At 34.5% G+C, this 143516-nt stretch overlaps 12 protein-coding genes, 2 long non-coding RNA genes, 1 other non-coding gene and 1 pseudogene across 31 annotated transcripts in view; 5 read left to right on the top strand and 11 right to left on the bottom strand.

Moving 5' to 3' along the window:
• Nucleotides 1-2005, bottom strand: part of LOC131005726 (probable protein phosphatase 2C 25) — a 2406-nt gene extending 401 nt beyond the window's left edge. The window contains exons 1-5 of one of the 2 annotated variants that reach the window (XM_057932780.1): nt 1474-2003; nt 715-1050; nt 440-619; nt 179-344; nt 1-97 (exon numbers count right to left, since the gene is read on the bottom strand). The exon at nt 1-97 is cut by the window's left edge and continues 401 nt beyond it. In XM_057932780.1, coding sequence (XP_057788763.1) covers nt 180-344; nt 440-619; nt 715-1050; nt 1474-1896 — 1104 coding nt within the window. In that variant the 5' untranslated portion in view covers nt 1897-2003 and the 3' untranslated portion in view covers nt 1-97; nt 179. Of the gene's footprint in view, nt 620-714; nt 1051-1473 lie in introns of both variants that reach the window. The other variant, XM_057932779.1, reaches the window with a different exon arrangement.
• A 12060-nt stretch (nt 2006-14065) lies between these two features.
• Nucleotides 14066-16622, bottom strand: LOC131005724 (xylan O-acetyltransferase 1-like). Its single transcript, XM_057932778.1, has 5 exons — nt 15962-16622; nt 15699-15870; nt 15252-15451; nt 14739-14897; nt 14066-14653 (listed from the first exon to the last, which is right to left on the bottom strand). Exons 1-5 carry the CDS (start codon nt 16486-16488, stop codon nt 14305-14307), a joined length of 1407 nt encoding a protein of 468 aa, XP_057788761.1. The 5' UTR covers nt 16489-16622; the 3' UTR covers nt 14066-14304.
• A 2404-nt stretch (nt 16623-19026) lies between these two features.
• Nucleotides 19027-19548, bottom strand: LOC131012566 (uncharacterized). The gene has a single exon (XM_057940551.1). It carries the CDS (start codon nt 19546-19548, stop codon nt 19027-19029), a length of 522 nt encoding a protein of 173 aa, XP_057796534.1.
• A 14565-nt stretch (nt 19549-34113) lies between these two features.
• Nucleotides 34114-38257, top strand: LOC131005723 (uncharacterized). Of its 3 annotated transcripts, XM_057932777.1 has the most exons (7): nt 34131-34350; nt 34439-34634; nt 34756-34822; nt 35052-35223; nt 35610-35831; nt 36709-36821; nt 37645-38257. In XM_057932777.1, the coding sequence occupies exons 3-7, from the start codon at nt 34782-34784 to the stop codon at nt 37982-37984; spliced, it is 888 nt and encodes a 295-aa protein (XP_057788760.1). In that variant the 5' UTR covers nt 34131-34350; nt 34439-34634; nt 34756-34781; the 3' UTR covers nt 37985-38257. The 3 variants fall into 3 exon arrangements, with proteins under 3 accessions (XP_057788758.1, XP_057788760.1, XP_057788759.1); XM_057932775.1 differs by lacking the exon at nt 34439-34634 and having other exon boundaries at nt 34114-34186; XM_057932776.1 differs by lacking the exon at nt 34439-34634 and having other exon boundaries at nt 34159-34380.
• Nucleotides 38258-38486: 229 nt separating this feature from the next.
• LOC131005722 (pleckstrin homology domain-containing protein 1-like) lies at nt 38487-43725 on the bottom strand. Of its 3 annotated transcripts, none has more exons than XM_057932774.1 (2): nt 43163-43725; nt 38487-38789 (listed from the first exon to the last, which is right to left on the bottom strand). In XM_057932774.1, exon 1 carries the CDS (start codon nt 43612-43614, stop codon nt 43180-43182), a length of 435 nt encoding a protein of 144 aa, XP_057788757.1. In that variant the 5' UTR covers nt 43615-43725; the 3' UTR covers nt 38487-38789; nt 43163-43179. The 3 variants fall into 3 exon arrangements, with proteins under 3 accessions (XP_057788757.1, XP_057788755.1, XP_057788756.1); XM_057932772.1 differs by lacking the exon at nt 38487-38789 and adding an exon at nt 41896-42519; XM_057932773.1 differs by lacking the exon at nt 38487-38789 and adding an exon at nt 41896-42448.
• On the top strand, nt 41386-41458 carry TRNAK-CUU (transfer RNA lysine (anticodon CUU)). The gene has a single exon. It is a non-coding gene; the product is annotated as a tRNA-Lys (tRNA).
• A 1015-nt stretch (nt 43726-44740) lies between the features above and the next one.
• On the top strand, nt 44741-46710 carry LOC131005721 (clathrin light chain 2). Its single transcript, XM_057932771.1, has 3 exons — nt 44741-45200; nt 45982-46135; nt 46285-46710. The coding sequence occupies exons 1-3, from the start codon at nt 44938-44940 to the stop codon at nt 46573-46575; spliced, it is 708 nt and encodes a 235-aa protein (XP_057788754.1). The 5' UTR covers nt 44741-44937; the 3' UTR covers nt 46576-46710.
• A 150-nt stretch (nt 46711-46860) lies between these two features.
• Nucleotides 46861-52461, bottom strand: LOC131005720 (uncharacterized). 2 transcript variants are annotated; one of them, XM_057932769.1, is made up of 7 exons: nt 52062-52413; nt 51914-51933; nt 51479-51825; nt 50962-51079; nt 49523-49637; nt 47580-48632; nt 46861-47437 (listed from the first exon to the last, which is right to left on the bottom strand). In XM_057932769.1, exons 3-7 carry the CDS (start codon nt 51642-51644, stop codon nt 47183-47185), a joined length of 1707 nt encoding a protein of 568 aa, XP_057788752.1. In that variant the 5' UTR covers nt 51645-51825; nt 51914-51933; nt 52062-52413; the 3' UTR covers nt 46861-47182. The 2 variants fall into 2 exon arrangements, with proteins under 2 accessions (XP_057788752.1, XP_057788753.1); XM_057932770.1 differs by lacking the exon at nt 51914-51933 and having other exon boundaries at nt 52062-52461.
• A 10969-nt stretch (nt 52462-63430) lies between these two features.
• LOC131005719 (protein yippee-like) lies at nt 63431-67138 on the bottom strand. Its single transcript, XM_057932768.1, has 7 exons — nt 67057-67138; nt 66889-66957; nt 66651-66748; nt 65118-65161; nt 64040-64148; nt 63877-63932; nt 63431-63776 (listed from the first exon to the last, which is right to left on the bottom strand). The coding sequence occupies exons 3-7, from the start codon at nt 66744-66746 to the stop codon at nt 63689-63691; spliced, it is 393 nt and encodes a 130-aa protein (XP_057788751.1). The 5' UTR covers nt 66747-66748; nt 66889-66957; nt 67057-67138; the 3' UTR covers nt 63431-63688.
• A 3004-nt stretch (nt 67139-70142) lies between these two features.
• On the bottom strand, nt 70143-73174 carry LOC131005718 (uncharacterized). The gene is made up of 8 exons (XM_057932767.1): nt 72823-73174; nt 72043-72123; nt 71568-71656; nt 71404-71478; nt 71192-71286; nt 71011-71115; nt 70847-70927; nt 70143-70493 (listed from the first exon to the last, which is right to left on the bottom strand). Exons 1-8 carry the CDS (start codon nt 72943-72945, stop codon nt 70297-70299), a joined length of 846 nt encoding a protein of 281 aa, XP_057788750.1. The 5' UTR covers nt 72946-73174; the 3' UTR covers nt 70143-70296.
• Nucleotides 73175-74576: 1402 nt separating this feature from the next.
• LOC131005717 (pentatricopeptide repeat-containing protein At1g62930, chloroplastic-like) lies at nt 74577-77491 on the bottom strand. Of its 2 annotated transcripts, XM_057932766.1 has the most exons (4): nt 77377-77491; nt 77209-77277; nt 76971-77068; nt 74577-76654 (listed from the first exon to the last, which is right to left on the bottom strand). In XM_057932766.1, exon 4 carries the CDS (start codon nt 76550-76552, stop codon nt 74882-74884), a length of 1671 nt encoding a protein of 556 aa, XP_057788749.1. In that variant the 5' UTR covers nt 76553-76654; nt 76971-77068; nt 77209-77277; nt 77377-77491; the 3' UTR covers nt 74577-74881. The 2 variants fall into 2 exon arrangements, with proteins under 2 accessions (XP_057788749.1, XP_057788748.1); XM_057932765.1 differs by having other exon boundaries at nt 77209-77403.
• A 3370-nt stretch (nt 77492-80861) lies between these two features.
• LOC131005716 (pentatricopeptide repeat-containing protein At1g62930, chloroplastic-like) lies at nt 80862-87422 on the bottom strand. 10 transcript variants are annotated; one of them, XM_057932763.1, is made up of 9 exons: nt 84503-84644; nt 83653-83856; nt 82873-82953; nt 82389-82477; nt 82225-82299; nt 82013-82107; nt 81790-81894; nt 81620-81706; nt 80862-81234 (listed from the first exon to the last, which is right to left on the bottom strand). In XM_057932763.1, exons 2-9 carry the CDS (start codon nt 83773-83775, stop codon nt 81029-81031), a joined length of 861 nt encoding a protein of 286 aa, XP_057788746.1. In that variant the 5' UTR covers nt 83776-83856; nt 84503-84644; the 3' UTR covers nt 80862-81028. The 10 variants fall into 10 exon arrangements, 8 of the variants coding, with proteins under 8 accessions (XP_057788746.1, XP_057788745.1, XP_057788744.1 ...); XM_057932762.1 differs by having other exon boundaries at nt 83653-83837; nt 84503-84642; XM_057932761.1 differs by lacking the exon at nt 84503-84644 and adding an exon at nt 83982-84100 and having other exon boundaries at nt 83653-83837.
• Nucleotides 87423-92551: 5129 nt separating this feature from the next.
• Nucleotides 92552-94325, bottom strand: LOC131005715 (uncharacterized). Its single transcript, XR_009095339.1, has 3 exons — nt 94189-94325; nt 93393-93473; nt 92552-92986 (listed from the first exon to the last, which is right to left on the bottom strand). It is a non-coding gene; the product is annotated as an uncharacterized LOC131005715 (long non-coding RNA).
• An 8098-nt stretch (nt 94326-102423) lies between these two features.
• Nucleotides 102424-103263, bottom strand: LOC131005714 (uncharacterized). The gene is made up of 2 exons (XR_009095338.1): nt 102648-103263; nt 102424-102553 (listed from the first exon to the last, which is right to left on the bottom strand). It is a non-coding gene; the product is annotated as an uncharacterized LOC131005714 (long non-coding RNA).
• A 1592-nt stretch (nt 103264-104855) lies between these two features.
• LOC131012553 (uncharacterized) lies at nt 104856-136508 on the top strand (annotated as a pseudogene).
• LOC131005713 (F-box/FBD/LRR-repeat protein At3g26920-like) lies at nt 129377-131464 on the top strand. Its single transcript, XM_057932755.1, has 5 exons — nt 129377-129446; nt 129629-129700; nt 129776-130648; nt 130729-130887; nt 131025-131464. Exons 2-5 carry the CDS (start codon nt 129677-129679, stop codon nt 131370-131372), a joined length of 1404 nt encoding a protein of 467 aa, XP_057788738.1. The 5' UTR covers nt 129377-129446; nt 129629-129676; the 3' UTR covers nt 131373-131464.
• Nucleotides 136509-143516: the final 7008 nt, after the last annotated feature.

Genomic DNA, 143516 nt, shown 5'->3' with positions numbered 1-143516 from the left:
AAATGTACAAATTCTATCATGCAATTCATGATTTCTTGCTGCTGGCAAAATCCCTTCTCTTCTTGCAGGTGAAATGGCCAGCACATACAAGACAAGGCTGATCAGAGCTTAGATGTTAGCAGAGAACCTAGAATCGTCAAAATATGATGGGAAGATGGAATCTCTAACCCCAAATTACCTCACTGAATGAATTGAGTCAATTGGATAATCATAATGCTAATGTCATCGAGAGATCCTCTTGTCAGTGACAAATCGACGAGTTTCTTGCAAGCCGAGAGCGTCTCTGGCTTATCCACGCCAACGCACAGAGGACGGGCAATGTCCACTGCCTCCTGATTGCTAACCTGCAACGAGAAACACGAAAGGAGTCAGCATACAACGCACATACGTGATCAGCAGCAAACGAAGAAGACGATGATGATGATGGGATGAAGCTTACGTTATCCCATAGGCCATCCGAGGCCAGGATCAAGAACTCGCACTCTGGTCTAATCTTGAACATCTTAGTTGCTGGCTCGGCTACAACCCATTGCTTGAGATGACGATCTCCGATTGCCCTTGATACAGCAAGAGATCCATGTACTCTCCAAACACCGTTGCAACAGTCCACATAGCCACCCTATAGAGAAATTTAAACTTCATCAGCAACCAATCCTTTCGAAGACACAGTTTAGTCATACTCAATGAGACGAAAAGACAGATCATAAAACTCACCAGACTCTCAATTCTCTCTCTTTCTTCCTCCAACGAAGGCCGGTGATCAACAGTGAGGGCTTCAGCAACTCCTCCCCGGCTCATCACAGCACGACAGTCACCGGTGTTGGAGACCACGAGATCTCCTTTATGAACCAATGCTGTCACACAACACGTCCCACCACGGATATCTTTCTTCAAAAACTCAGAATCCGTGGCCAGATAACCCTCCTTCACAGCCTCCTCGATCTCATCGCCTCTCTTCAGCACTTGGTTCATTATGTTCTTCTCTAAACTGGTTGAAGCAAACTCTGCAGCTCCAGCTCCTCCATGACCATCAAATACACCAAAAAATGCCTGAAATTGCAGTTAATGCTAATGTTAGATTGATTGTAGCAATTCCCCAGAACTTAAAAACTGACGGAATCAACATGTCTCCTCAAATTTATATCATTAAGCAATCATTAAGGGACTTATTCATCAACATTAATTCTCCATCTACTAATCTGAGATTCCATTGTTTCATGCGATAAATGAGTATTCTCATAAATTAGGTTATAAACGCATACATCCTAATTCTTCTATTTTTCTTATTATTTATGGATTGATTTACCAAATCAATTCAAATCTTCAGTGGTTTCAAACTTAATCAAAAGCTCAATAGTCATTCCATGAAAAAAAAAAATCCAATAGACGACGATAAACCCAAAAAAAAAAAGCCTCAAAATCACCTCTAGAATAATAATACCAAAATTGAAGGAGTTTAAAAGGAAAATTAACCTGTTTAGAATCCCCATGAGTGCCTAAATCGGCTGTGTATCGATCTTCCAAAACGCCACCTCTTTTCCCTCTTTTGGAGTAAACCGAGTAGCCCTCCCCTTCAAACACAACCTCGCTCGACCTATCCAAATTCGACGTCGTTTTAGCTTCTTCTATCCTTAAGCTTGTGGCCGGAATATCAATCCTCGCCGGCCTTTTCCGCTTCAACACGGGCGGCGACGCCTTCGACGGCACTACTCCCTCTTCTTCTTCTCCAGCTCCTCCTCCATTCAAGGTCTGCGCTACTTGTTTGATCAAAAACGACGACGAAGAAGAGATTGACAACGGCGGCGGAGCGGTGGCAGGCTTGCAGAAAACCGGCGACATCTTTCTCGGCGACGGCGTGAATATCGGAGAGCTTACTGCTGCTACAGCACAATGCATGATTTTTTTTTCCCACTTAATTAATTAAATAATCCTTTTCTTTTTCGAGCTGAAAAAATCTTTTTGCTGTGCGTTTCCGTCAATTTCAGTGAAATGAATTTTAGCTCTGAAATTAGGAACTATATATAGCGTGCTGGCGGTGGTGAGCCGGAACGTCGTCGTTTGTCAGGTGAGGAGATTCATTAATATTCACGCGCTCAGATATGCTGTTTGTATTCACTAGCTAAATTAAAATAAATAAATAAAACTCTTATTTTCCATAATATTTCTTGATTCTTCCCTTCGCAGTAAATCATTTCTTTATTTATATGGTAATTGTGGACCTTATGGACACAATATTATAATTCTAATGCTCAAATTTTGATAATCATTTAAAGATTATATTAATTGGATTACTATTTTAAAAGTCATCCAAATGTTATACTCCCTCCGTCCACGAAATGAGTAACCATTTGTGGACGGCACGGGTTTTAAGAAATATATGAAGTGTAGTGTGAATAGTTTAAGGGTCCCACTTTTTGAGTGTATTAATTAAAGAGATGTGTGGGGTACACTTGCCAAAAAGGGAAATGGGTACTCATTTTATGGACGGATGAAAAAGGAAATATGGGTACTCATTTCGTGGACGGATGGAGTACTATTATTATCAAAATTTATTACTACTTAAAGCGTAATTCTACTTATTGTAAGTTGTTTTGATTATGTCTATCATTTGCTCTGAAAATGATACATAATATATAAAGTGTATAATATTAGTTACTAAAGTTCATTGCTTATAGTAACTCATTGTTATTATCATACCTCTTGCTCTTTAAGTTATTAAATTCGAACGTAAAAATTATTCTTAATTCGCAATATTGTTGTCATTTTGAAAGGTAGAAGCAATGAAATTCATAAAAGAAAAATTTATAGACAAAATGACTATCAAATTTAAATGTCTAATTATATTATAATTTTGATCTTTGACTATTTTTATCATCAAAATGATTTACAAAATTATTTCAAATAATTGTATAATTAAACACTATGATTTCCGTAGATCATATACATATATCTTATTTATATAAATAATACAATCAGGAAACATATTTGATTAATATAGTACAAACAATAGCCAAAAGTAATGTAAATATATGCTAAAATATATTAAATCATTTGACTAGTTTTTGACAATTCTGGGACATTTAGTTAAGGAGATCAAACAAATAATAATAGTACATTTGAATTGATTGTTTATTAATATAAGTTTGAAATTCGTAATACTCTAAAAAAAATTATTATCTTTATAATATATGAGAACTTGTTCGGTTCATATTTGAAATTCATGTAATAAAGAGAAAAATACTTAATTATTTATAATATTAGTCCTAAACAGTAAACGCTCGTTCAAAAAAAAATTGACTATTTTTTAAATATTGTTTTTCACACATATTAAGAAAAATAATTAATGATTTTTTAAAAATATTCCCTTCATCCCATACGAGAGTATCAATCATGAGTTTTAAGAAATGTCTGGTAGATAATATGCTGAGTGGAGAAAGTGACCACTACTTTTTTGAAAAAGTGATAATGTGTGGGGGTCATGTCCGAAAATGGAAGTGATATTTTTTATGAGATGAACGTAAATGAAAAAAATGGTACTACTTTCTTATAGAACGGAAAAAGTATAATTTATATGTAAATATTCTAATTTGCGCTTATATATTGTTCAAAACATTATCTTCGTAAACATCATATAAGGCTATCTTAAAATACAGTTTGAATTTAAAAAATTTACTATATTTCTGAACATCTCAAACAATAATAGGGGACTATCGAAGTGGAATGTAGGAAACACTTTTTGTTTTTTTTTTTCATTGATTTTTTTTTAGTTTTTTTTTCATTGAAAGTTCACTAAATATATGTTTTTATTAATCTGAACCAATTAAAAAGAAAAGGGGGAAAAAAAGGTTATAGCCCAAAAAATGTAAAAGAAAAAATGAGAGCGTGGAATGCAGAGAGATTATATGAGAGTGGGTAAAGCGAGAGGTGCTTTCCGCAAAAGACGGTCAACTGAGAGAGAGGGGAGGCTTTTAATGACTACATCGCGTCAACGGTCAAACACGCAAATTCCGCTGTTTTTACTGAGAGTTTTTCTCATTTCTTAGTCTAAAAGTATTTCAAGCACTACAAATCAGATTACTAGCACTAAATGCTACTACTAGTCTACTAGTACTATTATTATTAACACAAAAAGTCCTATAAAACCGCTTTTACAGTGAAATCGACTTAACTATAATGTTGAAGTAGTGTCATTGTGAAGTCGAGTTTATCATAAAATTTCAATTTCACAGGAGACCACCTTTATCATTAATTCATTATGTAGAAGCTCAATTTTAAATATGAAAAATTGTTTGACGCTTTTACAATAATACTTTCATTATTTGACTGTTAATTGAAGAAATCTTTGTCGCGGTTGTTTGGGTTTGAATTTTACTGCTTTAATTGGTAATTTCTGACTATTTATTTTCTACTTGTATCAAAATGCGGTCACCATATATGTCTATATGTAGTTAAAAATATGATTAAGGGCCAGCCATCAATATTTCATGACATCAAGCTAGAATTTAATAGAAACAAGAATATAATATTTTGAGATTTCAATGTTCTTTTTCTTTTTCTTTTCTTTTTCCTTTTTCAAAAGGACTGCTAGGCCCAATTCAAAAAAGAAATGCTGTAACGTCGGTGATGGGATTTTCATTCTACCTATAAAATATATGCAAATCTTATAATTTATTTATGTATTGAGATTTTATATTTAAGATGGAAAGACAATCAACCAAATAATGCAGTTTGAATTCTAACATGTGCAAAGATAGGTATACAATATATACTCAATATCTGATTTTAAACCTTTGGAGATATTAAGATATTAGCAAACTGAATATTTTTTTTTTGTGGCAAGTTTATTTGCACCTTTGTTATATTCTTCAGTCAATTTGACCGAAATGGCTTAGGAATTACTTTTGACTGCACCATGAATATTTTAATACTTGATGTAAAAAAATTAATTAGGTCATATTGAACGATAATTTTCGTTTTCATAAAACCAATAAAAACTCATATCGCCATATTTTGGACAAGTTTATATAGAGATAATAGAATCTATAGTATAACAGAAAAAATAGAATTAATTGATGTAAAATTAAAAATCCACCCTAAAACTAGATTTTATTAGAAAAAATGATCAAAAATGCGAGAGGCGAGCTCAATGTTATTATTATTATTATTATTATTATTATTATTATTATTAGAACTACTACGACCCAATTCAAAAAAGGACTGCTACCACAAAATATTTGAAAATCTTATAATTTATTATGTAAGAAATATATCATGACGAAAAGACAATCAACCAGTTACCAAATAATAATGCAGTATAAGTTCGAACATGTGCAAATGTAAATATATATCAAATTCTGAACTTGGTTGAGATATTAAAATATTAGCAAATTGAAATATATATATTCACTTAAAAGTATGAATTTTGTAATTGCAACAACTTATAAGGTAAAATGGTCATTTGCAATCAAACTGTAATTACAAATCTACATTACATAATTTTTGTTTGTTTGCTGTAACTAGCCCTACTTTTTTTTTTTTTTTGGAAAAGTGATTAGCCCTACTTTTAATTACATGCAAATTAGTGGGTCATGTCCTATTATGCTAAGTTTTAGGTTGCAATTATGCAGCACCAAGAAAACAAAAAAGGTTGGGTATGTGTGTGTGAAAACCACATTCAACCTAATAATCATAAGCAAAATTATCATTTTTACCTAAATTCAAGAATTGAGAAATATTGATCGGATAAAGATTGTGGTTTAGTTGATGGAACAAGTAAATTTACAAATAAAAATATATATTATGCACTTATAAATTGAATTATGCCAAAACTTTCAAATTCTTCAAAATATACATATAGTTACTGGATAAAGACATAAAATTTACGGTGGCGACGTCTTTACAAAAAAAAAAAAAGTTGATATCACACCTAATTAATTAAGTTTATTAGTCTTAATTTAAATGTAATCTCAATGCGTATACGTCCTCACATAGATATCATTGCTGAGTAGTAGTAATTGCTGATATACTTTTTAAGAAATGAGAAAATTAACATCATTGCTTAGACTACCTTGACAATTAAGTCGGTGATTTTATGCACTCTCTTAAGATAATATTTTTGTTTTGTTTGTGTTTCGGAGATGCTCGCCAAGGCATATAATATGTAATTATTTTACACAAATATTCATGTGCAATCGGTTGCACCGTGCAACTGGTTTCCACAATGACACTACTTTATTCGGGAAATGACACTTGAACATTTTCCGAATGACGCTACTTCAACATATAAATGACACTATCTTCAAGTATTATTTGTATATTGAAGTAGTGTTATTCAGAAATTAGTTGCACGGTACAACCGATTGTACGAAAGAATGTCTTATTATTTTAATACTGAATAAATCATTTTTATTATTGAAGCATTGAATTGAAGCGTGTGATGGATGGGTCTGTTTAGAAAAAGTATTAAGTGGAGGCGAGGCGAGTGCCAAAACGATAAAATCGCGGCATCCGTGTTTGGCTTTTCAGCCACATTTCCACCGCTTTTTCTGCCAATTCCCCCACTTTTTCTTTTTAAATTTCTTTTTCCTATGATATAGTAATACTCATGTTCCAAGTTTATTTTATTTATTTATTTACTTTTAATGACAAAATGTTCCAAATTCTTTTAGGGGGTGTGAGTGTGACATGTAAAAAATTTAGAGCATCTTCAATGCCAGAATACTTTTCTTTCAGCCACATTTTCCAAGTTTTAATATAGTACTCCCTCCGTCCCGTTAATAATGGCACGTTTTTCTTTTTGGGTTGTCCCGCTATTGATGGCACGTTTCCTTTTTTGGAAAAAATAAGGGAGTGATTAATGTTAATTAAAACCTAACTAGTATATGCCCATTCGTGCGATGCACGACAGACATCGAAATTAAATGATAAATTTAAATAATAAATCAATAAATAAAATAAAAAATACAAAATATGTTTTAAAATAAATTATAATAATTCACATCAATTACTCAATAAAATTATGAATTTAAAAATATAAATTTTCAATTTATACAAAGTGTAATAATATTATAGTTATTAAATAAATTTAAAAATGATTCGATAATGAAAATTTGCATTATGCATATTATTATATAGTATTATTAATCATAATAAATATTTTTCACATATAAACATAAATAAAAAGTTGTAAATTTTTAATGAGGAGATAGAAAATAAAATATTTTAAAATTTTCATAACTTATTCATTTTAAATTCATTTTTGATAATTTTTATACTATATTAAATTTAAGATACATATTGATTTTTTTTCATGAATCAAATTTGATGATGTTTAGAAAAATAATTAAATTATAAAAAACTAAAAAGAAAAAATAGTAAAATTTTTGGTGGAAGAAGAGAGAGAAAAAGAGAAGGAAAATATGGAGGGAAAAAACTCCTCTTTTATATATTATATAGATTAAAAGCCTAATTAAAACAACTTTCAAACCTACCCTCACTAACTCTCTCTCTCTATCCCGATTACTCTCACTTTCTCACCCTCGCCGCCTCACCCTCCTCCACGGCGACGGCGCGGCAACTCCGCGTCCACCCACCCTCCTCCGCCGCCTCCACCCTGTTTCAGGTAACCCCATTCTTTCTCTCTCTTTCGAGATCTATTTCTCTCTGCCCTCTCTCTGCTCTCGCTCTCGATCTCCGTTTATCTCCTGTCTGCGGCGGCCGCTGCGAGCCGGGGCGGCGCATGCAGCACCGTCCGCCGCCGCCTCTGCTCCCTCTTTCTTCTTCGCTCACTCCGCCTCCATGTCCGTCTCAGATCTATCTCGTAGCGCACATCGACTTCACCACCTCCTAGCGCTCGTAGCAGCGGCGACGGCGGAGCAGCGTCGACGGCGGAGTGCTCCACAGACTCCAGCGACTTCACAGACTTCACACCCCTCTCTGTAGAAGAACCGAGCCCTAGATCCCCAATGTTCCCACTCGATTTCAGGTGACGATAGCTGCGCCCCTGCCTCTCTCTCTCTTTCACTCCCTCATCATGCCGGATGGATAGCAGCTAGTGAATATGGTTCTTGAATTTCGATTTTTAGTTTTGGAATTTGTTGATTTTTGGTTATAGAAATTGTTGGAATTTTTAGTTTTGAGTAATTTGAATTTTTCAGATTATGTTGCTGTGATCTTGTTGCAGAAGAAAGAAAAGTCGAAAATGTTGCTAAATCTTGTTTCAGATTTTTTGAAATTTTTGGCTGTGATCTTGCTGCAATCTTGCTGTGGTCTTGCTGCAATCTTGTTGTGGTCTTGCTGCTGAAATTTTTAGAAACAATTAATAATTCCTTAATCACAAACACCACACTCCTTATTCACTTAACTTGCTTCTTCTTAATCTCCGTGCCGAAAAGAAACGTGTCATTATTAACGGGACGGAGGGAGTAATACTCATGTTCCAAGTTTTTTTTCAATGCTACAGCACTTTTCTTTCGGCCACATCTTCACTTTAGAGCTTTCACTCTACAATTAGAAATTTAATTGAGATTTTAATTTATTTTCATTCTTATTTTATTTTAAAATTCAATATTTCATTAAACTTGAAATTGTCACATTATATTAATTAAAATTAAAAACAATAATTGAAATGAAATTACAATAATTAAAAAACATTATAATAAATGAAAAAAAATATCGGCAACATCATTGTCTTGAATGAAACGAGTTTCGTTCAAATTAAAAGCTTCAAGACTCATCGCGAAGGCATTCGAGACTCGAGAGAAATGCGAGAACCCTATCGAGGAAGAAGTGAAAATGCCTGAAAAATGAGCTTAGTTTTTCAGAAACTCACTTGAACTGGCGATTTATTTTTAAATATAGAATTTGGTAAGAAGAATGTGAATAAGATGGAAGAATATGAAAGAATGGTGCATGATTTGATGTAAAAAAATATGTAGAAAGTGAAGATATTTATAGATAAATAAATGAAATGAAAAAAAAAAAAGTGAAGAAGATCGTTACCATTGGGTCTGAAATATAAAAAAAATAAATCAAAACTTTAAGAATCTAAAATTAATTTTAGATTTTTTAAAATTAAAGGCACGTGCAAGCACGCGTCGTACACAGTGGCGCAAAAGCCCGGTGCGTCTATTTAATAATTAAAAAACACATTTCAGTTCATCTATTATAATTAAAATTTTATTTATAACTAAAATTTATTAAATTTTAAATATATTTAATTAAAATGAATGCATCTTAATTACATTCAAATACACACAAATTTTTGCCTATAGAAACTGTAACATGATTTTATAATCGTTCAAATATAGCCAGGTAATAGAAAAACGCATTTCGTCACAGGAAAATAGCATTACGAAATATGGTGCTGTGTGAGGAATTAAATAATTATTATATTGACATAACATGATTTAATTTGTCGTGATTAAAAGAAACTAACATGATTTGTTCAATGATCATTTATGTTAATTTTAAGAATTTCCTGTCATATTTATGCTGATTGCGCACAACTTTTTATTTAATGACATAGTGTGATAGATTGACATAAAAAATGTTGATGTAATTCAAAGTTGAAATATTTGACTTACAAAATATAAATTAGAGAGTCTATCCCTCCATCAATTATTGATCCATTTCATAATGACAAAGGTTCTAAAAAATTTGTTGAGTGTGTCGTGACTAGAGCAAGTGAGAGTCTCACATTGAATATAATTGTAAATGAATTGATTTATTGAATGATGGGTACAATTATAATTAATGATAATATTGGTAAATAATGGGTAATATTGAGAACTAAAATTAGAGGATTGTGTGAGATAAATTTACAAAAAATTAAATGAATCAAGTCTTTTGTAAAATGACCCAAAATAGAAAAAATGATCATAAATTAGTGGACAAACATAACACGATATTTTATCATTTTTTTTATAGGGAACTAATGGAACAACTTTTGTAAACAAGCTTGGAGTAACTACTTCTCAAAAAAAAAAAAAGTTTGGAGTAACTAAAGGAAAGTTTGGTTCAAAAACCAGTTAGGGCATCTCTAGCATGTTGCTCCACGAGTATTTTTGTGTGCGTGTGTTGGTTTAGCGATAGGAGGTTAATGTTCAAAACTTAAGATCTTGAATTCGAGTCCTCGATCGTGCAGTCTTTGAATTTCTTTATTTATTTATATAATTTATCAAAGAAAATTATGAAAAATAAATAGTATGCGTGTGTTGGCCTAATATGGTTAATACCCAATGTCTGAGATTTTGGATTCGAGTTTATCTTCATACGATCTTTAAATTTCTTTATTTATTTGTGTAATTTATATATAAAAAAATTACTACTTAACTTGAACTCCTCCATCGTTACTTCGTTAGTGAAAAATAGCCACTTCTAAACACTCGTAATTAATGGATGAAAAGTTATCGCCTATTGAATCGCACTTTCATGAAATGTGAAACTATATCTCCGTCCTCACGTCCTCCATATTTATGTATATATATATTTTTTATATATATATCTTTTAAATTTATGCATATTTTATTTTTGGACATTATTTCATACATAATTTTTATAATTTTACTCTTATAACTTGCACTATTTACCCATATACTTAAAACAACTTTTCATTAAATTTGGTGCAAAAAACATACTATATTTATGGATACAGAGAGAGTATGATTTAAGTTTGTTTTACATACTAAATGTATTTTTTAAGAGTTTGTAAATTTTAAAGAATTTTTATAAATTGTTTTAAAAATCATATAAGATCTGTCAAACACTTTCGTCAATACATTTGAGATCTCAAACTGAACCAGTTATGAACCATTTTGGATAATATAAATAAAAAAAGAGTCATATATGTAACTGTAACCAGGGGCGTAGCCCGGGGGGGCTAGAGCCCCCCCCAAAATTTTGAAAAAAAAAAAAATTATAATATGTCTAAAAATGTTGTTATTATTGTTATTATATTTGTATTTTAGTAAAAAATGTCTAAAATGTATTGAATGCCTCCAAAAAATTTTTTAGTAAATGTTGAACTATATTATCTATGAAAATGTTATTATTATTATTATATTTGTATTTTAGTAAAAAAATGTCTAAATGTATTGAATGCCCCCAAAAAAATTTTTAGTAAATGTTTTGAACTATATTATCTATGAAAATGTTGTTATTATTATTATTATATTTGTATTTTAGTAAAAAAATGTCTAAAATGTATTGAATGCCCCCAAAAAAAATTTTAGTAAATGTTTTGAACTATATTATCTATGAAAATGTTGTTATTATTATTATTATATTTATATTTTAGTAAAAAAATGTCTAAAATGTATTGAATGCCCCCAAAAAAAAAAATCCGGGGGCTACCGCCCCCGAACCCCCGTAACAGTTCAGCCCCCCCCAAAAAAAATCCTGGCTCCGCCACTGACTGTAACCCTTGTGAGTTGTGAATTTTTCATTTATAGGAGTATAAAATTAAATATATAAACAAGATTAGACTAAGAGGGTGTTTGGCTGAGTTTATAAGCTCCTCAAAATAACAGCTTATAAGCTCCTTCAAAGTGTTTGGCAAAATAAGCTCCTAAACAGCTTATAAGCTCCTCAAAAAATAAATTCCTCTACCCAAACTTATTTTTTTATAATCTCATATGCAACAATCATTTTACAAATATTTTTCAACTATAATTTATTATTTTCATCATTAATCGTTTAAGTTCATTTCTCTTCGATTTTGTCTCTCTAAAAAAATATTTTCTCTCTCCAGCTTATAAGTTCAATTATCCAATCAATTTGACAATTTATAAGCTCTTAAAAATTACATCTTATAAGCTCCAAGAGCCTATAAGCTCTTTAAAATAAGCTTAGCCAAACACCCCCTTAATTATCCCGGAATCAGTAAATCTCTTCATTTTTAGGGGTAGTTTGGATGGATATGTATTTTGGTGTTTAAAAATTGAGTGAAAATTCAATAATTATAATAAAATTGAAAATTTATTTATAATTTTTTTTCCTTTTTTTAATCTTTTTATTGATTTATTTCTTTTTAAAATTGTGAAATCGACTAATTATATTATTAGATATATTCTATATAAATATTTAATTTTAAATATAAAATGTATATTTATTCAAAGATTAAAATTTTAAAAAATCTCTCTCCTCTTTTATCTTTATTGGAATAAATCTATTTTTATTTTTTTTGCCTTTTCATACTATCAATTTTTATTATTGTGACTTTTTTACAATATTCAGTTCAAATATATTTTCAATTAAAATCTTTACGAACAAAAATGATGGAAGTAAAATTTGGAAAACTAATAAATAATTGAATTCTCATATATATATTTTCAACCACCTCAATACTTTTCAGAATGGTGCTGCAGAAAAGCGAAGAAGAAGGGTGGCTTGAAATCTTTATCGCTTCATGGTTACGAATTGAGTGGGCACCAATTAATGAATCCCATCAACAAGACAGTGAAGCTTAATTAATAATACTATCACTCTACACATAAAAATAAAATAAAATAAAACTAAAATCAAACTCGTAAATATCCTTGATGGAACATAAAATCCATGGAGGTTTTTATTTAGAAAAACATTAGCGAAGTATTTTATTTAGAAAATACGAAGTGCAAATATTATCTTGTAAAATGAAAAACGACTAGATCATAGAGGTTTTTTAGCACACAACTTTTATAACACCAATATAAATTATAAAAAAAAAACCCTTCAAAAGAAATTTATAAAAAAAGATTTACCTTATTTCTCAATGCAATGGTACACTACATAAGTGTAGAAAATGGCATTACTTGTGAGAAATTCAGCAGATTTAGAAAAAACTAACTAGAGGAAGAAAAAAAAAAGGGGGTAGAAAATGGAGAAGAGAAGAAAAGAAATGGTTTCGACGATAATAATATGTTGCATTCTGAGTTTTGATGGAGAGACATATATAATGGCAGTGAGGAAAAGTTAGTTCCATTTTGGGGGAAGAAGTCGCTAGAAATATTGAAGCTGTTGAGATATGATTGGCTGTTGAACAGCTTCCTTAAAATTTTTGTAATATTCGTCAAAAATTAAAATTTTATTTACTTTTTTGGGAATGTCCATTCCTCGAGTGACACTTAGCAGATCCCATCTGCAATCATTTCCGGACGAATCGAATATTGTTGAAACTCTTCTAATTAAATTCTAATTTTGCCGGCATTTATTCTTTCAATTCAGCTCAAATGAAGATATTTTGGATGTCTATTATGGATTACGACACAATTCAGTAAGATAGCTAGGGTATTCTTATAAACGCAAACAATTTAAATAAATTGAAAGAAAATAATAATAATAATAATAATAATAATAATAATAATAATAATAATAATAATAAAATCAAGATAATTAGATAGCTGGTGATTTTCCACAAAATGAAATATTATGGTTTGGTGGATGAGATAGATAGGATTGGAGGAGTGATTAAATAATCCACCCAATTTTGAGGTGATAAATAATCACTCAATTAGATGATTAAATGCAGGCCGAATTATCAATCCACGGGCCCAATCATTTAAACCAAACACTTGATTAAGATGGATTATTTTATCAATCATGCCTTATCACTCAAACCAAACACCTCCTTAAGGTTGGTTTGATATGGGCAATTAAGGTATATAATATTGTTATTTTTTTAAAAAGAGAATAATAAATGATTTTTCATTTTTTCATCTTGAAACTCAACTTAAGTTATCGTATACTCTCTTCGTTCCACCCATCTTGAGATATTTTTCTTTTTGGGCGTCCCACATATCTTGAAACATTTCTTTATTTGATAAAAATTTTATCCTTTATTCACCTTTTCGTTTTTTTATCAACACACAAAACACTAATTTCTTAATTCTCTCGTGCCCAAAAAAAATGTCTCAATATAGCCGGGACGGATGGAGTATCTTGTTTGCTTCAAACTTAACCATTATAATAATTCTAAATAATTTATACTTTAAACTAATTAAAGAGTGATATTTATCCTAAAATTTAAACTTAAGACTCCTTCCTTTCAAATTTTCAATTGGAGATTGAAGTAACCACATAAGAGAAATGAAGAATCGTGATTAATTTTTCTTTAGAAAAGAGATTAATAAAATGAATTTAAATCCATCCTGTGCTCCAAGGCCCCCCCAAAAAAGTGAATTACTTACAATTTAATTTTCTTTCCCCTTTCGAATCGATTTTCTTTTTACAACAGAGGCCTCACCTCAACAGTAATTAGTAATTACACCTCAAATCCCATTTCAGTAACCAAATTTTTAAAAAAAAAAATCCACATCTAATCAACGGTCAGGATGCGGAGATGATGCGCGCGTAAAGGAGCTCGTTCCACGTGTCGGGCAAGCCGGGGAGGCACCAGTGGATGCAGTCGGCGTAGGTGGCCGGATCCGCCTGCTGCTCCGCCGTCAGGATCTTGCCCTGCCGGATCGTGTGGACGGCGGTGTGCGCGTCCTTCCGGTACTCCGACAGGCGGGTGATGTTGAGGAAGCTCACGGGCACTCGCATCGCACTCGTCACCTCCGCCGCCGCCGCGAACAGGCGGCGGTCCGTGCCCACGTCCAGCGCCGCCGACGCGTTGAGGATCGGCGCCGTCTCTTTTGCGCATTTCACGCCCTCGGGGTTGCCCCAATCCAAGCTCCTGCATGCATTGTTCAGATCTCCATCAAATTAAAAAAATACTTATTCAAATATACTTTAATTTTAATTTGATGAATTGATTTTACTTGATGTGAAGAGGCGACATGCTCATGAAGAAAACTTTGGTCCGATTTGGATCTACATTTTTGTCCACCCATTCCGACCAAGTGTTCAACACTCTTCTATAGGCCATAGGCCTCGCAACTTCATCGTACGCGCTCGAGTTTTGCTCGAACGATCCTCGCCTGCTTTCCATCGATAAAAATAGTAAAGTTAATCCTTTATTTATTCAGATGGATCGAAACTTCAGAAATAAAAATACTCGATCACACTCCCTCCGTCCACGATATATCGTTTTCACTTTTACCATTTTAGTCCGTTCACAAAATCACTACTACCACTTCTATTTATAGCAGCAGAGTCCACATAACACTTTATTTCCCTTCACACATTTATAGTAGGATCCAAACTCCACTCACACTAATAATCCACTATTACCAACTATTATTCAGTATTTTCTTAAAATCCGCATCGTCCACAATGTGAAAACGATATCGTGGACGGAGAGAGTAAGACAAGTTTAGTGGATAAATACTTACAGAATCTTCATGGCGGCGGTGTTCATCCACCAAATGTAAGTGTTGAAGACGAGGTAGTCTACATTTTTCCAGTTGTTGGCATGTTTTTCGATTGATTCCGGCATGATGATACGGTTCAAAACGCTGTGCAGTTTTGGATCATCTGAGTTTGACTCTACCAAGAATGGAGCCCAGTAAAATTCCACTGTTGCATTATAATCCTGCATTAATTAATGCCCAAATCAATATTTAATTATTTGGAAAATACAAATGCCATTAGCTAAATATGGTGCGAGGTGACCTCACTTGTAACTTAAGCAACATGCATATCAGTCCTACTTAATTTTCTATACACAGTCTTAATTACTTGTGAAAATGGAGGTTAAACTTCAACTAATTAACATGTATCTAACTTGCTTTACTTGGATTAATAGCAATAATTAGTAACTACAAAAAATAATTAATAACCTCAATTTTGAAAATGGACAAAGATGCAGTCTTGTTCAAGCTCTTCCTGCCTGGTGGGACTACTGATTGCACCAAACAAATCATGGATTCCCACTGATTTCGATTCAACGAGTCCCCAACGAACATCAGCCTCTTGTTCCTCAATTTCTCGAGCAACAATCTTGCCCTAAACCTAAACCAATCAATTGATTAATTAATTAATTAATTAATTAATTAATTAATTAAACACCGTAATTAATTAATTGAAGAAAGAAAGTTCTTACTTCGGCAATGAGCAATCCGTGGGCTGCCACCTCCAATTCTGATAGCGAGAATCCTTCCTCCCATTGCGCATGCACGTCACCTGCGCCGTCAAGAACTCGCATTCCTCCTCTTTGTACAAAGGGTGGGTGACGTTATCAAAAACCCAATTCCCTTTAAACAAATCGCATTCCTCATTAGGGTTTTCGATTTCTTGATCCTCCTCCTCCTCTTCGTCACCGCTTTCTCGATTCGATTTCAAGACCACGGCGTCGAGCTCTTGTTTCCGGCCGCCGCCGCCGTCGTCGTCGTTCACTTGGGCCTCCACCACGGTCCTGGAATTCACCACCACCTCCACGGCGGCGGTTTCGGTTTCTGGGGGCGAGGGGCGAGAGAATGAGAATTCGGCGATGGACTTGACGTCCTCGTTGTACATGAAGCAGCCGAAGGCGAAGACGGAGATGACGATGACGAATATGGGGAGGCTGCTGTTCCCCTTGCGGCCGGCGGAGGAGGCGGCGGGCTTCATGAGGATGAATCGCCGGCGCATGAGAGAGCAGGGGTGGTGGGGAAATGAAGTTAAGGGGGGAAATTTAAGGGGTTTGAAAACGAATGTTTTTGATGATCAAACAAGCAAGAGAGGAAGAGGGCGTGGGAGGGAGAAAGGGACTGAGTTGAAATTTTTGGATAAAAATTTGTTGTTGGTTAATTAGTTTATTCCTTCGAGAGGGGGATTTGGTGGGATGGGGGTGTCGTGAAAGAAACGGATATTAGGTTAATGGTGGCGGGCGGCTTGTCGTTCTCGCCCGCTTACTCTGCTAACTACTGTCACGACTCTCTGTGTGTGAGAGAGAGAGAGAGAAAGAGAGTTAAATTGAAGATTTTCAGTTGGTCATAACTCATATAAGTGTTATTTTCTCTCATGTGAAAGTACCGAACCTTCCATGCCCTAACTTTTGGGACGTGGGGCCTCTTTTGGTCTACATTTATCCATTTCTCAAAAAATTCATGCTTGATGTCTTCCATTTTATAATCTTAAAAGGTGATGATTATATATATTTTTATTGTTTTGAGGGGAGTGATGATGATATTCATGGATTATATTCATGGAGTGGAATAAGAAATGGTTTAAATGAGAAGTTTTTACGATTGGAAAAATTATTTTTAACATTTGTCATAGTAAAGATTTACGATGAATGTAACAGTTAGATTAAAATTTCATAAGGGATGACTTTTTGTTTTGGTCACCAGTAAATTTTATCACGAATACAAATTTTATATCTTCTTAATAAGTTTCACCTTGTGAAGAGTAGTATTATCACTATATATTTCTTGGTACTAATTAAGATATTTTTTACTGTTGAATTAAGATTTTATTGAAAAAAGATAGGAAAAAAGAAAAAATCAACAACTCATTGATAGCACAAAAATGCTAACTAAGACACTTTTTACGTTATGTGCATACATTATTATGGAGTGGGTAAATGGATTAATTTGATCCATTTTTTGAGAGTTGATTTTATTAATCTTCATCCGTTTTTTTTTTTTTTGATGAAATTACATTATAAATAATACAAACCACACACACACCCCACCTAGTGGTTATTGTGGCCGAGAGTATTCGAACATGTGACCTCTAGGACAATCTTCATCAGTATTGATTATATTCATCGTTGCGCTTGAATTGATCAGTTTGAAATCTTATTAGATAGATTTTCTTTTGGTTTCAATTCATAGCCCTAATTATCAAGATTTTAATGCATTTTCTTTGACCAGCTAATCAATTAAGATGTTCATCCACCAACAACCTAAACTGAAGGGGGAAAAAAGAGAGAAAAATGTTAATATCATATTAGGTGCTAGTTATGATTTGTTAATTAATTTTGAAACCCTAATTTTTTGAGATAATGAAAGTCTAAATTCTGATTTCCTCTCACACATGAATTTTCCTTCAGCAACGACCCTAGTTGATCCGTTGATATGTCATTAAGATTCTTAGAGTTGATTAATTGAATCGTAATTATTGGTAGCGTTGTGTTTGAGAAAAGTAAAGATAAAGAAATCTCTCTGTATATTTGTACTTGGACTATATGTATATATACCACCAACATCTTGATCTTAGATATTCACTTTTCTTTTATTCCAAGTTAAGACAACTATCTGCAAAATCTGGGAAGAATTAATTGTATTTCACTTTTTTTCCATCGAGGTGCAATAACGATGGGTTCCATTTTTGGAATTTTGAATTTTGAGATAGTCTATTTTTATTGTTATTGTATTTATTGAGAGGACATATATAGTCTATAATTGTTATCGTATATTTCAAGTTTGGACTTTCTTTTTGTTAGTTGACACGGACGATGACAATATATATGGAATGGAATGTACCAATATTAAGAGCTTGATTAGTAGTCTGATAAGGCTTAGATAGCAAATATATCTCCTTTTATGGCGTTTACTTTAAATTATTAGCTTTGATATATGAAAATAATAATGTTGATACGATGGATTAACGCTTTAGGATATTCAAGGCTTTTGATAATATAATCGTACATCTTTACACACTTTTACTATACTAATTTAACTCTCTTTAATAATTGTGCCCAAAAGAAATGAGACAAGTCTAAGAGCATCTCCAATGCTTATTGCTTAGAGGGGTGTCTTAGGAGTGGGCCCCACCTAAGACACACCCCTCTCCAATGCATTGTGTCTTAGGTGGGTGCTTAGATCCCCATTTTCACAAAATTCATATTTTTACATTTTTATTTTTAAAATTCTACATTACAATAATTTAAAGACATAATTTAAATACAAAAATTATTAAATTTTTAAAATTCATATGTCTTAGGCGTTGTTGACTTGATATGTGACCGGCACCCCCATTCCTTGCAGCCGATCGTTGAACAACGTCGAGTTGTTGAGCACGTTGATGTCGTTGTTCGAACCAGGAGTCCCAAAAAAAGCATGCCAGATCCATAGATCTTGCGAGACAACGGCTTCGAGGATGATGGTCGTTTCCCCCTGATCGCCGCGAGTGTATGCGCCTTGCCATGCCGTTGGACAATTCTTCCACGCCCAATGCATGCAATCAAGGCTCCCCTAGCATTCCCGGGAAGCCGTGCTTCGCTTCGTGCATTGCTAGAAGCCGTTGGCAGTCAGCGGAAGTCGGCCTCCTCAAGTACTCCGCGCCGAAGAGTTGAATAATGGCACGACTGAATCTCCGCAAGCACTCCAACGTTGTGGACTCTGCAATCCGGAGATACTCGTCGTATTGGTCCGCTGCCCCACCGTTAGCTAGCATACGAACAACGACAGTGCATTTTTGCAATGGCGTGAAACCGGGCCTCCCAAGTGCATCCGTGCGTTGTTGGAAGTATGGATCGGAGGCGACGGCATTAACGATGCGCAAAAACAACGCACGACGCAAACGTACAGCGCCGGCTTCACGGTCCCGACGAATGAAAGCCTTCTTCCGCGCGCTTCGTCGCCGACGACGAGGTTGTTCTTCTGGATCACCAATATCTTGAACAATTTGGTTAAATTGTTGTACAAGATTGGAAAATTCTTCAACACGTCGCTCATCCTCGTGGCTTGATGAGGAGGAAGACATTTTTTGATTTTTTGATGTGGAGATGATTTTTTGATGTGGAGATGTGAAATGAATGAAGAAGAGTTGTGATATATATAGATAAAAGGGAAAAAAAAAGAAAAAAAAAGAGGAATTCGGCCGTTTGCTTCCAACGGTCATTTAAAAAAAAATATTAGAAACGGTCAAAAATTTCAAAAACTATCGAATTAATTTTTTTTTAATAGGCGCGTCCGCCGGACGCGCCATACACTTCTTCCTCTCGCCCCGGGTCTTCGCCTCGCCACCCCTTCGAACCAAGACGGGTCTCCAGTGCGGCGGCGTCTTCTTCACCCTGGATCGACACTCCCTTCGCCCTCCGCGTTGTGGATGCTCTAATGCGACGAAGGAAGTACAACATTGGGTTAATAATTATTCAATTGGATTATTAGGGTGTAGGCTGAATTATTATTATCCATTACAGATCTAATCATGTAAACTAAATATTTAATTAAATTAAATTATTTTATTAATCATGTCTTATCACTCAAATCAAACGTCTTTTAATATTATTCTTTTGTGAGACGAAATTACCCTCTTCAATCTCCCCAATAGGTCGCGCCAAGATTCACGTTGACTAGGGATCCATTATTGCACCGGGTTAGGAATCCATAAATAGTTTTCCATATTTATTAATATTAAGAAAAAAAATACGAATATGAACAAAGTCATCCAACTCAAAAACTTGATCTATTTATATATTGGGCCCGTATCGTGGCCCAAAGCTATTCGGCTCGATTGGTAACGAATTGCACTAAAATTTGAAAAAATAAATAAAATCGAAGTTAAAAAAATATATATATACATAATTTAATTAGATTTGTTATCTCTAATGATAAATTATCAACTAATAAAAGTGAAATTAAATGATAAAAAATAATTATATCTTAATTGGATGGAATAAAACCTAAATAATAGTACTATTTACAAAATTGACATTGAAGAAAAAAGAAATAAAATAAAAATTGAACGTACGATACAAAAGTAAATAAAACACCTATTATAAAAAATCACCAAATATACAAGTGTGACTCGGAAATCAACTTCTCTTGATTGGATAATAAATTATTTTTATACGTGTATCCGTATAGATTTGATATATAGTAATTTATCATTATGATAATTAATTATCTTATTCATAAATTAAATTTTCACATTCAAGCTAATTGTACAAATTGTAGTATATTATTTTTTACCTATTATAACAATCCTTTGAATCAATATAAATGGGGGGTAAAAGGGCTTGTTCCCTCACACTTGTACACACTCACTCACACATCATTTCTCAAGGGTGAAGAAAGTTAAGAATTCAAAATGGCAAAGCTTATCATCTCTTTTTTATTAGTTGTGGCTCTTTTCTCTGTGTTATTAGAAGGTATCTACAATGTTTATTTAATTAGTTGTTAATTAATCTTGTTTAGTTGTAATGAATATTTAATTGATTTTGTTATTGCAGATGGAGTGGTTAGTGGCGCGGAGAGTGAGTGTTTGCTGTGTAATAAGGTGTGCCAAACCAAAGTGCAAGGGCCGTGCATTCCGAAAGTGACAAATTCATGCGCAAACACGTGCAAAACTGTGATTAAATTCCCCAAGAATTATATTTCCAGCACGTGTTTGCTTGATCTCCAAGATAAAACTGTTTGCAAATGTACTTATTATTGTTAGTTATTATATTAATTCTTGAATAAATCATGCTACTATTTTTTATTTTTTATTTTGAGGTTCAAGTATGGGTTTTGAAAGTATTAATTAGTTATTATATTCTTGAATAAATCATACTATTAATCGCGTGTCATCTTTGATTGCTAATTATTCTTTTTGGCATCGGAAATTATTTTCGGACTAAAATTGGACTAAATTCAACTTATTGGACTGGAATACGGTATTAACTATTATCAACCTAAAATCGGGGTATTTGACCTGGTAGAGGAGTTTAGTTTGAAAGATTAATTTTAATAGATAAATAATAAAATTAATCCTTAAATAAATTATTTATTTAAATAGATTGGAACTTTGAAATATTTCAAGATTTTTTATTATGTCTATTGTTTAAGTCAGTTTTACTTTATTCTTATCCCATTAAAAGGGTGAGATTGGATGTGTGAGTGAGTGAGTATGGTCCTTTTGTTATTTTTGTTCGTTCACAATAAATGTAATATTTCTATTTTAGGACATATACCATTTTCGTCCATTCTAATCCTTTTTCGTCATTGATGGACCTACCATTTTTTTAATTTGTGGGGCTCTTTCTCACACTAATTCTCTTTACTTTTTTTTTTTTTTAATTTGTGTGGTATTTTCACCACTCATTAAATAAATGAATTTTTCTTAAAATTCGTGTCGTCCTCTCTTATTACCTATTTTCATGGACAGAAAGAGTATTATCTAACAAATCAACTCGATGGACCATTTTCTCCCATTTACATACATCTCCCAATATTTTCTTAAAACAAGTGCCTTCACATCCTTAATTAAATTATAATTAAAGAAACTACTAAAAACACCCCCCCCCCTAATGTCAGATGCTGCCGCAACAAACCTCCATTTTCTTTAGGACATTTTTATCTTTATGTATTATTATTATTATTATTTTTTAAATAAAAATAAAATAAATAATATATAAGGGCAAAAATGTCCTAAATGAGTATAATTTATATGTTTTGTAAATGATGAGCATTTTTTAAGTTTTTATCTTAAAAAAAGGGTATTATATAAATTTGTCAATTTAATTCTGAAAATAAAATTTCATCATCGATCTGTCAAAGTTAATAATAGCTCAATACACGAGTGATAGTTTGGAGTCCGTCTGTTTGACTATAAATTTTGTTAGCTGGTTTAGGGACGTTGTTGCTGATGATTTGCCTTAATATAAGTTCCTATATATCTTATGCCTAAAAAAAATCGCAAATTATTGGGTGCGACCGTCGCACAGGCGTGCGACGGGTCGACCCGGCTCCAAACCTGCCCTCCTGGCCCGGAACCCTGACCCGCGTGGATTTGACCCATGCTCCTAATTATTACATTTGCTTATAATAATTGTTACTTTTAATAAACACAATATATACATTTGCTTATTAAAAGTAAAAACTCCTATTAGGGTTTAATGTTCAGGCTTAGGGTTTAGTTTATGGAATTTAGGGTGTAGAAAATATAATACTTTATATTAAATGAAGGTAAATACTTGTATTTATGTAAGTATACATTTGTTCATGCTTATTAAAAGTAATAATTATTATAAACAAATGTAATAATTTAGGATTCAGGATTTCGGGTCTGGGCACGGGTCGGGTGGGGGCGGACATGCAAGACCGGCCCCAAAAAAATAATAATCTTACACTTTAATCGCGCCAAAATAATACTATTGATTATAGATTACAGGCACAGCCATCAATCCCAATATCCCAACAAATTAAGGAAATCATTAATTACCATTTATACGCCAAAATATCATCTCAATAATTAAAAAAACCTGTTCACTCACAGCATGGGATATGTCCTTAATTCTTATTTAAGCAAATCCCAAAATGAATTATTCGATATTCATATATTTTGTCGTTGGTCTCAAAAAGTGAAAATGGCAAATTTTTTGAAGTCAGTTTTATCTATCGTCGTCCTTGTCGCTCTTGCATCTGGTATATATCAAATTTATATTTCCATAATATTGGTAAATAGATTTTATATAAGTGCACAACAAATGACTTTTTTTTTTTTTTTTTTCTCAGATTGCTTTGTTTGTGGAAAAAAATTTACAGAGTGCAGATTAAATGTTAACGTTCCTTGCGACACTACAAATAGTGAATTTTGTGTTCCAATATGCAAAAATAAAGTTAAACCAAGAATTTACCGTTGGAGCTTTTGCAATGGAGATGATCCAGCCGATACTTATTGTGTTTGTTCATATGTCTGCGCCCCTCTTCCTCCGAGGCCCCAACTATAGAAAATAAAATTTAAAATGGTTTAGGTATTTTAATGATGGGTTATAATAAAACAAAAAATAGTTTATGTATTTTAATGATGGGTTAATATCAATTTCAGTGCTAATTATAGAATAATACCCATATTTATGTTAGCTCTCATTTTTATCTTTATCAGATGATGAATTAAAGCCAAAGTTTATTTGGCCTCTATGTCATTCTATTAATGTAATTTTAATTGAGTGTTTTCGAATTTAAGTTGATGGATTAGTAATTTATGTTGGGTGAATAATTTCATTGGATCAACACTCGGCTTGATTTCTTGTCCGAAGTTGAATCCTATCTAGCCAGCTAATTATCTTAATATTATATTAAAACATAAAAGTTAATAATAATAATAATAATAATAATAATAATAATAATAATAATAATAATAATAATAATAATAATAATAATAATAATAATAATAATAATAATTTACTATAAAAAAGCAAAATTAAAATTACAACGCATTTATTAGGATTTAATCATGGTATAATAAATTAAATTGTGTATTAATTACAATTTCATCATTTTTATTATATATTATAGCACTATAATTTATTGTAGTAATTAAAGAAAATATGTTGTATATTATTATAATTCATTACTTTATATAAACTACAACCGTTGCTTTGGTAAATAAAATCACAATGACTACCATAACTTTGTTTTTGATTAACTTATAATTCAATTGAGATAATAAAATCAAATTATATTAATAATTATTAGGATTGAGTAAATCAGCTCGGTAAGTAACTTATGTACATATAAATAAGAGGCCCAATTTTCAAGCGTTTTTATTCCCTGCCACAATTTTTACGGTAACTCTAGATTTAATCTCTCTTTTAGGAAAAAAAATGTATATACTGCAAAAAAAAGTCAAAACAATAAATAAATTATCAAGAATTTAGCCAATTCTAACATTCATCAAAATTATAAATATTTGAGATTAATCAAATCACTATAAATTTTGTGTATCAATAATAATCTCATAACACTATATTAATTAAAAAAAAACATTATTGTATATTATAATTCCTCAGTACATATAAATTAGCATAGGATACGCGGATGAATGAAAATGACAAATCATAACATATTTTTATGGAAGAAGAGAGTATAAATTTTTTTATACCTATATATAGGGAAGTCAATTCAGCCCGAAACTTGTGGGCTGACCCGATTAACTCGTCAATCAGAGAGGGTTAGGGTTGAAAATTTTCAACCCGACTAGCCCATAACCGAATAGCCCGGCACCCGATAGGGTCGGCCCGACTAGCCCGATGGGCTAGCTCGAAACCTATATACATAACATAAAATATTTAGATATAAAAATTAAAAAATGACAAAATATTATAAAGTCTCATCATTTCACTTTCTGTATTTTTTAGATGCTTTGATTCTATGAGTTCAAACTATTGTTTGATATTTTATTGTTTTTCTTTACCAAAGTTGAACATTTTATTGTTACCAACTTATTTTATATGTTATATTATCTTGATTTTTTTTTCTTCATTATTTTATATTTTTGCATTTTATGCTTGCTATATAGTAATTTATATCTTTAATTTCTATGTATATTTTATACATTATACATTAGATAATTAAGAATAATAAAATAAAAAAATTATTTTATTTTTACGCCTTTAATCCGATTAGCCTGATGGGCTAGCCCGAAACCCGAACATTTAAGTTAGGGTTGAAAATTTATAACCCGATAAAATCGTCAACCCGATTAGCCCGAAACTCGATAGGGTTGGCTTGAAATCTAGTGGGCTGACCCGATTGACATCCCTACCTATATATCATTAATAAATAATTAGATTTTAAATATTATAATTACTTTAAATAATATCTCTCATGCATCGTGCGAGCTCAAGATTTGTTATAATCCGGTCAAGATAATGTAGATTATAGCCATCAATCCCATTATCCGAACCAACGTAATCATTAATTACAATTTATAATCCAAAATATCATCTCACTAATTAAAAAAAGGAGCGCTTCACTTATGGCTATATGTCCTAAATTATTATTTAAGCAGATCCCAACATGAATTACTCTTATATTTGCTCTCAAAAACTGTGAAATGACGAAAGTTTTCAAGTCGGTTTTATTTATCCTCGTCCTAGTCGCTCTTGCATCTGGTATAAAAATTTATACTATTCCCATAATATTGACCTCTCATATATATTAATATTTTATATATTTTATATAAGTGCATAGCAAATGACTTTTTTTAAAAAAAAATTCCTTTGCAGATTGTTTGGTTTATGGAGCAACGTGCAAAGCATATGGTGACCCATGCGACCCTAAAAATAGTTCATTTTGTGAACCAGTTTGCAAAAGAATAGTTTATTTAATAGTTCAGAAACCAACAAACATTTGGAGCTATTGCAATGGAGATAATCCAGCCGAGCTTCATTGTGTTTGTGCATATGACTGTTAATTAAACTCTCATATATCTTTTCTCTTATCAGATGATGAATAAATTATAAAACCCAAAGTTTTATTTGGCGTCTATGTGATTTTATTGATGAATTTTAAATTGAGTGTTTAAAATTTAAGTTCGGTTACTTTCATTGAACTGTCAACTCTCGGTCGATCTCGGCTTGATTTCGTCATCCAAAGCTAGTATATATACTCATTATTTTGTCGTTGGATTTTGCTTAATGAGACATTTTTTTTAAAAAATACTGGATGTTGAAATTTTTACTGAAAAACAAAAGTTGAAGACATTTTTTTTATAACCCTTGATTTTAATATAAATTTGTACACAATAATTATTTATATATACCTTATAAATAGAACTTCAAATATGATTTAGATTTATTTGATTTTTAGTTATGTTTGTATATGAATTTTTATATCTATCGATATAAATATGTTTGTTGTTATCTTTTTCAGTTGGATTGACATTTATGTATATTAAGTGTTAGAACTTTATGTATGGTTTAATTTATTTTTTGTAATTTATGTTTGTCCATCATTTATTATTTTTTATGGAAGCTAATGCTCTAATATGGTGTTAATATATCAAATAATTAAATATTTTATAGATAATGACCTATATATATATAAAAGAAAGGGTTCAAATGAGAACTCTTAATTATTGTGAAAACAGATAGATCATTCTCAATCATTTGATAATAAAGATATACAATGAATGTATCATTTTAAAATGTTATAGTGTCGTTTGTAAAGCCGAATAGTGTCAATTATAGACAATGTCATTTGTATAACCGAATAATGTCATTTACACAATCATCAATCCCATTATCCCAACAAATGCTACGTAATCATTAGTTACCGTTTATACTCCAAAAAATCATCTCAAGTTCTCAACAATAAAAAAAAAGTGCTTCACTTATGACCATTAAGCTGATCCCAAAGTGAAAATATTTAATCCATATTCATATATTTTGTCGTTGGTTTCAAATTTGAAAAATGAAGACAAAACTTTTGAAGACAAAAATGAAGACATGGCCTATGACTTAAAAAAAAAAAATCATTTTCAGATGGCTTGGTTTCTGGAACATAATGCAAAAGAGATTTTGAGAGTGATTGCAACAATGAATCATGTGTAAAAACATGCAAAAATAAAGTGAGTCCAAGCATTTACATATGGAGCTTTTGCAATACAGATAATCCCAAACGTCCTTATTGTTCTTGTGGATATGATTGTTAGTAGCTCTCATCTTTATCTTATCAGATGAGGAATAAAAGCCAAAGTTTCATATGGCTCTATGTCATTTTATGAATGAATAGTATAATTAATTGAGCGTTTTAAGTTGATTGATTCGTTTCTTTGGGGTTGACAATTTTAGACACAATATAAAAGTACGATGATAAATTATTAAATTATACGAAATTAATGGATTAGTGTCAAGTTTTATTGGATTCGTATTCTTATCACGTCGATCTGATAAAGACATGATAATTTTGTGTAACCCATTAGAATTAATATTAATACTATTTTTTTATTAAATATTTATTTTAATTTTTATGCTAGAGTTCGTGTTGGTGTCGATCGATAACGACCAGACATGCACATTTTGCCAACCCTATATTTGCTTTGATTAAATAATTTCATTTAATTGTCAACTCTCTAGGCTTGATTTATTCTTCATCCGAATTTAGTGTTTCCACAATTTTTTCATCTAAAGAAAAGCATTATTTGAATTGATGAATTTTAAAAGCTAGTAAAACTTTTTCTTTAGTTTTTTTTTTTTTAGTCCGAGGGAGCTGGGGAAGGGGTGCAGTGGTGTTTGAATCCGAGACCTCACTGTTCACAGACAGGAGGTCGCACCGCTTGATGTAGGGGACAAAACATACCATTAGTTGTTTTTTCTTAACTAAAAAGGGCTATTAGAAGTTGACATCTTAATTCTTATCATGTGCTCCAACAAGTTTTTTTTTATGGTTTTAACCGTTTAATTACAATGTAAAAACAGAAAAAATGTATAACTTCATTAGACAGATTTCCATAACCGATCTGCATTATATTATTTCTGTGGTGAAAAATGAACCTAACCGTCTTAATTATTACTGACTTCTAACTAACTAGGAGTAATAAATAGTAATAATTTCTCAAAAATAATAATTGCCGGTCAATATTTTTTACTTGGATCATCCATTCCAATTTTGAATCTTTTTTTTGAGAACCCAATTTTGAATCTTTGATATGTCATTCCATGTCCCATTATCAATTTATTTAATTATTTTTCTATTTTTCTCTTAAACTTCAATTTATTATGATTTAGTTTAATTTTATAATTATTAATCAGAGTTCATTAATTCAATTAACAATTTATAATTATTTTTTTATATTTAATTTGTATATTTGAATGAAAAATGACTTTTTAAGTTAATTATTTTAAAATTAGAATATATAATTATTTAAAAATTTATCTTTTAATAAATAGATTAATTATGATTTATTATACTCCCTCTATCCACAAAGAATGTATGATTTTCTTTTCAAAAATACCTTTATATTTTAAAATCATTCACCCTCAATATTTACAAAATACCTACCATTTAGAGCAACTGTAGCGGCACTCTTAAATAGAGTAAACCGCTACTTTGCTGTGATATACTCCCTCCAGCAGCATGCCATTTCACGCCAAATTGTAGAGTTAGTGAACAGTACCCTGGGCCCTGGCAGATGTAGCGGGGTACTGTTCATCACGGGAGTTCACTTTTTTTTTTTTGCTTTTCTTTTATCTTTCTTTTTGTTGTTTTATTTTTATTTCTTTTTGTTATTTATATGAAATAATCCTTATTTATCTTGTTTATGAGCAAAAGATTTTTTTTTTCTATATTTTATATTATTAATTTGTTTCATTTTTTGTGTTTAAATTATAAAAGATATTATATAGAATTTTTAAATTGCAACATCATAAAAATATAATAATATAAAATTGCGATAATAATAAAATTAATGTGCAACAAGTATTATGTAAGTTATTTTTATGTTGTTGGAATAAATTAATGTGCAACAATTTAAATATAGTTCTTAGTAAAAAAATATTTATATTATATTATGTTATAATTAAATAAATCAGAATAAATATAAATATAATCAAATATATATATATATATATAATAATTATATTAAAATATTATTTTAATAAAAATTGAAAGCATCAAAATAAAATATTTCATTGTAAAGTGAAATATAGAGTTGATTGTAGAGAACAAAACTAAATTACTCTACATTTTACCCTACAATAGATTGAAGTTTACTCTAATGTAGAGTGGACCATTAGAGATGCGGTTAACACATTAATTTTTGACGATTCTCTTTTTCCACTTAGGGCCAGTTTGATAGAGTGTATTAGATGAGTTAATTAGTATTTCTATAGAATTTGGAGTGTTTGATAGGTGAGTTAATTAGTAGCATTGGCCCGTAGAAAAGGGGCGGCCCGCTACTAATGTATTGTTCCTCCTAGATCAGCCATCTCACCCCACCCCCAAGTTAAGTTATCCCATTTTGTACAGTAACCCATATTAATTTTTTGTTGATAGATTTATCCCCATCATCAACCCAACTTCAAAAATGAAAAATCAAGAATTCTCTCGTGAAAAATCAAGATGTTCTTTGCAAAAATCGTCGTGTTCTTCAATCGCAGAAAAATTCAAGAATTGGAATACGAACCCAGAAATCGTCGTGTTCTTCACAATATGAACCCAGAAATCGTCGTGAAAAATATAGATTTCTTGTGAAGAAGAAAGGGACAGTGGTTTCCCTCGCCTCGCCCTAAACCCAGATTTCCCTCGCCTCGCCCCCTGCCCTCGCTTGAATTTTGTTTGGAAAAAATTTCTCACCATAAATTTTGAGGAAGAAAGGGGTGGAATAGAAGGGGGGTCGAAAGGGGAGGGGGGAAGGCTGTGAATTTTTTTTTTCAGACAAAGATGGGGGAGGCGTGGGGGAGGAATAAAGGGGGGAGGCTGTGAAAATTTTTTTGGTAGACAAAGATGGGGGAGGCGTGGGGGAGGAAGAAAGGGGGAGGCTGTGATTTTTTTTTTTTTTGGTGCTGGCGTTAGGGGTGAGCATTCGGTTATATGGTTCGGTTTTTGCTAAAACCAAACCAAACCATATTTTAGTTCGGTTCTAAAAAAAAACCGAACCGAACCGAATTAACTGAACAAACCGAACCGAATTAACCGAATTTTTTATAATTAAATCCGAACCGAACCGAAAAACCGAATTAATCCGAAGAAAACCGAAATTTTCGAAAAAAAAAACCGAAAAAACCGAAATTTTTGAAAAAAAGAACCAAAAATTCCAAAAAAAATTATAAAATTAAAAAAAATATTAGAAGTTAGATATTATAAAATTGCAATTAAAATATTATATATATATATATATATATATATGTATTATAAATATAATTCGGTTTTTCGGTTTTGTTCGGTTTTAAAAAATCCGAACCGAACCGAACCTAAAAACCGAAATTTTATGAAAAAAAAACCGAACCGAACCTAAAAACCAAAATTTTATGAAAAAAAAACCGAACCGAACCGAAAAACCGAAAAAACCGAACCATATTTTAAAATTTCGGTTTGGATCGGTTCGGTTATTCGGTTTCGAATTTTTTGCTCACCCCTAGCTGGCGTGGGCTGTGAGATGTATCAATGGTGAAGAAGGATGTTTGGTGAAGAAGAGGAGCACTAGACGGTGGGGCAGCAGGTGGGGGCGGCTGGTGTTGGGGTTGAGAATTGGAAAGGGATAATTATTTATTTTATTTTTTTTGTTTAGTTATATAAGGGTAAAATTGTAATTTACTTTTTAATCTATAGTTGTATCTATTGTATTCCCTCCGTCCCAATAATGAAGTCTCCTTTGTTTTGGACACGGGTATTTAGGAGAGGTAAAGTTGATGTTAAATTAGTAGGGACCACATAATTAGTGCTTCAATTAATGTTATTTTATTTCTTAATTAAAGCAACTAATCAAGTCTCTGCGCCTCTCTCTCTGCACGTGAGTTCTGCGCCGTCGTTCGCCGGCTGTTTCAGCCGCCGGCGAGGCTGTTGGCCGTGACTCCGTCCCCCTTTCTCTGGCTCACTGAACACCCACACATACACTCAATCGAAACATGCAAGTTCAGCCCCAAAACTTCCTCCTCCATCTAGGATCCGCCGCCGCCGCTGCTGAGGGGCCGGCGAGTCGCCGCCCTTATTCCTTCTTCGGTTGGCGTCACTTCCCCCTTCCTCTTCACTGTCATTCTCTCCATTTCTCTTCCTCACACTCAATTTCTCAAAATCGAGCCCAAATCTCTTCTCTCTCTTCTCGCCGTTCTCTCTTGCAAAACACACACACACAGATCTCTGGCAGAACACACACATACATAAAGGCATCCTTCATCCCGAAAATCAAAGATACACAATCAAAGATACAGAGTCGAGAAGGGCTCGAGCTTTCCGATTCGAAATATTCCGACGAGGAGAAGGTAGAGGAAATTGAAGGAGAACCGACGACTGGCTACGCCGGCTGGTGTGAGTCGTGGTCGCAGAAGCCCTCCGGCGACTGGAAGTGGATGAGTCGCGGCGGAGAAGAGCCGCGAGTGGACGCCTGAACGGTGGGGTGTGAACTGCGAAGGGGTGGGTGGCCTGACCGCCTGAGTCGTGCCGCGCGAACGACGGCGCCGGACGGAGAATTAAACGAGAGGGAAAGGCGGCGATTATGCTACAGAGAGAGAGGCGGCGATTTGAGAGTGAAGAGAGGGGAGAGAGAGAGAGAGAGAGAGAGAGAGAGAGAGAGAGAGAGTGACAAAGAGAGAGAGAATAGAGAGAGAAGAAATAGAGAGCATTGTTAATTCAACTAATTCTAGCCTAATTTTTGCCAAAAAGGGAAAAGAGACTTGAATATTGGGACGACCCAAAAAGGAATAGGAGACTTGAATATTGGGACGGAGTGAGTATCAAACAATAATATTAGTTATCTTAGCATTTATATCTTATTTATCAAACACCTATAAAATATTAACAATCTCACTCAATCTATATTATTTATCTAGATTTTATTTATCATCCTTTATCTCATCACACCTATCAAACACACCCTTATTTAAAACACTCTAAAATATACTCCCTCCGTCCACCAATCAACTACCCATTTGCCTCTAAAATTTTGTCCACCAATTAACTACCTACTCTGCTTTTTGGACATATATACCCTCCCTTACTTTATAAATTACTACACTTTACCAATTGGACCCACCACACTCTACCATTACTTGTCTACTTAAACTAATTTTGATATTAATTAAATGGAGTAGGATATTTTAAATTTCCAGTTTATTTATTTTCTAAAATTTTTATTTCCAATTTATTTATTTTCGGAATTTTCAGTATATTTATTTTCTGAATTTTCAGTTTATTTATTTATTTATTTCCAGTTTCCTTTATCATTATCACTTATTTATTTATTTCCAGTTTATTTATTTTTCAATTTTCAGTTTATTTATTTATTTATTTATTTTCTGAAAATTTTAATTCCATTTTATTTATTCATTTATTTATTTCCAGTTTATTTATTTTCTGAATTTTCAGTTTATTTATTTTCGAATTTTCAGTTTATTTATTTTCTAATTTTTCAGTTTATTTATTTATTTATTTTCCAATTTATTTATTTTTCAATTTTCAGTTTATTTATTTATTTATTTTCTGAAAATTTTAATTCCAGTTTATTTATTCATTTATTTATTTCCAGTTTATTTATTTTCCGAATTTTCAGTTTATTTATTTTCCAATTTATTTATTTTCTGAATTTTCAGTTTATTTATTTATTTTCAAACTTTAAGTTTATTAAGTTTCTAAAAAAAATAATTTTCCAGATTTTAATTTATTTATTTTCGAATTTTCAGTTTATTTATTTATTTAATTCCAGTTTGTTTATTTTCTAAAAAAATAATTTTCCAGATTTTAATTTATTTATTTATTTTCGAATTTTCAGTTTATTTATTTAATTCCAGTTTATTTATTTTCTGAATTTTCAGTTTATTTAATTATTTATTTTCGGATTTTGAGTTTATTTATTTATTTAATTCCATTTTATTTATTTTCTGAATTTTCAGTTTATTTATTTATTTATTTTCGAATTTTCAGTTTATTTATTTATTTCCACTGTATTTATTTTCTGAATTTTCAGTTTATTTATTTATTTTCGAACTTTAAGTTTATTTATTTTCTAAAAAAATAATTTTCCAGATTTTAATTTATTTATTTATTTTTGAATTTTCAGTTTATTTATTTATTTATTTATGTAATTCCAGTTTATTTATTTTCTGAATTTTCAGTTTATTTATTTATTTATTTTCGGATTTTGAGTTTATTTATTTTTTAATTCCATTTTATTTATTTTCTGAATTTTCAGTTTATTTATTTATTTATTTTCGAATTTTCAGTTTATTTATTTGTTTCCATTGTATTTATTTTCTGAATTTTCAGTTTATTTATTTATTTATTCCTACTTTAGTTTATTTATTTTCTAAAAATAATATTTTTCCAGATTTTAAATTATTTATTTATTTTCGAATTTTCAGTTTATTTATTTAATTCCAGTTTATTTATTTTCGAATTTTCAGTTTATTTATTTATTTATTTATTTCCAGTTTATTTATTTTCTGAATTTTCAGTTTATTTATTTATTTATTTCCAGTTTATTTATTTTTGAATTTTCAGTTTATTTATTTATTTATTTATTTCCAGTTTATTTATTTTCTGAATTTTCAGTTTATTTAATTATTTTCCAACTTTAAGTTTATTTATTTTCTAAAAAAATTATTTTCGGAATTTTCAGTTTATTTATTTATTTTTTTTGAATTTTCAGTTTATTTATTTTCCAATTTTTAGTTTATTTAATTAAAGAGTAAAAAAAGAAAGAAAGAAATAGCTTATAAAAAAAAACACTTTAATAAGTCAAGGCATTAAAATAATGTCAAATAGCTAATGAAAGATTAGTAAAAGTAATCAAAATATATTAACACTACCCTTTTAGTCTTTTACACCACTTTTACACCACCTTTTTTAGCTTTCTTAGTTTTCGTGCCGACCATCAAATGGGTAGTTGATTGGTGGACGGAGGGAGTACATATTCTACTGATTGGTGCGCCATTCTATGATTGTTTGAGCTGCCCAAACAAATTCTACTCGGAGTTGAGGTAACTGTGTTTCTTTCATCTCTTCTTCTATTTTCTCTTTTTCTCGTTGGAATGTGTTGTTGCTGTAACTGGAGCAGTGGAGTGTGTGCGTGGAGGATGTGGTTGCCGGTGGTGGCAGGCGGCGGCTGAAGGAAGGAGGAGAATAGATCATTTTATATATTTGCGTGCGTGCCCTAACTTCAAGTCAAATTCCGGTGAATAACAAGCTCTCCAGCATGGACTTTCAAACGATAACTTCAATTTGTCGTTTAGATATCGGGCGACGAAGTAATTGTACGGAGAAGTCTCGCAGCAGAGGATTCTGTTCGCGTGATTCTTTGCTTGAGTTTTTACTCAAAAGTTTCAGCGTCAATTTCGGCATCTCGCAATTGACAGAGGCCGAGTCGGCCAACCCACGGCCGGCGACAGAGGAATTGAAGGGGGAAGGTGGCGGCGGGGGAATTATGATGTGAATTGCTTGAGTTTTCTTTTATGTTACGATCTGATTTATGGCAATTGGTTATAGCTGCTGCTGCTTATATTGTTTCACCACTAAGTTTTATACTCATATACTCATTGTCAAATTTCAGATTGAGGAATAAGTCTGCAAGGATCTATGTCGAGTCGCCACGGTCTCCCGCTCGAAGATGTTAAAATGTTTGTATCATGTTTTAAGTGATTTGATATTTATTCAGTGATGTGGTGCTGAATTCCTCCCTCAGTTTAGAGAGTTAATGTCATCACAAAATGAGTTATGTTATTTTGCAAAAACAATTTGGTCATTCTGTGTTTGATTGTTATTGTTCGTTATTATATCATCTCTTTTTTAAGTAAAGTAAGTTTTTAGGTTACACTCTTATGTTATTTTGTGTTGTGTCTGTTACAGGTGTGTTGGTGTTGTGGGAAGTGGCCAAATGGGTTCGGGAATCGCACAGCTCGCAGCAGTGAATGGCTGTGAGGTGTGGCTTCATGACTCCGACTCTGTGGCTCTCTCAAAAGCACGTGAATCTATCTCCTCGAGAATCGAAAACATGGTCCTCAAAGGCCATCTCACTAAGGTTTTCTTATCATGTTTATTTGATCTGATGTAACTAATGTTTCATTTTCTGATTGGTGATTACTATGCGTTGCAGGTTCTTGATCTTGACTGTTTGCACTAAATTCATATCACAATTCATGTGTTGTAAATGCCACTTGAGAAATTTTCTTGATTGCCTTCAGTTATCATTTTAATTCTTGATCTTCGGAGGGAACTTGGTTAGGGAGGAACATTTGTTTTAGCTTTGGGAAATTATTCGAAAGAACAATTTCAATAGAGCCTTTCATTTTCGTATGTTAATGCCTTCGATTCTATTCATTCGTCTATCTATTTTTGGACGAGTTTACTAAATTGTAGTTTTCTACTTGTAACTGTGAGTTGATCTTCTAAGTTGATTTCCTATAGGAAAAAGGCGCTGAAGCTATAAGGAACTTGAGGTTTACTTCAAATATTGAGGATTTTCACTCTGCGGATATGGTAATTGAGGCCATTGTGGAGTCGGAGGATGTGAAGAAGAAGTTGTTTATTCAATTAGACAACATTGTTAAAAGTTCGTGTATCTTGGCATCAAACACCAGCTCAATCTCAATTACTAGATTAGCTTCTGTGACCAGCCGGCCAAGCCAGGTTTCACATCCAATACTTTATATGACCACCTTGGTTTGATTCATGAATTAGCATCGTTATTCTTTTTAAGCATTCTCATGCAATAACTTTACTAGAGTGTGGGCAGTTTAAGCATTCTAATGCAATAACTTTACTAGGGTGTGGGAAGTGGCGTACTAGAAATTGCACATTTAATGGTGCATCTTTACCAATAAATGTTGCAAAAATAGCTAGGCAGTAGCCAGTAGGACAACTTTTGCAACACCATTTGGTAATGTACTGATATCTAGAGAATATTGATGACTCCGAGGCAACCTGAAGAGTCTCGCAATTTTTTATTATTATATTGAAACAGAATTTACCTATGAACAAATTTTGTCGATGTAAAATAGCAAATATGAAAAATGCTCCAAAGGTTCTTTTTTAGTCTTCATTTAACTGATCTCCTTGCTACACCATAATATATGAATATATACATGGATTTGGTGAAATAGAAAACTTCCCCCGTAGTAGCATGAGGGCCTTGCCTTTTCTATGACAACCGCAGATCATACAAAAACCTATAGTCTAGATTGGTTCCCCATATATATATATAGTTACAGCTCATGGTTTCTGGTCCATGTCATTTTTAGGCAGAATACATGCGATTGTTTGAATCCAGTAAAAAGTGTGTTCGTGTACCTGCAACCTGCTGATTAGTTTCCAATTGGTGCTTACTAATTGTTCTATGATCCCAATGTTTGACTATTTTTAGATTAACAATTACTATCTTTTTCCAATTTCGACTTTGTACTGATTCCATTGGTTTATGTATGATAATTTTCGTATTTGCATCAGTTTGTTATCCGCTTATCAAACAGTGTATTGTGCTCTAATTAAGTACTTGTATTGTTTGCAGGTTATAGGCATGCATTTTATGAATCCTCCACCCGTTATGAAACTAGTTGAGATAATTCGAGGACATAGTACATCAGATGATACATTCAATGCCACAAAATTGTTGGCAGAGAGGTGAGTTAGGAAAAAAAAAATTAACTTTGGTTTTTCTACATGTGCATGTGAAATAACTTTGGTTTTTCTAAGCAGGAAAAATATAAGGAGCACCTTATATTTAGCAGTTTATTACTCCCTCCTATTCAAAATATAAGTCTTCCTAAGCTATGACACACATATTAATAAATAAAAAAATTACCTAATTTAACCCTAATTAATGATAATTAATTAATTAATGTCAAATACTACCACTTCACAAAGAAAACGGTGAATATAATTCAAAATGAATCAGCTTGTATCCTCTAATATTCAATAAATGCACCATAAATAATTTAAAACTAATGAAAAACACTAAAACGACCTATAATTTGAATAGGAGGGAGTATTAAATAAACCTGATGAACTTATATCAAACAGAACAATTAACTAAAAATTATAATTTATTAGTTTTATGTAATGTTCCACATACATTGAGGCAATTACAGAATTTTTTATGTATCAAGTCTTGGTGTTATTTACCAACTTTTAAGAAGTATGCTTATTTACCCAACCTTTTGAAATTTATCCTTTCTACCTATCTTCTTACTTTTATTGAACTATACCCTTGTAGGCGTTGGTGGTAGGTGGTTCATTTTTTTTTGGTACTATTATGATTTATGATTTGTGTAACTGTACAGGTAATGTTATAATTGTTCAACATTTAAAAGTTGGGTATTAAAATTATTTTCTAAAACTTGGATAGAAAAGATTTTTTATTTCCTGATATTTGATTAATGTATATATTTCATGGCTGAGCGTCAAATGTTTATGTTTTTACATTGAATAGTGGGTTGGATTGCAGGTTTGGCAAGAAGATTGTTTGTTCCCAGGATTTCTCCGGCTTCATTGTAAATCGTATTCTAATGCCGATGATAAATGAAGCATTTTATGCACTGTACACGGGTGTGGCAACGAAGGAGGACATCGATGCAGGAATGAAGCTGGGAACAAACCATCCGATGGGTCCGTTGGAACTCGCTGATCACATCGGACTCGATGTTTGCTTGTCAATAATGAAAGTCCTCCATGCGGGCTTAGGGGAGAGTAAGTATCTGCCCTGCCCTTTGCTCACGCAGTACGTCGACGCCGGTCGCCTTGGTAGGAAGAAGGGCGTCGGTGTGTACAATTACAGTAAAATGTGAAGAGTTCTTCTCTGCAACTCTAGGGATCTCAGCTCTGCCTTGTTAGTGATCAAAAATGTAGATTCAATAATAGGTGTTGTTGTCCCATGTGGTTATCTCTTCTGCTTAAAAATGTGTACGAGCTGAAAATTTGTTTTGCAATAATACAGAAAGAAACTTATAAGAAAGCAACGGATGTAAGTGTACGTTTAGACAAGAACTACATTGTATTATGTATTTATGTTTTACATTTGATTTAAAAATTGAAGAGTAAAATAAGATGTTGCCAGATCATTGACATTCTTGGTTTGGGATGGAGACACTCACAACTTGCAAACCAACCTGTCGATCTTTTTCTTTTCCATTTTTTAGAAGATGATTAATAATGATTTTCATTTTTCTTGTGTGATGATTCCAAATCCCCAATCTAATAACTATAAGAAGAAGTTAATCAATTGAGATGTGCTTTGATGTCAACTAACGCGTCAAACTAGCTTGATAGCTTTAGAATTCATAGAATCGATTTCAAAATATTACTCCCTCGACTCTCTCCGTCTTATTAAAATAGACTCAATTCTTTTGGATACAGACATCAAAAAACTCTTTTTTTTTTAAAAAAAAAAAAGTGGTGTGGTTCACACCATTAAATATTTAAAGTACATTTTTAATCTCCCAAAATAAAAAATGAATCTATTCAAGTGGGACACTTAAAATGGAAAACAAAACTATTCTAATGGGTTGAAGAAAGATATGCTAGTCCTAGACTCATGTCATGAGCTTAAGACCATACAAATCCCCGAGTAAATCATCCTACTTGCACCATTATCTGAAACAGATAAAAAATAAAAGGGTAAATATCACTTTATGTCCCATCGTTTGGCCGAATTATCGATTATGTCCAACTTATCGATAATATCTAATCGGTACCCAACCTAACAACATTTTTTTCAATTGTGTCCCCTAAAAATTTGCCGGCGCCCGGAAGATGATGTGGAACGCCGGAAACTGTGACGTGGATTTATTAAAACAGTGGGATTTGCCAGATATAATAAACTTAAAAAAAAATAAACAAAATGAATCTATGTGGCACTAAAATAAATCTAACGACACCGTTTTAACATAAGAACTAAATCAAAGAACAAATTTCAGTCTTTCTCAATATTTCTCACTACAGTCGAAAGAAGAGAGGGGATTGAAGAAGCTCTGTGAAATTCGAAGAATTGCAAGGGTTGATCGACGGCGCGACATTCCCAATCGGTAGGGTGATTCTGAGCGACGGCGAATGCTCCAATCGGTAGGTTGATTTTGAACCCTAGTTCTTCGATTTTCTTCAGTTTTTGCGATTCCTTAAACCAGAAATTCTAGTTCGTCGATTTTGAATGCTCCACACATCATACTAGTTCTTCGATTTTGAATGCTCCACATTGAACCCTAGTTCTTCGATTTTGATGATTTTACTTGTTCTTTTCTTGTTTTGAGCACTTTTCTTGTTTATTTTTTTCGCTGTAATTGTCTTCTTGCTCCCAAGTTGATAGATTTTTTTTTCCATACAGAAATGGCTCTCATTGTTCTTTTCAGAATGTGGCATGGTGGTTCTTTTGTGGCTAATGACAAGGAGTATGTAGGGGCGCAAGATTATATGGATATTGATGATTATGATGTATTTGTATGGGAGGATTCATTTGTGGCTGAGTTGTTGCAATCTGATTTGGGGTATGAGACAATACGAAGATATGGGTTTAAAGATAAGGAGAATGGTGGGTTTCTGTTTGTTGATCCTGAGGATCGTTCAATAGATTTCATGAGTCTTGTTAGAAATATTTGTTGAGTGTGAGAAAGGAGGGGCTCAAGATGTAGTAATTGAGCAAGAGAAGGGTGTGCAAAAAATGATAGAAGAAGAGCAGCTTCAAGTTGAAGTAGAAGAAGAGCAGCTTGAAGTTGAAGTAGAAGAAGAGAGCGAGGATTCCGACTATGAAGTAGACATCAATGTGTTGGAAGATGAGGATGAGACAGATGATGGGATGGAGGACATGGACTTCTCTGACGAAGATGATGAATTTCTTGACGCGAGAAGAGATGAGAGAGTTAATCGATTGCAAAGAGTGGCTGAAGTGACTAAGGAGAAAGGAAAACAGGTGGCTGAAGTGAATAAGGAGAAAGGAAAAGCAGTGGCTGTCGAGAATGTAGCAGAAAATGTTGTTCTTGATGAGGAGGAGGCTGATTCCGACACTTCATGCGCAAGTTTGGACAGTGATGGCAATAGGAAAGTGAAGTCCAAGGTATACTCCTCTGACATTGCTTACACTGATTTGAAGTTAGAACTTGGAATGCGGTTTAAAGATTCGAAAGAGTGTCAAGATGTTGTTAGGCATTGGGCAGTGACTAACGGATATAACATAAGGTGGACAAAGAGTGCACGTGAAAAAGTTTGTGCCGTTTGCTCAGAGGGATGCAAATGGAGGTTGTATGCTTCCAAAGTACATGGAGAGTCGACGTGTATTATTAAGACTTTAACTGGGGAGCATACCTGTACAAGGACTCAAAACAATCGCCAAGTGACGTCTAAGTTTGTGGCTGACCACTTCATGGACAAGATCAAGACCAATGCCAACATCAATATCAAAGAGATGATAAAGGAGATGCGGCTAACTTATGGAGTCAATGTTAGGCCTTTGTTATGTTATAGGGGGAAAAAAATGGCGTTGGAGGCCATACGTGGTACATTTGATGACCATTATGCAAAGCTTCGGCCTTATATGTTAGAGTTGATGAAGACAGCCCGGGAGGGACGATTTGAAGTGAAGACACATCTGGATAAGTTTGATAGATGTGTATTTGAGAGAATTTACATTGGCTTCTCGGCTTTACGTAGAGGATTTCTCATCGGCTGCAGAAGGTACATTGGATTCGATGCATGCTTCCTCAAGACAGTGCTAGGAGGGGCTTTGTTGGCTGCGGTTTCCAAGGATTGCAACAACCGCATGTATCCAATTGCATGGGCAGTTGTAGAGAAGGAAAACGAAGCAAGCTGAAATTTGTTCTTTGATTTAGTTCTTATGTTAAAACGGTGTCGTTAGATTTATTTTAGTGCCACATAGATTCATTTTGTTTATTTTTTTTAAGTTTATTATATCTGGCAAATCCCACTGTTTTAATAAATCCACGTCACAGTTTCCGGCGTTCCACATCATCTTCCGGGCGCCGGCAAATTTTTAGGGGACACAATTGAAAAAATGTTGTTAGGTTGTGTACCGATTAGACATTATCGATAAGTTGAGACATAATCGATAATTCGGCCAAACGATGGGACATAAAGTGATATTTACCCAAAATAAAACATTTAATCATGGAATTTTAAATAAGTACTGATATTACAATTGTTTAGAAATTTTATTAGATTACGACATTTATTATTTAACATGGCCCGTCTAGCTCAGTTGGTAGAGCGCAAGGCTCTTAACCTTGTGGTCGTGGGTTCGAGCCCCACGGTGGGCGCCTTTTTATTTTACTAAAAATAGTACTATTTGCATTTGTACAAAAATAGAATATACTCCTTTTTTTAGTTTAAATTTTTTCGTAAAATAGAATATGTTTATTTACCTTTTTGAGTTTAAATTCCTCACCAGCCAATCCTTTTTCAGTTAAATTATTTATTCTCTCTCTTTCATCCTACTTTGGGATATAACACAAGAGAGAGATGGTGGACTAAATTGATGGATTCAGTTTCAACGGATTCGGAGCTGTTAACGTTGTTTTTCAAGAATAAATCTGTATTTTTCCACAAAACCAACAACGACAAAACATTTTCTGCCTAAATAAGCTTTGCAATAAATTTTTGTGTCTTTATTCCTTTGGCAAGGGTTTGCTTCACCGTACAATTCTCTGAAAAAAAACATATCTAATCCTATAGTTTGTTCGTTTCATTAAACACAGATCCAAAGTTGAAACCATTAATAACACTTAACCACTATGCTTTGGGAAACAAAGACCAGAAACCACCATTGCCTCTCTTCTTCCTCCTTTCCCCTCAACAACAACTCCATCATACACACATATCTCACATCATACAAACAAAGCATACACAAACCTTTGACAAATCTAGCTAACATAGAAAACACCTGTTTTTTCAACCACCAGCACTATACATAAGAATGCATTTGAACTGCATTTGTGAGCAAGAAACGATGACGGGATCCGACGCCATATCCTCTAGGAATATCAGACACTGGAATAAGACTCCATCTTTTACTTTTCTATATTAGCCAACTTATCTACAGTATCTGCATCCTAACTCGTCTTAAATGGTTTTCCAACGAGCATATACTGAACTACAAGGATTGCAGAACACTACCTAATTTATCTTATGTTCAAGAATTCAAATTATGGGTGAGTAAGTTTGGCCCATAGATCATCTACATGCTAGTGTAACACTCGACCATTTTGCTGTGTCCTCGATGAGACTCTGCTTTCACCAATGAACTGCACCTAAATCTTTCTTGCATCAAATTATCCACATAATACACCAAAAGAGAATGGCAAGGGACCTTCTTTGACTCCTATGATCCAAATGGTGAATGTAATATAAATTAAACACCCTTTTTAATAAGAAAATATGCTAAACACTTAGAACTTGTGTCATGTAGCTCCAAGTAGTTGGAAAAGATATGTAAACTAATCAAAAAATAAACCAATGAATGAGCTATGAATAGGCCTTATCATCTGAAGGGGCAACAATGATTTAGATGGTGCTCTGAAACAGAACACAAACTCAACAACATTGAAAAATTCAAGCTCAAACAACTGAAAAAATCGAAACACATTGAGAAACAAGGAATCAAAGAAGCAGAATTCTGCCCATAACTGGAGTGGAGAGAGATATACCGAACTTGGATTGGCCATAAAAATTGAAGCTACAAGTTAGAATTGCAAAGCTATTTTCACCCTAATTATCAAAGTGGAAATCACACTGCACATTGTCGTATCAAAATCAAATTACACACAACAGAGTCCGAAACCCTAAACCCCCAAACAGAAACCAAGATCAAAACCAGAAAAGAGGAACATACATCAATGAGCCATATACATAATCCATAGATACACAAACAGCTATAATTCCAATTCTGAACTAAACAAATTTCAGAAAAAAAAAAAAAAAAAAAAAAAAAAAACACAAAGATTAAACAAAAACCGGAAAATTACCTGCTACTTAATCGAAACTATTTCCGGCTATCATAATCAAGGATCTCGTCATCCGTGACCGACCTCGAGTGCTGAACAATGGATCGCCCGATCGAATTGATCCAATCCTCCTTCTCCTTCTCCGTATCCGCGATGAAATACATGGTATCATTCCGCGTGGACAATTCGAAGGCGAATTGGCGATTGAGGACGTCCTCGGCGCCCTTGACGGTGAGGCAATCGGAGACGGGGATGACGCCGCGCGGGCGGGAGGCGCGGGTGACGTTGGATTCCTTGAACCAGAAGAGCTTGCCCTGCTTGAGGACGAACCAACGGCGGCGCCAGGTCTTGATGTACTCGCCCTGCTTAGTGAGCCAGCCGGCGCGCTCCGCCGCGCCCCAGAACTCGACGCCGTCGTATTCGTCGGCGTTGGCCTGGGTGGCGCCCATCGCGGCTCGCCAGAGGCTCACCATTGATGCAGATTGGGAGATCGAGATGGGAGCAAGGGGAATTGAAAAGTGGAGAGTGGGAGCTGTCACAGCACAAGCTCAATGCTTTTGTTTCTTAGGATTTGTTTTTTTAGTTGGTTAAAGGAGTTGGAAGTTTCCTATCAAATAATGCAAATCAAAATACCAATCTTATCTATACTTATGTAAAATAAAATAAAAATCACAATTTTATTAAACAAAATCAAATACAGGATTAATAATAATCTTGTTAGTATTTTTTTTATACTACATCTCACAATATAATATACTAGTACTATATTAGATTATATATTTGAATAATAGTATATAGTAGTATAAGTTAATACAACAAAATAATATATTTATATATTAATAGCTTTGTTGGAAAACTTTGTCGAAATTAAACATACAGATATTAAATAAGTTCTATAAAATTTAGATCATCCCAACTATGAACTTACACAAAAGTAGTTTAGACAAAAAATATACATCAGTAAGAGGTATATTTGTTTAATAATATATGCAAAAACATCTTTAAAAAATAATATATGTAAAAAAAATGCAATAGTTCATGGTACCGATGCAAAATTTAAATGAAAAGCCAATGTTTAAATGCAACAGTACCAATACTATGTAAAAATATTCAGCTTATAATTTTTAAATTATTTAGTTAAAAATAATTCATAAACTTTAATTATATTAATATAAGTAACGACTTAATCACAAATCCACCAACCATAAGTAAACTACTAAACATTAACTCCTTAAACCTCATGCTGAAAAGAAACACCGAAGATTGCCTCATCTTCGGTGGAGCGAAGGGAGTATATTGAAACATGTTGGTTAAGAATGAGAATGGCAGCATGCATTTTGATAAATGAGTAATTAATTCAGATAGTTGGATAACAATGAAAGAAAAGGAAAATCCAATTTTCTAAAACTTTGATTTTGATAAATATATTCATTTTATGAAATATAAGAGTAACTTAACTTTTAAAATAAAAATCCCTTTCTTAAATTTTACAAATCCTCTCAATTAATTCCTTAATTCAACTTACCCTATAAATAAATACCCAGTGCAGATACAGAACAGAACCGGCATTTGATTTAAATAAAAAGGAAAATATGGCTTTTGATTAAATCCCTAATCAGATATAAAACATTCCATATATTAATTAATTTTATAATGGGCTGCAATTATAGGGCCCACAAAACAATTAGCTATCCCCAAATTCTTGTTTTTTCCGTTGCCGAAAAAAATCATTTCTTGAGTGCCTAATCAGTAATCACAGCAATTGCCGAACATCACCAAAACCGATCGCACACACGATGTCGTATTCTTTCGCCGCCTCGCTCGATCAATTCGGTGTTGACTCGCCGGTATCCGCCGGGACTCATTCGTTTGACGACGGCTACTCGTTTTCCAACTTCGATTCTACCGTCGCCGACTCTCCCCCGCCGATCTACGTCTCCGGCGGAGAGTTCATTGATCCGGCGTTTTTCTCGTCGGAAACAAAGGAAAACGGCCCGATTCTACCGCCGCCGGCCGAGATGGAGCACGAGGAGAGCTATGCGCTCAGAGAATGGAGAAGGTCAAGTCTCTTTTTGATTCTCTTATTAGCGGATTCGCTTGTGTGTTTCGTGGTTTTCTGTCGCTTGGTTGTTCATTAGAGTGAATTTAGGGTTTTTTGTTTTTTGGTTTCTGATTGGGTGTTTGCAATTCATGGACTGTGTTATCAGATTCTTGAGCAGTTAGTGGATTTCTAACTGAGTTAAATGAGGTTATTCTTTACTTTGTGGGTAAAATCTTAATGGGGAATACATTATATGAACATTCTTGGTGTAAAATACTCTTGCTTCCATAGAAACGAAAATTCACCGAATTATTCTTGCGATACAGAATAACTTGGCGTCATCATTAGGGAAAAAAAATCGTTTCTTGTAACCAAAAAGGCCCATATTGCATTTTCTGCATTGCAATGTGTGGGCTGTTTTCTTCATTCTTCTTGAGAAATTTAAATTTTTGGTTGTATCGTTAATTCTAATAGTAATTAGTTTTTAAATTGATCCATGTATTGGCATTCTCAAAAACTGTTTCTAGTGTACCTAACCTTGGAAATGAGTGGCCTTTGGATTCAATATATCATAAGTTGTTGATATTTTTTGTTTATGTTCCACTTGCAAAGTATATTAATGTGTTCCACTTGAAAAGAATATAAATATTTTTATGGCTATTCAGTCTAGCTTGAAGAGTTTCTACATGTAACAATTTCACCAGATATGCTACTGAATATGTGAAGAGTTTCTACATGTGTTACACATTTGACTCACGCAATCGAGGTTCACGTTTGGTTTTGTCTATGTGGTGAACAGACAAAACACTATTCGGTTAGAGGAGAAGGAGAAGAGGCAGAAGGAATTGTTGAGCCAAATCATAGTTGAAGCTGACGAGTACAAGGTTGAATTTCATAGAAAGAGGCAAATTATCTCCGAAAACAACAGAGCGACTAACCGTGAAAAGGAGCAGGTGAGAACGGCCGTGATACGCTAAAGAATCGCATGAATTCACCAGTTTCACTTACACATTTTCTGCATCGAGTGGTGTTTGTGAAAAGGTTATCCCATCAAATTCAAATAACAAGAATTCAATCATGAGTGATTCTTGTTTTTGATCAGGTACTTGTTGCGAAGCTGGAGAAATTCCATGCTGAAGCTGACAAGGATTATTGGAAGTCCATAGCAGAGCTGATTCCCAAGGAGGTTCCCACAATAGAGAAAAGAAAAGGCAAGAAAGATGACGAGAAGAAGGCGTCGATAGTGGTGGTTCGAGGACCTAAGCCTGGGAAACCCACTGATTTATCCAGAATGCGGCAGCTACTACTGAAGCTCAAGCACAGCTCCCCTCCCCACCTCAACCAGTCTCCTGATGTGCCCGTCGTCACCAAGGAGCCCATGGCCGTCGCGTAGCTATATATAAGAACCATGTCGAAGACCAACATTTGTTGCTAGATAGATATATGAGCTTTGTGGCTCCACAAATACTACATTACATTCAACTGGTGTTACATTTGGACAGCCTACATACGAAATGTCTTTTTTGCATTTGGACAGCTTACATGCGAGTAATTTCATAACAGTTGATTTCAGTTGAAAAAACAAAGAGAGAAAGAAAAACATGAAATACAAGTGAAGATAATGTGGTCCAGTTTAAAGGGTCATCACTTGTAAATGTCGATACAAGTGGCCATCATATTCTGCAATTGAATTTTCATTAAAGCCCCATAAAGATGTTGAGAGATTTCTCAAATTAGCTTTGAACAAATTAGAGGTTCAATAATAGGTGTTACATTCCATGGGCCCGACAAACAACAAACTGGAAGACAGTGCTGGTACAGATTAATAGAGGATAGTTGAATGGGCATACTACTCATGATGCATAGTAGAAATTTACACTAACATATAAGACAGCTCTCCAGCTTTTTCCTTTTCTTTTAGGAGAAGAGGGTTGTGTCTCAGTTGTTACTCTTGCTTGCCAGTAGTGGGTGTCTACAACACAAAATAATACGTATCATCATCACCTGCCGCGTAAGCTGCCTGGAGATCGGATACCCTTATCGCTGCTCACATCCTCATCGGCTTCGCCTCCATCCATGCATAGCCCGTTGTTGTTGACACTAAATTCAGAGCTGCAGTTACTGCTTGTCGCAAGCGGAGAATCTGAGATGCTGGTTGTCCTTCTGGTTGGCCCGGATCTCACACTATACATGGAGGATGCAGGGATGTTGGTCATAAGAGGCCGCAGATTGCCTGGAATAGTCCGTCTTATATCCTGCACGAGGCAACACATATAATAAGTCTGCAGTCCAATCATCATGTCGTCAACGAGATGCAAATAGTGAACATGCTTTTGTGCTCTGCTAAATGCTGACAAATGAAAAATATTTTTTTTTAAGATGAGTTTAACAACTTACCATGTGTCTTATGGCCATATCTAAGGATTTCTTTGAAAGTGTTCTTCCAAACCCAGCACTGTCCGGTGATGAAGACTTTCCAGATAAGTTGCTGTGGGGTGAATGTTTATCATCTTGCTTGGGAGGGGCCAGTTTCCTCATATTTATCACCCTTTCGACCATTTTAGTTCCGACTAGAGCAGGGCTCACGTTGTCATTAGCCTTAGCATGCAACCGACTTGCAGCATGAACAGGCACAGAGCTTCCACTGTTATGAATCATGCCATTAGGGGGCCGGCCTCTTGCAGGAGAACAAGATTGTCTTCTAATCCTTCCATTTGAAGCGGGTTCAATAGATGATGACCGAGAACTTGGTGCACCAGGTCTACCTCTAGTGGCTGAAGGTGGCCTGTCAGACAGGGATGTTCTCAGATTTGGTGGAGCATCAAGAGAAAACCCGGGCATCTCTGAAGGCTTCCACGGTCTAGGTCTCACTGTAGGAGAATTTGACCGTGCCTGCATGGGATTTTTTGCGGCAGTAGAAACTGGCTTGGCAACTGAAGAGGCAGTTGGGGACTTTGATGAAACAGCAGGTGTTCGTGTAGCAGTGGATGTTGTTGGTCTACGAGTAGGAGTCGATGATCTGGATGTCGACTTAGATGCTGGTACGGAGGCTCTGCTTGTCGGCGTTGAGGATCTTACAGTAGACCTCGATGTTGGGGTGGAAGATCTTGGAGGAACTGTGGGCTTTGCTGAAGACAATGTGGAGCGAGTAGGCGTTGCAGATCTTGAAGGTTTTGATGTTGTAGTTGACATTACTTTAGATGTGGCGTTGGAGGTAGTCTTAACTGCCGCAGTCGATGCAGATTTATTCGAAGATGAGGTCGAGGTGGATCTAGATATTGAGCTCACAGTTGGACGACCAGTTGGTGTTGCAGGTCTTGACCCAGGACCACCAGAAGAAGTTGGTCGGCGAAGTCCTCCAGTTGAAGTATTTAAACCAGCCCCAGGAGATAAGACTTGCTGTCTAGATGATAAAGTGCTCCTAGCAGGCTCCGATTGGGCATTGGCTAGCTTCAGTCAAAAAAATAAGTTGGAGAAAGTGTTAGATTAATCGAAAATAATGTTTGTTCATGTATATGGCAGATAATTCACTGTGCTGAAACTGCACACAAAATAGGACAAGCTCAGGAGATTCCGACAGAAATAAATGTTGAAAAGCTAAGCTATTTCTATTTCTATTCAACTGGTCCAGCAGATATGACCACGTAAGAACATAAAATACATATCACATCATGAATCAAGTGCATCTCAATCAGTTTTCATGTTTCTGTTACCTAAGATACACAGACATTAGAACAGAGGTTTTCGTTTTTGCAGATTCCTTTGTTCATACAAAGCTGAGGAAGCTGCATGAATATGATGGAAACAAAGTTTATCTGTTTGACTAAATAAGCAACAGGTAGGCCGCATCAGCAAGCTGCACCTACTCTATGTTCTACAGAGGATGATAATGGCAACTTACCATCCTCATCATCTAGCCCCTTACAAGACATGCCCACAAATCAGAGGCTAAATCTAGTACAATCATGCTGTGAACATTTGCTGCCTCCATCAGAAATAGTTTGTTCACTGCAGCCTCTCACATAAATTAAGATTTATTTAAGTATACGAGCAGTCAACAAGGCTTAAAATAATTAAACGTAGTGTTCATTTCCAGGACCACATGAGGGCAATTTTATATTACTATGAAAAACATATCAAATAGAGTAGTGAGACTATATAATTGGAACACCCCAAAACAGAAAGTAAAGAGTAAATATTTGGGAAAGAGGGTGTGTCATATTTCAGCCCAGACAAGGATGAGTCACTTAACAGTTTTATGTCATTGTTGTAGCATAATTTTACTACACCAGTTTAAATGGTTATTGTAGAACAGACAATCAAAAATAAAATTAACTTACTCTAGACTTAAGAGCAGTAGGGCGAGCTTTGGGAGTGCCCAGCTGGCTCATGACAGTTTTGTGTCCTTCCATTTCTAATGAAGGAAAAAGTGGGGTGCCAGGAGGTGTTAAAAGCCTGAAAAATACACAATTATGCATAAATACTAAATACAAAAGAAGATGAAGGGGATTCAGACACAAGTTTTGAACGATAATCTCAAGAAAACCCAAACATAAATAAAAAAATGTGAATTACTCCAAAAGATGCTAAATCATCTCTAAGATGCAAAGATGTTTAAGAATGAACACATTCTTCTTGGTGAATAACCACGCTAGAAACTGCATTATAAGAAAAACAGACAGGCTGAAGAAAATGAAGGATGGACTTTATTCTGTAGTAACCATCGTCAGGCTAATCCAGACTCTAGTCTGTAACCTCTCCAGAGAAAGAGCAGCCGTTGGAGCAAAACAAAAGAATGGTTATCTAAGTTCACAGCGGTCAACTTCTAGCAGAACAATTATGTGCACAAGAGCAAAACTAACATACAATTATCTAACTTCATTGTGGTTAATTTCTAACATGAACATTTATCATCAATAGGCTACATTCGGCTTCTTCATTGTGTATTATCACAAGATATCCACCACTAACCAATTATTTAGTATTTACTAATGAAAAAAAAAAAAAGAACTAAACAGTTGCAGGACATGAACAATTACATTCTGCGTGGGAATATGCAACTATTAACAAAAGTGGCAAGTGTAGTAATAGCATTCAAAATTATATATTCCATGAGAAATATCTGATGAAATGGTATGTATAAACTACAGAAGCATATGATATCCCTATTTGTGGATAGTTGATCCTAAATAAGTATCACTGCAGATAAGTAAACAACAAACAATTGACTGCATATATACTGAAGTGAAGGGCACATATTTGCTTAATTAGCTTGCTAATTACGAGAATACATAATAGTAAAAGAATTTAGAAGAATTTAAGATGACTGTAAAGATCAGAAAAAGATTTCACAGGCAAAGAGAGAAGGATCAACCCTCCAACTAGCCATCCTTCCCATTCCGAAAGAGGTGCTTGGAAATGGTCGAAGTCGTTGCATAGGAGGATCACTATGACTGTATCCCTTGGTAAATTTACCAGACACAAATGATTATTTGATATTATGGATGACTGTCTATTAGACTTAGTTTCATTACCATAATGTACACAGTGCATTCATTGAGCTCCAACCATTAAGATTTCAGCTCAACTTTTAAAGCCTTTTCACACAAGTAACTTAAGACTTCACCTTCATCGGGCTCAACACACCACATGTTGAACATTACTAGCCAAGAGAAGTCTTTCTTTTTTACAAAAAAAAAAAAGACCATACAAGGCATTTTACCAGGAAATCAAAAGAAGTACAAAGTACAGTAACATGCAAGAAATCAGTTCTAATTACCAATCATAATCATTTTTATCATTGTCAGAATTGAGAAAATCATCAGCAACGTTCTTCCGGACAGGCGCAGTGGTACCAGAAGCTATATTAAATATTGGAGAACTACCACTCCTTGGTCCTGCAAACAGGGACATGGGTGAATAATTTTTAAAAAAATAAAAAATAACTTAGATCAAAGACCTACACTCGTATAAATTGAAGATAAGTGGAAGCAATCAAATAAAATAAAATAAGCATAAAATCAGTACACGAATCTACCAAATGCAATATTCAGGTAAAAACGCCCACTGGAAATGTTTTTTCAATCCCATAGGCCATCACAGACGTCATCAAGAAATATTCAAAAGAAAATCTACCAAATAGATAGAGTAAATTAATTGGCAAACTAATCAAGAAACACCTAATCTTCATCAAAGTCCCAACAAAACCATAGAAGACGGAAAAATACACACACACGCATATCATCAACAGAAAAAAAGAAAAATATATATATAATCGAAATTTCATTTCAAATTACCAAGTGGAGCATCGAACTCGTCGGAGTTCTGAAGAAGAAGAAGATCGTTCCTTTCCTTCTCGCGCTTCCGCATTTCCCGAAACAACGCCAAGTCCTCATCTTTATTATCCCTTGGTCTCAGACTCCCGATTTGCCCCCTATCGGGAGCCCTAAAACTCCGGTTCATCCCAAAAAACAATTTAAATACAAGACGATACTGGTTAAGTTAAACCCTAATCTTCCCATTCACATTCCATAATCCACGAATTTAAAAACCCTAGCTCCTCTCTAGCTCAGAAAACGCTTAATCTTCAGGAAGAAAACTGACGACGTTACGTTCCACAGATCGATGAACCAAGCTCCACCACCTGGAGCAATTTACACCAAAAAGCAGCTCAAAATCAGTCCGCACTCCAAATTTTCTCACAAAGGAACAAAATCTCCGCACTCACACACCAAAAAACCACCGCTAAAACCTAGAGAGAGAAAATGCACACACAAAACATCTCCGTGAGCAAAAATGTCAGCAGGCATTTTGAATGTAGAGAGCAGGCATTTTGAATGTAGAGAGAGAGAGTGAGTTTCGGAGAAATGCGAAACTTACACGACGGATCTCTCTACGTACAACGCCCACAGCAGACTTCAAATTAGCAGTGACTAAGCGAAGACAGATCTCAGATCACCGGAATATTCGAGAAAAAACAAATTCGCAAAATTTATCTTCGTTTTTGCTCTACAACATCCTGCAACCAAACGGTGGGTCAGTGAGAGAAAACGAGAGGGGAGATTTGAAGGAGATCGAGAAGAGAGTGGCAGAGGGTGCAATTCGAGGGAAAATGGGGGGCCGAATGGGAAAATTGGGGTTTTCTATCAATTTATACTCCCCACCCCACCGGGTAATGATTATCGAATTTCTTCAGCTGAGGAGAAAGGGAATCCGGTGGAGCAGTTTTTCCTCTTTTTTTTCTTTTTTTATATATTGCTATATCTATATTATTAATATTATTATTATTATTAAATTCAGAAATTTAATTATTAAATTCAGAAATTTAATTTCGGGGGAGTTGCCTAAATTTGGTGGTCCATCACGAGAGAAATTATGAGACATTTGTGATTGGAAAATTTGGAATAAGAAGTTAGAATAGGTCCAATTTATCTTTTGGGATAAGCCCATTTAAGGTTCTTTGTTTCATCATTTTTATCAGTCACATGAATACATGATTAGCTTTTTGTATTTGGTGAAATATTTTTTGGATCTTATTTTATTTTTGTTACTATTTTTTTATTTTTTTGAGGTATACTTTATTTTTGTTGCTATTGAGACTTCATTATCGTGGTTCTCGAAGATGAAGTTTTGTAGTGGCAATTCTCAATATTTAATTATTATTCTTGCTTTTTTGTTTGTTTGTGTAAACGCATTGATAATTGAATTAGACAATGAATAGTGTATTTTGAATTTGAAATGTAATTGTTATGGTAGTAAATATGTATTGCTCCATTAACTTTAATAAGATACTTTTTTTAAGAAAAAAAAAAAGAAAAATTCTTAGAAATTGAGTAGAGGGTAATTTTGTTTTTTTCCACAAAAAATCGAAGAATTGTAGTACTATCATTTATATATTTTACTAGCCTAAACGGATACTTTTCATTATTAGCATTTATCAATTATTTTTTCATCGAATTTGGGTGCATGATCACTGAAGAACAATTGTAAACCCTATTGACTATTTTAAAGGTCTTGAATTAAATGAGAATAATCCAATTACAACGGACATAATGGATAATAATTTCTAAGATGTGAAAGGTTCTACAGTTTGTACTTTTTTTTTTTTTTTTTTTTTTTTTTTTTTTTTTTTTTTTTTTTTTTTTTTTTTTTTGATCGGTCAAAGTCATGTTAGATGTTAGTAGTTAGTTCCCCATCCACTCCAAGAACCACCTTATCTTGTACTTATTAATAAACGGATTAAATTCATCATCGAAGAAAATAATGTTAATCACTCATAGTTAATTGATAATGAAAGGGTTACCATTATTCTTGAGCAATAATTTTTTACCAATACACAACATAGAACAAGACAAAATAATATTTTGTTGAATATGAAAACATTATATTATACTAGTACTCCGCTATAATGTATGGATAAGAAGATGTCCTCTCAACCTCAAAATTACAATTATTTAATTCTAATTCAATTTCCATCGTAAGTTTCTTTCCAGCTATGAAGCAATGCATGGGAGATTCTTCTCACCGTTAAATAAAATTAGAATGGATCCACCGTGAATCTTAATGATCGAATGACTGAAAATGATTCTTCATTCTTATTTTATTTAGCAATTCTTATTTGAATATCGTCCTATATAGTATGTATTAGTAATGTAATACTATTTGTTTCCTAAAATTAATTTTTGATATGGTATCAGCGACATACTCCCTCCATCCCGGCCAAGACGATACATTTGTTTTTCGGCACGGGATTTAAGGAGTTGTAGATTAGTGTTTTAATGTAATAATAAAGTGATAAAGTAGGAGATAGAAGGTAATAAAGTGATAAGGTAAGAAAGAGAATGTAATAAAATGATAAAGTATGAGAGATAAGGTAATAAGTGAATACTTAATTAGTGTTAATTAAGTGTTCAAAATTCCTTATTTTTGCCAAATATAGAAATGTATCATCTTCGTTGGAACGGTCCGAAAAGCTGCTGAAATAGAAATTTTATTAAAAAGAAAAAGAAAAAAAGAGAGACCAGATACAAAGGAAGCAAGCAAAAGCACCCGCAAGAAACCCCGGGTAACCAAAAAACAAACCAAGACTAAGAGAACATTTTAAGAGGGTCGTCCTCGTCTAAATCGTCCTCTTCATCGGCCAACATATCGCCCCATTTTTTTTTCATTTTTGAAGAGGCCACAACCGACATAGCATGGGCTGCATCGGTAGAGTTAGAGGAGTTGATCACAAAGTTTTGCAGTATATGTCCTCGAGACTGAGCATACTTCACTTTATTCAGGAACTCCACAGGCGAAGAAGTGTCAAGACCTGGGCCATGCATATCGTCACGGCGTGCTGAGTTTTGGAAATCCGAAGACATGCCATTGATTATGATACGACGGAGCCTGTGCTTGATAGAAGAATCAGAAACTCTCCCCTTCTTGGTGATAGCCCCTTTCGGACGCCCTCGTGTACGAGAAATGGGTCCTGTCGTCCCAGTCAAAGTTAGCACAGCGTTGTTGTCAGTCACAACAGCAAGCGGCTGAACAATCAGAGGTGCAGAACTCCTCTCGTATTCCTGCTCAACTACCTCAATTTGGCTCTTTTCGTCATCTGACCCAGGGTGTTCCATATCCTTTCTACCCTGACTGTCCTGAGGGATGCAAGCATCTGAAGCTCGGTCTCCATCAGAAGGCGGCTTGTCCATGTTATCATCACCAACAAGTCTCTGTTCATCTTGCAACTCTAGAGAAACCAACACAGCAAAGGGATTGGATGAGGTAGGAGAGTCTGAAGAAGAGTTCAGTTTCTGTCCAACCTTAGGAATTTCCTTTCCAGCCCATGCTGGAGTTTCCTGATTTCCGGTGTAGGGACGAGGATGAACCCTGTGGTCATCTACCTTGGACTGACGACGTTCCTCGGTCGTGGTCGTTTTATTTCTTCTGCATTCGTTAGAATTATGTCCCACAACATTGCAAACGGAGCAGTAATAAGGCAAATTCTCATATCCAAACTTGACAGTAAAATCAATATCGCCACACTTAATATCTAAAGCTTCAGGAATATCAGCCGAAACATCTAACTCAACAAGAATTCTAGCAAAGTGACCCACATGAGCCTGTGCAGACTGACCATCAATCAAGATAGGCGTACCCACTTCTCGTGCGACCCCGGAAAGAACCTCTGGGTGCCAATATTCATGTGGCAAGTTAAAGATTCTAATCCATACCTGAACCAGGGTAGAATTCGCTTTGTAGGGATCAAAATTCGGCACCCAAGCCTGGAGATGGAGTATACCTGAGCGTAAACGCCAAGTCGTTTTAGCGAAAGCCGCTGCCCTATCCTCGTCGGTGGTGAAATTAAAAGTGAAGTAACCTTTTCCGAGCGGATGAATCGACCAACCAGCAGCCGGTTTCCAAAGCTGCTGAAGTTCCTCCCAAAGATCCGCTGCAAACCGAGGTGACTCACCTTTGCGGAGGATCAGCCGGCCGTGAATCGCATGGGCGAAACGCTGGACTTGTCTTTGGTGGAAAGAAGGCTCTAAAACAAGGCAACGTTTGAGATCCACCAACTCTGGTCGGAGGATTGTATAGTCATGAGCGGGGACGTCCCTAGGCTTGGAAACTTGCTCTGTCGGACTGCCATCCCTAGCTTTCAGTTTATCTGCAAAAGAGGCTTTCGGCGGCACCTTCGGAGCAGACAGCGGACTGACCACTTTCGAATGGGCAGTCCCGATCGAGCGAGGCGGGATCAGGCCCTTAGGACCATCGGCCTGAGAAGAGACGCCGACAGTATGGGAAGTCATCACCGCAGCGATTTCCGGGAACGAAACATCAGCAGTAACTCTAGCAGCCTCCGCCGAACGATCTGTGACAGTGATGCTCGGAGGCATCGTGATCCCAGACTCGGGGAAGAGAAGCGCCGTCATTACTGTGGAGGAGTTCATTGTCGTCTGATCAGCAGTGGTGAAAACCCTAGTAGAACTGTGTAGTGGCGATGAAGATCGACTGACAGGAGCAAAGTTATTAGACACAATGGGGTAATTTGGGAGGGGAGGCTGGAGCGATGCCATTTCTCACAAATAGTTCAGATCGGCAGCGGAGATTGCAGCGCCGATGTCGAGAGAGCAACGTGCGTTTAGCGACGCCCGCTGCCTTGCCGGAGCAGCTCGCTGTGGAGTAGGCCGCGCGACGTCGATGGCGTCGCTGCTCTCAAGCGGCGGCGGGGCTGATGGGACTGAGCACAGCAGCAGCGAACGGTGGCATCATTTAACTGCTATGCCGGCGATTCGGCTGCCGGCGATTCGGCTGCGTGCAGCTATGGAGATGGAGACAACAGCAGCAGACGGGAGGCTGAGTCGCCGTCCAGCGCCGCCCTGCTCCGCGACGTCGCTGCCCTCCGCACCCAGACAGTCCAGACTCCAGTCAGCGACCAGCCGCTGCGCCGCTTCGCCGCCCGCAAATCACGCCGCTCGTCCGCCGCTGTCTGTGCGCCGTGAGAGACAGATTCCGCCGTGAGAAGATCGGGCGAGAGAGAGCTCGCGAGCAAGACAGTGCCGGAGCAGATCGGGCGAGAGAGAGCTCGCGAGGACGGAGCAGATCGGAGCTAGAGCTCGCGATGACGGAGCAGATCGGAGTAGATCGGAGAGAGAGCTCACGAGGACGGAGCGGAGCTCGCGAGGACAGCAGCAGATCGGAGCTCACGAGGACAGCAGCAGATCGGGCGAGGACCGGGCAGATCGGAGCTCACCCAAAAAATTTATCCGAGATCAAGCAGATCGGAGCTCACGAGGACAGCAGCATTCTCCCGATACTCTTTCAAATGCTAGTATCACTAAATGTATCGAACGGTCCGAAAAGAAATATATAGCATCTTGGGCGGGACGGAGGGAGTATAAAATTAACATAAGAATTATCCTAACTTGTTCTATCTCAGTACAACTTCATCTTTAATTTTCTTCATTGATTGACCAACCATTCTCAATTTAGAGTGAAGTAATTGTGACAAGGCTTCGTGTTGGAATTTTTGTAGGACTTATCATTTTTGTTATAGATACATTATATACATAGGGCGTGGTTTTAGTGAAAATTATAGTTTTTATAAAAATGTGAGAACCATTAAAATTATTGTATCTGTTATAAATATTAATGCATCACTACTAAATTTACTACACTCGAAAAAAATAAAAGTTTGTTGATTCGAAGCTGCATTCACCCACTTAGTACTATGTTTATCAGCAACCACTCAACCATCCAACCATCTTCAATATTTAATTAATTTCTCTATCTTCCACATCACTAATATTCATCCCAACCCAACCACCTCTATTTTTGTTGATTTAGCAACGACCACCCCAACCACAACATTATATATAATTATTTTATTATTATTTTTAATCATAATAGATTTAGTAATATTAAATATAAATTAAAAAATTGCAAAAAAATTAAAATGAAAAAAATATCAAACTAATAAAAATTTAAATTACAACAAACTAACAATATAAATTACAACAATCCAAGATTTATAGAGAATTTGAATAATTTGAAGGTGTGTTATAGAGAATGAAAAATATACATTTTGATAGTTTAATTTTTTTAAAAAAAATTAAATATAGAAAGTATAATAATTTTAACTATTTATCTAAATAAAATCTTCTAAACCAAAATTAATAACAAGTGTCATATTCTCATTGGTGCATTCACGGAGGAGAGAGAGACCATGCGGTCTCAATTTTCACATGGTCGACCATCTCTCATTTGAAGGTATTCAATTTTTCTTTTTTTTTTTTATTGTTGGGTGGTCGACCCGGTCTCCCAAATGGAACCGATAAATATGGTCTAATGCATCTACCGTATATCTTAATGATCGAAATGGCTAAAATGGTTCTCCATTTTTATTTTATTTAATGCATGATTCTTATTTGAACCTCTATATATTTGGCGGATTTTTTTGGTTAAATCAAATAATTTGTAAAATAATCAAGCTAGTGCAAATTATATCATATCCAAAATTTATTACTGGTTATTAATATTGTTTGTCGTTGAAAAGTGGAAATATCACTAAATAAATGAATTGTAAATGCAGTTGGGAATGCATAAAATGTGCTCTATCATGAGCTTTTTCATAAGTGCTTCCAAGTGCAATAACTACAATTTTGGAAGTATTACAGTTTATGCCTCAGCTCCAAATAGAATCAACTTTGTCTATATATCATTAATTATTGTTGCAATTATTTGGGCTATTCTGCGTATATATAGAGTTCATAAGAAGAAATCAATCAATATAATATGAAGAGTTGGTATATACGATAAATTTCTTCAGTTGGTGAGATCTCTTAATATTCCAACGGCAGTTTGAAAATCCAAAATCCTCCCCTTAAAAAATAAATGAAAAAATAAAATAAAAATTCATGAATCCTAAAAAATTAAAAGGAAAAAACTTTGGTGCGGCCATCACTAATTTGCAAGTGATTCATCATATATAATTTTATCGATGAGTAACCTGTGAGATCAAGTGTATGAAAAAGACTGGTCGGATTGGGACGGTAGCGGATCATGGGTTTGCTTTAATGGAGCGCGGGCGCGGAGAGAAGGGCGTGGCGAATGTGTGCTTATTTTGGTTAAATAATTATTATTATGATAAAAAAAATAATTATTGATATAACGAAAGATAATATTTCAAGCTTATAATGTTGATAAATTCTGGGTGATGGTTAGTCCGAAGCTCGGAATCCGTCTTCATTTTCTTCCTTTGTTCTACAGCTTCGTTGGTTTAGATATGCACTCCTTTTCCTGTTTATTTTCCCTTTGGGTTTTCATTAAGCAGGTTTTAACGAGGTCTGGGCCCTTGAGCGCTCTCTTTGCCCTCAAGGGTTCGTGTTGGTTTTTTCTCTCTTCTCCCGCCCTGTTCTTCTTTCTTTTTTTGGATTCGATCAATAAAATTTCATTTTAATAACGTTTCAAAAAAAATATTTTTCTTCAAAGTTATTTTTGAGGAATTTTTTTTCAAAGTTGATTATTATTTTTCATCACAATAATAATACTTTAAATTACCTGTCCTAGACCCGCGTCTCGTGCCCAGATCCGCCCCGACTTGTGCCCAAACCCACTCCTCAGCCCCGACTCGACCCGTCTCACCTATACGTGCGGTCTGAAAGGAGAATTTGCGGTCTGATAATAAACTATTGACTAATTTATCAATTAAGGTCCTCAGGGGACATTCAATAATTATTTGAACGTATCATAGGACCTAATTAGACTTTTAATTAGGTTTTAGTAATTTCTAGTTATGGTTTATTAATCCTTAATCAGATCCACTTATCATAATTTCATATATACTTATTACGTCTCAAAAGAAGTGCCTCGTTTAGAAATGATATTTTTTTCATGAAAATAAGTGTTCGATTTCATAATTTTATGATAATAAGATGATGCCATATATTTTACCATCGTCATCCGAACAAATTCTTTATTTTTTTTTTTTCATTTTTTCATGTAATAATTTAAATCATAGTGTAAATTACCCTAGTCTTTGTCCTTTGTCTTTGTGTATACTAAGATTCATTATTTGAATTCATTTCATTTAATTGGTCCCATACTATATTTTCCCCCTAGCTAGTTAACATTTGACCTATAAGGCTATCGTGCATAGTGTGTATCTATCATTTACATAGCTTTCAATTTTCGAAGAAATTAATTCCGACACCATATATAACATGCATCAACTTTTTAGGTAAAATTTAAGAAAAATAGATCATGACTTCATGAGTAGTTGTAAGGCCAATAAAGGTAATCACAAGATACGTGTCGAAAGAGAAAGAGATTGTGTGGCTTGCAAGATCGATTTCATGAACTCAAAAGTTGTCTTGCCGCATTCCAAGGATATTGGTGTATGTTTTCTTAAATTAATTAAATATAAATAGAGTATAGTATAATTAAGTTCAAAATTTAGTGTTGGACTTGGACAATTGAGTTGTTACGTGATTTTATTCTTCGATTTATACATATTATATTCATAAAAATAATGAAATATTATAAAATATATGATGTGTGCACTTGCTAATTCATATGTTTAATATGTTATATATTGTCCCAATAAGTATAAAATAGATTGGTAATAAGTACTGGTACATGTGTTGACTACCACAAGCAGAAAAATAATAGTATTAAAAAATGAGAGTTTTTATGTGCGTCAATTTTGTCATTTAAGCTAGGCCTCATTGGCGACCAGAATTTGAACATATGACTTCATGTTATATAAAAATATTAACTTTTGTTGTTCAAATTATTCTGAAATATGATAACAGTGAAAGTTATAGTGAATGAATAACAATAATAATTCTTAAATATAAAAGTAAATAAATCGAATCCGGGTCAATGTCGGGTCAGGTCGAGCTCAAATCTACGTCGGCCCCTCTTGGATGCTTTAAAATTCCATATATTTCATAATTAGCTAGATTTGGAGAATCAAAGAGGAAGTTGGAAAATAAGACGATTATACTAATCTACTTCATTTTAGCTAAAGGTTAATTAGCATGTGAATTAATTAAGCATCTACAAACACCACCAATATATAGTACAACTATATATTATAATTACCAAGTGTCGCTTCAAATAATTAATATGTGTACATATATTATTTGATCTTTAATATATACTCCATATATAAATGTAGGTCTATGCTATCATTATTGTTTGGTCAAGTAGGAAGCAAGATAGCATCATCAATAGCAATCAGTTTACTTCAAATGGTATATAAAATTATGACACTCTAAAAAAAACACGAATACAATTCATTTGCTATGAATATAATTTGATAATACGTGGAGTTTACCGCGACATTAATTTACCTTTTGTACTTTGCAGTTCAGAACTTATAATTATACTTTTACTGTAATTAAATGAGCAAATATTTGTAAAACAAAAGATATTTATGATACTTAATTATCGAACTAATTAATACAAAACTCTCATGCAGGTAAAATAAAAAATTAGTAATATGATATATACTTCGTAAAATGCTACAGCTCTTATAGGTTTGAACCTTACTGTTCGTAGACCGGAGTTCGCACCGTTTGGACAACTTTAAAAACAATCATTTTGCTATAATAAAGATAAAAAAATAGCCATAATTATAATAATACTTTAAAATTACTAAATTACTACCTTTACAAATGCACAAATCATATGTGTTCGTTTGTTCATGCAACAAAATGTTACATGAATAAATTTTTGAATTCATGTATTTGTATAATTAATATGAATTGTAACACACGATTGATTACACGAACACATCTTGTTTGTATTATCATGTAATTGTTGCAATGACAATTACGTTCACAGTCTTTTTCTATATATTCATTTTTAAAGCATTTTTCATAATGGTAAATTTTTATATTTACACAAAAAGTGACTATATTTTGTGTTTGATTAATAGTTGTGGCTAGAGTTTTATCTTTAATTACACATTACTATAATCCCCCATAATTAATGGAATCAGAACCAAATTTAGCCTAAATCATGTGATGATAGAAAAAGTTTAATATATCCCTTATTCAATAATTGATTTATTGCAGCAAAGAATGTCTTGTTGCTGCTCTGAGACATTGACCTCTTTGCCAAGGTCACCTACTCCTTGTTTTATTCCGATTTTAATTAGATTTGTTTCTTAATAATATATATCTCACCAAACATTCGTCCCCACCCCCACCATTATGACAAGAATTAAATATATAAATTGAATAGATTTTGTTTTATCCATTTATCCATTTATCTTAACGCATACTCAAAATTGGGTTTGTAACATGTTTTAAGGTTTGTGCATTGGTCCAATCCATTAAAATGAAATCCATTAATCATGGACATCTTAACAAACCCTAATTAATTATAGATCTGGATTTTTGTATCGAGTTGTGAATATTTTCATTTAGTTAACTTGTGAAACATGTGAAAACTAGACAAGTATTTTACATGCTTTTAGTTTAATAAATACTCGTACTAAATTTTATTACTTTTGTTATTATTATGAACAAATAATTTTAAAGATCGCGTGAGTGTGAATTCAAAATTGAAATATTTTATTTGTAATTAAACGGCCAAGATTTAAGGACAGAAGCACATGCGGAACCACAAAAAATTTACACGGCTTGATATGAGATGCAATTAGGGTAAAAACATAAAGCTAGCATACTCGGTATCCTCCAAATTAGGTGATTCTTTTTTTTTTTTTTTTGATAAATTACATAAATAAATAAAGAAATTTAATATCATGCGACGGAGGACTCGAACCCAAAATCTCAAGTTTTGGGCATTAACCTCCTACAGCTAGGCCAACACACGCACACAAAAGATTACGCATATAAGAGTGCTGGATGGGGGATTCGAACCCGCATTTGGTGAAATCTTGCTATCTGGGTGAAATATATTTTTTAAAAATAAGATCATCAAATTCTTTTTCCAAAAAATGCAGGAGCAATAGTAATGTACTTAATACATTATACATCGAACTTCAAAATTTCATTCTTTTTCGTAGAGAGGAAAACGAAATTAATAGATGACTGGAATTATTTTTTTAATTCTGTAGAAGATATTGGACTTTACAATACATTCATTTAATTTTTTTTTTTCCAATCTTATGTATATGTATTTTCGGGCCTGGATCCATAACTGTGTCGGCCCAAAATCCACCTCTTCTCATCCATCAACCATCACTTTTATACAGTGTTAAACAAAAAATCAATTAATAGGACAATTCCTGTCCAATCAGTAGATCGAAGATTCGAGTTATCTAAATGTGATAGTATATGTGTGTGAGTGTGTGTAACTCTTTTTTAAAGAAGAAAATCTACCTTCGAATATAAGGTGAATCCATCGCAACGACAACTAAAATTTAATTATAAAGGATATGAAGTTTCATTCATGTGATTTCCCCAGAGCTTTAGGTTTTATACAAGGGAGAAGGATCAAATAAGAATAGACAAATGTGGTAAGAATGAAGTATATATGTTGCATAAGATGTTTGTAATTTGCATAAGCTGCTTGTAATGACTGCATAATAAAATTCAATTAATTAGATAAGATTTTCGGTTTCGCTACCTCCAGAATTCAAACCTAGGTAAAAAAATTATGCAATATTATACTACAGCTTGTGCAACACTATATACTGGCTTATGCAACATTCTCATTTCTCACGAAAAATAACTTCCCAATATAACTCATCCTTTTATACAATACCAACTCATTTAGGACAGAAATAAGGTGCTTACTAAAATTAGAAAGTCTCATGCCATAAATAGCAAAAACTACTTCCCAGAGTGGGGAGAGGCAGAACAAATGTTGAAATAGTTTCAAGTAAAATATGTACAATAAAGACATTAGACACCAATATATGAAAGCATGGAAAAGCTGTGGAGCTTCAAAATGAGGAATTTCCAGCAATTCAAGAATCACAATATCTTGGGAGAGGGTTAAAATATGTACAATTGTGAGCCATTGATTCTGCAGATGCTAATCAAGACTTCGAATCAGACGTCGTCGGTGTCACTGCCCCCAACAGCATGTGCCTCATGGCTCACCCAATAATTGCTTCCGTCTGGACCAGAAATCTTGAACCTGTTCAATGGGAAACCAAGGCACTCCATCAACAATGTAGCATACATACTATATAACACTAAGCTTATCTATAATTTTGCAGATGTAGAGCTCGACAGACCGCTCCAGAACAGATTTGCCTTCCTTGTACTTTTGACTCTTTTCGTGAGCCATTTCCTGGAGATAATCAATTCGAATTATGTGTTGAAAGACTCAAAACGAGTATATACACATACACGTGTGAGTGTGTGCGCCTGTGTTTATAGCATCGTGTAGTATGTTACATATTTCCACCCAACGATCGAACCACACTGGACGCAGTATATATCAGCCACCGTGTGAGCTCCAGTCATCATCAACCTCTCTTCTTTCTCCCCGAGAGTCACGTTTGCTCTGCATGTGGATATGAGAAATTGTTAAGTTATAATGCACTAAGCATGTTATGCACTTTCCTCTCTCGCTTCCTAGTTCCTACAACTTAACATGACTATCTGATGAACGTCTAAACCCCTATTTTTCGATTGCACTTAAGTTTCTATTTATCATTGGGGAGTGGCATTTAAGAGGTTGCATGAAATGGAAAATGGAATTGAAGTTCAAGAACACCATTGATGTAACTATAAAGTATTAAGGAGTTATATAATCTTGAGATTAAACTCATGTTATATGAAGATTCACTGCTTGCAACACAAAAACTTGTGTCTTGACTGGATCCAAGCCGTAAACCCACAAGTGCCATATGTTCACGTTAGTGATAGATACAACACGGGTAATTCCTTTAGGCTTTAGACCGTCTGACAGAAGACTACTCCTGCTCGAAAATAAACGCAACACACCAAATGAACCAAAGCAATGAACTTTCGTCTATGAAACAAAGATCAATTAATATGTCAAACAAGTATCTAGAGGCAATTTGGTCAGTACAAGGATTCATTCAGGCAAGGACGGAAATGTAGTAGTTTGCACCACAAATATACAATGTGGATTCTCATAATCTACCCCTACTTGGACATCCATTTTCAAAATATATAACCCTCTGAATCGAAATCCATGAAGAGAGAAACAAAGGAATTGAGTCCTTGCTAATTATTTGGAAAGAAGATTCAGCAAGGTGGCTGTTCTCATTTGGCAAGGGGTTACAATCAGATTGTATTAGCAAATATCACGCAGATAAACAGAAAAAAGTAAAACTAGTTTGTGTTTTTCAAGCGTACAGCTGTAATGAAAAAATTATTCATGCAAACAGAAAGTCCTCACCTACTAATACACAGATTGTATGTGATGTCATTGCATGCTTGAAAGTGGTAAATACTTGTTTCATAATCTCAAGTAGCATCAGCAGTCAAAAATCAAGAAACTTACACCTTGTTGAAGAGGTAGGCCTTCCCATGCCTGCTTTGGAAAGACTGAAGGGGAAACAACAACGAAAGAAAAACAAAATGAGTCCAACAATACTGGTCTTCGGGCAGAGATTTAAATATGCCAAAGCTAGAAACTATCTTGGCAAATGCATAGAAAGCTTATAAACCATCATTCAATACATCTGTGATAATCTTTTCCAAAATTTGGTTTCTTCACAATTTATCAGTTTCTTCATAATTTATCAAGGAAAGGATTTCAAAAGGAAATCAAAGAATTGGTGCAGTTAAAAAAGCGGTGACTTGTGATTCAGCCTACCTAGAGAGCTATAAAAAGGAACCAAATTTGTACCAGCTAGAAAATGTGAAACTAATATGCTGTCATCTTCAGATGCTAAAAAGGAAAAGTAGAACTAACAGTCTGCTATCAGATGAAAGATTTAGCATTCATCGATGGAAGCTGTAAAGAGGTAGAAAATGAAAATCTCATCATAAACAGCATCGGAAGGTCCAAAATTGAAAGTTGATGATGTAACATTAGACTAAATATCCTCATCAACTAAAATCAAGATTTAACTGCCAACTCATACACAACATCATTTAGAAATGGCATTTCACTTCTGTTATGTTACACTCCAAATGATTGCTTGCATTCAGCAGATAAATGCAGCATGAAAGTCCATAAATCCCTGAATCCACATGTCTTGGCATGACGTGAGTCAGATAAAACAACAATGCAATCCTTCAGCACGAATCAATAAGCACTGACATAATCTTTTTGCAATGAGACTACAGTTAGTGAATAACTGAAGTAAACTAAACCCTTAATTCCTAAAGTCGATCAATAATAAAATCACTTATCAGAACTAAAAATTACTTTAACGAGAGTCGGGCCTATGTTATTTGTTGCTGAAAAGAACCCATATCAACTGATGGAGAAAGTTTAACAAGAAAACTAGATAGGAAAAAGCCAGCCCGGGAATTCGACTAATTACTAAGGTAAACAGATGATTACAATGTAGAAACAACAACAACCCCTTTTGTGTTCAATCAGAAGCCGTGCAAGAAATTACATCTATTGACAAGTGATTCATCATAATCATCACCCAGGATCTTCCTGCACACGTGATTTACACACAACAGCACGTCTAGTGCATACCAATCTCAATGCAACTGCAATTTCTCCTAAACTTGGACTGTTCAAAGCTAAACAGCAATTTTAAAAGCAGGTAATATATTCATTTCCAGCAGGGCCTTAATCACTACGCAGAAAGCATTCATATTTGCGAAAAATCCGAGCTTAAACTGCCCTAATTCATTACAAAAGCATCACTAGATCGAATTCAAGTCAAACACCCACAGAAGGAGCAGATCATTAGCATAAACAAAAACCACAATAATCGGCAGCAGAAAGCTCAAGACAAAATTTTCCAAGTCAAGAAACAATTAAGGATATCCAAATTGAATATTGATCTTCATCAACTCAAGCGACAAGATTGATCTTTGAAGGGAGGGGAGAGGAACAAATGAATAAAACCTTGGAGACGATGTCCTCACTGAGAGCAAGATGGGTCCCACAGTACTTGCAACTGTAGATCTTCCCTTCAAGACTCACCACAAACACCCTCCCCATTTCTCAATAGAACAAAGAAAAAAGCAATTCAGAAAAAGGGTTTCCAAGAAATTGATCGAGAAACACGCGCAATCCAATTTATATGTTGAAAGATAAGAAATTGATAAAAGGGTCATAGACTATTAAGTATAAAGCAGCTTACCTCAAGATTCAATAAAAGTCAGCAGAGAATGTGGGCTAGGAGAAAAGAATGGAATCTGTAATGTGTAATCTGAAATTGAAGACGATTAGAGTAGAACACTCATCGAAATACTGTGGCAACACCTAAATTAATGAATGAATGTGAATATGCGGCCTCATTCATACATACCCCATCAAAATTGCCCTCATTTTTCTCAAAGTGGGCCTCCACTCTTGCATGTATGTTATCGCCGCTCACACTTTTACCAATGACTATGATTTTACTTTCTCCTCTACTTATCGCCATTTAATTTGCCCAAATTTTATGATTCATAAAACATAATAATATAGTGGGAAAATATCTATTTCGGTATTTTATTGATTTTGTTCAATTCTATTCGTACCTTCACGACTTATTAATATTATCTCAATTTTTCAATGCAAGTCCATAATGTGATAATTAGGGATGTAAATCTAGCCAGTTCACTCGATTTCGAGCCAACTCATTTGATTTCGGGTTATTTTCGATTCAGGTTAGTCGATTCTTTTATTTTTCGGATTAAATTTTTTTGACCCTAAACCTAATCCACTCGGTTTCAGGCCCGTAAGTTTATGATTTTTTTATATGTTTATTTATTTATATAGATAAATATTCTTGTAATAAAAATGTCGTCTTTTTAAAATCAAGACATTTCGCTTTGTTTTAGATACAAAAATTAGTGTTATTTTAACGTAAATTTACATAATACTTCTTCCGTCCCACAAGAGTATGCATCATTGAGTGTATTGAGAGTTGAAAAAGTGATTGACTTTATTATAAAATAAGGAGTTAGTGATAGGGTAGTGTCCAAAAATGATAAATGCACACTCTTATGGGACGTCCCAAAATAGAAATAAAGGCACACTCTTATGAGACAGAGGGAGTATCTAATTTTAACTTCGTTTCCGATAAAAATTGTACTCCCTCCATCTCAAAAAAATATGAACATTTGAAAGTGACACGAGTTTTAAGAAATGTTAGATAAAAATATATTGTGAGTGAAAAATAGGTCTCATTTTATGAAAAGTAGAGATGAAAAGTAAAGAGATTGTGGTGGGGTAGTTTTTAAAAATAGAAATGTTCATGTTTTTGTGAGACACCCCAAAATGGCAAAATGATCATGTTTTTGTGAGACGGAGGGAGTATATAAATTTAACATAAATGACTATCTTTCTTTGACTTTTATATTATAAATGTTTGTTATTACCGTTGGAAAAAATCAAAACATATTCTACAAACATCAAAATATTATCATCGAATTAAAAAGTAAAATATTAAAATTTAAAAATCAATTATTAAAAAAGTGTTCGGTTAATCGGGCTAACCCACTCGAATTTCGAGCCAACTCTATCGGGCTTGGGCTATTTTCGATTCGGGCCATTCGAACTGAAAATTTTAAGCCATAACCCTCATTTTTTATCGATCCGTCGATTTCGGACTTTTTACGATAACTTTTGAATCTCAATAATAATTGAAAGCTTTGAAAGCATATCATTTGGGCTATTTGAATATTTTCCATTTTATCATCCGACGATAAAGTAATTGATACGGAAAGTTCGACGAATAAAATTGAAGACATTGGGTAGAGCCCATACATTAATATAGAGAGACTAACGTCTCAAAAAATATAGAGAGACTAAAATAAAAATAATTCCTAAAATATAAAATAGATCATCAAGATTTACAGTTGATTACGATGTAATTTTCTCTCGACATGATGAAATATTTTTCTGGGGTAACCTATTTTCACTCATTTTCTCTTCAATGTTAAATAATTATTCTAGAGTAGGGGTGTGAAAATATTTTTCAATATTTTCTCATTTTTCATCTCTAATGAACATATAAAAAAAAAAAAAAAATTCTCATATTTTCCAATGAAAATTTTACAATCAAAGTAAACGCACCCTTATAAATTTCGTAACTCATTCTAAAGATGGTATGAACTTTGGAAGAGGAGTAATTTTTTTCGGATGGCAACAATTTGTGTTGGATTTGTTGATCTCAAAATCTAATGAGGTGGTTTTAGGTATAATCAGGTTGACTCGCACCCAGACCTTGATCCTTATCACGATCCAAAATCACATCCTTATCCAAATCGTGTTAATGATACTATTCGATTATACAAATTACACGGCCTGTAATTGACATTATTTTGTTATAATGATTAATATTATATTTAAATTATATTAATATATATTGCTATATACACAAAAGTTTCAAAAACACCTTCTAGACTAATAAAATACTTTGAAAGAAAAATTATCTAGATATTTGGTGAAATTTTTTAACTATATAATAATGTTTATTAGATAAAAATGTGATGTCAAGGTATTGGTCATTGATTTGATATATCTTCAACTATAAAATGAATTTTTCTCCATTTTGATGCTATTATATTGTTCATAACTATTTTATACTATAACATAAATAACTATATTCTCAATCATCGTGCATTGCACGCGAATGGAGTAGTCTAATAAAAATGATCAAATGATATTTCAACGATTGTGAGAATGAATATTATCAACTTAAAAAATGAAATTACAATCATAAATTTGAACATTAGTAGATACGATCACATTGTCTAATTTATGATCAAAACGATCATTTTTTCAATAATAAAATTGATTTTTTAGAATAATTATTCCATAAAAATTCTAAAAAATCAAGTCCAAACTCGTATTAGCTCCACGAAATTAATGGTATATAAAATATATTATCACATAAATAGTATTCAAAGAAATTAATAGTATAGAAAGTATTTCGTCACAGAAGTAGTATTCAATAATACAGAAAATATTTCATCACAAAAGTACAGAAGTAGTATTTCAATAATACAGAATTAGTTGTTTGATATAGATTGTAAAAGAAGTATTCAATAATACATAAAATATGTACAGAAGTAGTATTTCAATAATACAGAATTAGTGGTTTGATATAGATTGTAAAAGAAGATCTTACCTGAAACAATTCAAATTTTACATTGAATTCAAAAAAATTCTCAAAAAAGTGAAATTTAATACACATTTGTCTCTTTATTATTTTTAAATTATTATAAGTTATATTCCCAGACTTTTGACTCACATCTTAAAAGAAAAAAATGTCTACGATTCCAAAGATTATTAACTCGAATGAATGTCCTAAATGTAACAAATTGAATTTCCTGCTCCACCAGTCATTCCTTTCACCATTAAAATTTTGTTATAGCAGATAAATGAATTAGACAAAAATAAAAATTATACGAATCAAAGACAAGAAACATCAAAATGAACAAAAACTACAATGTTCACATGATAATATACAAGACAAAATTTGTTGCAGATAGTATCTCTTTATACTAAGCTATGTGTTACCATCCAAGTAAACTGCAGAGGCTAATCCTTGGTCTAACTATTCTTGATCACCTCTGCCCCTTCCTCCGTAGCCCCGGCCTCTTCCGCTGCTATAGCCGTAGCCGTAGCCACGGCCTCTTCCTCCACCGTAGCCGTACCCCCGGCCTCTTTCACTGCCATAGCCATACCCCCAGCCTCTTCCTCCATCATAGCTGTAACCTCGGCCTCTTCCTCTACCTCGTTCGTATCCAGCCCCTACCAGTAATCGAGTTGATTCATTCACAAGTAAATGATGATAAACATGAATAAGACCTTAACTGTTTTAACATAATGATATTTTGTGTTTCTGCATAATTGCACTGTGGCTAAATGCAATCAATGTTTTTTCTTTAAAGAAACTTGTCATTTTTGTGTTCCCTTAGATTAAATTTTGACAAATAAAATGCTAGCAAAATATCAGATTTAATGCAGTGAGTCAGTGACAAAAATCTGATGTTAATCCTAATTCTTCACCACTTTTTATATAGCCGGCACATGTTGGAAGTACATTAACAATAGAACTCCATTAATCTAGGCATAAAATAGGATACAAAATGATACGAACTTACCACGGTATCCCCAACTTCCGCCTCCGCCTCCGCCTCCACCTCGTTCCCCTCGAGCACCCCAATAATAATATCCGCTATTTTCTGCAAGTAGAATAAATTAGTAAAGAGAACTTTAAACCAACCAATTGCACCAAAATCAAGTGTACTACATTACTTCACAGCACCTTGATAATCACCATACCAACCCATCCCTCGACCACGGCCTCTCCCTCTGCCTCTACCTCTATTACGACCTCCACCTCTACCTTGCAAGCGGCCTCCAACATTATCTATGCATCATAAATTACAGTAAGAATTATTATTATTCACGCATGCTAAGAAGATCCCTTGTGGAAATAATTATACCTTCATCAATATCTGTAGATGAAATGATAGATTGTTTATTCTCCTGCTCTTGCTGTTTTTCACCTTCTTCCCGCATCACAGTTGGAGCTTGGTACCTATAAACATGGAATCCTATCATTTTCAGTTATGCAAACAAAGATTTTAACTAAAAACAAACAAAGAAAGAAAAGGTGTATCCTCCTCAATGATCAAAAGATACAGCTTCTGTTTACCCTGGAGAAGTCTTGTTCAGCTCAAGAGTTGATAAAGCAATACTAATCAAGGAGACCTGCCGCTTCATCTCCAACCTGCAAGATACGGGCATCAACAAAAACCCATACCGCCAATAAGGAAACACGCATTCTGCAATTTTGACAGACTGATTGCAAGAACTTACAGATTTAAGCCCTCTTCAATGGGCTCATAGGCATCAGTTATAGTTGTAGAGCTAGTTGATATATTTTGATGTAATCCAGGGATTCTCTTCTGCATTTATGCACAAATATAAATGTCAAATATGGATATGTGATGTTGTGATTCTCATATCATAATTCCTATTGAATATTAAGAGGGCGTTTACTTTGCATGATTGAGTATTCTTACCCTCAAGGGTAGGATTTCTCCAATCCCACCCTTTCAATGAGATATGAATCAAGCAAAACTAGTTTAAATAATCAAGGGTCTTGGGATATCCCAAAGCTTCAATCTATCCAAGTAAACAAGAGATTAACTTTATTATTTATATCTATCAAGGCTAATCCCCCAAAGTAAACGCCTTCTAATTGAAACTTTTACTAGTGAAAAGTATTTTATTAGTTTAAACCCAGCAGCCACTAGATTAGGTGGAAATCAAACATCTAAATTAAGAGGACCTTGATAATCTCTCCTACAGCCACAGCCTTACTAATAGCCTGCCCCATCGCCTTCAGCACAATCTCCTTCTCGTTCTTGTCCTGACCATAGAAGTAGGGATCGTAATCAGTCTCGATACGAATGCAATAAAATACAAGAAGATAAACGGTTTTGTAAATTCAGAACAACAAAAAGATCACGCTTTTGTCAACACTAAAACAAGAATCTGAAAAGCTAAAATCGGCATTGCATCTTGGAAGGGCAGAGCACAGGCACTTAAGCAGTCAAAGACATGTTCAAATTGATGAAGTTCTTAACTAGCAAATGAGTAAGCTGGTGAATTCAGCACTAGTAGTAACATTCACTTTACTAATCTTGTTACTCATCACCAAAGAGGCATTCTTCCTCCTAAAAACAGGCCAAATCTAGCAACTTTTCCTATTAAAAAATTCAACAAAACAGAAAGGAAAGGTTTAATAGCTAGAAATAGAACTTTTCCAGTTTCTACCAAAGCTCGAGTTCCTCAACCAAACATCATTGTCTTGAGCCAACATACACATTTCAAATACAAATCCAAATCTATTACTAATTCTGCACCGATAATATAAGTTTTTCCTTCAAAGTTTCATCTCTGACAGCTGATTTTTCCAACCAAACTAAGCAAATATCTTTGCCCCTATAATCAAGACTCGACCTTTACCTCATATATATCACTAGGAACACTTTAATTTGAGCAAGCTCACTTGATAAAGCTCACAGAGTGAGAGAAATGAAATAGAAATTGAAAAGAAAAGAAAAACCTGGAACAAGGAAGTAGCGTAAGTGACGTAATTGCGAATGAGACCCTGAGCTGTGACTCGGATTTCATTTTCGTTAACGGGTTGCTCCGGTTTGGGCTTCACCACCCTCTGGTATCTCTCCATCCCGTTTCACTCTCACTGCGTGCTTTTCTGCGTGTTTCTGGAGGCTTCTTTAGGTTCTTACCCTGAATCGTTAAGCGGCAACTGAAATACGTTAAGGCCACGCTGCTTTAAGGGGTTGTACTCTAACGTTCAAATGCTTTCGAGGTGTTGAAAACTTGAAATAGTTTTCATACTTTTGTTTTTTGAATTTTTTTTTTCTTCTTCTTTTAAATACAAAAATTAGTTCTTTTTTTCGAAAAAACAAAAATTAGTTCTTCAATTGAGGTTGTTGATTTTTTTTCGCTTTCCTCAAAATTGGCGTGTGGTTGAGAATTTAGGAGTGAATCTTTAGTTTAAAGTTTCCTTCTCAAGCTGTTTTATGAAAAAGTTATTGAGTAATTGTGCTAAGACTAACTTTTGAGGAAATTTATATACTATATTAAAAAGGGAGTTTTCCATTTGAAATTAATTTTAAAATTGAGTGGCAATTTTGTAGTTATAATAAAATTGAAGGTTTATAGTTAAATTATATATTTTTATTTTTATTTTTATTTTCTTTAACTTCTTATTTGTTGTTACATTTCTTTCCAAATTGTGAAATTCGATTAATTATAAAATATTTAACATGCATATCATATTAAAGCTCTTATAAATTTCTCTCTCCTCTCTATCTTTTTGAATAAATATATTTTTAATTCTTTTATATTACTCCCTCCGTCCCACGAAGCGTGACCCATTTTCCTTTTTGGGTTGTCCCACGAAGCTTGATCTGTTTCTAAAAATAGCAAAAATTTTACCCTTTATTCACTTTTTCACTTTTTCACCTACCACACTTAACACACAAAATATCAATTTCTTAATTCCCGTGCCGAAAAGAAATGGGTCACGCTTTATGGGACGGAGGGAGTAGTATTTTATTTTTAATTTTTAACTTATTTTTTTTATTTTTGTTATTCATAATATCAAATTTTATAATTGTGAATTCTTTTTTATTTTTTCAATATTCAATTCAAATATATTTAATTAAAATTATTTTTTATTATATTTATAAGTATAACAATTGAATTAGTATTAATTTTGTGTAAATAGAAAAATTAAAAATATTTTCCTGTGCATTGCACGAGATGCAAATGCTAGTTATAGTATTCATCAGTGTCCCCCAATTTGTTACAGCTTAAAATAAAGTAGAAAAGAAAATCTATTATTAATGATTCATTTTCGTTATTAAATCAAATACTAAATAAAAGTAATATTCCATTTCCTCCCTTTTAAGCATAAGTTTCTTTTTTTTTCCCTTAAATCATACAAGTAAATAAAGAAAATTAAAAAATCGTACCATGATGGACTTTAAGCATGAGTTATTTTATATTTTAATTTATAAATTACATAAGTAAATAAAGAAAATTTAAAAACCATACCTTTAAATATAAGTTTTTTTTTTTTAATAAATTACATAAGTAAATAATGAAAATTTAAAAACTATGTCATGATGGACTCGAACCCACGACCAGTCGACCACAGGCCTTGGCCAACACACGCACAAAAAAAAAAAAAAAAAAACACTTAAAATAAAGACAAGCATTCGTCGCATGATTTCATCACTTCTGCAAATTCTACAAAAGAAAAATGATCAAATTCGATAAGAGTCTCTGTTAAGCATAAGTTTCTGACCTTCTTTGGAGATTTCATTTATAAACTCCATCATAAATTACACGCCAAGATGTAATTTACATGGAGATGTAAATTACAAATGCTAACTTTACACCTCTTAGTTTCATGAGAATCACATGAAACTCTACTCCAATAACTAATTCTAACAAACAAACAATTACCAACCTAAGCAAAAACAGAGGAGTCATACATTTGTCAATTGTGGCATAACTTTCTTAATCGTTTCTAAGAGACTATCATCAACATCTTCTCCTTGCAGTTTATCCAATAGGATGGATAAAGTACCTCAGGAGGCCGAGAATCCTCTCTTGCACATTTCCTCGAAGAATGGCATTGCCTTGCGAAGCTCGTTTCTCTTCATTAAACTCGAGGTGATACTGTTGTAGGTCACATAATTAGGCGGGATACCCTTCTTCTCCATTTCGAGAAGCAGAGACTTTCCCTCCTCATCACGCCCTTCTTGGTAAAAAGAGCCAATAATAGTGGTATATATTGGAACATTGAGTTGCAAGCCCTCAGATGGGATTAGGTCTAGAAGATTCCGCGCAGCATCAAATTCTCCAGCCTTGCACAGACCATTCATGAGGATATTATAAGTCACTATATCACAACCAACTCCTTTCTCCTTCATCACTCTCAGAATTTGGATTGCATCAGTAACTTGCAGATTTCGACATAAACCTTCCATCAAGATGTTATAAGTATGCAAATCAGGACGTACTTGTGAAGCTTCCATCTCGTTGAAAAGCCTCCACCCATCATCAAATCTATCTGCACCGAAATACCCATGTATCATGATGTTATAAGAAACGGATTTATGCTTCAACCCAATCTTCGGAATCTCATCAAAGAGAAGCCGGGCTTCATCCACATCCCTGATCTTGCAATATCCATTTATCATATTGGTATAACTCATGATGTTATGCCTAAAACCCTTCTTAGCTATGGAGTCGAATGCTTCTTTCGCCTTTTCCACTCTCCCCCTCGAGCAATATCCACATATCAGAGAAGTGTATGTGAATATATCAGGACCAACATATATTCTTACCATAAGTTGCAAAATATCCTCAGCCTCATCCAACTTCCCCTTCTTGCACAACACATCGACCAATGTATTAAAAGTGATCAAAGGCACTTTACGATCTACCATTTCAACTAATAACAAGTATTTCACCTCATCCCATCTACCTAAGTTGCACAAGCCCTTAATAATCGAGTTATACGTGATAATGTTGGGCGAAACGCCCTTTTTAATCATTTCAGAAACAAGCAACATAGCATCATCAACGTTTGAATTCTTGCACAAACCATCAACCACGGCACTATAAGCTTTGACATTAGGCTTAAGGCTAGTTTTCTCCATTACCTGAAGAAGATCACGGGCAGTTCGACTTTGCCCGTTCTTGCACAGCCCGTTCATCACGGTTAGAATCATAACATCGTTGGGATTGCACAGTTTAAAAGCCAGAATCTTTCTGAACAACGCTTCTGCCTCACCAATCTTGCCAACTAAAACCAGCCCTTTCAAAAGAGTGCTGAAGATCGTGAGATTCGGTGCGCAACCGAGCTTGAACAAGCTGCCCAAAATCGCAAACCCTAAGTCTACGCGATGTAGAACGCAGCAGCAATTGATTGCGATACCCATCGAGCACAAATTTAATTGGGAGCCCCATCGGCGCATTTTGTCGAACATGTAGAAGGCAACTCGGTATTCCCCCAATTTGACCGTAATACTCAACAGCTTGTTGTATGCAGGGATGGAAGGCTGCGGCGACAATGCAATCATTTCGCGAAACAAACGAACGGCATCATCTGCGCAGCGTATGCAGCTGAAATCAATCGTGGGTGTGCGTGTAAATTGCATCTTTTCCCCATCGAGATCACGGGACGCTGTGGATTTAGCCGCAAATCCTCTATGAAGCCGTTGGATTGATGAATCAAGGATCTTTCGCATCATATCTTTCTTCTATTCACGGATTACAACATATTTCTAGATTCAATAAGCTGTGCCGCATACCTTGTTGAATTAGAAATATGTACGATATAAGTTCTGTTGCGTCTGCAGTTGAAGGAGTAGCGAAGTTTTTAGTTCAGTAGTAAAATAGAAATTCTCTCAAAAAAAAAAAGAAATTCTCTTAAAAAACTGCCCTAATTCATTACAAAAGCATCACTAGATCGAATTCAAGTCAAACACCCACAGAAGGAACAGATCATTAGCATAAACAAAAACCACAATAATCGGCAGCAGAAAGCTCAAGACAAAATTTTCCAAGTCAAGAAACAATTAAGGATATCCAAATTGAATATTGATCTTCATCAACTCAAGCGACAAGATTGATCTTTGAAGGGAGGGGAGAGGAACAAATGAATAAAACCTTGGAGACGATGTCCTCACTGAGAGCAAGATGGGTCCCACAGTACTTGCAACTGTAGATCTTCCCTTCAAGACTCACCACAAACACCCTCCCCATTTCTCAATAGAACAAAGAAAAAAGCAATTCAGAAAAAGGGTTTCCGAGAAATTGATCGAGAAACACGCGGAATCCAATTCATATGTTGAAAGATAAGAAATTGATAAAAGGGTCATAGACTATTAAGTATAAAGCAGCTTACCTCAAGATTCAATAAAAGTCAGCAGAGAATGTGGGCTAGGAGAAAAGAATGGAATCTGTAATGTGTTATCTGAAATTGAAGACGATTAGAGTAGAACACTCATCGAAATACTGTGGCAACACCTAAATTAATGAATGAATGTGAATATGCGGCCTCATTCATACATACCCCATCAAAATTGCCCGCATTTTTCTCAAAGTGGGCCTCCACTCTTGCATGTATGTAATCGCCGCTCACACTTTTACCAATGACTATAATTTTACTTTCTCCTCTACTTATCGCCATTTAATTTGCCCAAATTTTATGATTCATTAAAATTAAATTGAGGTTTATTATAAAAGAAAAAGAAAAAGAAAAAATGTCAACCCTTGAAAGCACAAGAACGCAGACTAAGGGCACAAGTCTCCGAAGGAGATGGGAAAACTAAGAAGACAAAAACAACTCAAAATTGAAATTCAGGATAATCATCCATTTCATCCGACCAGCATACTGGGACTATTATTCATTGCCTGCATACTGGGACTATTGGAAAGGTCAACCACAAAATCCCTCGGCTTGTAACCCATTTCTTTTGCATTCCTGAGGCGACTTTTAAGGCAACCTTCCGGAACTGCATGCACAGGCTCATTTACCTTTCCTGAGCCCTTTGGACGCCCACGTCCACGCTTCTGCTCCGTGAGCAACTGCATCCCCTGAGAAACCTGCTCCTCTAACCTATTTATACGGTTAGCCATATGGCCCATATCCTTCAAATTTTATGATTCATAAAACATAATAATATAGTGGGAAAATATCTATTTCAATATTTTAATGATTTTGTTCCATTCTAATCGTACCTTCACGACTTATATTAACATTATCTCAATTTTTCAATGCAAGTCCATAATGTGATAATTAGGGATGTAAATCCAGCCAGCTCACTCGATTTCGAGCCAACTCATTTGATTTCGGGTTATTTTTTATTCAGGTTAGTCGGTTCTTTTATTTTTCGGAATAAAATTTTTTGATCCTAACCCTAATCCACTCGGTTTCGGGCCCGTAAGTTTATGATTTTTTATATGTTTATTTATTTTTATAGATAAATATTCTTGTAATAAAAATATGTCGTATTTTTAAAATCAAGACATTTCGCTTTGTTTTAGATACAAAAATTAGTGTTATTTTAACGTAAATTTACATAATACTTCTTTCGTCCTACAAGGGGATGCATCATTTTTTGTGACACGAGTTTTAATAAAATGTTATATGAGTGTATTGGGAGTTGAAAAAGTGTTTAACTTTATTATAAAATAAGAGTAAAAAATAAGGAGTTAGTGATAGGGTAGTGTCCAAAAATGATAAATGCACACTCTTATGGGATGTCCCAAAATAGAAATAAGGGCACACTCTTATGAGACAGATGGAGTATCTAATTTTAACTTCGTTTCCGATAAAAATTGTAATCTCTCCGTCTCACAAAAATATGACATTTGAAAGTGGCACGAGTTTTAAGAAATGTTAGATAAAAGTGTATTGTGAGTGAAAATGGGTATCATTTTATGAAAAGTAGAGATGAAAAATAAATGGATTGTGGTGGGGTAGTGTTTAAAAATAGAAATTTCATGTTTTTATGAGACACCCCAAAATGACAAAATGTTTATGTTTTTGTGGAACGGATGGAGTATATAAATTTAACATAAATGACTATCTTTATTTAACTTTTATATTATAAATGTTTGTTATTACCATTGGAAACAAATCAAAACATATTCTACAAACATCAAAATATTATCATCGAATTAAAAAGTAAAATATCAAAATTTAAAAATCAATTATTAAAAAAGTGTTCGGTTAATCGGGCTAATCCACTCGAATTTCGGGCCAATCCTATCAGGCTTGGGCTATTTTTGATTCGGGTCATTCGAACTAAAAATTTTAAGTCATAACCCTCATTTTTTATCGATCTATTCGGATCGATCCGTCGATTTCGGACTTTTTACGATAACTTTTGAATCTCAATAATAATTGAAAGCTTTGAAAGCATATAATTTGGGCTATCTGAATATTTCCATTTTATCATCTGACGATGAAGTAATTGAGACGGAAAGTTCGACGAACAAAATTGAAGACATTGGGTAGAGCCCATACATTAATATAGAGAGACTAAAATAAAAATAATTCCTAAAATATAAAATAGATCATCAACATTTACGGTTGATTACGATGTAATTTTCTCTCGACGGGATGAAATATTTTCTGGGGTAACTTATTTTCACTCATTTTTTCTTCAATGTTGAATATTATTATTATAGAGTAGGAGTGTGGAAATATTTTTCAATATTTTCTCATCTTTTCATCTCTAATGAACATATAATAAAAAAAATTCTCATATTTTCTTATTAACTATTTTCCAATGAAAATTTTACAATCAAAGTAAACGCACCCTTATAAATTTCGTAACTCATTCTAAAGATGGTATGAACTTTGGAAGAGGAGTAATTTTTTCGGATGGCAACAATTTGTGTTGGATTTGTTGATCTCAAAATCTAATGAGGTGGTTTTAGGTACAATCGGGTTGACTCGCACCCAAACCTTGATCCGCATCATGATCCAAACCCACATTCTGACCCAAATCGTGTAAATGATATTATTCGATTATACAAATGACACGGCCTGTAATTGACATTATTTTGTTATAATGATTAATATTATATTTAAATTATATTACTCCAATATATATTGCTATATACATAAAAGTTCCAAAAACACCTTCTAGACTTATAAAATACTTTGAAAGAAAAATTATCTAGATATTTGGTGAATTTTTTTAACTATATAATAATGTTTATTAGATAAAAATGTGATGTCAAGGTATTGGTCATTGATTTTATATGTCTCCAACTATAAAATGAATTTTTCTCCATTTTGATGCTATTATATTGTTCACAACTATTTTATACTACAATATAAATAACTATATTTTCAATCATCGTGCATTGCACGCGAATGGAGTAGTCAAATAAAAATGATCAAATGATATTTCAACGATTGTGAGAATGAATATTATCAACATAAAAAATGAAATTACAATCATAAATTTGAACATTAGTAGATACGATCACATTGTCTAATTTATGATCAAAACGATCATTTTTTCAATAATAAAATTGATTTTTTAGAATAATTATTCCATAAAAATTCTAAAAAATCAACTCCACACTCGTATTAGCTCCACAAAATTAATGGTATATAAAATATATTGTCACATAAATAGTATTCAAAGAAATTAATAGTATAGAAAGTATTTCATCACAGAAGTAGTATTCAATAATACCAAAAATATTTCGTCACAGAAGTAGTATTTCAATAATACAAAATTAAGTGTTTGATATAGATTGTAAAAGAAGATCTTACTTAAAACAATTCTAATTTTACATTGAATTCGAAAAAATTCTCAAAAAAGTAAAAATTTAATACACATTTGTCTCTTTATTATTTTAAAATTATTACTATAAGTTATATTTACAGAATTTTGACTCACATCTTAAAGGAAAAAATCTCAACAATCCAAAGATTATTAACTCGAATGAATGTCCTAAACGTAACAAATTGAATTTCCTGCTCCACCCGTCATTCCTTTCACCGTTAAAATTTTGTTATAGCAGATAAATGAATTAGACAAAAATAAAAATTATACCAATCAAAGATAACAAACATCAAAATGAACAAAAACTACAATGTTCTCATGATAATATACAAGACAAAATTTGTTGCAGATAGTATCTCTTTATACTAAGCTATGTGTTACCATCCAAGTAAACTGCAGAGGCCAATCCATGGTCTAACTATTCTTGATCACCTCTGCCCCTTCCTCCGTAGCCCCGGCCTCTTCCACTGCTATAGCCGTAGACGTAGCCATGGCCTCTTCCTCCACCGTAGCCGTAGCCATACCCCGGCCTCTTTCACTGCCGTACCCATACCCCCAGCCTCTTCCTCCATCATAGTTGTAACCTCGGCCTCTTCCTCCACCTTGTTCGTATCCAGCCCCTACCAGTAATCGAGTCGATTCATTCACAAGTAAATGATGATAAACATGAATAAGACCTTATCTGTTTTAACATAATGATATTTTGTGTTTCTGCATAATTGCACTGTGGCTAAATGCAATCAATGTTTTTTCTTTAAAGAAGAAACTTGTCATTTTTGTGTTCCCTTAGATTAAATTTTGACAAATAAAATGCTAGCAAAATATCAGATTTAATGCAGTGACAAAAATCTGATGTTAATCCTAATTCTTCACCACTTTATATATAACATCATAATTCTTCACCACTTTATATAGCCGGCACGTGACTTCTTTTTTGGAAGTACATTAACAATAGAACTCCAATAATCTAGGCATAAAATAGGATACCAGATGATACGAACTTACCACGGTATCCCCAACTTCCGCCTCCGCCTCCGCCTCCGCCTCCACCTCGTTCCCCTCGAGCACCCCAATAATAATATCCGCTATTTTCTGCAAGTAGAATAAATTAGTAAGGAGAACTTTAAACCAACCAATTGCACCAAAATCAAGTGTACTACATTACTACACAGCACCTTGATAATCACCATACCAACCCCTCCCTCGACCATGGCCTCTCTCTCTGCCTCTACCTCTATTACGACCTCCACCTCTACCTTGCAAGCGGCCTCCAACATTATCTATGCATCATAAATTACAGTAAGAATTATTATTATTATTATTATTATTATTATTATTATTATTATTATTATTATTATTCACGCATGCTAAGAAGATCCCTTGTGGAAATAATTATACCTTCATCAATATCTGTAGATGAAATGATAGATTGTTTATTCTCCTGCTCTTGCTGTTTTTCACCTTCTTCCCGCATCACAGTTGGAGCTTGGTACCTATAAACATGGAATCCTATCATTTTCAGTTATGCAAACAAAGATTTTAACTAAAAACAAACAAAGAAAGAAAAGGTGTATCCTCCTCAATGCTCAAAAGATACAGCTTCTGTTTACCCTGGAGAAGTCTTGTTCAGCTCAAGAGTTGATAAAGCAATACTAATCAAGGAGACCTGCCGCTTCATCTCCAACCTGCAAGATACAGGCATCAACAAAAACCCATGCCGCCAATAAGGAAACACGCATTCTGCAATTTTGACAGACTGATTGCAAGAACTTACAGATTTAAGCCCTCTTCAATGGGCTCATAGGCATCAGTTATAGTTGTAGAGCTAGTTGATATATTTTGATGTAATCCAGGGATTCTCTTCTGCATTTATGCACACATATAAATGTCAAATATGGATATGTGATGTCGTGATTCTCATATCATAATTCCTATTGAATATTAAGAGGGCGTTTACTTTGCATGATTGAGTATTCTTACCCTCAAGGGTAGGATTTCTCCAATCCCACCCTTTCAATGAGATATGAATCAAGCAAAACTAGTTTAAATGATAGAAATAATCAAGGGTCTTGGGATATCCCAAAGCTTCAATCTATCCAAGGAAACAAGGGATTAACTTTATTATTTTTATCTATAAAGGCTAATCCCCCAAAGTAAACGCCTTCTAATTGAAACTTTTACTAGTGAAAAGTATTTTATTAGTTTAAACCCAACAGCCACTAGATTAGGTGGAAATCAAACATCTAAATTAAGAGGACCTTGATAATCTCTCCTACAGCCACAGCCTTACTAATAGCCTGCCCCATCGCCTTCAGCACAATCTCCTTCTCGTTCTTGTCCTGACCATAGAAGTAGGGATCGTAATCAGTCTCGATACGAATGCAATAAAATACAAGAAGATAAACGGTTTTGTAAATTCAGAACAACAAAAAGATCACGCTTTTGTCAACACTAAAACAAGAATCTGAAAAGCTAAAATCGGCATTGCATCTTGGAAGGGCAGAGCACAGGCACTTAAGCAGTCAAAGACATGTTCAAATTGATGAAGTTCTTAACTAGCAAATGAGTAAGCTGGTGAATTCAGCACTAGTAGTAACATTCACTTTACTAATCTTGTTACTCATCACCAAAGAGGCATTCTTCCTCCTAAAAACAGGCCAAATCTAGCAACTTTTCCTATTAAAAAATTCAACAAAACAGAAAGGAAAGGTTTAATAGCTAGAAATAGAACTTTTCCAGTTTCTACCAAAGCTCGAGTTCCTCAACCAAACATCATTGTCTTGAGCCAACATACACATTTCAAATACAAATCCAAATCTATTACTAATTCTGCACCGATAATATAAGTTTTTCCTTCAAAGTTTCATCTCTGACAGCTGATTTTTCCAACCAAACTAAGCAAATATCTTTGCCCCTATAATCAAGACTCGACCTTTACCTCATATATATCACTAGGAACACTTTAATTTGAGCAAGCTCACTTGATAAAGCTCACAGAGTGAGAGAAATGAAATAGAAATTGAAAAGAAAAGAAAAACCTGGAACAAGGAAGTAGCGTAAGTGACGTAATTGCGAATGAGACCCTGAGCTGTGACTCGGATTTCATTTTCGTTAACGGGTTGCTCCGGTTTGGGCTTCACCACCCTCTGGTATCTCTCCATCCCGTTTCACTCTCACTGCGTGCTTTTCTGCGTGTTTCTGGAGGCTTCTTTAGGTTCTTACCCTGAATCGTTAAGCGGCAACTGAAATACGTTAAGGCCACGCTGCTTTAAGGGGTTGTACTCTAACGTTCAAATGCTTTCGAGGTGTTGATAAACGGTTTTTTAATAAATTACATAAGTAAATAATGAAAATTTAAAAACTATACCATGATGGACTCGAACCCACGACCAGTCGACCACTTGCCTTGGCCAACACACGCACAAAAAAAAAACACTTAAAATAAAGACAAGCATTCGTCGCATGATTTCATCACTTCTGCAAATTCTACAAAAGAAAAATGATCAAATTCGATCAGAGTCTCCGTTAAGCATAAGTTTGTGACCTTCTTTGGAGATTTCATTTATAAACTCCATCATAAATTACACGCCAAGATGTAATTTACATGGAGATATAACCCTTGGCATAATCACTAATAGCAGATGAAGAAAAAAGAACTCCTCATTTGTATGCAAAATTGCAAATGCTAACTTTACACCTCTTAGTTTCATGAGAATCACATGAAACTCTACTCCAATAACTAATTCTAACAAACAAACAATTACCGACCTAAGCAAAAACAGAGAAGTCATTCATTTGTCAATTGTGGCATAACTTTCTTAATCGTTTCTAAGAGACTATCATCAACATCTTCTCCTTGCAGTTTATCCAATAGGATGGATAAAGTACCTCGGGAGGCCGAGAATCCTCTCTTGCACATTTCCTCGAAGAATGGCATTGCCTTGCGAAGCTCGTTTCTCTTCATTAAACTCGAGGTGATACTGTTGTAGGTCACATAATTAGGCGGGATACCCTTCTTCTCCATTTCGAGAAGCAGAGACTTTCCCTCCTCATCACGCCCTTCTTGGTAAAAAGAGCCAATAATAGTGGTATATATTGGAACATTGAGTTGCAAGCCCTCAGATGGGATTAGGTCTAGAAGATTCCGCGCAGCATCAAATTCTCCAGCCTTGCACAGACCATTCATGAGGATATTATAAGTCACCATATCACAACCAACACCTTTCTCCTTCATCACTCTCAGAATTTGGATTGCATCAGTAACTTGCAGATTCCGACATAAACCTTCCATCAAGATGTTATAAGTATGCAAATCAGGACGTACTTGTGAAGCTTCCATCTCGTTGAAAAGCCTCCACCCATCATCAAATCTATCTGCACCGAAATACCCATGTATCATGATGTTATAAGAAACGGATTTATGCTTCAACCCAATCTTCGGAATCTCATCAAAGAGAAGCCGGGCTTCATCCACATCCCTGATCTTGCAATATCCATTTATCATATTGGTATAACTCATGATGTTATGCCTAAAACCCTTCTTAGCTATGGAGTTGAATGCTTCTTTCGCCTTTTCCACTCTCCCCCGCGAGCAATATCCACATATCAGAGAAGTGTATGTGAATATATCAGGACCAACATTTATTCTTACCATAAGTTGCAAAATATCCTCAGCCTCATCCAACTTCCCCTTCTTGCACAACACATCGACCAATGTATTAAAAGTGATCAAATCTAAAGGCACTTTACGATCTACCATTTCAACTGATAACAAGTATTTCACCTCATCCCATCTACCTAAGTTGCACAAGCCCTGAATAATCGAGTTATACGTAATAATGTTGGGCGAAACGCCCTTTTTAATCATTTCAGAAACAAGCAACATAGCATCATCAACGTTTGAATTCTTGCACAAACCATCAACCACGGCACTATAAGCTTTGACATTAGGCTTAAGGCTAGTTTTCTCCATTACCTGAAGAAGATCACGGGCAGTTCGACTTTGCCCGTTCTTGCACAGACCGTTCATCACGGTTAGAATCATAACATCGTTGGGATTGCACAGTTTAAAAGCCATAATCTTTCTGAACAACGCTTCTGCCTCACCAATCTTGCCAACTAAAACCAGCCCTTTCAAAAGAGTGCTGAAGATCGTGAGATTCGGTGCGCAACCGAGCTTGAACAAGCTGCCCAAAATCGCAAACCCTAAGTCTACGCGATGTAGAACGCAGCAGCAATTGATTGCGATACCCATCGAGCACAAATTTAATTGGGAGCCCCATTGGCGCATTTTGTCGAACATGTAGAAGGCAACTCGGTATTCCCCCAATTTGACCGTAATACTCAACAGCTTGTTGTATGCAGGGATGGAAGGCTGCGGCGACAATGCAATCATTTCGCGAAACAAACGAACGGCATCATCTGCGCAGCGTATGCAGCTGAAATCAATCGTGGGCGTGCGTGTAAATTGCATCTTTTCCCCATCGAGATCACGGGACGCTGTGGATTTAGCCGCAAATCCTCTATGAAGCCGCTGGATTGATGAATCAAGGATCTTTCGCATCATATCTTTCTTCTGTTGCGTCTGCAGTTGAAGGAGTAGCGAAGTTTTTAGTTCAGTAGTAAAATAGAAATCTCAAATGAAGTATAAGTGCCATCTCAAATTATGAAAGAGTGAAAGATCACAAATAGAGATATAAAGCACCTCCAGTAATTAATTTTATAAATTCGATGGGGGAATCACCTCCATCTAGACTATTAAAAGTTGTTGTGAACATCTGTTCATGACCATCTGAAGTTGTTGTAGTACTCGGTTTGGATTTTGAGAAACTATTTCAGAATGCATAATTCATTTCAGAATAACATTATTATTACCTATTTTAGCGTGCCGATATTAAAAGTGGACTGCATCTGAAAAGGTATTCTTACAGCCTATAGTAGTTTATCTTGGGGATTACACTAATGAGTACGTATTAAAACATGTAAATGCAACTGTGTCTTGGGCATCTAAACAGGCATTAAAAAACACATCAAATATATTTAAAAGCATCAATTCATCAATTCATAACTCAGAGTATTCACCCAGTTTCAGTCAAGTAAAGATGAGGAAGATAACCAAGTCTACTATAATTGGGAAGCAACGCAGAAAGTTTCATACAATTGAAGGTAAGCACCCCATCCTTACTGCCCTCTCTTTTTCACTTAGTTGTTCTAACTTCTTCTTATATGAAGTTCGGATGGCAATACACAATATTTTTTTTCATTTTGATATTTATTAATATAATAGGTAAATAATTTCCGGTGAATCGTATTGTCTTGGCTTAAGTTTTCATATTGCAATTAGAAGAACGAATTAGAGTCGAAAACATACTCAACACAAACATTATTACCACGAATCCACGAAAATGGAAAATTTGAATTCAAACCTAGGTAGCCGAAGGAGCTGTGCGTCTGAGGCTATAAGACGGCACAATAGTTGAGATTCAGAGTAATGGAGATGGGGGCCGGTGCTATCACGGGCTTGGCGGCGCAAATGCGATGTTGGTTTACTGCTGCCTGCTGTGAGTTCTGGCGCCGCCGGGTGCTGCGTGCTGGACTAGCGGCGAGGTGGAGACCAGAGAGAGGAGGAGGCGAGACCGACGCACGAGTGAGAAAGGAGGCGGCGTGCGAGGGGCGCCGACATGAAGCGAACGACGGCTCAAGAGAGAAGAGACCGACGCACGAGTTAGAGAGAAGTGGGAGCAACAGCTCAAGAGAGAAGAGAGCTCCCAATTTTTGCAAAATAAAAGTGAATTAGGGCATACCTACCGCATTAAAATATTATTCCTATACTTATTTTTTAGATATAATAGGTAAAATTAAATAGTGCGAATAAATAGTGTAGAACCAATTTAGAACTGGAGAACCTATAGCGCGAATAATAGGAAAAATTAGATAATAGGTAAAATTAAATAAATAAAAATTAATAGACATTATAGATAAATAGTTTGGGACTTTTTTTTTACTATACCTCCAATCTAATACTAATATCCATTTAAATATAGTTGTATATGTATTTCTTGAAATTGAGGTGGACCTTTATTTGAATTGTGATGTATAGATATAGATTTTATTTATTATTAGTTAACAAAAAATCATTTTGTATATATTATATATAATCAGAATATATAAATACATTATGTGAATTGATGTTGAATTGATGTCACATGTTTCATAATTATATTACATATTTATATATATTGTTTTTTTATATAGATGATTTGAGTCATCAGCCATTTAAATTGCCGCGTATTAGCGTGTCTACATGTCAACGTGGAGCACCTTTCAGAGATATAACTAATGGTAATTTCTGTTTATACTATATATATATATATATATATATATATATATATATATAGGAAGAGGTTCTAATAAAAACCTCTTTTAACATGAGAACTAGGAACCACATCTTAGCCTTTAAAATTGAAGATCTAATGGTTATGATTGATTTGATTATTAATGTGCCTAAAATGGTGGAATTGGTTTATTTTGGCCGTTTTTTTTGGTTTTAAATTAGGAGAGGGTTAACTTTGTCTTTTAAGATTTTCTTAATTAATGATAGATGTTTTGTTTTAATTGCGTTTTTTATACATTTCGTTTTTATTCCAATTAATTTTTAATAAAAGAGTTTTAGTTGATAAAGAATTCTATTTTTTAATGATAGATGATTATTTTTTTTTGTTGCACGTTCCGTCTAGATTTTTTGTGTTCTGTATTTTTTGTTCTTTATGCATCTATGCAACTCGAATTATTTACATGTAAAAATTAAAAATAATTTAAATCTATTTTATATAACCTATTTAAACAAATATTATTAAATTGCATCTATGCATATATGAAACCACATGAAATAATTATTTTTAAGACTATAGCAATTTCGAACAAATATCTTTATTAAACAGCTATGCAATCTTAAAAAATTAGATAGCTATGCAAAATCTTTATTAAACAACTATTCAAAAAATTATCATTATCCATGCAGTCTTAGAAAATTAACAGTTAAAAAAAATAAAGGAAATTTGAGAACTATGCATCAACATCCAAAATCTATGCACTAACAAACTCTATGTAACCTAATATTTCATCTATGCCATTTATGCATCAATATACAACTTCTATGCATCTCAATCTTTCATCTACGCCATTTATGCATCAATATACACCATCTATGCATTTTAAAAATCGGATAGTCTCCGCAGCCGCCGAACGCCGCCTCCTTTTAAAAATCGAAAAGTTCCTCACGCTGCACAGATCGTCGATGCCGTTGCCGCCTCCTTGTAAAAATTGCCGATGCTGCTGCACAGATCGCCGATTGTTAATGGTTAAAAATCAGAAAGTTCCTCACGCTGCATAGATCGTCGATGCCGCTGGCGCCTCCTTGTTCAAATCGGACAGTCTCCGCCGCCGCCTCCTGTTACAGATCGCCGCAGCCGCCAAAGCCGCCGGGAACGACGAAGGCCCAGATCGCCGAAGCCGCCGAACGCCGCCTCCTTGTAAAGTTCGGACACTTCCTCACGCTGCACAGATCGCCAATGCCGCTGGGAACGCCGAAGACCCAAAACGATAACTATGCAACCCAATCCAACATCTATGCACTAACAACTTCAAAAAATGCAACCCCAGTAACAAAAACAGAACAAAAAACCTTTCAATTTGTCTATCTATGCATCAATCTCCAACATATATGCATCACAACCACAAAATATGTAACTCCAATAAAAAAACCAAAAAAACGTACTAATTTTTGCCATTTATGCATACATATCCAACATCTATGCATCATAATCATTCACCTATGCAAATCAAACAATACCTATCAAATAATCGCAAAAAATGAAAACTATGAAACACAATCAAACATCTATGCATCACCATCTTTCATCTATGCAAATCAACAACACCCATCATCTACTAAATTTTAACAAAATCAGCCAAAATCGGTTGAAGCCAAATCGTGCATATCTCAATTCCGAATCAAATAAAACCAAATCAAACAAACAACTATGCAATTACATAAAACATCTATGCAATTATAATACCTCAATTTCGAATCGGTTGAAGCTTCCGCCGCCTCCTCCTTGGAATAATCGGACGCCCCCCTCTTGGAATAATCGGACTGCCTCCGCCGCCGAGCGCCAACTCCTGTTACAGATCGCTACTTTGCCTTCGAAACCGCCGGGAACGACGAAGACCCAATTCGCCCAAGGCCGCCGAACGCCAACTCCTTGTACAGGAGGGAAAATTTCGAACCTTGCACAGATCGCCCCTTGCACAGATCGACGAAACCGCCGCCGGAGAACACCCTGTGACCGATGCTTCGTCGCCGGCGTGTGCAGATCGGTCCTTCGTCGACTGCACAGATGTATGCGGTTTTGAGGTTCTCAAGCCCTAGATGAAAGTGAAAGTGAAAGTGAAAAATGTAAATGATGATGCGTGTAAATTTTAATTTCATTCTTTACATTTCTACCCTTTTAATTAAAAATACATTTACATTATATATTTTAATGTGCATCTCTAATTTAATCTCAACCCTTTATTTTATTAAAATCAGTGGTTTAGATGTGGTTCCTAGTTCTCACCCCATATATATATATATATATATATATATATATATATATATATATATATTGAAAATAATCTTATGTTTCAATACTTAAATTTGTTGCAGTTGTGGGGAGCAGTTCATCTTCTCGGAATAATACATTGCAAGTTAATGCACCCTGCCCCTCACAAGATCGTACAATTCACACAGGTAGTAATGTATCAAATTTTATAGATTTAACTGATGAAGGCTTCGCTGTTGTTCATGCTCTAAAGTCTACAATTGCACAAGATTTGAGTAGTAAAAGTTTCACTCCTCAAATGATGACAATTGATCCACTCATTATTAACTTAGAAGAAGGTAAACACAGCGTAATTGTGCTCAAATAAATGGTTTAAATTACAATCATAATCACACAATTTTAATAATTGGCAGCAGAAGATAGCAATCCTCTTCCATCGAGTGCTTGGGAAGAAAGATTACCTTCACATGATGGTAAGTTATAATATTTGTATTTAGAAAAATATACTATATATTTAAATTAATTTAATATTAAGATATAAGATACTAATATAATTTACTACTTGATGTTGTTTGCTTAAAAATAGAAATGTTTGCCGACCAAGAAACTTTTTGAATATCAAATTTGCATGAGAATGGTGCTTTTGGGTAGAAAAATTAGAATACTTCTTTCATTTAGTATACTGTATATAGATATAGATGTAGCAATAAACATTAAAGTTTTAGATACTTTCAACTAATGATAAAATTATAGTATGTATTTATTTTACCATAATCTTCTTGCAAATTAAGAATTTGTATTTTCAGGTACCGTGGATTTCTCAATAATGGATTGCAATCCAATTCCATCAGATGTTGAAGAAGAATCTGAAAATTCTGAGGATGGTTAGTAGCATTTTTTAAGAACAATTAAAATGAATAGTGTTTTTTATTTGGAAAAGCAATAACAATTATTTAAAATTATATGAACTTTATCAATACTTACATATTTTTATATTTTTGCTCAGATTCGACAGCTGATGCGGAGGAGTTTTGCGCTTCCAATGCTACAAGTGGTATGTGTCCTAATTTGTGATTGCAAGTTACATTAATTACATGTGTGTGTTTAGGGTAATATATATATATATATATAGGGTTAGGCTAAAATAAGAACTAGATTTATAATATAAATTAAGAACCATTAATAACCAACGGATCAATTTAAATCTATGGCTAGATTTGATCCTAACAGTTACGTTAAAAATACCGCTGACTACATTAAAGGGATAGAAAAGTAATTTGTGAATTTTCTGCTATAATCCATTCCTTAATTAAAGGGATTGTACTATTCATTTACAATTAAGGATTTTATATTTTTTTTTCTATAGAACACCCCACGCAAACACAGAAACAACATTAAAAAAATTATCTAAGAGGATACCCATATTGATTCACGTACAAATTGAGGAATTTTTTTAAGAGGATAAATGGGTTATATTTTGGTTGACACTATCTTTACTTTCGTGTGCATTTAAACAAATATAGAATTTCACATATTTTACTTTAAAAAGACACTTATTTTACTTTTATTAATAAAATAAAAGGTTTCATATAATTAATTTATGTAAAATTGACGTTGGCAGAAGTTTTGACCCCCAAAAAATTCATATAAATTGAAATTAACAAGCACATTAGTTCACGAAAGTCCGGAAGTTAGTAAAACATTTTTTTCACAATTGAGACACTTTTCCATACTTTTTCTAAAAAGTGAATTACAGCCTCTTCACACAAAAACAGAGGAAAAGAAAATGAATTTTTATTCCTTTTGTAAAGCTGCGTAGTCCATATAATTACATATCCTCAAAGATAATAAATAATAATGCTCATTTTCTCTTTTAATATATAGGTTCATATATAACATTTCAGTTTACCTTCATATTTACAATAAGTTATTGCAGCATAATTGGCAAAATACACCTATGCAGTCTTCGTTTTTGTTTTGTTAATGCCTAATGATGGGCATACTATAGAGATTCACTTTTACACTACGAAAAAAATTAAGATACTCACAGAGATTGCATGAATAAATTTCTATAACTACATGAATTCCTAAGCATATGTGCGTAAAATGAATAAATTATTTCATAACACTCAAAATATGCCTATGCTTGTACTATTTGTATGAATGATTATGATACCTGTCAGAATCATCATGTAACTGTGTTTGCAGAAAAACACACGCTTAACATCAATAAAATAACTTGCCACTAAACATTAAATTTATTATATCCCGTAGAAATTTGCAATTAAAAAACCAAGTATGAGCAATGTATATGCCAAAACGCTACGAGAAATATAGTACCAAACATTACTCTAGGTATATAACGTCTCCATTTTTTGTGCTCTCGATGAGGCAGTGGGTAACCATCACCAGGAAATGAATCTTAAACCAACGTCTACCATCAACGGAGGCCAACATTGCATCTTTAACATCTCTAATCTTTATGTTCTTGCGATGTTTTTATGGAAAATAGCTAACCCACTCATCGTATAAATCAGTGGTCTCATCCTTTGACAAAAGTTCAATCTCCTTATCACCGCGAGGAAACCCAAGTACTTTGTACGCATCATCCTCCGTTATCTCTATTGACTTGCCCGATGGAAGCACAATCTGTGACCTCCTGGCATTGAAGCAATCAACTACAAAAATAATCTAACTTTCCAGGCAGCTCCTGAATTGTGAGACCAATCAAATGACTAAATCCCAAAGTTGACACAGCTTCCTTCTGTTGCTGCATGAATTTTTTTCTGAATTAGCATGAATTAATGATTTACTCACGCATAACATAACTACAATTCACACGACATAATACAAAATGCACGCATATAAGATTCATTACATACATAACACGCGTAATTAAAAGGGAATTATTTAACTTATTATTTCAGCATATGTACATGAATTTTATTTCACTAGACATGAATACATGAAGCACTCACACGCAATATACTTACAATTCACACGACATTATATAAAATTCACTCTCACTCACTCTCACTCTTATACGAATTCATGAATCTACATCAAATATACATACTGCAGAATACATCACATATTCTGCAACTACCACATAGTTCAATAATCAACGCAAAACACAATTATTAAATAAATGTCAAAACAATTTTAATAACTATAACCTTCATTCACAGGTGCGCCACCGTCAGCTACCTCAGACCCATCGACAGTTGCCTTACCCTTTTCCTTAGCTCTACCACTAGCTACACATTTCAAAATTTTAAAATAGAGTTAAAACTTGACAAATTAATCACCAAAAAATATATAAAATTGTTTTTTTTTTTAAAAAAACAAGATAAAACATATAATTTCAGCACAAAGCAGGATCTAAGTCACGAAATTTTCCTTAACTCTCTCTAATCAATCATACAACAATGACGAATATAAATCATTCATGCATTGTACTCATTAAAATCTCACATTAGTAATACATATTAATACGTTCTTACAGAGTTAATGCATATAATCTCAGCACAAACATGATTTAAGTCACTAATCAATCATACAAGAATCATTTTTAAACAACACTTATCAAAATAAACTAAAAGTTTTTTTAATCCAAAAATTAAAATAATTCATAAATAACGTATATGTTAGTATAACTTCAGCATTATAATTTCAATAATATGTTCAATTAACTAACCCATCGTATGACTGTGACATATACCAATATGTAATAACTCCATTTAAAAGAAAAATTCATGCACAAATTAACCCAAATTCATACATTTCTTGCACATATATTCGATCCACAATATTCTTAGCTCAAGAAAGAAAATAATTCAAGTAATTAGACTGTACTATCCTCGACAAAATCAGAAGTTTCAGTCATAGCTTTCCCCTTTCCTCTGTTGTTAGGATTCCCTACAAAGAAATAAATAAAGAACATATGAAATCAACGTTCCGTGCAAATCTCACCTGTTCCACTGCCCTTAGTTCGTGCCATCGTCGGAACTGCGTAAACAGGGTTATCTCACGGGTTCCACCGCCCTTGATTTGGGATTCACATATGCGCCGCCCCAACTCTTTTGTCGTCCCCTCTAGTTTTTCCTCAATTTTTTGATTAGAGAGTGAATAGGTGTTCACTGATATTTTCACCACGCCGCAAGTATACGGGTAGTTATAATATATGGAAGCAAGGTCGTATCCCACAAGGATTAGTAGTTCAATCTAGTGATTATCCTAATTCATTATGCTAGAGCTATTTAGACTAAACAAGGAGGTGAGTGGTTTGATTAACTAACAAATTCAAAGACAAAATAAGAACAATCAAACAAAGTGGATTAATTAAGTGATGAAGGTGGTTTAGGGATTAGGCATCGATGGATTAGCAATGGACTTCAAATAAGCTCAATATTAGTCTTCATATTCCTATTTATCTAGAGTGATCTCCCAACTAGTTCTAGCCCCCTCCCGGACGACTAAAACGGTAGATTACGGGTCATAGTTGCCGTCCCCGGTCAACTTCTAACCTATAACTCCCAAAAGCACACAAAGATCGACATACTCTCACCCAACTCTCAACCTCCCGGTTATCGAATTGATATGTTTCAAACACCTTATCTATTGCAATTATCCTCTCCCGATTCAAAGTGCAAATTAGAAATGCATAGAATGTGGCCAACAATCCATACAAGAAATAAATCAAGGGTTTGAAAAGATAATGTGCAAAGGAACAAACAAGATTTATATTGAGCATAAATAATCAATCCATTACAATAATCATCTAGCCTAATCCCCAAATCAAAGAGAAATTTAGCCTATCATGTTCAACAATAACATACCCAATGAAAAGAGAAACATAAATGAAAAAGAGAGAAAGAATGAACAAATCCTATTGAGAAGCTTGCTTCAATCCTCTCTCCTCTTCAATCCTTCAATCTTGGTAAAAAGATGTGGTAATGGAGGCTAGGGTTTGGTGTGGAGGAATTGGGGGAAGATGGAAAAATGGGTGAGTATGAGGTTGGGGAAGATGAAGTGGGTGTGGGAATGGTGAATGATGTGAGGAAAAGGGGGAGAAAGGGGTGAAAAACCCGACTGGGGCCCACTTGGGGAGGCTCCGCCCTTTTCCCGCGGTCCTGGCCCGCGCCCGCGGCCGGCAAACGTGGGGGAGAGTCAGGGGACCCGCGGTCCCGCCCCGCGGCCGCGGGTGGTGACCGCGGGTGTCTCCTGAGTCGGGAACAGCTGACCCGCGGTCTTACCTCGCGGCCGCGGTTGGTGACCGCGGGGTACTGGGCGTTTTGCACAGTCCGCTCGTTTTGCTCCGTTCTCCCTCGTCCGGACTCGGATTTGGCCGCCGTTTGCGCTCACGGATTCCTCTCGAGACGTACTTCAATCTCATATCTTCAAAATCCTCCAATTAATCATTGATGTTTCCTGAAATTACTCCAAAACTACACCAAGATATCAAATCTTCATAAAACTAAATATTCGGGCACAAACAAGCATTCACAAGCAAAACATGAAGGGAAATGACAACAAAACATGTGGAATTGAGGTACGAAAACCATGTTTGTCAACCCCCCAAACTTAAAGTGTTGTTTGTCCCCAAACGACGAAGAGAAGAGAAATAAAAGTAAACAAACATGTGAGCATGAATTGGTGTCATTTCAAGGGCTTCAAATTTTACAAAAAATCTTTCAAAAGTGCATCACAAGTAGAAATGCATTCCAAGAAGTCACAAGTGATAATGAGTTCAATATTATAACCTCCAAGCTTGAATCCTAACAAAGTGGATGTTTCAATGACGCACTCAACTCTCAAGTGTTTAGAATGGACGTGTTTGCACTCAAATTGAAACAAGTATGCAATCTACCATAAGCTTGCCATTTATCCTAACTCTCTATACTTCAATGTGTTACAAATAAAGATCAAAAAGGGCTTCTATTTAGGTTGCAATGAGAGCTCTTTGGTGAGGTGAGGTGTTTATAGGCAAAGTGACTCATATCCCATACAATTCCCAAATTGAATATGTCATATTCACCATTGTTCTTTTCTAATCAATCAACCAATATCCCCACTTTTCTTCCTTTTCACCCTATGAATACTTATCAAGACCATGATTCAAAAGGCAAATCACTCCTCTTTGTACTATTTTATTCACATGTCTCTTCATTTTTCTTTCCTTTTCTTTTTGAGCTTATAGGAGACTAGTGATTTTCACTCAATCGAAGTTTGACAAGCAATTTCAATCATTTTCCAACCATTTTCATCAAAGCAACCACTAACACTCTAAGTTCTACCCTTTTATCATTGGTTCATTAAAAGAAAGGCTACAAGGCACGAAAGGGGTAAACTAGGATCAAATGAGAATTTGGACACAATTTGAGTTAAGTGGCTAACAAAGATGACCTTAAATCACTTCAATATTAACAACACATCTACTTTTATTTTCAAGAAAGGACTCATGGCAAGTTCTAGAGATCAACACACATGCTCAAATGATTTACACTCAAGAACAAAATGAGATTGTAAATGTATGACAATCAAAGGCTCAATTCTTACAAGCTCATTTTCAAGTTCTTGGAGGCAAAACATTTAACTCACTTGTCACAAGTTCAAACTTTTCATGCATAATCCACAAGTGATACACACAATTTTTCCAAGAAACGATTCATATCATAAGCCCAATGACATTCAATCAACATCACAAAGTTTGATACAATTATCCCAAGCAAAACAAAAACAAAAATATCAACCCAACTAACTCTCAAGCTTTCATTTATTCAACAATAACAAAAACAAGACAACAATACTAAAACAAACAAAAACAAGTAAAGCTTAAGATAGATGAGACAACTAATCCATCTCTCCCCTCCCCCCAAACTTATTTCACACAAAGTGAAAATGAGTTTGGAAGAAAAGAGAAGGAGAAGTTGTCTCGGACTCACAAAAAAAACTAACATATAAAAAAAAAATAAACCATACAAAAATTAAAGGGTACCTTGTTGGGGTGCCTCCCAACTAGCGCTTAGTTTAACGTCATGAGCTAGACGTCTCCATGATGGTGTTATGGCTCGGGGGTGGTTCCAACGAACACTTCAACTTTTGGTTTCAAGGGCAAAAATGCCTTGATTCTTTCCTTCCCAACCACAAAGGTTCTTTCATCCTTCTTTCTCAATTCAATTGCTCCATTGTTGAAAACCTTGTTGATTTTGAAAGGACCTGTCCATTTTGATCTTGGCTTTTCCGGAGGTAGTGATTGACGGAAGGTGAGGAGAAGGACTTCATCATCGGGTGCAAACTCCCGTTTGTGCATCATCTCGTCATTAGCACTTGTTGTCCTCTCTTTGTAGAGGCTTGACTTCTCAAATGCGTGATACTCATCTAACTCTTTGAGTTGGAGTACACGGTCTTGCCCCATTGGATGTATCTCATTCTCACCAAAGAATGCATACTTCAAGTGTGTGGGGAGAAGCTTCAACTCCAAGCCTTGGGCTTCCTCCTCTTTCCTTTCTCCCTTCAATTTTTCTTTCATGTTGATGCAAGGTTCAATCACTTGCATCAATTTGCATTCCTCCACTCTCATTCTTTCTTCCCCATCTTTGTGCTTGGGAGCTTTGTGGATTGAGAAGGTAACACTCTCATCATTCACTCTCAATGTGAGCTTGCCCTTTGCAACATCAATTAGGGCCCTCCCCGTCGCCAAGAATGGACGTCCAAGGATCAAAGGTACATCCTTGTCCTCAACCATATCCAACACCACAAAATCCACCGGAAAAATGAATTTGTCAACCCTCACCAAGACATCCTCCACTATCCCTTTTGGATATGAAACGGAACGGTCCGCCATTTGCAAAGCAATCGTGGTTGGCTTAATGGTTCCTATTTCAAGCTTGTTGAAGATGGAGAGAGGCATCAAATTTATGCTTGCTCCCAAATCACACAAGGCCTTTCCAAAACGACCATTTCCAACATCACATGGGATAGTAAAGCTCCCGGGATCCTTGATCTTGATGGGTAGCTTCTTTTGAAGAATGGCACAACATTCTTCGGTGAGGTTGACCGTCTCAAATTCTTCTAATTTCTTCTTCTTGGATAGAACTTCCTTGAGAAATTTTGCATACTTGGGCATTTGTTGCAAAGCTTCAACAAGGGGGATGTTGATGTGTACCTTCCGAAAGATCTCAAGGAATTTAGAGAACTCACTCTCCACATTTTTCTTTTGAAGTCTTTGAGGGAATGGAATTGGTGGGCAATAAGGTGGTGAGATGCTACGGAAATGTTCTCATCATTGTTCTTGACTTCCGGAGGTATCTTGGACTCTTCAAGTATCTTCCCACTTCTTATAGTGATAGCCTTGCAATGTTCTTTTGGATTCACAACGGTGTTACTCGGAAATTGCCCCTTTTGATGTTGGTTGCTTAAGGATTCGGCAATTTGTCCCACTTTCATCTCAAGCATTTTCAATTGGGTTGCTTGAGCCTCTAACCTTTCATCGGTTCTCGTCATGTGGGCTTGAGTGGCCGTTATGAATTTCATTAAGATCTCTTCAAGGTTGAGCTTCTTCTCTTCCTTGATCATGCCATCACTCACTGCAAATCCGGGCGGTGGTTGCAAGAAGTTATTGGATTACCATAGGAAAGATTCGGGTGACGATTTGCTTGAAACCCTTGATTGTATTGCCCTTGTCCTTGATAGCCACCTTGTTGTTGGGGCCGGAAGTTCCCATAGCCTCGGTTGTTGTTGTTGTTGATGTAGTTCACCTCCTCAAAGCTAGTTTGTTCTTCAACCACGGGCTCTACTCTTGATATTGACATAGCATCAATCTTGCTATTTATGGCGGTCATTTGAGCCGTCAAAAGGGCTATGGGATCCGAGCTTGTTGTAGCCGCCACTTTCTTCAAGATGATCCTCTCCGTCGGGAATTGATGGCAATTAGCGGCCAAGTTCTCTATGATGTGGGCGGCCTCCTCGTGGCTTTTCTCCAACAATGCTCCATTGGCCGATGCATTCATGCCTCTTTGCATCTCACCACTACACCCGGTGTAGAATACACAAATGATTGTGTTTTGATCTAAGCCATGGTTAGGGCACTTCCGTAGCATGTCTTTGAATCTTTCCCAAGCTTCATAGAATGATTCTCCATCAAATTGGTGAAATTGGACTATGTCCTTCTTCATCTTCATGGTTTTACCCGGAGGATAGAACTTGTTGAGAAACTTTTGAGCCATCTTCTCCCATGTAGTGATAGAACCACCCTCTAAAGATTGATACCATGTCTTGGCTACGCCCCTTAGTGAGAAGGGGAAGAGTCGAAGTCGAACGGCATCCTCCGAGACTCCATTTATCTTGATGGTGCCGCATATCTCCAAGAAGTTTCCAAGATGTCCATTCGGGTCATCTTGAGAAAGACCGGCGAATTGGTTTTGTTGCACCATATTTATGAGGGCGGGCTTGAGCTCAAAATTATTGACATTGATCCTTGGAGCATGCACTCCTCCTTGTTGGAACACGAGTTGGAACATGTTACTAATGGGTTGTGGTGGAGGCGCATTCCTTTGAGCTTTTTGCTCATTGATTCGCCCTTGCATAGCCTCTAGTTGCCTTTGGAGTTGGAGGATCAATTCTTGATTTTCCGTCATGTTTCCCTCCATTTCTTTCTCTCTTCTTGCTCTTGCTTTGTTGTGTCGACAAAGAGCTTCAACCTCAAGGTCTAAAGGTATAAGAGGTGTGCCCTTAGACCTTGTGTTCATGCACTACCTATCAACCAACAAGAACAACAAGTCAAGATACAATCTTAAAATAGAAAACAAAAATAAAGCAAGTAAAATGTCTAAATTAGTTAAGCACAATGAAACAAAATATCACAAGTAATGAAACTAAACTAATCCCCGGCAACGGCGCCAAAAACTTGTTCACTGATATTTTCACCACGCCGCAAGTATACGGGTAGTTGTAATATATGGAAGCAAGGTCGTATCCCACAAGGATTAGTAGTTCAATCTAGTGATTATCCTAATTCATTATGCTAGAGCTATTTAGACTAAACAAGGAGGTGAGTGGTTTGATTAACTAACAAATTCAAAGACAAAATAAGAACAATCAAACAAAGTGGATTAATTAAGTGATGAAGGTGGTTTAGGGATTAGGCATCGATGGATTAGCAATGGACTTCAAATAAGCTCAATATTAGTCTTGATATTCCTATTTATCTAGAGTGATCTCCCAACTAGTTCTAGCCCCCTCCCGGACGACTAAAACGGTAGATTACGGGTCATAGTTGCCGTCCCCGGTCAACTTCTAACCTATAACTCCCAAAAGCACACAAAGATTGACATACTCTCACCCAACTCTCAACCTCCCGGTTATCGAATTGATATGTTTCAAACACCTTATCTATTGCAATTATCCTCTCCCGATTCAAAGTGCAAATTAGAAATGCATAGAATGTGGCCAACAATCCATACAAGAAATAAATCAAGGGTTTGAAAAGATAATGTGCAAAGGAACAAACAAGATTTATATTGAGCATAAATAATCAATCCATTACAATAATCATCTAGCCTAATCCCCAAATCAAAGAGAAATTTAGCCTATCATGTTCAACAATAACATACCCAATGAAAAGAGAAACATAAATGAAAAAGAGAGAAAGAATGAACAAATCCTATTGAGAAGCTTGCTTCAATCCTCTCTCCTCTTCAATCCTTCAATCTTGGTAAAAAGATGTGGTAATGGAGGCTAGGGTTTGGTGTGGAGGAATTGGGGGAAGATGGAAAAATGGGTGAGTATGAGGTTGGGGAAGATGAAGTGGGTGTGGGAATGGTGAATGATGTGAGGAAAAGGGGGAGAAAGGGGTGAAAAACCCGACTGGGGCCCACTTGGGGAGGCTCCGCCCTTTTCCCGCGGTCCTGGCCCGCGCCCGCGGCCGGCAAACGTGGGGGAGAGTCAGGGGACCCGCGGTCCCGCCCCGCGGCCGCGGGTGGTGACCGCGGGTGTCTCCTGAGTCGGGAACAGCTGACCCGCGGTCTTACCCCGCGGCCGCGGGGTACTGGGCGTTTTGCACAGTCCGCTCGTTTTGCTCCGTTCTCCCTCGTCCGGACTCGGATTTGGCCGCCGTTTGCGCTCACGGATTCCTCTCGAGACGTACTTCAATCTCATATCTTCAAAATCCTCTAATTAATCATTGATGTTTCCTGAAATTACTCCAAAACTACACCAAGATATCAAATCTTCATAAAACTAAATATTCGGGCACAAACAAGCATTCACAAGCAAAATATGAAGGGAAATGACAACAAAACATGTGGAATTGAGGTACGAAAACCATGTTTGTCAATAGGTTCCACCGCCCTTGATTTGGGATTCACGTATGTGTTATCTTGATTTAGGTAGATATGCATTAAATTTCACCAATGAATCATATCCCACCTTTTAAGAATATTTACACAGATTCGTTCCAATTAATTCACGCAATAATAGATTACAATCACATCAAATATCTCTTAGAAATAAATTAGACGTATTTTTCGGAAATTGGTAATTGGCTACTTTGAAAGTCAATTGGTGATGCCAAATTTACCCTCCGTACCAAATTAAGCGTGAATTCATTTTTGACATAAAATGAATTAAGGAGTATCTATAAAACTTGATCACAGCCGTTAAAGAGTATAAGATCTAAGGTTAATATAAGTTTTTAATTTATATACTAAGAGAGGTTTGTGGAATAACCGCCCCCTATATATATATATGTGTGTGTGTGTGTGTGTGTGTGTTAACTCTTCGACTTTATTAACGTATTTTATTTTATTTTATTTAAATATAGTATTTCATGATTCATGAATAATTATTTAATTTTTTAGAACTAATAGGCTGGGGGTTTGAGTCACCAAGGGAGAAAATAGGAAATCGTTATTGATCCTCTTTTTTTTTAAAGGAGATTTAATTTTTTTTAGTTTTCTCTAGGTAAAGGTTATTCAGTTGATTATATATTATCTATATATATATAAAAGCTCAACTTGAGCCAATCTAAGCCATTTTGGCGGGAAATTGATGAACTCTTTTAACCAATGTGTCTCTTTATATTCATTGGGTAAAATCTACATATACACATCTACATGGTTAATACACAATACTTTGGCTCCAAGAAATGATGAAGTACAAATACCAGTTGGCACAATACTTTAGGGCCAAGAAATGAATCAGTATAAATACCAGCCAACAGTTGTATCATTCGCATAAATGGAAGAGAAGATACAATTTCAAAGGCAGAGAGGAGATAGAGAAAGTGTGGTCGGTAGCTATGACTGACGACAACGAATCGGCTGAGCTGATGAAGAAGCTAAGAGAAATAAAAAGAAAAAGAAAAAAGAAGTTATTGTGAAGAAGAATCGCAGTAGAAGCAACATCTTTTATTTTTGACTTTCTATTGTTACCTGCTACTGCTTCTAACAGGGGCACCAAGGACGGAGAAGGCGGGGGTCGGCGAGACCAGCGGCCAGATTCTGACGCAGCGTCAAGGACGGAGGAGGCCGGGCGGATCAGAGCGACGGGATAGACTGAGCGAGTCGGCGAGATCGGTGGCGCAGATTTTAACGCAGGCGCCAAGGACGGAGGAGGTCGGGCGAGTCGGAGCGACGAGAAATTTTGGTGATGGTGGACGGCGTGGAGATGGTGATTGCGGCGGCGGTGTGGAGACGGAGGCGGCGCTGCATGTACAACCTCGCCGTGCGCGGTGAAGGATAGAAGGGGGAATGCCGGTGGTGGTGGTGGTGGTGGCGGTGGCTGAGGGCGGCGTCCTTCGCCGGAGCAGGAGGCGTTAGAAGAAGATTAAAAAAAATGCAAAAATAGAATGGAGAAGAAGAGCGGCGCTGCGCTGGAGTAGGAATTAGGGTTGCTGGCACAATTTTTCATTTGATAGAAGTGAGAATGGACTTTTAATTACTTTTGATGTTGGGCTAATTAGAATGGACTTTTAAAGGCTTTTGATGTTGGACTAATTAATAATGGACTTTTAATTATAGTTTGTAATTTTAATAGTGTAAAATTATAAAGGGCCGTTTATTTAATAAGAATTGTGAATTTAAATTAGCTTTTATTTGTTAAATTAAATTACCTTATTTCGCAAAAAAAAAAAAAAAAAAAAAAACTTCTTAGATAAGAGTCCTATATTTTATAAGAATTGAGCTTTAAATTTGTTTCGGCATTTTAACTCCTCCAATTATTTCAAGGAAATAATTTCTTGATGTCTCCCATAACTCCTCCAACAAAAGCCAAATATATGAAATATTGGTTCTATATTCATAAAAAATGTGAATATTTAATATTATGCATTAATAACATACTTTTATTAATTTTATCTCTTATTTATTATATCTAATTTTATCTATTATAGCTATGGCATAAAAATGATAAGTGACAATGATATATAATGGCATACATTTAAAATTAAAAGGTTTTGTAGAATAATATATAATTTGAAAAATTATGTATGTAAAATTTTAAAAATACAAAAAATAGTATGATACGAAATATATAGAGAATATTCGTTAGAATCATGAACTATGAATGAAAATAAAATACATAAATTGAATTTTACTAATGAAAGTATATGCACCTAATTTTAATTTTTTTTAAGTATAGTTTAATACAAATTATTATTCATTTAATTATCGATCGGTGAACCTCTTTTGTAAAAATATGAGAAAAAAAAAACTAAAATAAACATTGCATAAGTCACATAAACAATTTAATAATAAAAAAAGCATCCATAGTTCAAATATATAAACAATTTTATAATCAAACTTTTACTATAACAAATACATCCTTTCAACTTTAATTAAATTCTTAGATTATTATTACTCCAACGAAGAAATTTTGAATATATCCCGCAATTTATAATTCAAAACTGAAGGTATTATAATTGTTATATTCATTTTTACATGCATATAATCAATTATGCAACCCACACGTAGGCGGGACCTCAACACCACTCAACGGTGGGGAAAAATACACCGCACGTAGGCGAGAACGCCCTGCATGTGGGACCTGAGCACCAAACAATACAATACAATAACAATACATCATCACATAAAGTGGGAAAACATCACCGTCAGACGGAATTGAACTCAAGACCTCTAACAAAAACAAATATTTGAGTGTCTCAACTTTGCCACTGGAGCAAGACCTCGATCATTGGTCAGTTATATGATTAAATTTTTAGCATGTTTATTTAAAGTTAAATCAGTGTATATTGTTATATTTAAAATATTGATATTAATTTACAAAACTTTATATTTTTGTAATTTACCTACCTTTTGAAATAATACACTTAAATTTGTGTATTTCATGATCATAGAGTTTTATATAATTTGTGTATTTGACGTTGTCATCGTTATATATACGATATAAATTTATGATTTTTATTTTAGAATGTCATTTTTTTAGCTTGCACAAATATTATGCTTTTAGGAAAAAAATTATTTCATACTTTTGTGTAATTAAATGAACCTGATTTCTCTTAAGGTAGAATGTTATATTGTGTAGGGACCATAAGTTTGATGGATTATTTCGCACAAATGTAATCGTGTAATTGGATATCTCTTACGTTTAACTTTTTACGTAATAAACATTCTTTTTATTCCATGAGTTACTGATTATTTATTATTTCATAGGTTGGATTGATTTTAGCTTGCACATTTATTATTTCATAGGTTGGATTCATTTTATGTTCGTATATCAATGGTTACTAATTATTAATATTTGAAACTTGAAATTTTTTTATTCTTAATAATATTGTTTATATGGAACTCTATATAATTGATTTGTATAAGACATTTTGTAGTTTGTTATATATATTTTGCTTTATTTAATATGATATTTTTTCTTATGTTTATAATTATATTTGATGTATTTGTGAATTTGGTACCCGTGCATACGCACGGGTAAAATACTAGTTAATACAATTTATGAGGGATACATATTCTACTTATAAACTATCTAAATTTTGTATCTAATTTTTGCTCTTTTTTTTTTACAGAATATTGGGATATTGGTGACCCGGTATATACATGTGAACATTGTAAAGCATACTTCTGGTTTGAAGAACGATTAAACAAAAGTTACAAGTCCAAAACCCCGAAATATTCATTATGTTGTTTGAGTGGGAAAATTGAACTTCCACGAATGAAAAGACCCCTTACATTACTAGAGGAGTTGATTTTTGGGAACAATGTCAAAAGCAACCATTTCCTTGAAAATATCCGTTTTTATAATAGCATGTTCAGTTTCACGTCCATGGGAGGAAAAATAGATAGAAGTTTAAATACTGGCAAGTCACCGCCAATGTTCCGAATGCACGGCCAAAATTATCATTTGATTGGAAGTTTGATACCACCTGAAGGTTCTCAACCAAAATTTGCTTAATTATACATTTATGATACTCAAAATGAAGTTGCAAATAGATTACAGTCGGTGAGGTAAGTGGCCTTTACTTAAAGTAGTTGCTTATGCATAAATTATTTCATATATAATTTCCTATATATATATATATATATATATATATATATATATATATATATATATATAGGGTAGGGTTAATATAAAAACCCCTCTTAAGATGAAAACTAGGAACCAATTTAAAGCCATTGATTTAAATAAAATAGAGGGCTGAGATTAAACTACAGATGCACAATTTCGATTGCATAGATGCACAGTTTCAATTGCATAGATGCACAATTTTGATTTGCTTGAGTATTTTGCATTGTTGGTTTCAATCGCATAAATTGCATATTTTTTAAGTGCACAGTAAAATATAATAGATGCACAGTTTCTTTTGTTGACTAAATCCTAACCATTAGATCTAATATTTAAAAGGTCAATATTAGGTTCCTAGTTCTCATTTTAACAGAGGTTTTTATTAGAACCTCTTCCTATATATATATACATATATATATATATATATATATATTACATTTCATAACATTTTTTTCAAAAAAATTACAGGCAAAATGGTGATGTTAATAAATTGCATGCTGAGCTTGTGGTTGAACTTAAACAAATGTTAGATGACAATAATGTATTGGTGAAGTCTTTTAGAATGGTAAAGGAGAAGATTGAGGAGTCTCAGACATCTGAAGTTAAGATACGACTTATTGGAAAAAGAGGAAACGATCCAAGAAGATACAATCTACCTTTAGTTTCTGAGGTTGCTGCTTTGGTTGTAGGTGATTTTGACGAATCACTACAACATAGAGATATAATTCTTGAAACACAGTCTGGGCAATTGAAGCGCATAAGTGAGTTGCATGCATGTTATCTTGGTTTACAATATCCATTGTTGTTCCCATATGGCGAGGATGGTTACCAAGAAAATATACCATTTTCTGACGCAAATGTTGTATCAAATAAAGATAAGCGGAAAAGAGTCAGTTTCAGAGAATTTTTTGCTTATCGGTTGCACGAGAGACAGAGCGAGTTACCAGTAATCATGTCAACCAAGAGGTTATTTCAACAATTTATTGTTGACGCATATACGATGGTTGAATCAAATAGACTATCGTATGTTCGCAGAAATCAAAAGAAACTACGTGCTGAAATGTATAAGGGGCTTAGCGATGCATTGATAAGAGGAGAGAATGACCCAACTATGCATGGGAAATGTGTTATTTTGCCATCATCATTTACTGGAGGTGCTCGATATATGATTCAAAATTATCAAGATGCAATGGCCATTTGTCGGTGGGCTGGATATCCCGATTTGTTCATCACATTCACTTGCAATCCAAAATGGCCAGAGATTATTAGGTAAGTGGAGAAAAGAGGATTGAAGCCCGAAGATCGTCCGGATATCATTGCTCGAGTGTTCAAAATTAAATTGGATCATATGATAAAGGACTTTAGAAAGAATAAAATATTTGGCACTGTCAGAGCAGGTGAAATTCAATAGTACTTCTTTTTAGTTACTATTATAAATAATATTGCATAACTATGTGACTTACCAACTTTAAATTTATTGTTAGTTGTATATACAGTTGAATTTCAAAAGCGTGGATTACCTCATGCTCACATCTTGCTATTTTTGAGCAAAGAAGATAAACATCCGAACACATTGATAGCATTATCTCGGCAGAAATTCCTGATCCACAATATGATGGAGATTATTACAAATCAGTTCAAGATTTTATGATGCATGGTCCTTGTGGAGCAACCAATAAAAACTCTCCTTGCATGTCTAATGGTCGTTGCACTAAATATTTTCCAAAGAAGTTTATTGAGGCAAGTTCTGATGAAGATGGATATCCTGTATATAAACGCCGGGACAATGGCAGATTTGTTGAAAAAGGTGGTGTTATATTGGATAACAGGAATGTGGTGCCCCATAATCGATATCTTCTAATGAAATATGGTGCACATATAAATGTTGAATGGTGCAATCAATCTCGATCAATCAAATATTTGTTCAAGTATATAAACAAAGGTCATGATCGAGTTACAGCATCTTTCTATGAAAGTAGTAGAGATGATGAAGCTCAAAGAAATTGTGATGAAGTGAAAATGTACTATGATTGTAGATATATATCACCTTGTGAAGCAGCTTGGAGAATATTTAAGTTTGATATCCAATATAGAGATCCTGCAGTTGAGCGCTTGAGCTTTCATCTTCCAGGTGAACAAAATGTGATATTTACAGACTCTGATCTAATAGATGTTGTACTTGATCGAGCAACTGTCAAACAAAGTAAGTTTCTCTCTTGGTTTGAAGCAAAAAAGAAATATCCCGAAGCAAGAGAGCTAACTTATGCTGATTTTCCAACAAAATTTGTTTGGAAAAAAAAGAACAGAGAATGGTGTCCACGGAAAATGAGATATGCAATTGGAAGATTAAGCTATGTACCTCCTGGTTCGGGTGAATTATACTATGAAAGATGTTTACTCAATGTTGTTCGTGGTCCAAGATGTTATGAAGAGATAAGATGCATAGGTAAAATTAAATAAATAAAAATTAACATACATTATAGATAAATAGTTTGAGACTTTTTTTTTTTTTATTGTACCTCCAATCTAATACTGATATCCATTAAATGTAGTTGTATATGTGTTTCTCGAAATTGAGGTGGACCTTTATTTGAATTGTGATGTATAGATATAGATTTTATTTATTATTAGTTAATAAAAAATCATTTAGTATATATTATATATAATCAGAATATATAAATAAATTATGTGAAAATAAAGAAAAAAATCATCGAATGCTTTTTTAGAGGAACGATTAATTCAATACTATAACTACACAAATTCACAAATCAATAGTAACTTCTAATTATAGTTTAGTTATATCCATTTATCATTATTAAATTTCTAAAATTTAGTCAAATTTATGTTGAATTGATATTACAATGTTCGTAATTATATTATATATTTAAATGTATTGTTTCTTTCTATACATATTACATAGCATGCATTCTTTAAATTTAAATTATCTTATTAATTTATATCACAGATTTAATTCTTACTGAGGATGAAATAAAAAATTGTACCTTGATCGAGATTGAGAAATTGTTGCGTAGTTTGGGTCGGAGTTTGCGTGATTTTGCAACCATGCCATTTCCGACATATGATAACTTTCAAATCAATCAAAATAGATTGATTATTGATGAGCTACAATATGATCGTATTGCTCTTGAAGAGGATTATCAAGATTTCTTGCAGAAGTGTACGTATGAGCAACTTCATGTCCATGATAAAGTTTTGAGTGCAGTAAACTCAAATTCAGGCGGGATGTTCTTTGTATATGGTTATGGAGGTACTGGTAAAACATTTGTTTGGAAGGGTTTATCAGCTGCATTACGGTCAAAGGGTGATATTGTTATAAATGTTTCTTCAAGTGGAATAGCTTCACTTTTGTTGCCTGGCGGAAGAACAGCACATTCACGCTTCAAAATTCCTCTCAATCCAAATGAAGACTCAACGTGCAACATAAAACAAGGCAGTGATCTTGCAAATCTCATAATAAGAGCAAAACTCATAATTTGGGATGAAGCGCCTATGATGCATAAATTTTGTTTTGAAGCATTGGATAAAACTTTACGTGACATAATGCATTTTTCTTGCTCTTACAGTTATGATGTTCCATTTGGAAGTAAAACGATTGTTTTCGGTGGAGACTTTCGTCAAATTTTACCTGTTATTCCAAAAGGTACTAGACAAGATGTTGTGAATGCTACAATCAATTCTTCATATCTATGGAAGAGTTGCACTGTCTTAAGATTGACAAAAAACATGAGACTTGGGAATGCACGTACAATTGAAGAGTCCACCAGATTGCAGCAATTTGCAAAGTGGATAGCAAGTGTGGGAGATGGGATAGTAGGAGGTCCAAATGATGGTGAAGTGGATATTGAGCTTCCAGATGACATTCTCATTAAATATTCAGGAGATCCTATTGCTGCTTGATGTGTGTATTTTAGCTACCTAGTTTAGTGTGCGTTTCGCCGTGGTTTCATGTGATATTACATGGTTTGCTATGTTTTGGCGCAGGAATGAGAAGAATTGGATATGGAGCTGCTAATTGGAAGAAATTGGAGAAAGATGAGCTTGCGATGGGATTCGACGTGAAGATGGAAGAAATTAGAGATTGGGCTTTTAATTACTTGTTATATTTTTTTATGAAGCTCAAAACTCTTAGTTTTATTTTATTTTGGACTTAATTAGGTGAAAGAGGCCAAAGCCCATGTAATGGAGGGGCCGATACTTAGGGATTTTAATCCCTTGAATTAATTTTCCCACTTAGCCGCCACTTAGGAATAGATAAATAGGAAGTAGTTGACTTTGGTTTTACAACTTTTTTTGATTCCTTATTATTTTCAAGCACCAGACGCTATTTAGTTTAGGATTTCCTTACTCATGATTCATTTTTCATTGTTAAATCAAACACTCAATAAAAGTAATGGTTATTGTTACCATTCAACTCCTTTATTTGATTTCATTCCTTTTCCATTCCTCTACTTGAACCAAACGAGCATTTAATAGGGTTGGGGCTTACAAGAACAACATCATTTTATATGGGCAGCTACGTCTTTCAATGAGGATGCATATTATATACTACTCCCTCCGTCCCACTCCAATAGGCTCACTTCTTTTGGACACGGAGATTAAGAAAACTTACTTTTTAGTAGAAAAATGGTAGTAAAGGGGTGTAGTCCACACCAATTAAGCACAATTTTTTTACCCAAAAAGGAAAATGAGCCTATTGGAGTGGGACGGAGGGAGTATTGTTTAAGAATTTATAAATTTTTACAAAATATTTGATAAAATAAGTGAATACACAATTTATAAGCTATAAAAATAATCTCCTCAAAAATATAAATTCTCTACCCACCAATATATATTTATATGGGGTGAGCTAGAATAAAAACATATTTTTTGTATAATTTATAAACGAATTAAAATGTATGAATTCTATGTAGAACACGTATGAATTGGCTATGTAATTTTGGGATTCGAACTCAGGACCTGAATTAATTTTCATAATCTTATGTATACAATAATTATTTTACAAATATTTTTCATGTTTTGTTATTTCTATAAGCTAGATACCCTTTCAAGTTCATATCTATTCAATTTTCTCTCTTTATTAAAGGTTTTTTTCTTTTTTTTTAAAAATTATAAGTTCAATTATCTAAAAAATATATAATATGAATATATAAAAATTAAATAAGCAATCAATCAGTTATGGCACGTGGGAGATTTGTAGTAAGAGAATCAAACCGTCATTTGCAAGTTGCAACCACCGAAAGGGCCCTCTAATTCAAGATAAGGATTTGGTTTATGCCTATTTGCTCCCAAAATAATTTTCTTGTCTCCTTCATACAGAGAAATAGATACTATTAAAAATAACAATAATGATGTTTGGACACTAGGTGTGCAATACACCTCCAAAAAACCGCCGATTTTCCTACTAGTCCAAATGGGCCGGTTTTTAGTGATTTATTGATTTACTAATTTATCCTTTATTAGATATATTGTTTTATTATTTTGTTTTTTTTTTCTGTGTTATGATTTTTGAAATTTATGGTTTTTTTGTTTCCTAATTTTTCGGTTTTTTGTTTCCTTATATTTTCCAACTTTTTTTAAAAAAATAATATTATTTATTTTTATTGATGATTATATTATTTATTTATATTCTAAAATTGTGTTTTATTTTGTTTCCACTAATTTTATGATTCTCTTTAAAATTTTTTTTTGTTTCCACATATTATTTTTTTATTGTTTCGAAAATATTTTTTTTTCTGAATTTTTTGTATTTTTTCAAAATTATATATTCTTTTTTTTGTTTCCACATATTATTTTTTTATTGTTTCAAAAATATTTTTTTTCTGAATTTTTTGTATTTTTCGAAAATTATATATTTTTTTATTTGTTTCCACTAATTTGGATATTCTCCTAAAAATAATCCAAGATTTGTTTCAACAAATTTAGAAATTCTCCTAAAATAATCTTCGATTTGTTTCCACTAATTTAGATATTATCCTAAAATAATCCTTGATTTGTTTCCACTAATTTAGAGATTTTTATTCTCCAATAAATAATCTTTGATTTGATTCTCACTTCCGTTCCCACACAGCTCCTTGTTTAGACGAGTACTCTTTTTTCCTTTTAAGGATTTTCCGACCAGGTTTGCCTTAAAAAGGGTTTTAATGAGGCTCGGCCCTTAGTTTGTTGTTTGTGCACTCAAGGGTTCTTGGTTCGTTTTTTCTCTTTCTCTTTTTAATAAAAATTAATTTAATAATTTAGAGATTCTTACTCCCTCCGTCCACGAAAAACATGCCACAATTTTCTTTTTCGTCCGTCCACGAAAAATATGCTACATCCATTTTTAGTAGTAGGGTCCACACTATTCCACTCACATTTAAAGTGGGACCCTTACTCCACTACCAACTTCACTCACATTTTATTAAAACCCGTGCCGAAAGCAAAGTGGCATGTTTTTCGTGGACGGAGGGAGTATAAAATAATCCTAGATTTATTTCGACATTTATTTTATTTTTTATTTTGCGAATTATATGTTAATTTTATTTATTTCTACTAATTTAGAGATTCCTTTCAAAGTATTCCTAGATTTGTTTTCATTTTTATATTTTTTTCAAATATTTAATAAAAAAATTCGAAGATGATTTAAAAAAAGGCGAAATACAAGAAAAAAGGTGCTTGGTGGATTTGAACCTGAGACACCAATAATATGTGAGTTATACTTTGCCACCTTGTCCGGTAGTGGCAACCCCATTAGTGAAGCGTTAGAAAGAAAAATAAAATTAATCATATGATGGGGCATCGATTGAAAAAATAAATAACATATACTTGGATTAAATGTATTATAATAATCCAGTAAATGCTACTCCATATAACAATAGGAAATAAATTTTAATTAATTAATTAAAATAAATTAGTGATGTTCAAAAAAAAAATTGTGAATACAATGTAATTTTGGTTGGAAAATTATATAACATATACTTTAAGAGAATGTATTATAATATTTTATTGAAGTCGAAATAATTAAACTCAACGTTCATCAAGTTTAATTACATAATTGAAATAAATTAGTGAGGTTGAAAGCAAAAATACAATATAATCAATCCTACGTAGAGATTTTACTCGGAAAACTATATAACATATATTTTATTAAAAGCGATATGATAATAAGAAAATGAACTACTATAGTGTGAGTAACGAAACAGAAAATTTTCAACTGAATCACGCGATGAGATTTTGCTCGAGAAACAATATTACATATACTTTATTGTAATATATTATAATAAAGTATTGTATTATATTACATGTTATATGGTTCTCCGAGCAAAATGCCATCGTATGATTCATTTTTTTTTTTTTCAAATTCACTAATTTATTTCAATTAATTAATTCATCTCTATTTCATTGAGTATAATTATTTCTTATTATTATATCGCGTTTAATACTATATTATAATTCATTGTATTCAAATATATGTTATATAGATTCCGAGCAAAATCTCTACGTTGGATTGATTATACTTTAATAAAATTTCCTTCATTATATATATCTTATAAAATTTATTTTTATTACAACTTCACTAATTAATTAAACTTCATTTCATCGAGTATAACTATTTCGACTTCGTTACTCACACAATAGTGTTTCATTTTGTTATCATGATATCGATTACAATACTTCATTATAATATATTCAAATAAAGTATATGTTATATAGTTTTTCGAGCAAAATCCCATTGTATGATTCACTTGAATTAATTTTTTTTTTCCATTACTCACACTATAGTAGTTCATTTTCTTACTATTATATCGCTTTTAATAAAGTATATGTTATATAGCTTTCTGAGAAAAACCCCATCATATGATTCGTTTTTTATTAAAACTTCACTAATTTAATTCAATTAATTAATACAACTTCATTTCATTGAGTATAATTATTTCGACTTCATTATTTACACTATAGTAGTTCATTTTTTTTATTATCAAATCGACTTCAATACTATATTATAATACATTGTCTACAAGTATATGTTATATAATTTTATAACGAATAGTTGAATCGACCTGCTATACATAGTCTTGCAAGTGAAATACATTCATATAAACCATTTCACCTCATTTTATTATATTTTTCCTCAAAATCACTAATTTAATTTAAAATAATTAATAAATATTTATTTTATAACGAATAGTTGAATCGACTTGTAATACATAGTCTTGCGGGTGAAATACATTCATATCAACCATTTCACCTCATTTTATTATATTTTTCCTCAAAATCACTAATTTAACTTAAAATAATTAATAAATGTTTATTTTGTAACAAATAGTTGAATCGACTTGTTATACATAGTCTTGCAAACGAAATACATTCATATCAACCATTTCACCTCCTTTTATTATATTTTTCCTCAAAATCACTAATTTAATTTAAAATAATTAATAAATATTTATTTTATAATAAATAATTGAATCGACTTGTTAAACATAGTTTTGGGAGCGAAATATATTCATATGAACCATTTCACCTCATTTTATTACGTTTATCCTCAAATTCACTAATTTAACTTAAATTAATTAATAAATTTTTATTTTATAACGAATAACTGAATTGAATCGACTTCGTTACATAGTCTTGCGAGCGAAATATATTCATATGAACCATATGAATCATTTCACCTCATTGTATTATTTACAATAATACATAGTTTTTCATTCAAGTCTATGTTAAATAGTCTTGCGAGTGAAATACATCCGTATCAATCATTTTTTTTCTCATATTCACTAATTTACTTCAATTAATTAATATTTTATTATAAGAGTTGAAATAATATAATGAATATGTTATTTAAATTATTCACTCGATGTCCAATCGCATGAATCATTTTATTATCAATTCTAACTAAAGACTTATGTTGTTGTCACTACCAAACAAGGTGACAAAGTATCATTCACATTTTATACAGGTCTCAAGTTCAAATCTCTCAAACATCTTTTTCCTTATTTGATTTTTTTTTTAAATCTTCAAAATGTTTTTTGCACATGAAAGTCAGAAAAAATAAATAATTATCGAAATTAAAATAACTTTACCCTCATTTCGATTTTTTTTACAAAAACGACTTCTAAATATTATTTTGGGCGAAAAAAAACAATATAAAAAAATAAAATATATGTAGAAACAAATCAAGGATTATTTTTATGAGAATTATAATCTCTAAATTAGTGGAACAAATCTAAGATTATTTTTAGGAGAATTAGAATCTTTAAAATAATGAAAACAAATCTATGATTATTTTTAGGAGATTTAGAATCTCTAAATTAGTGGAAACAAATCTAGGATTATTTTTAGGAGAATTAGAATCTCTAAATTAGTGAAATAAAAATAATAACAAAATTTTAGAAACAAATAAAAAATATTCCGACATAAAATATAACATAAATTTCGAATAACAAAAATTAATTTCAGAAAAATAAATTCGAAACAAAAAAAAATAATATCTGCAAAGAATTCAAGACATATATATATTACATTTAGGAGAAATAATTTTTGAAAAAAATAATAATATTAATTTAGAAAAAAAAATAGCTGGAAACAAACCTAGAAATATTATAACAAGAAACACTAAACTATTGGTAACAAATCAATAATTAAATTTAAAAACAAATAAATCAAAAACAAAACCGAACAAAAATTAAAAAAAATCGAATTATATAAATAATAAAATTTTCCAAAATAAAAGCATAAAAATAAGGAAACAAAGTCTTCAAAAATAAAGGAAACAAACTAACCGAAAATAAAGGAAAAAAATGGCCGAAAAAACACTAAAGATGTTGGCCGAAAAAAACTAATGATACTGGCCGAAAAAAATGAAATAATATGGCAGAAAAAAAAAGAAAGAAAATGGATGGAATAAATCAAGGATAAATCAGTAAATATACTAAATTCATAAAACCGGCCCACACTCTAAGCAGGTAAAAAACCGGTTTTTTACCAGGTGTAATGTACACCTGGTGTTCAAATATCACTACACTAAAAATAAATTAAAGCCTATGAGCGTCTGATATATGTCCGGAAAAATTCGAGTAATTCACATTAATTGCTTTCCTAAAAAGCTTCATATATAAATATCATATCCAAAATACTTCCAAACAGCAACTGGTAATTGATTGATCGCATACATGTACTGTACACGTCATCTTAGTTTTCCACAATTTTTTATGATCCACACGCTAATTTAATTAAAATCGAAAATTTATCTGCGAGTATTATAAAACTCATCAACTATATAAATTTTGAATACTTGATCCTTACCAGCAGCAATATGAAATTATTTGACGTGATATACATATAGGATTACTTGATTACGGTTTGAATAGTTCGAGCTATTTGTATCTATTTATAACAAGAAACTTATAAAAGGTACACCTTCAAGTTATATATATATATATATATATATATATATGGAGTGGTTCAATTGAGAAGCTCAAATGTGTTGAGAAGTTGAGAAGCAATCTAATAGATGAACATGTTAGTACATTTTGATGAACATGGCAATTAGACCCTAGATCAATAAATTCTTTGAATATACCAAATATAACTGACGAACATACGAATCTATTTAATTTGTTAAAAAAATACGTCACCGCCAAGCAGGGGCGGAGCTAGGGGTGGGGCAGGGGGGTCACTGGGCCCCCCTGGGATTTTCAAAAATACTAGGATATTTTTGTAATTTTATATTAAAAATAAAAAATATATAATTTTATCTATATCATTATCTTGGTGAGCTATATTATACTGTAATTGATATGTAAGCTTTAGAGTTAAAATTCCGCCCCCATCAACACAAATTCCCATCATCGTCACAGCAGGCAAAGCATCCCTACAATGGCAGAGCAAGAGGAAGGAGAAAACCCTGCCTCCATCGACGAGCTGCACAAGCTCGAGATCCCGACTCGCCGAGTCAAGAACATCATGAAACTCGACAAGGATATCAACAAGGTCAACTCCGAAGCCCTGTTCCTCGTCGCCTCCTCCACCCAGTTCTTACTTCAGTTCCTCGCTGAGAAATCGGCGCACGCCGCCGTCGAGAAGAAGAGAAAAACTGTAACAGTCGAACACATTCGAGTTGCTACCAAACGACACCGTCCGACTGCTGATTTTCTGCTCGATTCTCTCCCGATGCCTCCTCAGCCCACCGAGAAGAATCCACCGGGGGATCGTGCTAAATCGCGGCCAGATAAGAAACCCGTTCCTTTCGCCACTCGTTCAATTGATGCTTTCTTTCAAAAGACTACTTAAAATTTCTGTTCCTGTTAGGGTTTGATCGTGGAGGGTGAAAGATTATCGTGCTAGGGGATGTTGTTAGAGTTAAGACGTTTAGAATAAGTAAACACGTAATTAATTTATACATATCATGTTTGGATTAGAATCTAGAGATTTATTTTTTGAATTTTATATTGAAAGTTATTTTGTCTTACAAAGTTTCATGGGATTTTGGAAAATAAAATAACGGACTATTTTGAATTTGCAATTTTAACGTCTTTTTAGTGTAGCGAATTAAATCATTATTTTTTCAAATTTTGCAATTTCGTCCCCCAATTTTTTTCAATCGCTAGAGTGTCGAATTGGAGCTTACGTGAATTAGTAAAGACGACGGCATTTTTTTGAGACCTAAACGACATCGTTTCGTACCATTTCAATTAAAAATTTCTCCAAATTAGAAAGATCGAGATTGTATAATCTAAATTTGCCCGAAAGCTGCGGTGGTGTGGAACCAAATTTTCCAATGGTTACACATCAAAACGGCAAATCCTAGAGGTACTCTTCATCACTACACTTCATTAATCTCTGCTGCCAAAAGGAAGAAAGGAAGGAGATTGCTCAATGCGTTGTGGGTGGGAACGGTTTGGACGTTATGGGAAAAAAGAAACGAGAGTCGTTTTCAGGGAAAAATTTGGGATATTGAGAGACTTGTTTTACAGATCAAGGGTAGACTTTGGAGTTGGAATGAGGTTTACAAAGTTTTGGAGTTGGGAATCCCTTTCACCTTGTGGTGCTCAAAGGGTTTCAATCTTTCCTTCTTGTTTTGATTGGCATCCCTGGTGCCTTGCTTTACATCTCAATAAATTTTATTTTACTGATAAAAAAAAAAAAGAGATTGTATAATGTATTTGCACTCTATATAATATTCAATATTTAGTAATTTTATTGCAAAATACATCGTAAAATGAATATAAGCTTGAAAATATGTTAAAATGTATTTTTTGTAATTTAAATAATATTATAATTGTATTATTGATTATCATTTAAATTTAATTTAATTTAATTTAATTATTAATTTTCTTTTAAATTTTTTTTGGACCCCCCTGAATCAAAAGTCTGGCTCCGCCCCTGCCGCCAAGGATCGAACCCCAGATCAAACTCGTGTTCATAAAAACTAATTGACATGTTCACCTGTTAGATTGCTACACATTTGAGCTTTTCAATAAAACCTAACCCTATATATATATATATCATTAATAATGGCTGAAAAAACTACTCCCTCCGTCCACAAAAAACATGTCACTTTACATTCGGCACGGGTTTTAATAAAATGTCAGTGAAGTTGGTAGTGGAGTAAGGGTCCCACTTTAAATGTGAGTGGAATGGTGTGGACCCTACTACTATAAATGGATGTGGCATATTTTTTGTGGACGGACGAAAAATGAAATTGTGGCATATTTTTGGTGGACGGAGGGAGTAATATTTTGCAAATTCAAACATATTAAGGCGGCATCTAAACATGGACCTCTCGTGTAGAAAGAGTTATGAAGATTGCTAGTGCCGCTTTAAAAAATGATGAATGTTTCATAAGGTTTAAAAAAAAAAAAAAACGAATCAAATTACTTCCAACGAGGTTTTCATTAGCACCCACAAAACTAAATTAACCTTTATATAGCACAATTTACTTTTTTTTTTCCGTCCCACCTATCTTAAAACACTTTTATTTTTGACATCCTATCTATCTTGAGACATTTCCCTATTTGACAAAAACCCTTTATTCACTTTTTTAATTTTTCACCTACATACAAAATACTAGTTTCTTAATTTCCGTGCTAAAAAAGTATTGAGATAGTCGAAGGGAGTATTTAACTTCTTCCAAAAGCAAACAATATTCAAGGTCGTAAATTATGATGAAACTGAGAATTAATTAGATTCAATTTTTGGTTAGAACTTCATGTGATGTCACCTTTTTTACACTATTTTAACTATAACTCAAATTATATAGATATACGACTTAATTTTGTCCAATATGGGTCGACGATGAACAAGAGCGAGCCTCTTTACTTATGGAATAAAAGGTTAATTTATCTATGTAAAAAAAAGGTTAATTACTGAGATTGTACAAATTTAATAATTTTAGATTATTTTGAAGCAATGAAATCTATTTATGTAAGAAAAAGGTTAATTTATTTATTATTATTATAAGGTCAAAATTGCCCTCTTTATGCTTCATGTGATCTTCTATATTTGCATAAATAATATAGAAAACTATATAAACTTCAACTTGATTTTCCAACGTAAACATCAAATATGAAAACACGACGATATTTTGATGAAATTTAATTAGAAAATGACAAAGCATTTCGCGGCAATTCAATGGAGCCCGCGTAGAATAATTAATTGCCTTTATTTAGAAGTAACTTTCCTTAGACAAAACAAAGTTGCCCAAAAATTTCAAGAAAATAGGCGTGGGTCAGATAAAAATTTAGTAATAATTAAATTGAAGATTCTTTACTCATTGTGGTTAAACCTAAACCTGAGCATTTTGACAATTTCGATTACAAAATAAAATATAAAAGTTATCTACTCATTTAAAAATTCTTCAGTGTGCGACCAATATATTAAGCATGCTTTTAAAAAATAAATAGTATATCAACGGCGGCCACCATGATCACCTGAAAAGGTTTGACCACTTTGCATAGATTTCAAAGACAAAATTTGAAATGACTTACGATTTTGACTTCAATTTTGCCGCCAATATACTGTGAATTTCTGGAAGCTTTAACTGGAGACGCTACGTCAATTAATATTGGGAAAAATCCAGGTGTCAGCATAATTTAACTTTTTTTTGGTCAAAGAAAACTGCATTAAAAGGAAGAAACGGTACCAGTGGTACCTAAAGGTTTAAATAAGAAGAAAAAGAAAAGAAGCAAGAACACCAAGAATCAAAACTCAGATCACAAGCAGCTATTCTATAGATCCTATTCCAACTCCAAATTCTGCCTTTGATCTCCAAGACCAACTTCTGCACATCCCACACCTTCCCTTCGAATCTACTCTCGTTACGTCGCTTCCAGAGAAGCCACACTATGCACACCCATAACATTTTAAACAATTTTCCACTTTTCTTGTCTTTCCCAAGATGAGTGAACCAGTTGAAATGCTGATCAATACTCTGCGGCCGCGCAGCGTAAATGCCGATCCATTTCTGGATTTCATCCCACACTTTTTCAACCTTCGGGCAAAGCACAAACAGATGATCCGTCGTTTCTTCTCTGGACACGCAGCAGTTGCAAAGGAGTTCCTCGACTGTCATCGCAACATGTCTCTTAACCAAATTGTCACAAGTTGCTAACCCTTTTCTCAAACATCGCCAAGCATGAACTCTCGCCTTGTGAGGAGCTGGCGTTTTCAAAACACTTTCCAACAGCTCGGTGGGAACATCACACGATGGTGGCTCGTTTCTGGCAGCCGCAATGATGATATATGCTGATTTTGTTGAGTACTCACCATCCTTGGTTGCCTTCCAATTCCACCCATCCGCTTTACCTGTACAAGGAACAGTAACAGAGATAAGATCAGTCAAGGCAGAAATCGCCCCCCTCTCCCTCTCGAACGGTTCCCTTCTCCATTTGAACTCCCACTCCCACTTCCCTTCAACCCATCTCCCCAACTCACCTATTGTCCCATCCCTTATCGCACAAAGCTGAAAAAGTCTCGGAAAAGCAAATCTCAGCGGTTTCGTTCCAACCCACCTACCCTCCCAAAACTTAGTATCCCGACCATCGCCAATATGCCATGAAACATTTTCTAGAAACCACCCCTCGACCCTCCCACCCCCGGCTGCAATAACCTTCGGCCACCACCCCCCCACTCAGCTTATTCTGACCCCTCAAAATAAGCCCGTTTCCACCCCCCCCACTCCACCTCGCCATAAATAGACCTCACAGTCCTAGTCCATAATAACTCACCCTCCTTGAGAAACCACCACAACCATTTGCACACCAAAGCCCGATTAAACCATTCTAAATTCCTAAAACCCAACCCCCCATCTTTTTTGTTGGAGCACAGGTCACTCCACTTAATCCACGCAATCGACGCCGAAGACCCATTCCCACTCCATAAAAATTTCACAAAAAAGGAATTAAGACACCTCACAACAGCTTTAGGGATAAGAGAAAACGATAGTTGATAGATCGGAATGGCTTGCAAAACAGTCTTAACCAAGGTGATGCAGCCCGCCAAAGACAAATTTCTCGACTTCCATCCTTCAAGTTTCTTCTTGATTTTATCAACTGTGTGATTCCAGTCGACAACGCTTTTGCACCGGCCCCCAATTTTGATTCCAAGATACTTGAACGGCAACGAACCCACCTTGCAGTTCAGTTCCTTTGCCATCCTCCGAATTTTCTCATTGTCGACCCCAACTCCCATAATACAGCTTTTGGAAAAGTTCACCTGAAGGCCAGAAACAAACTGGAACAGCTGCAAAAGATGCTTGAGAACCTCCGCATTCTTTTCAAAATCATCGAGAACGAAGATTGTATCGTCGGCATATTGTAAGTGAGATATCAGTAGAATTTAACTACACAATAAATTAAATTGTTCTTATTTTCACGTGATATTGAATCTTTTTTTTTTAACATCACGTGATATTGAATTGAATCAACAACACAATGCTCTTGAATTAGCAACATACTGATTTTAATTTGTCAAATTAAAATTAAGAGAGTGGAAAAATTGAAAAGAAGAGCAATACTGGCGCTTCTTTTTGTACATTTTTACGAATATATCGATAAGTTACATGATAATGATTTTTGTTCCCCGTCTTATAGTAAGAATATGAATTAAATATAGAGGTTCTTCATGTTGCTAGGGATAATTTTATTTTTCGTGTTTCTCACATGTATGGTGTATCGATCGATCAATAGAATTGCCCACAAATTAGCTCAATTTGCTCGTAATATCTTAAGTCCGATATGTTGGATTGATGATTTGCCTAGTTGGCTAGGTGTTATTGTCTCGAATGATTTATCTTAATTTATAATATCTTTTTCACTTAAAAATATGGGTTAGTACTCACCCCAGAAAAAAAAATTATGAGTTAGAAATATATGGAGCCTAAAGATATATATGAATTAAATATATGTTTGAGTAAATGATTTTAGTATATTTATTCATATTTAAGATATATATATAAATCTGAAGTTTACATATGCGTAGTTCGAGTTTTATGATATATATTCATACCCGAAATATATCCTAAATTGTTGTACATTATCTTGAAGACGATTTGCTATGGTTCTATGGTTCGACAATATTATCATGAGAAAATATCTTGAAGGCGACTCCAATGATATTATCTAGAAAGCGATATGCTACAGTTTGTGAGGATTTACGTATAGTGGGTTGAACTTGAAGGTATTGCATGGGTGTTTGGGGGCGATAGCCCCTAGCCAATTTTTTGGAGCAGCCAGTTTAATTCATTTTTGTGTTCAAGTAGAATTTTAATGAATTTAGGATTATAATTCGATCACTGACTATAATAAATAATTATTCTCTTTATATTAATTCAACTACAGATACATGAAAAACACATAAAAGCTACTTCTATATTTTTTTTAAACAATTAATCTTTCTACAAAATAAATTAATCTTTATTGTTATGTTTAAAAGTTTTTATCCTTTTTTAAAAACTAAATTAAACTCTGAGATGGACTATGTAGATATTAGACTAAATATATTTAATATATACATACAAAAGGAAAATTGGGCATGCACTGGGCCACAACTATAATTAAGGTAAATCCACCCCTACATAATATATCTTGTGAGGATAGTATCGACCACTAATTTCGATTCTTTCTTTTTCTTCTCCATTCTACACATTTCAATGGAAATTAATCTTGTCAAAGTCAACGGGCTCGTGATTCATGCATAGCCCCAACCACCCCAAACCCCTAAAGTGAAAGCCATATACACTGAATTTAGAAAAAATAAAAATAAAATTATCATTCAAGAGTAAAGAATATCAAAAGTACTGATCAAAAATATGCATATCTAATATTTTATAATTTTGATACCACTAACATACAAGAAGAGAAAGAGAAAGAAAAATAAAAGATTTGTCGACATACAAGCGAGATGATGTAAACTTCAATTATGAAAAGAAACACAAAAAGATGATGGATAGTGTGACTTCAACCATTTCCACGAACAGAACTTAATACTCTCCAATGCCTCATATCCGTCTTATGGCAATGTCAAGCGGGATCAAAATGTTATCGCTCATTGTTTGGCGAAGTTAGCAAGAGATTTTACTTTGACATCATGTTTGGAATGAACCTTCGTTTACTGTGGTGGGTCATCTCCATATTTCATGTTTGTGTGATTAATAACGAGGCTATTGTTTTGATTTTTTTTTTAAAAGAGAGTAATATATTCTTTTAAAAGAAATAAACAATGAAAACTATTACCAAATTGTCAACTTCTAGAAAGATTATGATTGTTACATTCCAGAAGAAAAATAGGAAATAGAAATCTTGCGCGGCATCTATTTCTTGGCCGAGGATGCTAGAAACTTCACCTAAATGTGGGAGAAATAACGCCCATTAGACCTAGTTCGTATTCTAGCCATATAATTTCATTTAAGGGGTTTAGAACATTCCGAAGCTTTTCATTATTTTTATTATTTGAATTAATTAATGAAAAGGTGAAATAAAAAATAAATAAAAATATTAAATTATATCAAGTTAATTTCTTTTAAGGGACATTTATTTTGCATGGTTGATAAAATACATGATTGAGTATATTTATAATACCCCACCATTTTATTGGGATATGAATCAAGTAATTAAAGTTAGTTCAAATGATCGAAATTATCAAGGACATTGGGATATTTTAATGTTCTAACCCATCTAAGTAAAAAAAAATCTTATTATTTTTATCTATCAAAACTAATTCTAAAAAGGAAACACCTCCAATAGAGTACAAATACAATACAACGGAGAATATTTTAGAGAATCTGACCGATTGCAAAGACCAAAATACAAATATATATAAGTTCAGGTATATGTGATTTTTCTATTACATTATTTTTTGATTTATTATAGCACATACTCCATTCGTTCGGAAAAATTGTCACATTATGGATGACACGAGTTTTAATAAAATGAGAGTGTAGGTATTAGTAGAGTAATAATTTCACTTGAAATATGAGTAGAGTTGTGTGGATCTAGTTATTATAAATGAAAGTGACAATTTTTATGTGTGGGAACCGAAAATGAAATTATAGTATTGGATTGAAGAGAGTATTAAATATCACAAAACTCACATTGATTATATGTACTGGATTGACATTACATATACATAGTTGTATAGATGGTTTTGGAACAAGAGATGTGGTAACAAGAACTGTAACAGTAAAAAAAAATCACTTGGCTGAGGAATGAGGATAATTAACTTCCTAATTACAACCTATTTTTCCCTAATAGTCCAGCTAGGATTTGATTTTTCTTTTTTTTCTTTTTCTTTTTTGTATTAGAATTATGCGAGATATCTAAATATAACCAAATAAGTTACATGTACCATATGAAGGTGGAAAAATTACATCACACCCACGCGTTAGGAATTGAACTTTTAAATTAATTAATAGTGCAGTAATTAATCTATACTATATTAAAAAGGGAATTTTCAATTTTAAATTGATTTCAAATCAATTTTAAAATTGAGTGGCAAATTTGTAGTTAGAATAAAATTGGAGGTTTATTTATAATCCATACATCTTTTTTTTTTCTTTTCCTTTAACCTCTTATTTTTCTATTTTATTTCTTTTTTAAAATTGTGAAATTCGACTAATTATAAGATATTTGATATGCATATCAAATTAAAGATCATGACAAGAACTTTAATTTGGTATATGTTATGTAAATATTGGATTTAAAATATAAAAATTATATTTATTTAAAGATTAAAACTTAAGAAAATTCTCTCTCCTCTCTCCTCTTTTTTTTTGAATAAATCTATTTTTTCAATTATCTTTTAACTTATATTGTTTTCTTTTTTTACAATATCAATTTTTATTAATATGAATTATTCTTTATTATTTTTATATTAAACAAAAATATATTTATCTTAAATTATAGTATTTTTAATTATATTTAGAATTTTTATATAATAATCAAATTAATATCAATTTTATATATAATAAACTATAAAAATATTTTTCGTGCGTGCACGAGTACAAATACTAGTTGTTTGGTTAAAATATGAGTTTAAGATTTGGGTGCAACTCTATGACGCATGTGCGCACACATGGTTTATTTCGGGTCGGTTCCACCTTACCCGCTTAAGTCTTAACTGATTAGAACCTTCCAATAATAATATATTAGTGGTCTAATCAAGTCCACGAACCATATTTCGTTATCTTCAATTATAAGGAGTCTTAATTACAAAATTAATTCAATCTTAAAAAAAAACAAATACTTTATGGAAAGTAATCAGGCGATTATCTACAATAATTTGTTGCTACAGTATCTTTCACTCTGGCCAGTTTGATAGGGTGTAGTAGGTGAGTTAATTAGTATTTCTATAGAAATATGAGTGTTTGATAGGATTATTACATATCAGCTTGGCCCGCAAAAAAACTAAGGCCCGCACTTAATATACTGTTCCTTTGAGAAATTGGATCTCGCACCTTCCCCAAGTTAAATTATACTGGTTTGTACAGTAACAAATATTAATTTTGTGTTGACAAATTTATCCCCCTCCTCAACCCAACTTCAAAAACAACAAAAGCGAATACTCCCATGAAATTTATTTGTATTATTCGCAACTGGATCAACAAAACTTTTTCTTCTTCGTGCGCTTGCCATTGTTCGACGGTGAGTAGCGCTTCTTCTTCGTGCAAATTCCAGCCCAGCATCGCCGACCATTTTAGCCTTCGACGACCAGCTACTGTCGCCTAGCCTTCGATGACCAGCTACCATCGTGAATTTATTTGTTAACTGGTTTCGTGAAATGGTTTGTGGGGATCTGATTGAGAGAATTGATTTTTGTGAGTTTGGGATCAGCAATTGGAGCCATGGCGTTGGTTTTCTTGTGAAGAAAAAAAGGGCGGGGGTTTGGGGAGGGGGGGGGGGTGAGCTTGTGAAGAAGAAAATGGGGGACGTGTTCTGGTTTTCTTGTGAAGAAAATGGGGTTGGGGGTTGGGGGATGAGCTCGTGAAGAAGAAGAGGGGGGGGGGGGCATGTGTTCTATCAATAAATTGTGGGGGTTAGGGACTTTACACGTTTGATGATAAAAAAAATTACTTTTTTTTATATTTCTTAAAGTAAGGTTAAAAAAGTAATTTACTAATTTATTTATTTTTTTTAGCAAAATTTGTTAATTTAATCTTAAGTTATATATTCTCTATCAAACAAAAAAATAGTTATCTCATGGATTCTATTTAACTATCAAACACAAATATACGATATTTATCACTCATTATCTACGATATCTATCTTGACTTAAATTATCTAGCTATATCCTAATAAAACTATCAAACGGGGCCTTAGACGTATAATTAACAAAATTGGGTGCAATTTGTTTACCTTATCATCAGATAAGATATATAATTTGATTTATGTAAAACAAGACAATTGAGATATATATTTATATAGGAAGGGGATTATGTAAGAATTATAAATCAATCTGTGCGATTGATATTTGTATGATCATAGAAAGAATTATTTGTGAACATAAAAGAAGTCTCTTTGTTCTTTTTTAAGAGCATCCGCATTGGTGTTACATGATAGCTTATTTTAGGGTTAATTACGCCAAAAACCATGAACTATACCCCAATTTCCAAATTTACCATGAACTTTGATTTTTATCAAATTTTCCCTGAACTTAAGGGCGTGATCAATTTTTCCATGATTTTCGAAAATCCCCAATTTGACTGCTGACTTGGCACCATTTAAGTCACCTGAAAGCTGACTTGGCACCGGCGACGATGTGAAGAAACGACGTCGTCCTATACTCGTGAAACGACGTCGTCCTGTTTGAATTTCCAATTTTCAGATCGGGATTTGGGTCGGCGGATCTGCGAGGGGTGGAGGTGACTGGCGCGGCGGCGACAGGAGCGCCGGATCTGGTGCGGGTGCCGGAGGCAGAGCAGAGCCAGAGCTGCTCTCGGCCAGAGCAGAGGGGGTGGTGGAATTCGCCGGAAATCGAGCAGCAGCAGTCGAGCCCAAACCCCACTGCTGCATCTGGGAGGCGGCGGATCTGCAGAGATGGTTGGTGGGGGCGGATCTGGTTTTGCGAAGGTGGGGGAAGGTGGTGCGTGGTGGAGAGAGAATGGAGCGGCGGCGGTGAACCTGTCGTCGTCTCCGATCTGCCAAAGAGGGAAAAAATAAGAAGATGAGAAAAAGAAAAAAAGGGGGAAATAGAGGAGGAGTTAGGGTTTACCGATTTCGGGCGGCGGCGCGGCTTACGCCATGTCCGTGCGCGTGTGAGAGTGTGACAGAGGGAATGAGAGAAGAGGAGGGAGTAGGAGACGGCGGCCGTGTGGCCGGAGAGGAGGAACAGGCGGCGGCGCACCGCGTTAGTGGTGTCTGCTGTCCTGTTTCCGGCAGAGTGAGCGAGAGGGATAGAGGCGAGAGGGTAAGAGAGGAGAGTTCAGGGAAGGAGAGAGATGGAGCAGCCGCGCCGCTCGCCGGCAGCGGCGGCCGCGGACAGAGGGACCGAGAGAAGAGAGATGAGTGTGTTTGGGGAAGAAGAAGAACGATCCACGTAGGAGAGAGAGAGAGAGAGAGAGAGAGAGAGAGAGAGAGAGAGAGATGAGTGTGTTTGGGGGAAGAGAGAGAGAGAGAGAGCCGAGCCACGTAGGCGCCTTGTCAGCTCGGTATTGCCACGTAGGAGCCAGCTCAGACCGGAGTATTACCGGAGGTCAAAATCATGGAAAAATTGATCACACCCTTAAGTTCAGGGAAAATTTGATAAAAAACAAAGTTCATGGAAAATTTGGAAATGAGCCCAAAGTTCATGGTTTTTGGCGTAATTAACCCCTTATTTTATGAGGGGGGACCACATAATGTAAAGAGGCTGCATTGGGGTTACATGATAGCTTTAGTTTTGATTTTTCCATTTTTCATTTAAGTTTAATTTCATAAATTTAAATCACACAATTTACTTCAAATTTAAATTGCATTAATTTTAAAATCTTAAAAATTACATAAAACTTAATAAAATAAAAACAAAGTAAACAAAATTGCATTTAAGTTTTAATTTTGATTTTTTTTTAAAAGGCGCATGTGTAGCCCTCGTGTAAGTTACTCCCGCATCGCTTACACGATAGCAGACTTACACGTGTAAGATGCTATCGTGTAGACGTTGCCAATGCTCTAAGTACCGTTATAATATTGAGAAAAAATGTTTGACTCCTTTTAGTGTCCATTTCATAATTTGAGATGAAAATAATGATGAATTTCCCTTTTTACCATTTTTTCTATAATAATAATATAATATCATAAGTTGCCAATGAGGCTTTGCTCTGGTGGCAAAGCTGGGGCACCCAAAGACTCTTCTTTGTGAGAAGTATTGGATTCAATCCCGTTTAGCGACGATATTTTTCCACGTTATGTGGTTATATATTGTTGTTGTATTATATTGTTTGGTGTTGTGGTCCCACACGCAGGGCGTTCTCACCTATGTGCGGTGGTGTTGTGGTCCTTATTTTCGTGTAAGAGCCATTCCAAATTCTTTGGATTAATAAATACGGGTACAAATATAAATATTTCATCCTTCCTTGACATGTGCATTTTTTTTTCTGATAAGCATATTCACTCTACCTGCTGACAAGGAGTCCGTTCCATTAAAAAAGATGATAACTTTAGCTTTTTCAATCTTTCTTCTGCAAACACCTAGCAATTAACAATTAACAATTCGAATAAACTTAAAGATCGAAACTTTACCATAGCTGTATGAAAAACAATATAGAGATGGGAATCATAATTCAATTTCCGGTCCAATTCATATGCAAATAAAGAACAACAGAGAGAAAAGACTTATAATTCGATTCAATTTCAAATTCGGTCATAAATACCTCAACTCTTATTGAGATCGGCGGTTGAATAAGAAACCAGTCGCCGCCTTCCCTCTCTAGAGACTCGACAAGCCTTCCTTCCTCCCCCCCTCAACTGCGGCGCCGCCGGGCGCTACCACTCATCCCCGCCGGCGACTAGCAGCAGGCCAGTGCAGCCGCGCAGGAGCCCACCTGGGCCACCTCTTTCCCATTGTCACACTGACGTAGCAGCAGCAGCAGACCGGCGCCACTACCAGCTTCTCCTCCACCGCCAAGATCGACGACGCCGCCGACTAGCAGCAGACCGGCGCGACGACCACCTCCCCTGATTTACTAAGAAAGATCGTTGCTTGAACCGCCGATCTCAATAAGAGTTGAGGTATTTATGACCGAATTTGAAATTGAATCGAATTATAAGTCTTTTCTCTCTGTTGTTCTTTATTTGCATATGAATTGGACCGGAAATTGAATTATGATTCCCATCTCTATATTGTTTTTCATACAGCTATGGTAAAGTTTCGATCTTTAAGTTTATTCGAATTGTTAATTGTTAATTGCTAGGTGTTTGCAGAAGAAAGATTGAAAAAGCTAAAGTTATCATCTTTTTTAATGGAACGGACTCCTTGTCAGCAGGTAGAGTGAATATGCTTAATTTTAGTCTCACAGCACTGATTCACATTTTGCATAAACAAGTATTTTCAAATGCAGGGTATATATGGTACTAATAAACAGTCACCCAGTGATAATGCCGACATTGATAAGTTGGCTGATGAATTACTAGTTCACATTCTGTCTCGCATGAGCCTCAAGGAAGCTGCAAGGACTTGCATCCTTGCGCGTAGATGGAGATATTTATGGAGGTCTGTATCTGGAACCTTGCAATTTGATGTTAGGGATTTTGTGACTGCCGCTGGAGATGGAATGGAAGTGGAGAAGTTTGTGTCTTGGGTGAATACTGTGTTGGAGCTTCATCAAGGGAGGTATATTGAGGGTATAGTTGTTATATTTTGTTTGGGAATGAATGAAAAACAACTTGAAACGATACATACGGCTAGAATTGCACGTGTGGTTGACAGTTGGGTGTATGCTGCTGTGCAAAAGGAACTTGAGAGGTTTGAATTGCATCTACCATGGGCTACTCATCATAAATTTCCTAGCATTGAAATGTTGAAGTCACATTCACATAGGGGCAGTAACAGCTCACCTTTCCGCCGTCTGAAGATTCTTAGGTTGCTAGAGGTACCAATCGAGGATGAGGTGGTGCATTATTTTCTAGCCTCGTGCCCCAATCTCGAACAATTGTTCATATATCATTCTGACGATACAAAGAATATTCGAGTTGTTGATCCACCAAGCTTGAGAGTGTTGGAAATAAAGAGCTGGTATCTCGAGAGTTTGGAGATATCTGCTGAGAGTCTCGTCTCATTAGCACATGTGGCACCGAGAATATGTGATTTGAAGAAAGTTCCTAATCTTGATGAATTAACCATTGGTGATGACTCCTTTTTGTACTTTATTTCTGAACCCAACTCTAGCTATTCAGGTCAGCTGGTGAAGCTTGTAGTGGATCTTCAGAGACTGGTTTGTGGTGCAACCCACCCTTTTCTTTGTGATTGTTTGTTGCTTTCTTTTCTTTTTCTGACTCATTTACTTTCTCTCAGTCAAGCCGGAGACCACTCGCTAGCCTTCCGGATTCGCTCCCTCGGTTATGCTCCCTCAAACGACTCGAGGTGAAAGTTACTTCAGTAGTTGATCGTAGCCTTCTCTTCTTCACATCATTGATAAAGGCGTCACCACAATTGTACGAGTTTAGAATTGAGGTGAATCTTTTTTCCTCAATATATATATAGTCTGCTGGTGTTCCTTGTTATTTGTAAACTTATCTATTTGGTGTTCCTTAAGATTATACTAATCAAATTGGTGAAGGTCTAAGCTGGGATCCTTTCCGTTTGGACAGATTATGTACCAGGCGGGTTTCTGGTTTGTGGATACCGAAAAGATGCCATTTCCTGCAGTGGAGGCTGTGGAATTTGATCATACAAGGCTTAAGGTGGTTGAAATGTGTGGGTACGTTGGGTGCTCAAGTGACAACGAGCTGCTCGTGGAATTGGTTAAGAATGTGTCGTCGATTGAGAGGCTTGTTATTGATACAGAGAGTCCGTATTACGATGATCCCGATTTGGCCTTCTCCATCGCCCGCCGTAGCTTGCATCCGATGGGGGCAACCACGCGGATTCAATCCAAAGAGCGCGCCAAACATTTCGTATCCACTCTCCGCCACCGCATTCACTCCGTCGTCAAATAAACTCAACAACCCAACTATTGCTTCTGATTTTGCACCAACTGTTTGATAATCTTATAGTATTTAAGCAATGGGAGTTTTCTTTTCTTGTTTCATTTGGAAATGGCGACCAACTTCATTCATGTTCTTTGCTGCAAACGAGATATAAGGTGATAAAAACTATATAAGTTTAATTAACTTCAAAGCTTACCAACCATTATTAATCTCCCTTATAAGCTATAAAAATTTATAAACTTTATAAAATAAGCTTAACCGAAAAATCCCCTCTTGATTCAGTGAGAAAGAGAGGAGAGAGAAATGTTCTTACGATGAAACTTTGTCTTGCCCAATTTGTCAATTCAATATTTTCAGGCCTAATATATTATTTCTGGCCCAAGAATTTCATTTGTTATTTGAGCCCAGCTTCTGCAGCCCAAAAAATACACCACAAAATTGTAGCCTAGAATTGAGTTTTGACTTTTGAGTGACCTTTTCCATCTACCATTAATTAAACCATACCCTACAAAATGTATTTGAGACTACTCTTCAATAGTTTCGTAAACTCTTTTTTTGAGAGTTTGTTTCAAAGCATCATTTGAGGAAGTGAACCATGAAAGTTCTTCATAGATTTTTGTAGATTCACATTATCATATATAGTGGATATTTTGCCATGCTAGTCATGAAAAATCACGAGGCAAACTTGTAGATGATTTTTTTTTTCGTATTAATTTTAATATTTTTAAACTTTAGACTTGTATTTTGATCACAGTCTTTTCTTATTGAATCAACATTTGAGCCAACGAAAAACAGCATAAAATTTAATATTGCTAAAAAGAATAACATAAAAAGAAAGAGGTAGAATCTAGCATCCACAATGGTAGAATCTTTTCGAGGGCTTTAAGGGGGTGGTCCCCACTTAAGAGCCTTCATTCCATAACAAGAAACTTTAATAGAGGCTCTAATTATTTCATTTCATTCGAATTAACATCTTCAATTTTAAAATCCAACATATCATTACAATTAAAATTTTAACATTATATTAATTAAAATAAAATACAATAATTCAAAAACATTACAAGAATTAAAAAATATTACAATAATTAAAAAATTACATCAATCCTCGACGCTTCATGACTTCCTCGAGCAGTGAATTGTGCATTGCCAATTCTCGCGTATCCATCTTTGATTTGTCCGCATTGAAAATTTGGAAGTCGAGAGCTTCGTGTTAAGTGTGGCTGAAGAGCTCGATGCCTTTTGTGACGCGGTCCATTGCGTCGTAGTATTTCACCTTGTCCTGCCCATTGAGAACTCCACTTTCTTGTCATTCCCTTTGTCTCGCTTTGCAGCTTTCTAGCTTATAGGGGTTGTTGTTATGCTCGGTTTCGAGGATGTCGTCGTGTATGCCTCATCCGAGCCCTTTAAGTGCTTCGACTAAGCCTGGGAATCGGGTCGGGTTCGGGTACCCTACCCGAAAAAATCGGGTACCCGAACCCGAAAATCACAAAAACCCTATGCCCGACCCCAAAAACGAAATCGGGTACCCTAATACCCGAGTCGGGTATTCGGGTACCCTAAATTACCCGGTCAAAATTGTCTATTTCAAGTCAACTGTGGAAATCTCCAAATAAATTCGAAATCTGTATTAAAAAAAAAAAAAGCTCACTTGTCGAAGCTGTCGTCGGAGCTCGAAGGCTGCACCTGCAAGGCTGCTGCGGCGGCGAATGGCGGGGCGACTGCTGACTGGGGCCACGAGCGAGGGTCGCGGTGGGAGTTGCGGCCTCGTGGGAGTTTGGGACTGGGGAGGCTGGAGCCTGGGACGACTGGCGTAGGGGCGCCGCCTCCCACGCCGGGCTGGAGACTGGAGTGGCGAGTGGGGCGGCCGGGCGGCGGGCGGGGCTGGACTCTGGAGTGAGAGATTAGGGCCGGCTGGGACTTGGGAGTTTGGGAATTGGGATGATTTGGGAATTGGGGAGGACGAAAGTCACGAAACAGAATAGGGGCCAGGGTTTAGTGACTAAACTTTAGTCATTTAGTTTTCAATTTCATATTTAATTTAATTAAATAGTTTAAAATTTATTAATTAAAATATCGGGTAATTTGGGTATACCCGATACCCGATCGGGTATACCCGATACCCGATTATTTCGGCCCCTAAATACCCGATCCCGAATTAATCGGGTATAGGGTACCCGATACCCGATTTTTTCGGGTCGGATATCAGGTACCCGATTACCCGATCCCGAACTTCCTAGGCCTAGCTTCGACAAGTGGACATTCTTGCAGGTCGATGCAAAACATTGAGATTCACGCATAATACGCCAATGGTCTTTTTTCGAGCCCCATGATGCGGCAGCAATGCAGGGTGCGATGCGAGGCGTCTCGAGTTGAGCATTTGTACCCAGCTACGGATGTTCTAATTTAAGGAATAGATACATATTATGAGTCGCTAAATGGCAGAACCATAAAATATTAAAAAATTATGTATTTGAATAATATTGATATTTTTTAAATTGAAATATCATATACACAATCTACGAATAACGAATGTTATTATAAAAAAGAAAAGATAAATACAATAATAAACAATGTATTTATAAATAATTTAATGTGATTTTTTATTAGACATATTCATAAACGGTAAACGTAATAGATTTTCATTCTTGGAATATTTAAAACTAAAAATGAGTCATAGCTCTACCATCGTAATCATATCAAAGGAGTCTAAAATCCCGAGAAAGAGACAATAAAATACTCTGATTATAGAGACAAAAAAAGCAGATGAAATGAAAAAGTGACGCATAAATGCTCTAGAAATTCAAGAAGTGTACAACATGGGCCCCACATGTTTTCGTGTTTGTGTAATCTTCGTGTCTAAACCGTGTACGTGTTTTTTTAAGGATTAATGGAGCATTCATTGACAAGAAAAAAGAAGGGGGAAAAAAAAGATTAATGGAGCCTTCATTAACAAGAAAAAGTATGATGAATCATCTTTGCGTCGAAAGTAAAGTATCACAGATCAACTTCCATTTGATTTCTGGGTATTATCATATGTCGATACAATCGTTTCCATAATTAATTATAACTAAATTCGGATATGACTTAAATGTGCTTGTTCGAGCTTTTAAATTTTTTAAAATTCTATAAGTTATTTTGAAATTTATAAGTTTTTTTTAAAGTATTTAGCCAAATAAGATCTTAAATAATTTATAAGTTTTAAAAACAAATTATAAGAGTTTATAAGCTCGTCAAAAATAAGTTCTCATACGCTAATTTATCATTTCAAAAGTTTATATACAATAATCATTTTACAAAAATTATTCAACTATAATTTGTTATTTCTGTTATGTATCCAAATTAATTTTTTTTCAATCTCTCTAACAATTTATTTTTTCTTGTTAGCTTAAAAATCTCTCTAACTTATAAATTAATTATCCAAACACTTGTACAAGCTCATCATTATGCTCATGTGAAAAGATCGCAAATCACACTAGAAAAATATGTATTCTCTAACAATTTTTCTTGCACATCCTCTTATGATTATACTGCAAAGATACAACACATTAGGTGAATAATTTGAGAGAAAATAACATTTGCATATGCACGTAATTGGGCGTGAATTTAGCTTTGGTTGCGATATGGAATAGCGAATGAGAAGAAAAGTTGGGTGTGTGATTACGAGATCTGGGTTCGGATTTGAGTTCCATTTCTTGAAATTTGAGAAGAAAGTTTTGAAGTTGAAACAAATTCTTTTTGAAGAAAATTTACTTTGCTTCACATAGGAGAAAATTATGAATTTTAATTGTTTCTTTTATGAAGCTCCCGCTGAAACACTTAGCTCATGTTTGGTTGGGTGTTTTTAGAGGTTGGAAATGGAATCAAGTAATTGAATCAATTACTTGTTGTTTGGTTTGGATAATGAGATAATCATTACCCTTACTACTTGAAGGTAACTCAATCATTCAATTTGTTACCCCTCAAAATAGAGGGGAAACAAAATAAAGGTAGGATTAGGTTTTATTTGGTTAACTTTACACCACACGTTTTATTGCTTTTGAAGTTGAGATTTTAATTTTTTAATCATCAAGGAGTACACGTTTGATTAGCATGGGAATTACTTTGTTTTGATTTATTTGCCTTGGGAAATAGGCGGCTGACTTCAAGATTTTGCCAGACGACAATTTGTTTTTTTATTCAATTGCGGTGACCTTGTTCCTTTTAATTTAATTTATTTATTTTATTTCATGTTCATCTTTATTTATTTGTTTGTTCTTAGTTTAATTAATTTTCCTCAATTTTAAGGCGTGGTGGCATCACCGAATTTATAGATTTAGGGATTTGAATGGTTTTTAACTGCTCTCTGTGGGATCGACCCTGCTTACCATTGCACTAATACATTTTGGTAATTCCGCAGGAATTATTTGGTGGTTGGCGACGTCCACCACTGCTATAGTCGATGAGATTTATTCATCATTCAGCAATTGCAGTGACAATCCAACCTATTTGCAGGAACGAGCTATTTTGGCGCCCACACTAAACGTGATTGAGTCTATAAATCAATACATGGTTTCATTGAATGAGTGTGAAGGCAGACAATATTTAAGCTCAGATAAGACATGCACAACAGACTCTACTTCATCGTTGCTCCATGACATACATACGCCTGAGTTCCTAAATAGTCTTAAATGTTCTGGTGTCCCCAATCATGAACTATACTTGAAAGTTGGAACTCCAGTCATGCTATTGAGGAATATAGATCATGCAAATGGCTTGTGCAATGGCACTAGATTGGTTATTACCAGACTGGGGAGTCACGTATTGGAAGCCAAAGTTATAATTGGTCACAATGCTGGAAACAAAGTTCTTATTCCAAGAATGTCACTGACACCATCAGATCCAAGATTGCCGTTCAGATTTCAGAGAAAACAATTTCCTGTCATAGTCTCTTATGCAATGACAATAAACAAAAGCCAAGGTCAATCATTAACCCACGTTGGATTATTTTTTAAAAGACCAGTGTTTAGTCATGGACAGTTGTATGTAGCAATTTCACGAGTCACAAATCGTTCTGGTTTGAAAATTTTGATTTGTGAAAATGATGGTGACTACCAAAAAAATACAACTACAAATGTTGTATATAAGGAAGTGCTGCAAAATATATAATATATGGAGTACTTTGTTTTACATTGTTTTATCAATTTACCAACAATATGTTTTACGTTCAATTATTTTCTTTCTCCATTTATTTCAATTTAAAATTACCTTGATATTAGACTATACAATTTAAAATATAAGAACATATATGCTTAATATGAAAATTACAAAAGAAATACTTAAAAAATATTGACGTATTTTATATATTTTAAATATATAAAAAGTTTAATAAGTCCTCAAATAAAAAATGTTATATCGCATTCTACGACGCTTCTAATTTTAAAAATTACACATTAATAACAACTTTATATTATTAATATTTACTAAATTTATAAACACTAAATATAAAGATTAATTACATAATAAAAAAAAAACAATAGATCCCGTGCAACGCACGGGCGTAACACTAGTTCTCTCAAAAAAAAAAGAAAAAAAATATACTAATAGAAATGTCAACAGCAACTTTCGAACCAAACGACGTCGTTTAAGCATGCTAAAGATGGGCTGCCCATATTGGGCTCTTTAATCCAAACTAAAGAAGTTGAGGGTAAAATGGGCTCAAATAATTATGTTTGAATGTGAGGATACTAATTAGGCCAACTTACTCTATTTTCTTCAAATTTGTTTGGGCTGTCATACTATTCGATTTGAGCTAATTAAATTGATACTCCCTCCGTCTCAATAGTTGTTTCCATAACTTTTGGATACGAAAATTAAGAAATGTGTAAAAAGTAGATAACATGAGTTGGTGAAAATTATTTAAATATTAAATATAGAGAGAGAATATATTATCAAAAACTGAATGAGACATTTGTATTGGGACGTCCCAAAAAGGAAAGTGGTTAATTACTATTGGGACAGAGGGAGTAGTATTTTCCATCTATAATTTAAAATTTTGGATATCGGAAACCATCACTACAATTAATTGAGCCATATTCAGAACTTGAGCATATATTTGATAGACGAGATTGTTGGAATAAATATCTTATTTAATGTCATAATTACTTTGGTAATTAATGGAATTAAATGATATTCTTGAATCTACATGTTGAGTAGATTAAATTGGTATATTTACTTATTTAAATATATAAAGAATTGAATGAGTAAATTAATGCCAAAAATATGGAGACGGTTTAAGACCGAAGAGACACGATGGTTCGGACATATTTATCCAATCAGTACGCGTGGAAGCGGTTAAGGACCGAAGAGACACGATGGTTCGGACCACATGTTGGCCAAACAATACACCCATTCGGACAGAAGAGACACATCTCTTCAAACAAAAAAGGGTGCACCTCTTCGGATTGGAAAGTCATGTCCGTTCAAGGAAACCCCTGGAAAACTATAAATAGGGCCCTCCAGAATGAGATTAAAAACACACCAAAAATTCAGATAATTAATTCATTCATTCTGTCTTCTAGTTCATACTCAAGTCCCGAGTATTCTGTAGTTCGCCGGAAGTCCGAGTTCCTAGTACAAGGTCTCGTACTCATTCAAACCGTTGTATCTTGGGGACATTTGCCATCGAACCGTGTGTACTGTGCGGGGCAATTTTGTCTTACGGAGAAAGAGTCCAACTCTTGCCTCGGTTCCCACATTTACGTCGTTACTCTGTCCGCATTTCTACACCCGTCAATAACAATCGTAAGACAAAATTCGTGTAGAAGATGACGACACCACCCAATAACAATGTTCCGCCCAACAACAATGCTCCACCAGTTCCGACCAACGTTCCACATGCTCCAGCACCTGTTGCTGCCGAAAAGCCGGAAAAATTCGCAGGTTCTGAGTTTAAACGTTGGCAGTCTAAGATGTTTTTCTATCTTACTACATTGAATATGGCTCGTTTTGTGAATGAATCTCCTCCAACTGTGGGGGAAGACGAGACTGATTCGCAATTGCGGATCGCATATGATGCATGGCATCACAGCGACTTTCTGTGTCGCAACTACATTCTGAATGGGCTAGACAACACTCTCTATAATGTCTACTCTAGCGCCAAGACGTCCAAGGAACTATGGGACTCCTTGGAGACGAAGTACAAGGCAGAAGATGCCGGCTTGAAGAAGTTCATAGTCGGTCGTTTTCTAGACTTCAAAATGGTTGATAGCAAAACCGTTGTGGAGCAAGTGCAAGAATTTCAACTGATCCTGCACGACATTCTTGCCGAAGGTATGGAATTATCTGAATCTTTTCAGGTGGCCGCGGTGATAGAGAAATTACCACCACATTGGAAGGACTTCAAGAACTATCTCAAGCATAAACGCAAGGAGATGGGACTTGAAGACTTGATCGTTCGCTTGAGAATCGAAGAGGACAATAGAATCTCCGAAAACAAGACGAACAAAACTTCCATGGAGGCAAAAGTAAATCTAGCAACAAGAAGAAACGCAAGTTCAAAGGCAAAAATCCAGACTCAAAAGGTCAAAAGAAGATCAAAGGAGATTGCTTCAACTGCGGCAAACCCGGTCACATGGCAAAAGATTGTCGCAAACCGAAGAAAGACAAGCACAATGGTCACCATCAAGCCCACGTGACGGAGACAAAGACTGTGCCCCTCGACTTAGGCGAACTTGACTTGTGTGCCATCGTAGACGAGGTCAATATGGTCGGCAGTCCAAGAGGATGGTGGATCGACACCGGTGCTACCCGGCATATCTGCGCCGACAAAACAATGTTCTCCTCGTATGAAGCTCTCTCCGGCGACAGAAAACTATATATGGGCAATTCTGCCGCATCCTCAATCATCGGAGTTGGAACCATTGTGCTCAAGATGACGTCGGAACTCAAGATAACCCTACAGAAGGTGTTGCATGTTCCCGACATTCGCAAGAACTTGATCTCAGGATCCGCTTTGTGCAACGCCGGATTTAGACTAGTATTTGAAGCAGGCAAAGTTGTAATGACCAAGAATGGTCGCTATATAGGAAAAGGCTACCTAGATAATGGCCTTTTCAAGCTTAATGCTATCCCTGTACTTGTACGTGATAATGCAATAAAGGAAAAAGTTACTTACTTGGTTGAGTCTCCTAATTTATGGCATGATAGATTAGGACATGTAAATCTAAACACACTACGTCGTTTAGTAAATTTAGACTTATTGCCAAAAATGTCTTTCAATCAACACCAAAGATGTGAAATTTGTGTTGAAGCGAAAATGGCAAAATCTCCTTTCCATTCAGTGGAAAGATCAACGAAACCTCTTGAATTAATTCACACCGATCTATGTGATTTAAAACTTGTGCAAACAAGAGGTGGAAAGAATTACTTTATAACATTTATAGATGATTGCACAAGATTTTGCTATGTGTATCTTTTGAAAAGCAAAGACGAAGCATTCGAAGCTTTCAAAACATACAAGAATGAAGTTGAAAATCAACTTAACACCGAGATTAAAATGATTCGAAGTGATCGAGGAGGTGAGTATGTTGCACCGTTTGAAGAATTTTGTCGTGAAAATGGCATTATTCATCAAACGACTGCACCTTATTTTCCACAATCAAATGGTGTTGCAGAACGTAAGAATAGAACATTGAAAGAAATGATGAATGCTATGTTGATAAGCTCAGGCCTATCACATAACATGTGGGGGGAAGCTATTCTTTCGGCTAATAAAATTTTGAATAAATTACCCCAAAAGAAACAAGAAAAAACTCCATATGAATTATGGAAAGGAAGGAAGCCGTCCTATAAATATACAAAAGTGTGGGGGTGCTTAGCAAAACTTGAAGTACCTAAACCCAAACAAATAAAAATAGGACCAAAAACTATTGATTGCATCTTCATTGGATATGCAAACAATAGTAGTGCGTACTGATTCTTGGTACACAAATCGGAAGTACCCGATATGAATGAGGGAATGATTATAGAATCAAGAAATGCCATATTTTTTGAAAATACATTCCCCAAGAAAGAGAAGAATAATATAAGTTTGAAAAAGAGAACTTATGATGAAATTTCGCTTAAAGATAATGGACCAACACGTGAACCAACACCGCAACCAAGACGCGGAAAGCGAACAAAAACTGCGAAAACCTTTGGTCCGGATTTCGTAGTTTATACTTTAGAAGACGAACCAAAGACAATCAAAGAAGCATTGTCTGGTCCTGATGCCGATCTATGGCGTGAAGCTATCAATAGTGAAATCGAGTCAATCTTAAACAATCACACTTGGCACATTGTTAATCTTCCCCCGGGAAATAAACCATTGGGTTGCAAGTGGATTCTTAAGAAGAAGTACAAAGCCGATGGATCTATTGATAAATACAAAGCACATTTAGTAGTTAAAGGCTACAAACAAAAAGAAGGGTATGATTACTTTAATACATACTCTCCAGTCACTCGAATAACGTCCATTAGAATGCTACTTGCTATAGCCGCATTATATAATCTTGAGATTCACCAAATGGATGTAAAAACAACATTTCTAAATGGAGATTTAGAAGATGAGATATATATGGAACAACCCGAAGGGTTCGTAATTCCTGGCCAAGAAAAGAAAGTTTGTAAACTTGTAAAGTCTTTGTATGGACTCAAACAAGCTCCCAAACAGTGGCATGAGAAATTTGACCAAACAATGATGGCAAACGGATTCAAAATCAATGAATGTGATAAATGTGTATACATCAAAGGAACATCCGACAATTTTATCATTGTTTCTCTCTACGTTGATGATATGCTAATTATGGGTAGCAATAACAAAATCATCGTAGAAACCAAGGAGATGTTAAAGAGGAACTTTGACATGAAAGATATGGGATTAGCTGACGTGATTCTAGGAATTAAAATCCTTAGAACACCCGAGGGAATAGTCTTATCACAGTCTCACTATGTTGAGAATGTACTTAAGAAATTCAAAGCTTTTGATCTGCCTCCGGCTAAAACGCCCGTTGACCTAAGTATACACTTAGCCAAAAATCGAGGAGAACCCGTATCACAATCAGAATATGCTAGAATTATTGGAAGCCTAATGTACTTGTCAAATTGTACAAGGCCAGATATAGCATATTCGATTAGTAAATTAAGTCGGTTTACAAGTAATCCCGGGAAGGATCATTGGACCGCATTGACAAGAGTGTTGAGATACTTAAAGCACACAATCTCTCATAGTATACACTATTCGAGATATCCCGCAGTTTTGGAAGGATATTGTGATGCCAATTGGATATCCGACACTAAAGACTCTAAATCCACAAGTGGGTTCGTATTTACCATTGGTGGAGGAGCAATATCATGGAAATCTTCTAAGCAAACATGTATAGCCCGATCTACTATGGAATCGGAATTTATTGCTTTAGACAAAGCCGGTGAAGAAGCCGAATGGTTAAGAAACTTCTTAGAAGATATTCCCTGTTGGGAAAAACCTTTGCCTCCGGTTATGATACATTGTGATAGCATGGCTGCTATAGGGAGGGCAAAGAATAGTTTGTATAACGGTAAGTCACGACATATTCGTCGAAGACATAACACCGTTAGACAATTGATCACTACATGAATAATGTGCATTGACTATGTAAAGTCAAAGGACAATATTGCGGATCCGTTTACTAAAGGTATTAACCGTGATCAATTATATAACGCAGTAAGGGGAATGGGATTAAAATCCACACACTAAAAAAACTTTCATAGTGGTAACTCAACCATGATGAATGGAGATCCCAAGAACATGGTTCAATGAGACAACTAAATTATGAAAGTTCAAGTTGAGCACTTGAAACTTTAAAATTCATTCCTATAGCTGCTCAAGTGCAAAGCCTGCAGTTTGTGGTAAAGGGTAAGCCTTCAAAGCTTTTAATGATTCCTATAGCCTTATTAGGTGGAGTATGGCAGGATACTCTTTATAGGAGATCACCTATACAAGTGAAGAAGTGGGGCCGCTTCAAATTATCAAATAACACTTGTGAATCCAAGAAATGGTCCAAGGCCGAAATGGACACAACGTGAGAACGAAAGATATTAGATCTATTATTGTGTGTATGTTGTTGACTAGGTTTACACAAAAGTTGACCGGTTCAAGACATCATGTTCACCGAGCAACGAGTAAATCCGATGGCATTACACTAAGGAAGGTTCAAAGCTAACAACTACCTATCCTAATGCAATAATAGATCGTCGGGACTTAGTTTTTTGCATTTGCATTAATCATCATTCATGTGGGGGATTGTTGGAATAAATATCTTATTTAATGTCATAATTACTTTGGTAATTAATGGAATTAAATGATATTCTTGAATCTACATGTTGAGTAGATTAAATTGGTATATTTACTTATTTAAATATATAAAGAATTGAATGAGTAAATTAATGCCAAAAATATGGAGACGGTTTAAGACCGAAGAGACACGATGGTTCGGACATATTTATCCAATCAGTACGCGTGGAAGCGGTTAAGGACCGAAGAGACACGATGGTTCGGACCACATGTTGGCCAAACAATACACCCCTTCGGACAGAAGAGACACATCTCTTCAAACAAAAAAGGGTGCACCTCTTCGGATTGGAAAGTCATGTCCGTTCAAGGAAACCCCTGGAAAACTATAAATAGGGCCCTCCAGAATGAGATTAAAAACACACCAAAAATTCAGATAATTAATTCATTCATTCTGTCTTCTAGTTCATACTCAAGTCCCGAGTATTCTGTAGTTCGCCGGAAGTCCGAGTTCCTAGTACAAGGTCTCGTACTCATTCAAACTGTTGTATCTTGGGGACATTTGCCATCGAACCGTGTGTACTGTGCGGGGCAATTTTGTCTTACGGAGAAAGAGTCCAACTCTTGCCTCGGTTCCCACATTTACGTCGTTACTCTGTCCGCATTTCTACACCCGCCAATAACAATAAGGTCATATTAGATTCTCATATTCCCTTAATTAATTATTTGATAGCCTAAATATTAATTATCTCTAACCCGATAATTAACAAATCCCGCTTCTAAAATAATGTCTCTTCAACGAATACATCTCCCACACACTCAAGTACATCTATTCCTTATCACAAGTCTTAACAATATATTAGGCTTTT

Source organism: Salvia miltiorrhiza, chromosome 1, assembly GCF_028751815.1.
Source record: "Salvia miltiorrhiza cultivar Shanhuang (shh) chromosome 1, IMPLAD_Smil_shh, whole genome shotgun sequence".
Taxonomy (NCBI): Eukaryota; Viridiplantae; Streptophyta; class Magnoliopsida; order Lamiales; family Lamiaceae; genus Salvia; species Salvia miltiorrhiza.
This window is presented reverse-complemented; position numbering and strand designations above follow the sequence as displayed.

What these genes read in the sequence shown, in the direction of transcription:
- LOC131005724 (XM_057932778.1), bottom strand. Translation starts at nt 16,488, where the DNA reads ATGCGCCGGCGATTCATCCTCATGAAGCCCGCCGCCTCCTCCGCCGGC. An exon ending in ACGGATTGCTCATTGCCGAA is followed by an intron (nt 15,871 to 15,961) that starts GTAAGAACTTTC and finishes TGATTGGTTTAG; the next exon opens with GTTTAGGGCAAGATTGTTGC. An exon ending in ATGTCGCCTCTTCACATCAA is followed by an intron (nt 14,654 to 14,738) that starts GTAAAATCAATT and finishes CAATGCATGCAG; the next exon opens with GAGCTTGGATTGGGGCAACC.
- LOC131012566 (XM_057940551.1), bottom strand. Translation starts at nt 19,548, where the DNA reads ATGTCTTCCTCCTCATCAAGCCACGAGGATGAGCGACGTGTTGAAGAA.
- LOC131005723 (XM_057932775.1), top strand. Translation starts at nt 34,782, where the DNA reads ATGTCGAGTCGCCACGGTCTCCCGCTCGAAGATGTTAAAAT. An exon ending in TGACCAGCCGGCCAAGCCAG is followed by an intron (nt 35,832 to 36,708) that starts GTTTCACATCCA and finishes TATTGTTTGCAG; the next exon opens with GTTATAGGCATGCATTTTAT. An exon ending in ACAAAATTGTTGGCAGAGAG is followed by an intron (nt 36,822 to 37,644) that starts GTGAGTTAGGAA and finishes GTTGGATTGCAG; the next exon opens with GTTTGGCAAGAAGATTGTTT.
- LOC131005722 (XM_057932774.1), bottom strand. Translation starts at nt 43,614, where the DNA reads ATGGTGAGCCTCTGGCGAGCCGCGATGGGCGCCACCCAGGCCAACGCC.
- LOC131005721 (XM_057932771.1), top strand. Translation starts at nt 44,938, where the DNA reads ATGTCGTATTCTTTCGCCGCCTCGCTCGATCAATTCGGTGTTGACTCG. An exon ending in GCGCTCAGAGAATGGAGAAG is followed by an intron (nt 45,201 to 45,981) that starts GTCAAGTCTCTT and finishes TGTGGTGAACAG; the next exon opens with ACAAAACACTATTCGGTTAG. An exon ending in CTAACCGTGAAAAGGAGCAG is followed by an intron (nt 46,136 to 46,284) that starts GTGAGAACGGCC and finishes GTTTTTGATCAG; the next exon opens with GTACTTGTTGCGAAGCTGGA.
- LOC131005720 (XM_057932770.1), bottom strand. Translation starts at nt 51,644, where the DNA reads ATGAACCGGAGTTTTAGGGCTCCCGATAGGGGGCAAATCGGGAGTCTG. An exon ending in CGAGTTCGATGCTCCACTTG is followed by an intron (nt 51,080 to 51,478) that starts GTAATTTGAAAT and finishes CCCTGTTTGCAG; the next exon opens with GACCAAGGAGTGGTAGTTCT. An exon ending in ATATGGCCATAAGACACATG is followed by an intron (nt 47,438 to 47,579) that starts GTAAGTTGTTAA and finishes TGCCTCGTGCAG; the next exon opens with GATATAAGACGGACTATTCC.
- LOC131005719 (XM_057932768.1), bottom strand. Translation starts at nt 66,746, where the DNA reads ATGGGGAGGGTGTTTGTGGTGAGTCTTGAAGGGAAGATCTACAGTTGC. An exon ending in GTGAGGACATCGTCTCCAAG is followed by an intron (nt 65,162 to 66,650) that starts GTTTTATTCATT and finishes TTTCCCCTTCAG; the next exon opens with TCTTTCCAAAGCAGGCATGG. An exon ending in CGATCGTTGGGTGGAAATAT is followed by an intron (nt 63,933 to 64,039) that starts GTAACATACTAC and finishes GATTATCTCCAG; the next exon opens with GAAATGGCTCACGAAAAGAG.
- LOC131005718 (XM_057932767.1), bottom strand. Translation starts at nt 72,945, where the DNA reads ATGGAGAGATACCAGAGGGTGGTGAAGCCCAAACCGGAGCAACCCGTT. An exon ending in TTGGTATGGTGATTATCAAG is followed by an intron (nt 70,928 to 71,010) that starts GTGCTGTGAAGT and finishes TTCTACTTGCAG; the next exon opens with AAAATAGCGGATATTATTAT. An exon ending in CGGAAGTTGGGGATACCGTG is followed by an intron (nt 70,494 to 70,846) that starts GTAAGTTCGTAT and finishes GATTACTGGTAG; the next exon opens with GGGCTGGATACGAACGAGGT.
- LOC131005717 (XM_057932766.1), bottom strand. Translation starts at nt 76,552, where the DNA reads ATGATGCGAAAGATCCTTGATTCATCAATCCAACGGCTTCATAGAGGA.
- LOC131005716 (XM_057932758.1), bottom strand. Translation starts at nt 86,180, where the DNA reads ATGATGCGAAAGATCCTTGATTCATCAATCCAGCGGCTTCATAGAGGA.
- LOC131005713 (XM_057932755.1), top strand. Translation starts at nt 129,677, where the DNA reads ATGGAACGGACTCCTTGTCAGCAG. An exon ending in TAGTGGATCTTCAGAGACTG is followed by an intron (nt 130,649 to 130,728) that starts GTTTGTGGTGCA and finishes ACTTTCTCTCAG; the next exon opens with TCAAGCCGGAGACCACTCGC. An exon ending in TGTACGAGTTTAGAATTGAG is followed by an intron (nt 130,888 to 131,024) that starts GTGAATCTTTTT and finishes CCGTTTGGACAG; the next exon opens with ATTATGTACCAGGCGGGTTT.